This window comes from Oncorhynchus tshawytscha, linkage group LG04 (assembly GCF_018296145.1).
Source record: "Oncorhynchus tshawytscha isolate Ot180627B linkage group LG04, Otsh_v2.0, whole genome shotgun sequence".
NCBI classification, from domain to species: domain Eukaryota; kingdom Metazoa; phylum Chordata; class Actinopteri; order Salmoniformes; family Salmonidae; genus Oncorhynchus; species Oncorhynchus tshawytscha.
The window spans coordinates 55,918,890-56,063,068 of NC_056432.1; the positions used below are offsets into that span (position 1 = coordinate 55,918,890).

At 43.8% G+C, this 144,179-nt stretch overlaps 3 protein-coding genes across 5 annotated transcripts in view; 1 reads left to right on the forward strand and 2 right to left on the reverse strand.

Annotated features, from left to right (window-relative positions):
• Positions 1-2,295, forward strand: part of LOC112222721 (neural-cadherin-like) — a 174,399-nt gene extending 172,104 nt beyond the window's left edge. The window contains exon 29 of one of the 2 annotated variants that reach the window (XM_042320917.1): positions 2,075-2,295. The gene's annotated coding sequence lies outside the window, so the exon portion shown is untranslated. Of the gene's footprint in view, positions 1-1,363; positions 1,380-2,074 lie in introns of those variants that run through there. The other variant, XM_042320918.1, reaches the window with a different exon arrangement.
• A 17,191-nt stretch (positions 2,296-19,486) lies between these two features.
• Positions 19,487-56,760, reverse strand: LOC112214792 (probable C-mannosyltransferase DPY19L3). Of its 2 annotated transcripts, none has more exons than XM_024373814.2 (19): positions 56,641-56,760; positions 55,301-55,421; positions 50,702-50,829; positions 41,855-41,945; positions 39,578-39,699; positions 39,296-39,441; positions 38,859-38,982; positions 38,512-38,646; positions 37,046-37,177; positions 36,782-36,883; positions 33,423-33,496; positions 32,898-33,056; positions 31,880-32,008; positions 30,828-30,939; positions 30,483-30,539; positions 30,087-30,169; positions 24,529-24,661; positions 23,289-23,447; positions 19,487-22,428 (listed from the first exon to the last, which is right to left on the reverse strand). In XM_024373814.2, exons 2-19 carry the CDS (start codon positions 55,410-55,412, stop codon positions 22,216-22,218), a joined length of 2,211 nt encoding a protein of 736 aa, XP_024229582.1. In that variant the 5' UTR covers positions 55,413-55,421; positions 56,641-56,760; the 3' UTR covers positions 19,487-22,215. The 2 variants fall into 2 exon arrangements, with proteins under 2 accessions (XP_024229582.1, XP_024229591.1); XM_024373823.2 differs by having other exon boundaries at positions 56,628-56,755.
• Positions 56,761-65,720: 8,960 nt separating this feature from the next.
• Positions 65,721-76,979, reverse strand: LOC112214801 (zinc finger protein 507). Its single transcript, XM_024373835.2, has 7 exons — positions 76,855-76,979; positions 73,543-75,698; positions 72,934-73,051; positions 72,378-72,489; positions 70,653-70,757; positions 70,032-70,166; positions 65,721-69,870 (listed from the first exon to the last, which is right to left on the reverse strand). The coding sequence occupies exons 2-7, from the start codon at positions 75,694-75,696 to the stop codon at positions 69,456-69,458; spliced, it is 3,039 nt and encodes a 1,012-aa protein (XP_024229603.1). The 5' UTR covers positions 75,697-75,698; positions 76,855-76,979; the 3' UTR covers positions 65,721-69,455.
• Between the last annotated feature and the right edge of the window lie 67,200 nt (positions 76,980-144,179).

Consider the following 144,179-nt stretch of genomic DNA (forward strand, 5'->3'; position numbering starts at 1 on the left):
TGGGGGGGGAGTAAAGGTTGAGGTATACGTGAGAAACTCTGCCCCCATCTCCTCTCTTTCTGCTCGTCTCATACCTCTGTTTACGTCGACATCAGCGGTGGAGTAAAATGGAGTGTTTGCAAATTATGCCCGGTGGGAGCCTCGCAGGAAAAAATATTTTTTATTGAAATGAAGGCTGCTTCTCACCATATCAATGGCCCGTAGACTAACACTCACCTCGTTTTGGATTTGCGTGCCTGGCTGCAAATAAACCGTTTAAACTCACTGAAAGTCAAGTGATTAGCATTCGAGCTAGGCTGAAATGGAATCATTTTCTTTTCAAGATTTGAGGAAAGAGAGAAGCTTGTTGCATTAAAAAAAATCTGTTTCATTTCATTGGTATGTCCTGCTTTCTAATGAAAACTGTCAGGCTCCGTGGATCCTGGGTAATAAAGGTGAGCCTCAACAGAAGACAAGATAAAGTTGGTCTCGTCATGTTCTTTTGTTGAGCTAGGATTTACCAGTGAGATTGGGACTGAGATCAATGGAGCTTGTTGTTGTTGTGAAACAGAGTTGAGAGAGTGAGAGGAAGAGAACGAGGGAGATAAGAACAAAGATAGGAATAGGCCAAAGGACTGAGAGAGAGGTTGGTAGAGATATGGAGAGAGAGAGAGACGCACAGAGTTAGATGTAAATGCTAGAGAAAGGAAGTTCTTTGAAAATGTGAGCAGCCCAGAAAGTGATTGTATGTCATAGAGCCCAGATGACCCACCCTCTAGAGGAAAAGTTAAAGAGAGTTGCTGAATTAATGGAGGCGTATTGAATTCCCCAGGCCCTGATGTTTCCAATTACGGGGGAGCTATGTTTAATTCAGTTAGTGTGTGGCAGGGTCTTATCAGAGCCAGCCCTCAGTGATTATACTGTTTCCTCATGGTCCCAGAGTCACAGAATCCTCATCCTCCTGCCATTTTTCTTCCCTCTATCTCCGTCTTTTGTCTGCCCTCACATTCATGTCCTCTGCCTGTGTATCAGAAGAGCTACGCTGGTTTATTGAGTGGATTGTCCAACTGCCATTGGCTTTGTTTACTGCATCTTAACTCTCTTGGTTGTTGTGTATAGGGGTATGTTGGGGTGGACTTAAGAGGGGTCTCTGGAATCTGACTCTCTTGTGATTCTATGCCAGCAGTAGTCTGAAGTCAATAACCCCTCTACCCTCTCCTCTCCCCTTCTCCTTCAGATCTACCAGGACCTACTGTCCTACTGCTATAACTCACTCTCCTCTCCTCCAGATCTACCAGGACCTACTGTCTGTCTTCTATAACTCTCTCCTCTCCTCCTGATCTACCAGGACCTACTGTCTGTTTTCTATAACTCTCTCCTCCAGATCTACCAGGGCCTACTGTCTGTCTTCTATAACTCTCTCCTCTCCTCCTGATCTACCAGGACCTACTGTCCTACTGCTATAACTCACTCTCCTCTCCTCCAGATCTACCAGGACCTACTGTCTGTCTTCTATAACTCTCTCCTCTCCTCCTGATCTACCAGGACCTACTGTCTGTTTTCTATAACTCTCTCCTCCAGATCTACCAGGGCCTACTGTCCTACTGCTATAACTACCTCCTCTCCTCCAGATCTACCAGGGCCTACTGTCCTACCAGGACCTACTGTCTGTTTTCTATAACTACCTCCTCTCCTCCAGATCTACCAGGGCCTACTGTCTGTCTTCTATAACTCTCTCCTCTCCTCCAGATCTACCAGGACCTACTGTCTGTCTTCTATAACTCTCTCCTCACCTCCAGATCTACCAGGACCTACTGCCTGTTTTCTATAACTCTCTCCTCTCCTCCAGATCTACCAGGACCTACTGTCCTACTGCTATAACTCTCTCCTCTCCTCCAGATCTACCAGGACCTACTGTCTGTCTTCTATAACTCCTCTCCTCTAGATCTACCAGGACCTACTGTCTGTCTTCTATAACTCTCTCCTCTCCTCCAGATCTACCAGGACCTACTGTCCTACTGCTATAACTCTCTCCTCTCCTCCAGATCTACCAGGACCTACTGTCTGTTTTCTATAACTCTCTCCTCTCCTCCAGATCTACCAGGGCCTACTGGCTGTCTTCTATAACCTGGGAGACGGAGACTACAACCTGACACTGCCCTCCTATCGCCTGGACAATGGTGAGTGGCACGAGGTCTACCTGGATCGACACGACAACGAGCTGACCCTGCGTCTGGATGGGGGCGGGGGCAGACGGGAGGCCAGCGCGGCTCCAGGCCGGAGCCGAGAGATCATCACCGACCCAACAGTGGTGATGCTGGGAAACGCCTTCCCCTCAGGCTCCAACAAGAGCTTCCAGGGTGAGAAGACTGCAGGGAATGGGGCATGATGGGAAAGGGCTAGGCTGGGCGTGCGAGGCAGACAGTTAGTGACAGATGGAGAACAGAGCATTCTAAAGTGCAGCCAGAATTAGGGGCTTTATCAATTCATAATCCGCTTTTTAGTGAGATTACAAAGTATTGTATTGCTGATTATAAATTATTCATATGACTGGTGAATAAATCATTCACACAAATGCATCTTTAGAGTTAGGGGATGATGGCTGCCCTAGGGGAGGTTAGTATGAGATGGATAAAGTGTGAGGCGGCTATGAGAGTGTGCAGTGCAGTGCTCTGCAGTGCTGTGGATATGGCATATGACATGCAGGGAGAGAGACAGTAGAATGTGCAAATACAAGGGTGGTCAGCCAACTTTGCCTCAGGCAGAAACAGACAGTGTGCGTGTTTATTAAATGGACTTTAAAAGCCTTTTCCCTGAAAGACTAGTGTGTAAGCGCGTCAGACCATGGCAAAGAAAGTAAGTGGTGTGTGTGTGTGTGCTTGATTATCATTCTGTCCTCTCCTCTCGCTTAAGGTTGCATGCGGGACCTGAGGCTGAACGGTCGATACGTACCTCTGGATGGCCAGTCCAGAGACGGGATCTCTGTGGTCAGCTCCCAGGGGCTCTCCGTGGGCTGCTCCTCCGACTCCTGCAAGAGGAACCAGTGTAGCCCCCCCTTCACCTGCGTTGACCTCTGGAGAGTCCATGAGTGCAGGTACGCACAATCGAACACAATTATCAAATCTCTCTCTCTATAGCTTATGCAAACACACCGAGGCCCTCTCGGTCTTCTTCAAGGACTACAGCCTCCGAAGCCAGTGGCTCATCCTCTCTTTAATCTTCGACAAACATCCCCTCATCCCCCATCAGTCAGAGGCACAGTGCAGGGGGCCTGGAAAAAAACTGTCCCTTTGATACACCTCAGTCCTGCGGGGCTGGCTGTAAACATGCCTGAGTCAAATGTTGACAGGCAGTGTGTGGGCAGCTATTTGACTCAGGACCGCTGTTCTAGCTCTTCTCTCTGATCCTGGTAATGGTGGTGGTTTTAAGAGGCTGTCGAAAAACACAGGGATGTGTTGTTTTTCAACAGCCTGCAGGCTGCTCATCGTCACTGCTGCTCGTCAGCCGGGTTTAATGCTCTGTGTGAGTTCTGCAGGAGTCAGCCTGGTTTAATGCTCTGTGTGAGTTCTGCAGGAGTCAGCCGGGTTTAATGCTCTGTGTGAGTTCTGCAGGAGTCAGCCTGGTTTAATGCGCTGTGTGAGTTCTGCAGGAGTCAGCCTGGTTTAATGCTCTGTGAGTTCTGCAAGAGTCAGCCTGGTTTAATGCTCTGAGTGAGTTCTGCAGGAGTCAGCCTGGTTTAATGCTCTGTGTGAGTTCTGCAGGAGTCAGCCTGGTTTAATGCTCTGTGTGAGTTCTGCAGGAGTCAGCCTGGTTTAATGCTCTGTGTGAGTTCTGCAGGAGTCCAACTGGTTTCACATCATACGTGTGTACGCCGATGTGTGTCTCTGTGTCTGGGCGTATCTGAATCACAGAGCAACCACACCGTAACATTTGTTTTCACAGACGGAGAAGCAAGATGCAGGTAACATGGAAAAGAGTCCAAATCATGAGTAACTATTTCATTGAGAAACATTTCTTTTTGACCAACGCACTGTGTTATCCTCAGAACACAGCAGCGGACCAAAATAGAAGCAGGAAATCAGAAAGGAGAGATCTAACCTCTGTTTTATCTCTCTCTTTGTCTCCTCTCGCACCTCCCTCCATCTTTTGTTTTTAGATGTCCCCCTGGCCACATGGTGAAGGTGAACGCTACTGGAAAGATCTGCGTCTACACCCTGTGTGCCAGTCGGCCGTGCCACCGGGGCACCTGCGTGGCACAGTCGCCCTCCAAGTTCACGTGCCACTGCCCCGAGGGCTACCGGGGGCGCCACTGCGAGGTGGCGCTGGCCATCTACCGAGACGACGTGGGCCTGAGCTTCAGCTCCCTGTTTGCCATTTGCATCTGCTTCATGGCTCTGCTAGGTAGCTATACCAACTACTGCCTGCTCTGGCTCTGGTGACTGACCGCCCCACCTGCCTGCCCGTCTGTCTGTCCGTCTCTCTGTCTCTCTGTCTGTCCGTCTGTCCGTCTGTCCGTCTGTCCGTCTGTCCGTCTGTCCGTCTGTCTGTCTGCCTGTCTGAGTCATCTCCATGGTAACACTGGACATCAAAGCCTTCCCTTTTTTGCTCTTCTCCCCATCCCGTTCAACCTCTTGTCGCGACCATCTCCCCTATCGTTCTATCAGCTGAAGTAGAGCACTGTGCTGTAAGTCCATTGACAGGTCTAGTAGAAATTGCCTGAGTCATACAGTGACAGTGTGTGGGCAGCGTAATGGACCGTGCTATGGTAGCAAGGTCCAGCTTATACTCTAGTTATAACAGGCAGTGCAAATGAGTCCCTTTTGACCTTTTGACCAGTACTCAGTAGTCCACCTTGATACGTACCTTTTGGTCAATCTAGTGTTAGCCAGTCGTAGTCAGTCACTAGATCAGTTGTTAATGTGCTGGCTGTCTCCCGCTGTCCTCCCCTCTACCCTCATTGGACATTCAGCATCAGCCGACGCTCCAAACAGACCTAAAAAACGATTGCTAAGCTCGAAATGATCATTTCCCCTCTCGTACCTTTGCTTAATTTTAAAGGCAACATGACCTTGATCATCCACAGCCACTGTTGCTTTTTAAGTGTTCATTACTTGATTTGTAGGTGCACAATGTGCTGTTTACCCGAAGCCCAAAGAAAGTGAGATCAATGCACTAGGGCTTTGGATAGAATTTCAATTGGCCAAGCATTCCACGCACAGAAACGTAAGTATCAAGAGAGAGGTTTTCTTCCCAGCTGCATTCAATCCAGTTTGTTTGGAGTCAATCCAAGCAGTTCAATAACTGGGAGTGTAAAGGGCTCTGGGTCTCTTGACATTAAGCCGAACAAAAAGCATCTCATTCTGAGGCTTCCTTTTCTTAGCGGCTAATAGGTTTATGGCATGACGCGAACGCTATACGCCTCCACCTCCTCACCCACTCCAATTCCTCCTCTCACCCACCTCTCTCCTCCGCTGGATGCTGAAGGAACCTCTCCCTTCTCTCACGCGTTCTCAGCTAGCTACTGTACAGCTGTGAGGAAATAGCAAGAGGCCTACTCCTCTTGTCCGAAAAGCAGGCCTCAGTAAAGATTGCCAGAACTATACTGGAGAGGGAAAAATTGAACCTGTGAAAATTCCCCAATGTTCAGTTTTGCTGTCATAGACTAAAAGCTCAACTATTTTTGTTGGGAATAAGCTGTGCCTTTTGACTACAGTGTGTGGGCGTTTGTAGGAGGGTGGTGTTAGGCTCAGTTAAAGGGTCCAGCTTTTAGGTCTTGCTTGTTAGATCAATGATCCGTGTGTAGCCCTAAAGGACCAATTTAGGCCCGTAGAGCCACTGAGAAAATAGCAGGTGTAGTGCGTCGGGTGTGTGCTGCCAAGGTGCCTTATATTGAGGGGCAGAGAGGACATCTCTCCAGATACTGTACCTCCTGATATTTGTGCCCCCCACAATTTGAATAGCCAATAATGCCTTGTTTTTTTGCGGAATTGCAGCCTCTCCTCTGGCTATGTTTGTTTGTATGTCTCAGTATGCCCCTTAACCTATGACTACAGGATGCTCTGGCTTTTACACCACTGTGCCAGAGGGCTCGTCATGGGCACGATCAATGATTACAGTATAATGACGTCATCTACTGTATGAGTAGGGTCGGTTTAGTCTGCAGATGTTTCAAGGTTGTCCAGTGACCTCAATGATAAGAGACAAATGCAAAAAGGCACAGGTGTCCACAGTGTACAGAAGTAGGAATTTACAGAACGAACCACCAACGTGGTGGAATGTACAGAATAAATCCCTGTTTGACTCCATAGTAGGGGTAGCTGATTGGGTAACATGCTGTGGTTGCCGGCCTAACCTCTCCATCCGTGAGAAGAGCCTAGCTACCCATGGAGCTGGACTGCTTGGGCCGCGTGGTGCCAGGCTCTGTTTTGGTGGTTGCGTATCCGTGGAAACACTCAGGGTTGCTGATGTGGAAGTGAATTGACGAGCAGTGTCTTACTGCTTCCTCTCCTCACGCCAGGCCTCCTTATAAAAACACAGTGAGTCAGAACTCTGAACTGAGAGGGAGAGATGGAGAGGCCTCACACACATCATGCTATTAATGGTGAATTTAACCAGATTGCACCTCGAATCACTATACTAGAAACACAATGTGCATGGCAATCCGCACAATACAATGCACACGGCGTCTTATCTGAAATAGAGAGATTGATGTACTTCCTTTATTCATTTTATTGAATGAAATGGTATAGCAAGACACATCACCAACTGCTACCTGAATCACTTAGTGAGACATTTCTAAACATTTTGTTTGTGAGAGTGTATTTTACTCAGCGGCATCCCCAAATGGTTAAGTCAGTGCGAGGATCTTTTTTTTTTTAGAGGACAGGGCTGAAATCAGTGAACCAACAAGTGGTCCTGTTTCTGCCATGGCCAAATAGCTCAAACGCTGTTGTGACGCATTTGAATCTGCTTGTCACGTGTGTGCTCTCTCACCAGCCTGCTCGTTATGGCGCACACCTGTCACCTTCGTTACCATCAGCGCATTATGACACTCACCTGGACTCCATCACCTCCTTGATTTACCTGGCCTATACATGTCACTCCCTTTGGTTCCTTCCCCAGGCGTTATTGTTTCTGTTCCAGTGTTAAGTCTGTGCGTTGTTTGTGTTTTTTGGTTTGATGTGGCATTTGTTTATTTGATTAAAACACTCACTCCCTGAACTTGCTTCCCGACTCTCAGCGCACATCGTTACACTGCTCTCCTCAAATGTCCCCATACTTGTCAAATTCCTTCCTGTGTATGGTGTATAGAATCACATTCTTTTAATGAATATATAAATATGTTGGACGAACGTTAGAGTAGTGCGATACTATTTCATGTACTTTTGAATTGACTGAGTTACAAGCATCCTTTTGTCACTATGTAAAGCTCTGTGCCTTAAGATATTTGAATCGCATTTATAATAAAACACTATTCTCAAAACCCGTTTTGTCTTCATAATTTGTTTTCCATACTCATATCCTCGTCTTTCTCTATCATTCCCATTGTTCTGGTTCAACCTTTGTTCTGAAGGTTTCTTTGTCTTTAATCAGTAATACTTATGTTGTCTTCTTCCTACTTTGCTACTGAAACTGCTTGTTGATTGATGTCTGCATAATCTATATTGTTTGTCCAATAATTCACAGTAAACCTGTTATTGACTAATTGTGAAAAGTATTGATCTCTAGCAAGATACAACATCAATTATCCATCATTTAGCTATAGGGATACAGAGAGAATGTTTCTAACTACACTGGTACAGAGTGTTGTCTACCAGCTGTGTGTGTGTAACAACAGGTTCTAAGAGACTGTAAATCTGGCAAGTGAGGCGACACACTGAAAACTCATGGTTGAAAGGAGTGGAACAGCTTGGTTCTCCACTATTTCAAGGTGTTGACTGATATTCTGGATAACTGACACACACACACACACACACACACACACACACACACACACACACACACACACACACACACACACACACACACACACACACACACACACACACACACACACACACACACACACACACACACACACACACACACACACACACATATACACACACACACACAGAGAGAGACACAGGGATGTCAGTCGGACTTCCCTGTGTGTGTGTATGTATTCGTGTGTGCAGTGTAGGCTCGGCCTAATCCCTTCAGTCCTGCACTCGGTTCCAGATTAGTTTAGCTTTTCATCCTAAAGTCTGAGTCTGTTGTGAGGTGGGATTGAAAAAGTAGTCTCAGTCAGAGAGAGAGGAATACAAATATACCTCTTTTATGTCTCCTCTTTATTGTCCTTCCTCTATCCGGATTAGTTTCCACGGTGACAGGCATAAATGCCACAGCTGTTATACGGTGATGTTGGCTGGAGCCTTTTAAATGTGTCTCTGGACTGTGTGTCTCTTAGAAAAAAGTGTATTTGGCTGTCCTCACAGGAAAACCCTTTGAAGAACCATTTTGGTTCAAGGTAGAACCCTCCTGGCTTCCATGTAGAACCGTTTCCACAGAGAGTTCTACATGGAGCCCAAAAGGGTTGTACTTGGAACCAAAAAGGGTTCTATCTGGAACCCAAAAGGGTTATCCTATGGAGTCTACACTGTGGGTTTGGAGCCTCAGCTGGCTCTTTGCTAGGGATGGAATGAGGGTTATATGACAAACCATTTAGCCAGTGAATGATAACCTGGAACCAATAGAGGTATGAGATGAGCAAAAAGTGGAGCAGAGAGAGAGAGAGTCAATGAGAGAGGACAGAAATACAGTGAGAGCGAATGACAGAGAATGGAGGGATGGCAGGGAGGGAGAGGTACACAGACACCGAAAGACAGCGAAAGGGATTAGAGGTACAAGGGATTGAACGAGAGAAAGGAAGAGAGAAATGGAAAGACACACACTGAGTAATAGATTGAGGAGTGGAGGGAGCGAGAGCAGGCTTTGCTAGGCTCGCTGCAGTAAACAGCATTATAGTTTGATGGCCTTGAGCCTGCTCATTATTGACTAGGATTGATTTATTTAGAGATTCTCATCTCGCCATGCTCTCACTACGGGGATGCTCTCACTATGGTGTAACGGGAGAGAGGGAAAGCAGGCTTTTCTTCCTCTATCCACGTTCATATGGGTCTGAGATGAGAAAAGTCTACACTATATACTGTTCTCATGCATAAAGAATCTAGCTATCATTACACAATATGGATTTGTGCTGAAATCAGAAATATAACTGTTTCAGTATTTTGCCATAGGGTATGCAAAACAGTATGCTTTGCTCTTGGTTGAATTATACACTTGTCTTATAATTAGGTATTTCATGACTAGTAAATTACAACCTTTTTCCACTCAAAAAGACCCCAAGTGGTGCAGAAAAACAAACAAACATTCTTCAGTGATATAACTTTTTCTTTTTTTTTTACTCCAAATGAATGCATCTCAGGACACAACATGATGCACATGCCAGTGTCTATATTACATTTTCATGAGTGTGGTAGACAGAATAAATCATTTTTTTTGTGATATTCCATAGCCTGGTATAGACTGTGGTGTGTGTTAGATGCATGTTGTCTATCTTAGGGGTTATGGACAAGCTTGTGTGAGGTCGCTAGTTGGGTGATGCAATCGATAGTACAGGCTTTGTTAGGGTTCTGATACGAGAGGAGAAGAGAGGAGAGGAGGAGAAGAGATGAGAGGAGAAAAAAATGGCTCGGAGGCAGACTGCAGCTAGCCCGCCACTCAGACCTCCTCTGCTTGGTAATCAGAGCAACAGTTCAGCTCCTGCAGAGAACAGGCACACATCTCTCAATCGGAGAGGGCCTTTGAAGACACACAACCCAATAGGGAAGTCTCTATGAGCTCTGACCTGAACCTAACTTCAGAGTAACCTTTTTTCTTAATCACACAACACTCTCAATCCAAGTGATGACAGAGAGTCATACACAAACACTGTGTTTTGGAGTTAGAGACAGCGGCCTTCAGAACACACAATTAGAACAGCATCGCGTGTCAATCTCGGAGACTTCCTTTAACACCTCACTCTCACCAAGATGAGCATTTCTCGTCTTAAGACAATTGCAACATTTCAGTAATGTTGCAATAGATAGAGAAACAGACAGACATGGGATTGCATATTCTCGTGCAATAGACCCAGCGCTACAAAGCCCTCTAAAAAGCGACTTGTTTTCTTGTGACACGTGTGCGAGGAGGGGGAACATTGTCTTCGTGAATTGATATATAAAAGAAATTGCCGGTGTTGCAGCTTGTTTCTGGTTGGGTACACCGGTACCTAACTTCTGACGAGTGAGAGTTCACTCAGAGATTGCCCTGATAATTGGGAGATTTAAATTCAATCAGTCTCAGCCTGTCACCCTGGTCCCCTTGCTAAGTGACACCTTATCAAACTACTGCTAGGTGAGCACGCAACAATCAACAGATAGAACCAAAAACAAATAAGGGCAATTGAGAGGGAGAGAGGGATATCAAAAAGGAATTTGAACAAACTGAAATGACAGACAGACAAACAGAGAGAGGGAGAGAGAGAGGGAGAGATGCAGGAGGGGAGGAAGAAATCTGAGGATTGATCAAAGCAGAGAAGTTGAGTCAGATAAGGTGTGATGGAAGGGGGAGGGAGGGGTACATGATAGAGAGATTTATGGAGAAGTACTGTATGGGTACATAATATACTCTAAAGGTCACAGCAGTCTATAGGGGAGGATTGATTTTGAGAGTACCACTTGCCACTCTGCAAAGAGAGCCCTTATTTGCTAGCCGTCATAGCAGTCCGTCAGCAGTCTGCCTGTCAGGCCTCTCAGCACCAGCCATCATGCTGATAATGCAATGTCAAATCAACGCAGTGGAAACGGTTCACGCAGTCACTTCTAATCAAACTGAACCAGGAACTTTCTCTCTCTCTCTCTGTGTGCGTCTGTCTCTTGCTCCTTCTGTGCTCTCCGGTGCCCCCTAGTGCTGCTGCTGGGCATCTTCCTGTACACCCGCTGGCGCAGTTACAAGGGCCTAAAGGAGGGCGTTTACCACGTGTCAGCTCACCATGACGGCTGGGAGGACATCAGAGAGAACGTGCTCAACTACGATGAGGAAGGAGGAGGAGAGGAGGACCAGGTAAGAGCTAACACATCTATGTCTCCTACACACAATGGGATAATGTGCCTTTTGGTCCCTTGTCACAAACAGTTTCAATGAAGACGGTCCCAGACTGAATCTGTGAAGTGAAATAATTCCGTTTGGATTACAGGCAAGGCATTATGGGTAGTACACTTGCTCAAGCACGCTCCTCTTCCCCACCATGCCATTGTAACACCTTCTCCTTCTGGTTCACCTCCTACTCCAACTAGAAAGCAACCAGTGGAGTGTTTGTATGTTCACAATCTCCTTACACACAATTAGACATAATGTGATTATCAGATGCTTGGTGATGCCGCAATACTTTAGGTCCTCTGGTGGATCTGTAGACGTGAACGCTGCAGCAGCACACAGGCTTTGCACACTTTTCTCATCAGGTAATCCATTACAGAGCACACCCACGCGTGTGTCATTTACTCCTCCACTTTCCTCCATCCTCCTTTTCTCCAGGACCCGGGCTTCCATCTCTCCAGAGTGGAGCACTGCCGTGGTAAAGAGGGTGAATCAGTCTCGCCGGAATCAAATGAGCGTTGAAGTGATTGTGTGTTATATAAAAAAAAAATGTTATGTTCTCCAGCCCTCGTCCAATATTTCCCTGTGCTCTGTTGAAGTGAAAACACTCCCCTCGCCCCCTTCTCGTTCTCTCAGATGACTTGGTGTATTCGGCTAATACGATCTGTCACCTCTCCACTAGCAGAGAATGAATCTGGATTGTGCTCTCTAAGGGAGGAAATGAAGACAGATTGTAAACGCAGACAGGTAGAGCATACGGGGAAAAAGGGATACCGCCGAGGAAGCTCTGCTATACTCTTTTTTTCCCTCCTCCTCACTCTCACCATCCTGCTCTATGATGTTTTACTTCTGTTTGAGTCCCAGGAAGAGTAGCTGCTGCCTTGGCAACAGCTAATGGGGATCCTAATAACATTCGGAAATACTCTCTATTGCTCCATCTGTCCATTTGTTCCTCCTTTCCATTCTATTTTGACATTCCATCCTCTCTCCCTCTGTGTGTGTGTGTGTGTGTCTGTGTGTGTGTGTGTCTGTGTGTGTGTGTGTGTAGAATGCCTATGATATGGCCGAGCTACAGAAGTCTCTCCAGCCCAGTCCGGCCCAGTCTGTCCAGTACAGCCGCTCCAGGGCCATCCACCAACATCACCACACCCAGCACCAACATCCCCAGCCCCAGGACACTCTTAGCAGGTTGGGCGCCAACACCGCCCTCTCCTCCTTTACCACCACCCTGCGGAGGGACGTGCCGCCCACCAGGACCCCCGCCCAGGGCCAGAGCAGGCCCCTCCTGCTGGCCAGAAAGAGCCTGTCCTTCTCCAGCCAGGACCTGGCCCGCTACCTCTGTGAGATCATCCGGGATGCTGACCAGGCTCCAGAGACGGCCCCCTTCGACTCCCTGCAGGTGTTCTCCACGGAGGGGGGAGGCTCGCTGGCCGGGTCCCTCAGCTCCTTCAGCTCAGCCGGGCTGGAGGAGGACACGGCTAGGGGCCAAGACTCCCTGAAGGATTGGGGCCCACGTTTTGAGAAACTCAAAGCCCTCTATGAGAAGACCGAGGCCAGTGACCTCTGAACGCTGAGGGAGACAGACCAAGCTACTGTATTGCAGAGACCACCAAACAGCAGGAAACTACAGAGCTACAGGAAACTAATTGGAAGCATAGGAGGAGAGAGAGAAATTCGGGAAGGAGAGAGAGACTGCTGGAGAGCTTGGCCTCTCTCCTCTCTGAGAGTGACTTATTCTCCACAGGGTTTTTCCCTCTAAACGGGCCTAGAGCGAGGCTGAGGCTGGGACTGACGTTAACCTAACCGGGCCTATAGCTGACACTCACGGTTCACTGGATAATGGGAGCTGCCAATCAATGACACGGACAGATTTAATTATGGCACTTACCGAGCATGGCACACACACCTATTGTAGTGACTTGCGGTTGACAATGATTTGGGTGAAAATGTTATTATATTTGTCAGTGAAATGAATTGCGAGGATTGCCTGGCACCTCTTGGACCTTGATATACCGTATTCCGTTCTCTATGTCTGTGATACATCAGTGTTTTAAAAACTGCTTAGACATTTGATACAGGAAGATTTTTTTCTGTGGCCTTCCAGTGGGCTCTTTCTAAAAAAAAATCACTTTGCTGGGTGTGCAGTCAACAGTTACAGTTGTGCTCGTGAGTCATATCCTAAACTTCTCCTTACTTGATTTGGTTTTCTATTCACTTCACTCTCCCCTCTATTCATTTATATTCACCGGAGGGAGAGAGCTCAGAAATCAAGCCGCAGAGAAGAAAAGGAAAGGACAGAGGAGCTGAGGAAAGGGCCTTTTCTGTTTCTCAGCTTTAACCTTCTTTCTCAGGAATACCAAACATTCTGAACACCACCATTGCAGCTGAAGACCATGATATGAATACAAAATGACTAATTCGTTGTGAATGGCGGTCCAAGGTGAAAGAAAGTGCAGAGAGGGTGGCACCCCGAAGCCTCCTATAGAATGGACAGTGGACACCCTCTGACCTTCGCTGTTGTTGCCATGGTGCTGTGGAGGCAGACAGAGCTCACTGTATTCACTGATATTTGTCTGAAAGGGAGTGTTTACCAGTTGTGTTTAAGAGGTGGCGGGAGCTTTCACTGTAAACAGTATGAGCCCAGCAGTTTGAGTTTTGGAAGGGAAATGATCCAGCTACATGGGTAGTCACACTAAGGATCTCACCAAGGGGGGTTCAGCTATTTATCTTCCCCAAAGCTGGAGGATGATGCACTTACCCCCACAAACCGTTCCCCCCTATCATATAAACCAGGACCAATCTGCCCACACTAAAAAACCCTTCGGAAGTCAGCGTTCACTGCATTTGTGTTGTTCACCTCTGCTTTGAGAGAGGAGTGCAGCGTGGAGGTGAAATTAGCCGTATAATGCAGAAGGGAGGAAGAGTGGAAAGGAGGGAGAGTTTGTGCTCGTTCAAAGCACCTCCGGGACTCGGAGTTAAATGTGCTTGTGTGAGGAGCTGTGAAGCTCCATGGGGAGTAGAGAAGGGGACGGGAAAGGGTTTTGGAAATGGTTTGTTGCACAGCAAATGGAATAAATAAAAGAGAAACGTAACCTCCCTCTGCGATAGACTAAACGCCAACGTTGTATTTCATGTATTTCGAGGTGGCGTCAGCACACCCTTCTCATTATTTTTGATTTAGTTTCCATTTTTCCACTGCAGAGATGCTGCATGTTGAGCGTGACGGCACAACAGTAAAGGGTAGGAGTGTGTTAAAACACATCAGAACACTAATCCTAATGGGAGTTGATGGCGGCGCTGTCATGCTGTAAACCAAAGGATCATGGGAGTTTTAAAAGTCGATTGAGAAGTCGACATTTCAGATTACGGATTTCAAACGTGCCAATTTTCTGAAGACAGCCACAACGTGAGTTTAAAACAGGATGGGGAGATGAGGGTATGGAACACTGCCGCAATGCAATGCTTTTTTATAGACAACAAAAGCTCCTCAAGGGATGGAGTGCTGATTCATCTTCCGAGCACGGTTGGCCAGGAACCTGGCTTATAGAGGAGCTAGTAAAAATAATAATGATTAAAATGTGAAGATTGTGTTTGGGATTCACAGGATTTCTCTCTGGGTTGGGGAGAGAGAGATTCTACTTTAATTTGTATCATAAATGGCTTCAACATTGTCTAATGGATATAGACATATTGTGGAATTTTATGTTTTTACCTCATTTGTATATAGAGAGATAAATTAAGTCATTGCTTTTTTAAATGTGTCAATGGAAGAACTATGGATCACGTACTGCTTCTTTAAGAAAAAAAATGAACTTATCTTTTTTATCATTATCATGACCAGCTTTGAATATAGATATCTTGGTGTTTTGTATTTGCATCAATCTGTTTTCTCAATAAAGATTCATTTATTTGAATCAGTGATTTTCCTGATTGTTTGCATACAGCATGATGTGAGTTTATGGCAGGGTTCCCCAACTGTCGGCCCGAATTTGGCCCGCGTGTGGTTTTATTTTTGCGGCCCAAGTTATCTGAGCAATTTTTTTTTAGATGTTGTTGAAATTTCATTGTTTGACATAAAAAAAAGTAAAAAAAACACCAGGAAATCGGCTCCAAATTATTTTAATGAACTATTCCCACACATGATATAGTCTGTGATCGTATACAAATGTAAGCAAGGTTTGAAATATATCCGTTTGGGCTTCTTGCGGTTAAATTTGTCATTATTTAATTAATTTGTCATACCCCCGACCATCCACTCAAGAAAATGATTGTTATTATTAATTTATTTTCATCGGCCCGCGGCAGAATCTAGTTGATGATCCCTGATTTATGGTACACAGGACAAGAAAAGAAAGTGAAAGCCTCAAGCAAGTTCTTGTTTTTGGACTTGGTATCTCCATCATTACATTTATTCTCTTGCAATTAATTTTTTGGTGTGAACATCAAAAGAATGGAAAAATGACAGCAGAATACCAAATGTGAAGAGAATTTTTTTTGTTTTATACAAAGCAACAGAAGAAACAAAGTCCCTTTCGATAAGAACATGGAACACTGATCAATGGTAAACTGCATTCACAAGGAAGATGAAACAACATAAAACATGATATGCCACACCAACTAGTGCAATTTCTCCACAGGCACGTCAAACAGGACCAACCCATTTACTGGGTGAACAGACAGACACAGAACAATAGGAGAGGAAATATCACAAGCACCAGAATAGCAGAGAGGCGTCTTCTAGATTAAACACAGTGTTAAGTAATGAAGAAGACTGGCCCATAGAAAATTGTCATCATGACTTGGAATGCTTTTCAGATGGTACAAAATCTGATGCGGTCGACAGAATATTGGAAACATTCATGTAAACAATCTGCATTCAATCCCCAAAATGATGCCTATTTGATATGTAAACCCCCCTGTAAGATTTTCCCTGTAAAGTTTCAAGTTTTGACAAAGCTTAAATCATGCAAAATACAACTATGAAAATGACATGTGTACAATTTAGAATTTCATTTTTCAGCACTGCAAGCAACTGTTAGGTTCAATAACACTAGACACATTTTACATCAACAGAGATTAAATAGACAATGAAGGCACTTTCATTCTCGAGTTGTTAAATCTTTAAACGACAACATGATGCAGTCTATATTGCCAATATGCAATAAAATAACACACATTAACCATTTACAGTATTGAATCATTTGACATTACCCTGTTAAGTCTGAATTGGTTTACATCAGGATTTAGACCACAGTGCCTATCATAAGTATTCACCCCCCTTGGATTTCTTCAAATGTTGTGTTACAAAGCGGGATTCAAATGGATGTAATTTTTGTCTACACAAAATACTGTAATGTCAAAGTGTAATAATATATATATCCTTTTAGATGAATGGAAAATAAAACATGAATTGATGTTGATTAGATAAGTATTCACCCCCCTGGGTCAATACATGTTTGAAACACCTTTGACAGCAATTAGTCTTCTTGGGGTAAGTCTCGAAGAGCATTGCACACCTGGATTGAGCACACCTCGATTTTTGTCCTCTATTCTTTTCTAAATTCATTAAGCTTTGTCAAGGTGTTGGGGATCACGGCTAGACAGCCATTTTCAAGTCTTGCCATAGCTTTTCAAGCAGATTTAAGCCAAAACTAACTTGGCCACTCAAGAACAGTTACTATCTTCTTGGTAAACAACTCCAGTGTAGATTTGGCCTTGCGTTGTACAGTCGTGGCCAAAAGTTTTGAGAATGAGACATTCATTTTCACAAAGTCTGCTGCCTCAGTTTGTATGATGGCAATTTGCATATACTCCAGAATGTTATGAAGAGTGATCAGATGAATTGCAATTAATTGCAAAGTCCCTCTTTGCCAAGCAAATGAACTGAATCCCCCCCGAAAAAACATTTCCACTGCATTTCAGCCCTGCCACAAAAGGACCAGCTGACATCATGTCAGTGATTCTCTCATTAACACAGGTGTGAGTGTTGATGAGGACAAGGCTGGAGATTACTCTGCCATGCTGATTGAGTTCAAATAACAGACTGGAAGCTTCAAAAGGAGGGTGGTGCTTGGAATCATTGCTCTTCCTCTGTCAACTGTGGTCACCTGCAAGGAAACATCATTGCCTTGCACAAAAAGGGCTTCACAGGCAAGGATATTGCTGCCAGTAAGATTGCACCTAAATCAACCATTTATCAGATCACCATCAAGAACTTCAAGGAGAGCGGTTCAATTGTTGTGAAGAAGGCTTCAGGGCACCCAAGAAAGTCCAGCAAGCGCCAGGACCGTCTCCTAAAGTTGATTCAGCTGCGGGATAGGGGCACCACCAGTACAGAGCTTGCTCAGGAATGGCAGCAGGCAGGTGTGAGTGCTTCTGCACGCACAATGAGGCGAAGACTTTTGGAAGATGGCCTGGTGTCAAGAAGGGCAGCGAAGAAGCCACTTCTCTCCAGGAACAACATCAGGGGCAGACTGATATTCTGCAAACGGTACAGGGATTGGACTGCTGAGGACTGGGGTAAAGTCATTTTCTCTGATGAATCCCCTTTCTGATTGTTTGGGGCATCTGGAAAAAAACTTGTCCGGAGAAGACAAGGTGAACGCTACCATCCGTCCTGTGTCATGCCAACAGTAAAGCATCCTGAGTGGGGTTGCTTCTCAGCCAAGGTAGTGGGCTCACTCACAATTTTGCCTCAGAACACAGCCATGAATAAAGAATGGTACCAACACATCCTCCGAGAGCAACTTCTCCCAACCATCCAGGAACAGTTTGGTGATGAACAATGCTTTTCCAGCATGATGGAGCCCCTTGCCATAAGGCAAAAGTGATAACTAAGTGGCTCGGGGAACAAAACATTGATATTTTGGGTCCATGGCCAGGAAACTCCCCAGACCTTAATTCCATTGAGAACTTGTGGTCAATCCTCAAGAGGCAGGTGGACAAATAAAACCCCACAAATTCCAAGCATTGATTATGCAAGAATGGGCTGCCATCAGTCAGGATGTGGCCCAGAAGTTAATTGATAGCATGCCAGGGCGGATTTCAGAGGTCTTGAAAAAGAAGGGTCAACACTGACTCTTAGCATCAACTTCATGGAATTGTCAATAAAAGCCTTTGAGACTTATGAAATGCTTGGAATCATACTTCAGTATTACATAATAAAAAAAATATAGCACAAAATATCACAAAAATATCTAAAGACACTGAGGCAGCAGACTTTGTGAAAATGTATATTAGTCATTCTCAAAACTTTTGTCCACAACTGTAGGTTATTGTCCTGCTGAAAGGTGAATTCCTCTCCCAGCATCTGGTGTAAAGCAGACTGAAGCATGTTGTCCTCTAGGGTTTTGCGTGTGCTTAGCTCCATCCTAATTATTTTTATCCTGAAAAACTCCCCAGTCTCTTCCGATGTCAAGCATACCCATAACATGATGCAAATAAGGATACTGTACAGTGACTCAGTGATGCGTTGTGTTGGATTTGCCTCAAACATAAGGCTTTGCATTTAGGCCATAAAGTGTATTCCTTTGACATGTTTTTTTTTGTTGCAGTATTACTATAGTTTTGGAATAAATGGTTTAAAAAAATTTGGTGGGGGGTATGTAGAGCAGCTGTAACATTTAAACTATCTACTAACCCTAGCCCTATCCCTTACCCTAAATATAACCCTAACCCTAACATAACCCTAACCATAGCATAAACCAAACCGTAACCACAGTCGCTTAACAACAGATAGTACGACCTTGACAGCATATTGACAGTATGACCATCTACAGATGGGACTATCTGGACTATCCAAATAAAGTGTGGCCATATTAAAATACCTATTACATTACAAATGTAGTAATGACAAATGCATTTGAAACTTCACGCACAGTAAAACATTTAAGACTTAATACAATTATTTTATCAATAGGAGTGGGGGAAAAAGGTATGTGTGTGTTAATAACCACACCCAAGTAATAAAATACAGACAGCACTTCTAAAAGTCTATTTCACACGAAAGCCTGCTGAATTTGCTGGATAACTTTTCTTTCAATTTGATTTCGGCAACAAATGAAAATGTGGCACTGATTTTCCCATGGATTGATGTTTTAGAATTGTCCCATTGAAAAGTCTGGTGTTTTGACTAGCCACGTGCCACATACAAACGCAGTCTCAATGAAAAGTCTGGTGTTTTGACTAGCCACGTGCGACATACAAACGCAGTCTCAATGAAAAGTCTGGTGTTTTGACTAGCCACGTGCGACATACAAACGCAGTCTCAATGAAAAGTCTGGTGTTTTGACTAGCCACGTGCGACATACAAACGTAGTCTCAATGAAAAGTCTGGTGTTTTGACTAGCCACGTGCGACATACAAACGCAGTCTCAATGAAAAGTCTGGTGTTTTGACTAGCCACGTGCGACATACAAACGCAGTCTCAATGAAAAGTCTGGTGTTTTGACTAGCCACGTGCGACATACAAACGCAGTCTCAATGAAAAGTCTGGTGTTTTGACTAGCCACGTGCGACATACAAACGCAGTCTCAATGAAAAGTCTGGTGTTTTGACTAGCCACGTGCGACATACAAACGCAGTCTCAATGAAAAGTCTGGTGTTTTGACTAGCCACGTGCGACATACAAACGCAGTCTCAATGAAAAGTCTGGTGTTTTGACTAGCCACGTGCGACATACAAACGCAGTCTCAATGAAAAGTCTGGTGTTTTGACTAGCCACGTGCGACATACAAACGCAGTCTCAATGAAAAGTCTGGTGTTTTGACTAGCCACGTGCGACATACAAACGCAGTCTCAATGAAAAGTCTGGTGTTTTGACTAGCCACGTGCGACATACAAACGCAGTCTCAATGAAAAGTCTGGTGTTTTGACTAGCCACGTGCGACATACAAACGCAGTCTCAATGAAAAGTCTGGTGTTTTGACTAGCCACGTGCCACATACAAACGCAGTCTCAATGAAAAGTCTGGTGTTTTGACTAGCCACGTGCGACATACAAACGCAGTCTCAATGAAAAGTCTGGTGTTTTGACTAGCCACGTGCGACATACAAACGCAGTCTCAATGAAAAGTCTGGTGTTTTGACTAGCCACGTGCGACATACAAACGCAGTCTCAATGAAAAGTCTGGTGTTTTGACTAGCCACGTGCCACATACAAACGCAGTTACAAGCCTGCTCGAGTTAGCGGCAGACGGACGAGCAATATCCTCCATCGTAGGTCGCATGGAAGCCTGAGCTGGAATGGGAAAGTAACTGAAGCTGGCTAGCTCTAGAAAACCCTATGTAGATCTACTGTAGCTTGCTTTGTAGTACACCCCTCTGGTCTTTGTAGTTGAATCGGTGCTTGAAATTCAATACTTGACTGAGGGACCTTACAGATGTTGTACGTAGGAGGAGGGGGGGGGACAAAGGAAGGGGTAGTCATTAAAAATCACATCAACTACTATTATTTCATACAGAGTGAGTCCATGTAACTTAAGTGATTTGTTAAGCCAAATGTTACTCCTGAACTCATTTAGGCTTGCCTAAACAAAGGGGGGTGAATACTTATGCAACAACTATATTTTAGTTATTTAATTTTTATTAAAATCAGTATAAAAAAAAGTAAATCAATGACAGAAAATGACAAATCTATTTCAATCCCATTTTGTAATGCACCAACATGTTGTAATGCACCAACATGTTGTAATGCACCAACATCTTGTAATGCACCAACATGTTGTAATGCACCAACATGTTGTAATGCACCAACATGTTGTAATGCACCAACATGTTGTAATGCACCAACATGTTGTAATGCACCAACATGTTGTAATGCACCAACATCTTGTAATGCACCAACATCTTGTAATGCACCAACATCTTGTAATGCACCAACATCTTGTAATGCACCAACATCTTGTAATGCACCAACATGTGAAAAAAAATCTAAATACTTGGATTTGTATGTTAGCCATAGACAAGTGACCATGAATAGGTTAACCATTCACCTAATTCAACATTGACCAGTGGTCATGGTTTACCCACAATGCAGTCCTTCTACAGAATACTGTATGATTCTGGGGTGTTGAGTTGAGGGAATACACACAGTTAATAAACATTTTCTCATTTAATTTCCATTAAAATACTGTTGCTTTAAATGACCAATGCATCTAAACTGAATTATTAATAAATATGAAAATGAACTATGTCAATGCTCAACATTACATTAGTATGCACTTATTAGGAAAACATAATGGAATGACTTCTCCCTTGTAACAAAAAATTATCAGCCAACTAAATTAAACATCCAATTTCAATGCAACGGAATGAACGAGCAAAATCCTCTTCACAGTGGTATGACTGTTATGCATTACAATGAGAATGCCACTTCCCCTTGATGCACCGCAACTGACAAAGTATGCAGAACCTTGTGTTTGAGTGAGAGAGTATCGAAAGAGGAGTCCTCATTAACAAGTGGAGACGAGACATGGCACGGTTTTTAAAATAAAAATGAAGGAAAATGGCACAGGGTGCAGCTGTGCAGTCAGGCTGCAGACCCGGCCACCAAAGAGACCAGACTGGCCTTCGCAATAATTACCCACACTGCTCTAGCTTTCAATCAGCCCCCTCTCAAAGGTCCCTCTCCTCTTTCTTCTCTGCTCTGCCTTTAGTCTGGGTGAAAGCGAGAGGGAGCCGTGAATGTTGTTGTGATGCGCCGTCATCTCTCCTCTCCTGTTTACACATGAGCTTCCTGACACAAAGCCCTGGTTTGATATGCATGTGCTCATCTGCTCGCCCGCCGCAATCAGACGCTGCTCAAATCAGCGCCGTGTCAGCCGGACGTGATTACCTGCCTCGGGCTGCCGTGGCGCACGGAGGGATGGAAGGAGGGAGGGCGGCGGGTGGGAGAGTGCAGCCATGGTTCCAGATGAAGTCGGGTAGACCAGAGAGCAGGGAGTGGAGAGCAGTCATCAGGTTATCGACTTGGCAGGGAGCAGGAGGCTGAGTCGGAGACTGGGCGGCGGGCTGGATATGGGTGGGTGGGGCGTTGTTTATGGGGTAACCCAGGGTCTTATTACTGGGTTTTATCCTCCATGGCCACCGGCTCTCTGTCTGCCTTGGCTCTCTTCTTGCCCTTCTTCAGCTTGTAGACGTGGAAGGTCTTGTTTTGGAACACACGGGAGAAGAGGGCTGTGTAGGCAGGGCCGCCTGTCTTGACGGACTCACAGAAGCGAGGATGGGAGGCGTGAACCAAGTCTGGGTCGTTGTCCCCGGGGCCATCCATGATCTGATCCAAAAAACACAGACGCATTCAACTGTTCAGACATAATGTATTGTCACAAGTAAATAGTACCCTTGAGTTAGATTTGTACTTGAAGGTAAGATGGGGATAACAAACCACAAGGATCCAGGGTATTCAATAATTGACAAAAAAAATACATTTGAAATCATTTTTTTGTTATTCTCTCAATAAAGATTTCTAAGAGTTGAGCCAATCTCTACGTGATGTTGATGTGGGGATCACATGCAGTGAAACATTACTAACCCCACATACACCACTCGGGAAGAATGAGACTATGCAAGGCAAGCATGCCTCCAGAAATCCAAACAACCAGTGACTCATTTATTCCTGGCATCAAAAGCGGGAGGAGAGAAAATACATCTTAAAACCAGCGGTGAGACGCAGATCAGAGGAGGATGAATCTCCAGACCCCAACGCTGCCTGTAATTGAGCCCTTTCAAAGCAATCATACTTTGAAGTGTCTATGAGTGACAGAGGCTGACAGACAACATGTGATTTATAGGGAGCACATGCAAAACACACACATGCAACGCACACACACGCACACACACACACACACATCCAAACAACCCTCCCCCTCCCCATCCCAATCTCACAAACACCCAAAGAATCTATCCGTCATTCCCTTTCTCTCATACTGAAGCAGTCCAATCAATATTCCTCCTATCGACTCTCTCCAAAAAAAAATATATTTTAACCAAATAATCTGCCTCCTGTTTAAACAAACATGTACACATCAAAACACTCACGTGTGTACATACAGCCGCGGGCAGTCATACATTTGTGAACGAGCGGGCATCGCAGAACCCCAACCCCTGCAGTTACAGAACAGAAACAACACCTACATGTCCGTTGGCCAGGTCCAGCAGGTCTCGGAGCCTGCAGCCCCGGCCATGCCTCCTCTCGTAGCAGACGCTGTCCTCCATCACCACGAAATCAGCCCCCGCCGCACGTAGGATCCTGTGGACCTCCTCCGGGGATTGCCGGGCGTAGATCTGATACACCTGAAACGACCAGGAGGAGAGAAAACACACCCAGGGGATAACACACACACACACACACACGTAAACATGGAGGACAACACAACACAGGGCTCAGACAGACACACACACACACACAAACAGGCATGACTTATTGATAGAGGGCTATGAGAGACTTTGCGATGAGTGTTAACAGCGGGCCGTGCTGGTGCTGGGGGCTGACGCCTCTGTGGCGCTGGCTGGCAGACAGACACGCAGCAGGGTGGTGTGGAGGGAACATTCTGCTCACGTCCCCCAGGCAGAGCCAGAGCCTCCAACCTGAGGAGCCCCCCTCCCTCTCCCTCCCACAGCTGCAGAGCTTCATTAGTCAGAACTCTGCCTGAAAGAGCTCCGTGAGCCCCACACCGCCGCACGGCACAGCACCACACGCTGTAGAGCGCCACCCGGAGAGTGGCAGAACGCTCTGTACCCAACCACCCAGCAGCCCTGCACCGTCTCCTCTCTGCCTGTCTGGCCGCCTCCCCCTCACCTAGCCCCACGTGCTGCGCTGTCTAACGAGCTTTAGAGACGGTTCACACCACCACGATTAATCTCTGCATCTGACAAACGCTACTTGCCATCCCTGGGTGAGATGAAAACACGGCGTCGTCTGGCTGATAAAGTCACGCGCTTCTGTAAAACTGAGGGGAAAGCCAGACAGGAAATATAAAAAGTGACTGACAGCACACTCTCATGTTGAGGCTTATGTGACTCCATTCCCCCGGCCGCAGTTGACGGTCCCCTCCATGCTAATATCACAGCACAGGTACACAGAAGTGGTGTCCTCTCCTTGATAGGATCACCACCCAGGTGAGGTCATGCCTTCTGAATTCCATTCCAATTCTGGAGATGACTGGAACACGGCCCTTTCTTTTCCAAGTGGACAGTTTAATTCCCTGGTTGGCCTGAATTTAAAATGGAATTGACCGCTAACCCCACAAAAACACATATTTACAGGTGTCCTCCATATTACTCTCCCTCTCAGGTCAGGCCTTGTATTAAAATAAAATTTAAAAAAAACTTAATTAAGTATAGAAGTAGGATAAGGATAAAGGATTGGTTTTACCTGTCTGGTCCTCTCTCTCAGGGCTCGGTCTTCATAGTGTGGGTGGTTAGTCAGGACTCTCCCGGTGCACAGTTTGATCCCAGCCAGCAGCTGCATGCTCCCAGCAAACACTGCCTTCTTGGGGGTCTTTGAGCTGGAAGACAAGGTAGAAGACGTGTTTTTCTTGTGAGACCAGCGTTGATACTGCTGTATGCCACACAGAGGTAGAAGACGTGTTTTTCTTGGGAGACCAGCGTTGATACTGCTGTATGCCACACAGAGGTAGAAGACGTGTTTTTCTTGGGAGACCAGCGTTGATACTGCTGTATGCCACACAGAGGTAGAAGACGTGAACACGCTGTAGTGCCCGGTGTATTTGTGTATTTAACAAGGCGGCGTTAATTTTTGTTGGCTTCCTCGTGACTCAGCAGCAGGCGAGTTACCACACAGACATCTGTACTTGCACACTGCAGGTGTCCTTTACTCGACACCAGCAAGTTCTTTTGACGATAACCTTCGCAGACATATTAAGACTTTCACTTTTCATTTTATTTTAAGAACAAATACTGGAACAACTTCAAGGAGAGATTGAACGGCTAGCGAAAGGGCAGCCTACTAAAGGCTGCTGGGAACATCAAATAGTTATCAGGAAAAAATAAACCATGTTTATCTTTCTTTCGCCAAGGAATCTTTCTCAAGGTGTTCTAGAGGAGGTGGTGGGTGAGGACTCACAGGAAGGACAAAGCCCGGTGTGGAATTTGTTATATGAGTACAGCCTAGAGAGGCTGACTCTTAAGTAGAGCCTTGTTACTGCCGCAGCCCAACCTTGGGCCTGCTCGGGTCTCATAACACTGATCTCCGCTCATCGACACAGTGACTCATCCTACACCGGTACATGCCTGAGACTCCCTCTGACCAGCTACACAACTCAGGGGGCGTTTAAAAAAAATAATAATCACGAGCCACAACACAGAAGATGGAACAATCATTATGTTTACAGTCTGGTCTGTATACACTCTCCCTCAACCGGGCAAATCTGATTGCACGGATACACTTGTGTGGGGAGAGAGTGCGTTTCCACTCATAGCAACCGTTTCCAGTAATAAATATGTTGGTGGTAATTGTTGGTAATAACTGAGATATCAGGTAATTTCAGGCAGAAATAAGCAGCACAGTGTGCGCATAGTTGGTTGAGAACCACCTGTGGAGCTGTTGTTCAGGTATTTCACAAATCAATTAGGCAGTCGAGAACAGCACAAAAGAGCATAAGAAAAGGGTAGTTTGCTCAAACACACACACACGTAGAATTAAATGATTTCAGTTTAATTTACTATTCCCTGGTGGAGGAGTCATTGTGTTATCTATATTAGAAAAGGAAATCAAATCGCTCACTAACTCTGTAAGAGATCACAGCAGAGCCTCTTTCACAGCAGCTATTAGCTCCTCCATTCCTCCCCCAAACCTCATGTTGATTTGCCATTAAAATCCACATCACAGAAAAGGGGGTATAGGTTGAGACCGCTGGCCCCCTCTGGGCTCTGGGGGGAGAGATAGGACGCCCCCACTAGGAACATTAGCAGCTTGTGGGGCTAATCGCCAACCACCCTGGGCTGTGTGTGATGGGGTGATGGGGCTGACCTCTGACCTGCTCTTCCGGGTCACTTCCTTCCTCTCTGTGGGAGTTTGTGTTTAATTACTGCATATTCAAGTGAGATTCCTCAGACCTCAGCTGATTTCTATTTCATTTCAGATTTATATTCTGCTATCTAAACGCCCGCCGCCCCGGTGACATTATAAAAATGTATTAATGCTGTTAATAGCTGGAGAAGACGGACACGGATGGTGATTAAGCGTGAAATTGGTATGCATCAATGTGCCTGTGTGTTAGTTATGCTACATGCAGAGGTGGGACTATGTCATGCAGTAAATTAACACCATTGTACACCTGTTGATGCAGACTTTAAAGTGGTAGCGCTGCCGGCAGAGAGAGAAAGAGAGCAGATGGGTGGAAAGTTTCAGTGCCTACGAATCAGAGAGTAAAGGAGGAGGACAGCCTACTAAAATGTCTACACAGCACGAGTCCAAGAGAGGCAGGTACGGGAGGGAGGGGGATGCTAACAGCTCTGAGATGCTAACGGCTGAGATTTGTAGGGAGCTCAGGTACGGCAGAGACGGAGATCGAAACAGAGATGGGCCTGTCACGTCCATCCTAAGATCCTACAGTTCTGCTCATCCTATCTGACTGGCCGATCTGCTCTGCTCCCAGCTAGAAGAGACGGGTCCGCCACAGATAATCGGCTGTTACACCAACAAGCCACTATAGTGGCCAATTCAACCGCCACAGAGTCCAGAGACGGAGCGGAGGGTGATGATGATTGAATGACTGACTGAACGGCTGAGAGAGGGAGGGTTGGCAAAAATGTTATTATAATGCAATTTCACAGTGGGCGAAGTCACCAGCTTTCCATTGATATTATCCTGAGGGGGGATAACTGTGGTTCATACGAGGACAGACAAGAGTTTTACTTACTGCTACTGAGATCCTCTGGAGACTATGTATAATAAGGGGAAAACTTCAAATTTCGACAAATTATAAGGAATAGAAAAAAAATCAAGTTGACAGAACGACAATTAGCAAGGAGTGAAAGTGGAGGATATGAGCGTATCAAAAACATGAAGAAATACACAGTTTCCAGCGTGAAAACGTCCTCATTGTTCCAGTCGTGAACAGCCGCTCTTACAGCGACAGAAGTTTCCCTGGGAAAACAAAAGCTTCACTTGTCTTCATTATTCAAAAACAAGGCAACATTCTGAAATAACTCAGCTTTCCAGAATCAAAGGGGATGGCGTGACAACATTAACCACCGAACAAAAGAGGGGAAATTAATTGCATAGCAGCCAACGCTTAAATGATAAGGGTGTCTGTGATGACGGTGCCTCACAATGCGGTCAAAAGACAGAAATGACAAGACACCAGCACAACTTAAAAAGGGCACCATCACGAGTGGAGCCGGCACAGTCAAGAGAGAAATTATCAAGCATTTTCGTACACAATGGCGAGCTACCACTGACTTTTGAATGTGCAGTTAGCAGGAGGAAGCTGGAGGGGACTCACAGACTCCGCTTTAACTGAAAAAGAAACAGTCAGCAAACAAGTCTTCTTCTTCTCTCCTTAACATCTCTGGTTGCACTGTTTAAATCTCCCGAATTCTTCAGATTTATTACAATGTAACTATTTTAAAAAGTGCCCATGGATAGAAGGTATGTTCGAGTACGTTCCCCGGCAAGATTACCGTAACAAATCAATGAGTACTTCATGTAAACACTGTGAATGAGACAGAAATATATGTTCCTATGTTTTTTTTGTTCACATTCGCTCTGAATTTGTGATAATGTACAAACAAGAGCAGCTTTGCTCTGCCCGAGTGTCATGAAACATGATCCCCGCTTAACTCTTTCATCTTAAATGTAATTAGCGCATGGCAAGAGGCTTAATGCGCCAGCACCAGCGAAGGTAACGCTACACGCTAATCCGCCGAGCAAATTGGATTTTCTCTGGAGGAAGAGAACCTGTGTCATTTCACAGAGTGAGTCTTTTTAAGTTCGGTCCTCCCCAGTCAGTGTCTCTCAGAGCCAAGGAGCCACGCCAAATTCAACATCCATCTCCGATCACATCAGGACTGATTGGCTTGATAAAACCCTTTCCACAGGGGCCTGGGCCACGGGCTGAACCACTGCCAACAGCTGGGTCCTCGCCAGACCTCCATGTCTTATTCATGCGCCACAAGCTCACCAAATCTACATTTCACATAAACACATGCAGTCAAAGGCAACGACGGTGGAATTTGATCTGTGCAACAAAGCTAACCTGATTTGCGTTTGTTTGACATCCATGCGCGTGTGCATCTCCAGTCAAAGTCGAAAGTTTACATACACCTCAGCCAAATACATTTAAACTCAGTTTTTCACAATTCCTGACATTTAATCCTCGTAACAATTCCCTGTCTTAGGTCAGTTAGGATAATCTATTTATTTTAAGAATGTGAAATGTCATAATAATAGTAGAGAGAATGATTTATTTCAGCTTTTATTTCTTTCATCACATTCCCAGTGGGTCAGAAGTTTACATACACTCAATTAGTATTTGGTAGCATTGCCTTTAAATTGTTTAACTTCGTTCAAACGTTTCGGGTAGCCTTCCATAAGCTTCACACAATAAATTGGGTGAATTGTGGCCCATTCCTCCTGACAGAGCTGGTGTAAGTGAGGTTTGTAGGCTTTCTTGCTTGCACACACTTTTTCAGTTCTGTCAAATTGTTTATAGGATTGAGGTCAGGGCTTTGTGATGGCCTCTCTAATACCTGGACTTTGTTGTCCTTAAGCCATTTTGCTACAACTTTGGAAGTATGCTTGGGGTCAATGTCCATTTGGAAGACCCATTTGCAACCAAGCTTTAACTTCCTGACTGATGTCTTGAGATGTTGCTTCAATATATCCACATAGTTTCCTCCCTCATGATGCCATCTATTTTGTGAAGTGCACCAGTCCCTCCTGCAGCAAAGTACCACCACAACATGATGCTGCCACCCCCGTGCTTTATGGTTGGTATGGTCTTCTTCGGCTTGCAAGGATCCCACCTTTTCCTCCCAACATAACGATGGTCATTATGGCCAAAAAGTTATATTTTTGTTTCATCAGACCAGAGGACATTTCTCCAAAAAGTACAATCTTTGTCCCCATGTGCAGTTGCAAACCGTAATCTGGCTTTTATGGTGGTTTTGGAGCAGTGGCTTCTTCCTTGCTGAGAGGCCTTTCAGGTTATGTTGATATGAGACTCGTTTTACTGTGGATATAGATACTTTTGTACCTGTTTCCTCCAGCATCTTCACAAGGTCCTTTGCTGTTGTTCTGGGATTGATTTACACTTTTCGCACCAGTACGTTCATCTCTAGGAGACAGAACACGTCTCCATACTGAGCGGCTGCATGGTCCAATGGTGTTTATACTTCCGTACTAATGTTTGTACAGATGAGCGTGGTACCTTCAGGCGTTTGGAAATTGCTCCCAAGGATGAAACAGACTTGTGGAGGTCAACAATTTTTTTCTGAGGTCTTCCCTGATTTCTTTTGATTTTCCCATGATGTCAAGCAAAGAGGCACTGAGTTTGAAGGTAAGCCTAGAAATACATCCACAGGTAAACCTCCAACTGACTCAAATGATGTCAATTAGCCTATCAGAAGCCTCTAAAGCCATGACATAATTTTCTGGAATTTTCCAAGCTGTTTAAAGGCACAGTCAACTTAGTGCATGTAAACTTCTGACCCACTGGAATTGTGATACAGTGAATTATAAGTGAAATAATCTGTCTGTAAACAATTGTTGGAAAAATGACTTGTGTCATGCACAAAGTAGATGTCTTAACCGACTTGCCAAAACTATGGTTTGTTAAAAAGAAATTTGTGGAGTGGTTGAAAAACGAGTTTTAATGACTCCAAACCTAAGTGTATGTAAACTTCCGACTTCAACTGCATGTGTCCGTATGTGAGCAGATTAAAGCAGAAATACATCGGATTTTTTACCTAATCCAGGTCATCAGCTCAACAGTGTCAGGGTCGTAGAATTCTCTCAGTTCTGATACTTCCGTCATCAGTTTGGGCCAGAACTACAGAGAAACAGCACGAAGGAAATAGACCTTTAAATAACCAAACTCCACAGAAACACATCAGCGCACAATAATCACTTTCATATAACTCACACATCCCATTCACACATCCCAAATGACTGCCAATTCATCTGTACTGTTGATAGAGTGAGGAGAGGAGGAGAGGAGAGAGACAAAGTTCTTAACACACTAGTCACCAGCCGGTAGCCACTTCCATTTTCAACTCCATATCAGTTCACATTTACTGCAATCTCTGTGGGTGAGAAAATATTGTACTGCAAATTGTGATGAAATATCAAGGCAAATGTCTCACCTTGCAACATAGAAATCCCAGAATGGCAAGTGGAACCGTGTACCTGATCAGCCTCAGCTGCAAAATGAGAGAAAAAAAAATTACCAGGGTGAACATTACAATCTGTTGTGACATTTTGTTTCTCTATACAGACATCTTGGTGTAAATCGGTTGTTACCATATTGCCACCTACTGGATAAGGTTGTAACTGTTCAGCACTGTACAAGCAAGCTACCATTTCAATGTGTTCCTATTGCCTCAGTGTAGGGCTGGGCCATCTCATGGTGGAATGCAGAACCTGCTAACAGGTACTGTGCTCACTCTTCTGTTAAAAGAAACCTTAGGGATCTGAGCTGTTGCCTTTACCTTTGTTTTAGTGTTACAGTGGATCGTGTTTAGGCAGAGGGACCACAGCTCCTTGCCACACACGCCATAGGCAGCAAAGGCACACATATGGCCAGTCCACAGATATTTCATTCTGGAGAGAGGAGAACAACAGTGTCTTTAAAAGATCAGAACAACCTTATTTCAACTTTTTTTTTTCTTACCTTTGCAAAACGTACTTGGCGCTATGAGGAAAATTATCAGCAGCGTTCTCCTTATATTATGAGGCAGAAAAATAAACATCACAAATTGGAAATGGTGTGATGATCAAAATGTTTGCCAAGATAAGGAGAGAGAGGGTTTGGCAAGAGAGGGTTTGGAGAGAGGGGGTTTGGAGAGAGAGAGGGGGTTTGGAGAGAGCGAGAGAGAGAGAGAGGGTTTGGAGAGAGCGAGAGAGAGCGTTTGAGAGAGAGGGGGTTTGGAGAGAGCGAGAGAGAGGGTTTGGAGAGAGAGGGTTTGGAGAGAGAGGGTTTGGAGAGAGGGTTTGGAGAGGGTTTGGAGAGAGGGTTTGGAGAGAGCGAGAGAGGGTTTGGAGAGAGCGAGAGAGAGAGAGAGAGAGAGGGTTTGGAGAGAGCGAGAGAGAGGGCTTGGAGAGAGAGGGTTTGGAGAGAGCGAGAGAGAGGGGGGTTGGAGAGAGCGAGGGAGGGGGGTTGGAGAGAGCGAGAGAGAGGGGGGGTTGGAGAGCGAGAGAGAGGGGGTTTGGAGAGAGAGGGTTTGGAGAGAGCGAGAGAAAAGGGGGAATCAAATGAACAGGGGCAGGACCACGCAGACGAAGGACAGATGGGTAGATTAAACAGAAAGAATAAGAAGGAGAGAGAGAGAGAAATGGAGGGGGAATCAAATGAACAGGGGCAGGCCCACTCAGACGAAGGACAGATGGGTAGATTAAACAGAAAGAATAAGAAGGAGAGAGAGAGAGAGAGAGAGAGAGAGAGAGAGAGAGAGAGAGATAGATAGAAAGTAGATGTTGGTTATTCAGCAAAATTCCAGACATGTCCGGAGAGATATCCTCTTGAACAAGCAGCGGAGCTCACCTCATGGTGCTGAGCGCCAGGAGGCCGAAGAAGACGGTGTGTAACAGATTGTAGGCGACATCTGCCCGCATACAGATCGGCCGCTCCTCGAACCGGCCTTTTGGCGGCCGCCCGACCGCTGAAGAATCACTGAGAATAGGTAAAACATAGATGCATAATACATAAAAAAGGCGAGAGAGACATTAAGCAGATTATTCCGTTTGTCTTTCGCTCTCCTCCGAAAGGTTAACTGGTGTATCTGAAATGAGCCTGTAATGATTAGCTTGTGGGAGGGTTGAGTGCCTGGGTGTCCAGACTGGGTTCTGATAACTGGAATGACAACAGGACAACAACAAAAAAGGATAGGAGCAGGATTCTCTCGCTCACATCAAACAGGGAAGGAACAACACAGTGAGACGTGACATGCACAGATATTTACAGGGACTTAGGGAGAGGACTCAAGAGGATTGTTGTGATGCTGCCTGCCAACCACTACTATCAATATGTTGTAGTAGGTCTCCACACAGCTAGAGGATAACGAAACTGACAGCAGCGGCATTCGAGCGGCTAAATCAAAGTTATATGTGCAAAGACTCCTAGGGTGACTCCTCCTCATCTACCTCCCCGTCAGTTGCGAAACTGTCCAAATAAAGCATATACAAATACAAAAAGGAGAGCCTCTTTACTAATTATTAAGAAGAAGAAATAATGAATGTCTAATTAAAAATTATTTATGTGATAGATGTGTGGGGTTACCAACAAGCAACCTCTTGAACTCTACTCTATCTCAGTTTTTTTGTTTGCCAGATAAGACAGGCCTCAGCATGACAGATGGTGAAGGAATTTAAGGAAACAGAATGAAGAAAATGAACGACAACACAACAACATGTGGATAAGTATTGCAATAGCCACATGGGATTAAGGCTGAGAGCGCTTGGAAGCCAGGGACCCGTTCTGTCCGGGTCATGACTCAACCCATTTGTGGGCTGTGTCCGAACGTCATTCTCAGTCCACAGCTACAGAAGGAAATCCACCTTACCAGAGGTTGGCCAGTGTTAACAGCGCCAGCATCACCAGGAGCACAATCAGGGTGACGAGGTAAGGGTATGCCAGCAGAGTGCCAGCCAAGCGGTCAAACGTGTCCAAGGGAAGCAGCCCAAAGGCTTCCTCACACAGGTAAAGACTGGCATCGAAATCTCTGAGAGAGACAGAAAGACACACACAGAGAGAGAGACACACAGAGAGAGAGACAGGGAAAGAGAGAGAGACAGAAAGGGAGAGAGAGACAGACAGAAAGAGACACAGAAAGAGAGAGACACAGAAAGAGAAAGAGATATGTTGGCAAGCTCTTATTACACTGTGCCTTTGAGAATTGACATAGCAGTTGTTTCCCTCAGTTTGCTGGATTCTTCATCTGAAATACCACAGCACATTTCCTCCGCGTGTATAAATAATATTTAATATGCGATCATTGAAAGGGGTTTTATCATCTCAGGATTCTACACTAGGTAAGTGTCAATTAGTGAATCACTTAAACCTGATGAAAGAAGTCAGTGCATTCTACCTGGTAGGCCCCAAGCCAAATTTGGACTTGATGAATTTAAAGATGTGTTCGTCAGATCGGAGCTGCAACGCTTGCTGTACATACATGAAGACACACAAGGAAAATAGATAAAAGGTCAGGTTATGCATGTCTGAGTCAACATGAAACAGCCAGACATTTAAAAAAAAAAAAAAAAAAACATTCCTTAAGATGCAAGTTAACGTAATGTACATGACAGACACATAGTTATTCCCATGTAGGTTCAGTTACATGCTGCATTTTGAAGCAGCTGGAAATACAGTACCCGTCAAAAGGTTGAACACACCTTCTCATTCAAGGGTTTTTCTTTGTTTTTACTATTTTCTACATTGTAGAATAACAGTGACGACATCAAATCGACGGAAAAGAAACACCAGGGATGCACGATATACCAGTGGAGATATATCGGAATCGGACGATATTAACTAAAAATGCCAACGTCGGCCCAATGTCTATTCCAACGCCGATGTCAAAGCTGACGTGCATACCTATATAACGTAATGACGCCACGTAAAATTTTGCGCTACACTTGCAACACCTAGCCCACAATGTCTGCCTTGTGGATCGAGCAGTCAACAAGTCGAGCAGTCATTTGAAAGAGTAAGAACATTTCAGAGAGACAACTCAAAGGCGAAATCCATTAACGCCAAGATAACGGAATTCATTGCCCTTGACAATCAACCGTTCTCTGTCGTGGGTGATGTTGGCTTTCACACTAACGTTAACAAAGTGCGCTATGTTTTAGATGTTGCCCTACCGAAGTTACACAGTAATAGCGTTACTGCTATTAGCTTCACGACTGACATTTGGACCAGCGATATCAGCCAAATGAGCATGCGGAGTCTGACATCACAGTGGGTTGTCGAGGATTTCGTACTGAGGAAAGTCGTATTGCATGCTCATGAATGTGCTGGTTGTCATACCGCTGCTGCCATTTCAATGGCATTTGAGAACATGTGTGAAACATGAACACACCAGCTAGGTCCATCAGAACAACTGACTCGAGAAATAAGCTCATCAACTGTGCCTGCAGCAGACGTGATGCCCTCTGTCATGGCATTGAAACACCTGCTCAACAAAACTGCTGACACAGGCTGTGAGTAAGCGATTTGGTGGTATTCTCTCTTTACTGTGTCACCACCCTGCTTTATGCTATGTTACTTCGATGCAGACAAGAAACATGGTTTACGTGAAATGTTACATACACAGTTGAACAAGATGGAAACAGACACAGTGACAGTGCGCACCGAGGAAGAGAGGACACGGACAGACAGAGCTGAAACTTTACTGTTTGACATGTATGATGAAATCCTGGTTGAGAATGAAACGACTGAACAAATGAACAACAAAAAAGCACAAAAAGTAAGTGAAAGAAATACTGTAGTTTTAAAAAAAAATTGTTTTACCCCTTTTCTCCCCAATTTCGTGGTATCCAATTGGTAGTAGTTACAGTCTTGTCTCATCGCTGCAACTCCCATTTGGACTCGGAAGAGTACGAAGGTCGAGGGCCATGCGTCCTTCGAAAAACAACCCAACCAAGCCGCACTGCTTCTTGAGACAATGCCCATCCAACCCGGAAGCCAGCCGCACCAATGTGTCGAAGGAAACACCGTACACTTGGCGACCTGGTCAGCGTGCACTGCGCCTGGCCCGCCACAGGAGTCGCTAGGGCGCGATGAGACAAGGATATCCCTGGGCCTCCCGGTCGCAGCCAAATACTGTAGGTTTTGATTATGTTTTACTGGTAATGGGGACATACGTAAATGCCAACAAAAAAAACTTTTTGGTCAGTGTGGTGTGTGTGTAACCTTTATTTAACTAGGCAAGTCAGTTAAGAACAATGATGGTCTACCCCGGCCAAACCCGGACGACGCTGGGCCAATTGTGCACCGCCCTATGGGACTCCCAATCACGGCCGGATGTGATACAGCCTGGATTCGGACCAGGGACTGTAGTGATGCCTATTGCAATGAGATGCAGTGCCTTAGACCACTGTGTCCATGTGCGTGTTAACTATTTAACTGTCCTAGAATGCTTAAAAGGCTGCGATTATTTTAACTATTGGGGTTTTTTTTGGCAAGGAAAATATTGGACATCGGTATTGGCCAAAAATGTCATAGCGGTGCATCACTAAATAACACATATGGAATCATGTAGTAACCAAAAAAGTGTTAAAACAAATCAAAATATATTTGAGATTCCTCAAAGTAGCCACCCTTTGCACTGACGACAGCTTTGCACACTCTTGGAATTCTCTCAACCAGCTTCATGAGATGCATTCCAGGTGCATTTAAATTAACAGATGTGCCTTGTTAATTTGGGGAATTTCTTTCCTTCTTAATGCGTTTGAGACAATCATTTGTGTTGTGACAAGGTAGGGGTGGTATACAGAACATAGCCCTATTTGGTAAAAGACCAAGTCCATAATATGGCAAGAACATCTCAAAAAAGCAAAGAGAAACAACAATCCATCATTACTTGAAGACATGAAGGTCAGTCAATATGGAACATTTCAAGAACTTTGAAAGTTTCTCCAAGTGCGGTTGCAAACACCATCAAGCAATATGACGGAACTGGCTCTCATGAGGACCACCACAGGAAAGGAAGACAGAGTTACCTCTGCTGCAGAAGGTAAGTTCATTAGAGTTACCAGAAATTGCAGCCCAAATAAGTAACAGACACATCTCAATATCAACTGTTCAGAGGAGACTGTGTGAATCAGGCCTTCATGGTCAAATTGCTGCAAAGAAACCTAGTGACTGCACGGTGTTTCCTCCGACACATTGGTGCGGCAGGCTTCCGGGTTGGATGCGCGCTGTGTTAAGAAGCAGTGCGGCTTGGTTTGGTTGTGTATCAGAGGACGCATGACTTTCAACCTTCGTCTCTCCCGAGCCCGTACAGGAGTTGTAGCGATGAGACAAGATAGTAGCTACTAAAAAAAACAATTGGATACCATGAAATTGGGGAGAAAAAGGGGTAAAAAAAAAAAAAAGTGTCATCATTGCAAGCTGTCATCATTTTGAAGAATCTGAAATACATTTTGATTTGTTTAACACTTTTTTGGTTACTACATGAGTCCAAATGTGTTAGTTTTGTTTCATAGTTTTGATGACTTCATTATTATTCTACAATGTAAAAAATAGTAAAAAATAAAGAACCCTTTGAATGAGTAGGCGTGTCCAAACTTTTGACTGGTACTGTAAATGTTTTCACAATGTCCTCCCGATTCCTGTGTGCCTTTCTCCTGGCTTCTCCACAGCCCATAACACACATAGATGACTTGTTATTAATTCCTGGTGACAAGAGGAGGAGGAGGATGTAGTACAAGTCTCATGGCTCACCTTGGCTAAATAATTAATAGTGAATGTTAGTGCAAGGACGAGGACGGTGTGAAGGAGCAGCTTTCCCAGCCGCGCTGTGAGACCACCTGTCTTCAGCCCTCTCTCCATGGAACACAAGGCAAAAAGACAAAGAGCTTTCAAAAACACAAACAGCATATCAGTGTATCATGACCACAGATGTTGCACTTACTGTAAAGACTGTAAAAGAAACCAGTCAAATCCCTGGGGTTTTAAGAGGAACATACAGTATGTGCTTGGGCTCACCTGGAAGTGCTTGACAAAGAGAGCAGCCACAATGAAGCTGAGAGCCAGAGAGCCTAGGATCATGGAGTTACAGAACTGCAGCAGCCACACAGAGAGCAGGCTGCTTACCTGGACTAGGTACAGGCAGGTCACCTGGAGAGAGGTACCGGTAATGTCATTTAGCAGGCTCTTTTATCCAAAGCGACTTACATATATGAGCATACATTTTACATATGGGTGGTCATGGGAATAGAACCCACTACCCCGGGCGTTACGAGCACCCTGGTTTACCCACTGAGCTACAAAGTCCACATCCTGGCTCGACCCTAACTAAAACACTAACCTTAGCTTCATGTCCACATCTTGGCTCAACCCTAACTAAAACGCTAACCTTAGCTTCATGTCCACATCCTGGCTCAACCCTAACTAAAACGCTAACCTTAGCTTCATGTCCACATCCTGGCTCAACCCTAACTAAAACACTAACCTTAGCTTCATGTCCACATCCTGGCTCAACTGTAAACCTCAACCCTCAACCCTCAACCCAAACTACAAACACTAACCTCAACTGTAACCCTAGCCTCAAAGATTTGGCATAGGCCCTCAGATCCTCAAAAAGTTCTACAGCTGCACCACGACAGCATCTTGACTGGCTGCATCACCGCCTGGTATGGCAACTGCTTGGCATCCGCGCTACAGAGGGTAGTGTGTCAGGCCCAGTACATCACTAGGGCTGAGCTGTGTGCCATCCAGGACCTCTGTACCAGGCGGTGAAACGCCCCAAAAATTGTCAAAGACTCCAGCCACCCAAGACATAGACTGTTTTCTCTGCTACCGCATGGCAAGCGGTACCGGAGCGCAAAGTCTAGGACCAAAAGGCTCCTGAACAGCTTCTATCCGCAAATCACTGAATCGCTTGCACACTGGACTCTACCCACACAGTACACTGACAGTCCAACACACACACACTACATACGCTCACACATAATGATGACACACTCACAGACAGACACACTTTCACATACCCTGCTGCTACTATGGTTTTTGATCTACCCTGATAACCTAGTCCCTTTGACCGCTATCTACATGTACATATTACCTCAATTACCTCGTACCCCTGCACATTGACTTGGTACCAGTACCCCTTGAATATGCTATTACTCTGCACTGTAGGGAAAGGCCTCACAATTAAGCATTTCACAGAAAAGTCTACGCCTGTGGTATTTGGCGCATGTGACAAATAAAATTGTATTTGAACCAAAACCCTGAACCTAGCTTCATGTGCAGATCCCGGCTCAACTCTTAACCCTCAAGCCTTGATTGCTTGAGCTGCCATCCACAGCGAACGTGATCTCTCTAATATCATGCACAGGTCCTTAAATCTGTGACGGATTGAATCTCGGCCTAGGAACAAAATAATGCAACATATGTTTGGCTGAATGCTGTGATAGTAATGTGCATGATGAGAGAGGAATGATGTCACAGACCTGTTCTGTGGAGATGAGGTCCAGACAGTCCAGGGTGAAGATGATGAGAGCCTGAACCAGCAGGATGAACTGATTAAACTGCCAGGTGAGGCAGAAACACAACGTGGCCAGGAACATCAGCCACAACACCACCTTCTGCTCACAGGAAAGGAGTGGACAGAAGAACACAGATCCCATTAGAAATCAGCCACTTGACCTCAAAACAACTTCTTAGATTAGACACTTCATTCGATAGTGATTCATTGTCTATTTCCACAGATGTTCTCTTCATTCTCCTATTCTGGTCTAATTGTATGCGTGTAGAGAACAGAGGAGATGATGGTGTCCTCTGCTAGGCGAGTGTCTACCTGCTGGATGGGTTTGAGGTGAGGCCTCAGGTAGCAAGTGATGGCAGCTATCTGGAGGGCGAAGAAGGGCAGGGACCAGTTCTCCCTGAGCGAGATGGTGAACTCCACCCGCGTTGTGTCCACTCTGGAACACAATCACACACATGGAACACTCAAGACCACCACTATTTAAAATGTCCATTCAGATCTTAAGTCGAAGGGGGAATTTTAGGATTGGACTTGTGACAGCTTGCAGTAGGTCATCAAGTTTGTCCAGTAGCTACAATTGTATAAACTGTATGCCAGTCTGTTTCTGCTCCCTTGCCAAGTCCTTATGGACTTGTGTCATGTTTAGCTTGACAATGAAGTAGGCAAAAGCACCAACAGATCTGGGACCAGACCCATACGTTTAGCCTTACAATGAATCATTAGTTGGGTGTGCATGGTGAGATGTATACCTGTTGAGGATGTACCAGACTCCAGTGAGAGCCCCTGCTAGCCAGGAACCACTGAGCAGCCAGCTGGTGATGAACAGAGCTATGACATACACCGCTTGGAGAGAAAACACTGTGTAGATATAGAAATACACTGGCTCCAGGTAGGCCTGAAACAAAACAACACACACACACACACACACACACACACACACACACACACACACACACACCATGAAATAATGACCAATCATCTCCATTATTATTTGAAATGCCTTGTTAGTAGATGTGGGCTCTCTGTATTACCTGTATGGGTAGAATCCTATAGAGAACACCTAGGAACACCTCCTGATAGATGTTCATGCGTCGCAGGAGGTTGATGGTTCTCTTGGATTCAGTGGCATTATCATTGATGAGCTCTGAAAGACCTGATCACATACAGACAGAAATAAGGTTCTTTCTTAAGGTAACTGTCCCATGTTTCCAGATTTCTATGAATTATGACCAATAATGGATTACAATATAAGTGAAATAGTTCTCCTTCCAAATACTGGTAATCATGTATGTTAAAAGGCAGTTTTTTTTCTGTGTTGGAATGGTTTAGGTGAACAATAACAACAGAACAGAGCCGTGAGGAGGAGGAGCCTAAACGTGTCCGGAATCGACTTCACCATTCATTTTCTAGATTCAGGTTCAATCAAACGTCATTTTAAGCCTTGTTTTACTATTGGCAGCGACAGCTGATTTCGGGATTGGGTATCGACTCACTCCAGTTAAATATTTGTCATCTGATGTATTCGTTTCAGTCTCTGAATTGTTCAAACTTTTTTCCTGATATAATGGCATAAAAACTACAATCTGTGCCCTGAATTAGCCTAGTGCACACCGGCGCCCAGCTACAGTATATCCTGCCCCGAGCTCGTTTGCCCCGGTTTTCCCTGGCTAAACTACGCTACTAGTTTTCATCCTTATTGCCAAACTTCATAAATACTGCACCCACAACTTTAAAACTTCTTTGTTAGTTAGACGTACAATCATGTAACTAAGAAATTCGCTGGAAAGAAACTAGATTTAAAAAAAAAAAAATGGTTTTGTTGACTGGTTCGAGCGATCTGTCGTGTTGTAAGACAATGGTAGCGAAGGATATCATTGCTACTTAACACGGATCCAAGTTCAGTTTTGAGATCCACTGGCATCATTGGCATAGGGTAAGCTGGATGTTTCTGACTGGTCGTGGAACTGTGACAATGGGCAGCCTCTCCCTGCTTGGCTCGCTGGGATATGTAGTGATTTTGCCAACGCAGCCAACACAGTCTTTACACCCTTAACCTTTTTTAAACTGACTATCGTATTTGTTGATTAAATCTGACTTTATTGGTATAATGAGTAATCCAGGAATGTAAAAAGTTAATTGACACGAGAAAACTGCAACTACAGAGTGCCAATGGCTACAATGAATGGCTAAATTCATTCCAGACATGAATGGCCAGCGGAGCTCCTCCTCTTCCTCACTACTTTATTGTGTAGGCGAGTAACCGGTCATTAAAAATATTAACGCGAATAGACAACTGATTGGCCAGCTCATCCTCCTCATCATCCTTTATGAGGAAATAGCAAGATTTTTAAAAAATAAAAAAATGTAACAGTCTTTAACTTTTAAAAAGTGAGATTTTCACTGGACACTTACTTTAAACTTTCTGTGACTGGTCCACTTTCAGTATATAGAGTAATACAGCCACTCATTCAACCTAAACAGACTAACTTCTCCAGAGTTATAGGGTGTGAGATACTAATTCCACATTTGCATGAGAATTTTTTTTTTTTAAACGGTGACACATCACTCTGATCTCATATTAACTCTGCTGAGTTGTGATGCCGGGATAAGATCACGCTAACTTGGGCAGATGGAATCATGTAAACAAAGTGTGATCATGTTTCCAGTCTGCTGGGCTAGAACGTTATTGTATCACGTTTTTTATGGGCAAACAGTACCTCGAAAATAGCAACAAAAGATCTGAGGGTTCGCTCCAGGCCTTTGATTAGAGCCAGGCAAAATGACTGCGCTATATCCATGCATAAATACAACAGCACCCCATCCCGAAAGGTGCTGTTAAAAAATAAAGTATGACAGGTCACTTACAATGCCATAGTTTTTTTATTTTCTTCATTGTCTCCCTTTTAACTAGCTTTGTTACCGTGGTTACATAACAAGCCATTGGTCATAATGATGAAGGGACACAACCAGACAGACAAGTGGACCGAGGGGTATGTCAATGCCCTCTGTCTCACTATTTTAAGGACCTCTCTTTTGGCAAATGCTTGCATAATTCAACTACATTTATTTAATGAGGGCGAAAAGATGACTGTCCAAAGTTTACAAGAGAAGGAAATGTTTTAAAAGTGAATGGGCTCATTTCCAGAGCATTGAGTTCTGAAAGAGCACTTGTGGCCATAAAAGGTTATGATTCTCAGTAGCCTCTGTGCTCTTTCCCCTGAGATGACTAGTAGAATAACCTGAGGGGATTGTGGGAGTAGGGGGGGCTAGCCTATATCTACTGTGAGTAGATTGTCATTGTACCATACCTTGCTGTATGGAGGGAGCTCTCAACATCTGTTTATAGTACGAGTAGTACAGGCCACATTCTGTCCGAAAGGAGATTTCACGCTCAACTTCCTGAAATATAAGTAGAGATGAAAATACATTTACAAAACATAAAAACCAGACAAAAAACAAAGATGAGTTCTCCATATGAACAACAGGTACAGTGCATTGAAAGTACTCAGACCCATTGAATTTTTCCACATTTTGTTACGTTACAGCCTTATTCTAAAATGGATTAAATATTTTTTCCCCCCTCAACAATCTACACCCCATAATGACAAAGCAAAAACTTGTTTGTGTGTGCAAATGTATACATTTTCTAAACTGAAATATCACATTTACATAAGTATTCAGACCCTTTACTCCGTACTTTGTTGAAGCACCTTTGGCAGCGATTACAGTCTTGAGTCTTCTTGGGTATGACGCTACTTTTTTGCCCCACTATATATTCAATCTCTCCCTATCCCAGTCTGTTGTCCCCACATGCTTCAAGATGGCCAACATTGTCCCCGTACTTAAGAAAGCAAAGGTAATTTAACTAAATTACTATCGGCCCAAAGCACTCACCTATGTCATCATGAAGTGCTTTGAGAGACTAGTCAAGGATCATATCACCTCCATCTTACCTGCCACCCTAAACCCACTTCAATTTGCTTACCGCCCCAATAGGTCCACAGACGATGCAATCACCACCACACTGCCCTGTCCCATCTGGACAAGAGGCATACCTATGTAAGAATGCTGATCATTGACAATAGCTTTTAATTTAACACCATAGTACCCTCCAAGCTCATCATCAAGCTAGAGGCCCTGGGCCTGAACCCCGACCTGTGCAACTGGGTCCTGGACTTCCTGACGGATCGCCCCTAGCTGTTGAAGGTAGGAAACAACACCATCTCTTCACTGGTCCTCAACACTCGTGCTCCCTCCTGTACTCCCTGTTCACCCATGACTGTGTGGCCAAGCACGCCTCCAACTCAATCATCAAGTTTGCAGATGACACAACAGTAGTAGGCTTAATTACCAACAATGATGAGACAGCCTACAGGGAGGAGGTGAGGGCTCTGGGAGTCTGGTGCCAGGAAAATAACTACTCACTCAACGTCAACAAAATAAGGAGATGATCGTGGACTTCAGGAAACAGCAGAGGGAGCACCCCCCTATCCACATCGATGGGACCACAGTGGAGAAGGTGGAAAGCTTCAAGTTCCTCAGCGTACACAACACTGACAAACTGAAATGGTCCACCCACACAGACAGTGTGGTGAAGAAGGAGCAACAGCGCCTTTTCAACCTCAGGAGGCTGAAGAAATTTGTCTTAACACCTAAAACCCCCAAAATATTTACAGATGCACAATTGAGAGCATCCTGTCGGGCTGTATCACCGCCTGGTACGGCAACTGCACCGCCCACAACCGCAAAGCTCTCCAGAGGATGGTGTGGTCTGCCCAACGCATTACCGGGGGCAAACCTCCCGCCCTCCAGGACACCTACAGCACCCGATGCCATAGGAAGGCCAAAAAGATCATCAAGGACATCAACCACCCGAGCGAGCCACTGCCTGTTCACCCCGCTATCATCCAGAAGGCGAGGTCAGTACAGGTGCATCAAAGCTGGGACTGAGAGACTGAGAAACAGCTTCCATCTCAAGGCCATCAGACTGCTAAACAGCCATCACTAGCACATCAGAGGCGGCTGCCTATAGACATAGACACTGGCCATTTTTAGAAATGGATCACTAGCCACTTTAATAATGTTTCTGTATCTAGCATTACTCATTTCATATGTGTAAACTGCACTCCACACTAGTGATGCACTAGTGATATTACATTTTTGTCCGATACAGATATCCAATAGTTTCCTTGACAAAACACGATACGATAACCAATATTTTTAATTTTAGCGGCCTTTTAAGCATTCTAGTACAGTTAAATAGTTAAAACACACACATGGACACTGCATCGCAGTGCAAGAGGCGTCAATACAGTCCCTGGATCGAATCCAGGTTATATCACACCAGGCCGTGATTGGAAGACCCATAGGCCGGTGCACAATTGGCCCAGTGTCGTCTGGGTTTGGCTGGGGTAGGCCGTCATTGTAAATAAGAATTTGTTCTTAACTGACTTGCCATGTTAAATAAACAGTTACACAGACACCAAAAAGTGATTTTGTTGGCATTTACATATGTCCCCATTACCAGTAAAACATAATCAAAACCTACTTTCACTTACTTGCTGTGCTGTTTCATTGTTCATTAGTTCAGTCGTTTCATTCTCAACCAGGATTTCATCATACATGTCAAACAGTAAAGTTTCAGCTCTGTCTGTCCGTGTCCTCTCTTCCTCGGTGCGCACTGTCACTGTGTCTGTTTCCATCTCGTTCAACTGTGTATGTAACATTTTACGTAAACCATGTTTCTTGTCTGCATCGAAGTAACATAGCATAAAGCAGGGTGGTGACACAGTAAAGAGAGAATACCACCAAATCGCTTACTCACAGCCTGTGTCAGCAGTTTTGTTGCGCAGGCATTTCAATGCCATGACAGAGGGCATCACGTCTGCTGCAGGCACAGTTGAGGAGCTTATTTCTCGAGTCAGTTGTTCGAATGGACCTAGCTGGTGTGTTCATGTTTCACACATGTTCTCAAATGCCATTGAAATGGCAGCAGCGGTATGACAACCAGCACATTCATGAGCATGCAATACGACTTTCCTCAGTACGAAATCCTCGACGATCCATTGTGCTGTCAGACTCAGCATGCTCATGGGGTTGATATCGCTGGTCCAAATGTCAGTCGTGAAGCTAATAGCAGTGACACTATTACTGTGCAACTCCTGTAGGGCAACATCTGAAAAATAGCACACTTGGTAGTGTGTACCGGTGCGAAACCACCATCGCCCACGACAGAGAACGGTTGATTGTCAAGGGCAATGAATTCCATTATCTTGGCGTTAATGGATTTCGCCTTTGAGTTACTCTTTCAAATGACTGCTCAACTTGTTGACTGCTCGAGCCACAAGGCAGACATTGTGGGCTAGGTCAGGAATGCTGAGTTGAACGTGTACCGCAAAAATAAACTAGACATCGTTAAACTAGACATCGGGCCAATGCCGATGTTGGCATTTTTAGCTAATATCGGACGATTCTGATATGTTCACCGATATATCGTGCATCCCTGCTCCAAACTATTCTATGGTATCTTATTCACTTTTAAACTGTGTTTACATACTGCATCACCCATCTCATATGTACAGTTGATGTCGGAAGTTTATATACACTTAGGTTATTAAAACTTGTTTTTCAACAATTCCACAAATTTCTTATTAACAAACTATAGTTTTGGCAAGTAGGTTAGGACATCTACTTTGCGCATGAGACAAGTAATTTTTCCAACAATTGTTTTCAGACATATTATTTCACTTATAATTCACTGTATCACAATTCCAGTGGGACAGACGTTTACATACAGTAAGTTGACTGTGCCTTAACCTCTTGAGCTTATGGCTCAATACTGCCCCCGTTGGAGGAAGTGCGTGCCCATAGTAAACTGAAAATATTTTTTTCCAAAATTGCTAATATATGCATATAATAATAATTATTGAATAGAAAACACTCTAAAGTTTCTAAAACCGTTTAAATTATGTCTGTATGTAAAGCAGAACTCTCAGGGCAGCCTTTCTCCCAAACACTCTCTTGTCAAGAGAAAAGTTGGGTCAACTTTGACGTCATCGCCCCCACCCTTCCCAGGCAGCTACCGATCTGGGAACAGTATGTATTTGTTCAGCGCGATGTCTGCTTTCAATTGGCACGTTCATTGTTTGAATTTCGCGCTCCCTCATCCTTTAGCGGGCGAAAATGCCCGGTTCACTCTCACATACATGCACTCTATTCGATTTGGGGAACGTTCTTTTCCAATAGACACCAGTTGAAGCCGGTTCGTTTGTTCGCGTTGATCATTGTTTTACATGATAAAAACATAATTTTGCTCGATTCTGCACTTAGTTTGACCAGTTTAGTCAACATATAATATGTAATTTTGAAGTTTGATTGCGCAAGAGTGCGGGACCAGAAGGAGCAGAAGTTATTTTGGGTGCATTTCAGCTGAAGCTGTTAGCATATGCTAATACAAAGACGCACAACTTGAAACCAAACGATGTATTGGGTAAGTATGACTCCTTCTACGTCTTCTGATCGAAGAACATCAAAGGTAAGGGAATATTTATGTGGTTATTTTGGGTTTCTGTGGACTCCAAACGTAGAGGAGACACTGCTAATATCTGAGCGCCGACTCATAGCATAGACTAGTGAACGAATTCTGTAACGTTAAAAATAAATGTAACACAGCGGTTGTATTAAGAAGAAGTGTATCTTTGTAACTATATGTAGAACATGTATATTTAGTCATGTTTATTGCTTGTTATCTGACGTTATCTGTCCGAGCTATCATAATTTCTCCGGACATTTTGAGTAGCATTTTTGAAATGTCGTCATTGTAAACAGAGATTTATGGATATTAATGGCATATTATTGAAAAAAAAAAATGTACTGTGTAACATGTAATATTACTGTCATCTGATGAAGATTTTCAAAAGGTTAGTGAATTATTTATTTTTTAATCCTACTTTTAAATTTTATATTTTCTGGGACAAAATGGCCGCCGCTTGCATTTTGTTTCGGTGGTGGTCTAATATAAATGTGTGCTATGTTTTCGCCGTAAAACATTTTAGAAATCTGACTTGCTGGGTAGATGAACAAGGTGTTTATCTTTCATTTGAGCTATTGGACTTGTGTAGGTGTGGAGGTTAAATATGTCTAAGAATATTTTTTCACATTTTGCGTTATGCTAATGAGCTTGAGCCGTAGTCACGATCCCGGATCCGGGATGGGTAGCATCAAGAGGTTAAGAAGCTTCTGATTGACTCAAGTGATGTCAATTAGCCTATTGGAGGTGTACCTGTGGATATATTTCAAGGCCTACCTTCAAACTCAGTGCCTCTTTGCTTGACATCATGGGGAAAATCAAAGGAAATCAGCCCCCAAAAATTGTAGACCTCCACAAGTCTGGTTCACCCTTGGGAGCAATTTCCAAACACCTGAAGATACCACATTCATCTGTACAAACAATAGTACGCAAGTATAAACACCATGTGACCACGCAGCCGTCATACCGCTCAGGAAGGAGATGCATTCTGTCTCCTAGAGATTAACGTACTTTGGTACGAAAAGTGCAAATCAATCCCAGAACAACAGCAAAGGACCTTGTGAAGATGCTGGAGGAAACGGGTACACAAGTATCTATATCCACAGTAAAATGAGTCCTATATCAACATAACCTGAAAGGCCACTCAGCAAGGAAGAAGCCACTGCTCCAAAACCGCCAGAAAAAAAACAGACTACGGTTTGCAACTGCACATGGGGTCAAAGATCGCACTTTTTGGAGAAATGTCCTCTGGTCTGATGAAACAAAAATAGAACTGTTTGGCCATAATGACCATCGTTATGGGGGTGCGCTCTGCTGCAGGAGGGACTGGTGCACTTCACAAAATAGATGGCTTCATGAGGGAGGAAAATTGTGTGGATATATTGAAGCAACATCTCAAGACATCAGTTAAAGCTTGGTTGCAAATGGGTCTTCCAAATGGACAATGACCCCAAGCATACTTCCAAAGTTGTGGCAAAATGGCTTAAGGACAACAAAGTCAGGGTATTGGAGTGGCCATCACAAAGCCCTGACCTCAATCCCATAGAAAAAGTGTGGGCAAAACTGAAAAAGCATGTGTGAGCAAGGAGGCCTACAAACCTGACTCAGTTCCACCAGCTCTGTCAGGAGCAATCAGCCAAAATTCACCCAACTTATTGTGGGAAGCTTGTGGAAGGCTACCCGAAACCTCACCCCCGACTTCAACTGTTTATACTGTATTGTATACTACACCACTGACTGTTAAACAGCCATCTCCAGCACATCAGAGGCTGCTGCCTATAGACATAGATTAGGAATCACTGGCCACTTTAAGGAAATTAAATACTAGCCATTTTAATAATGTTTCCGTATCTTGCATTCTACAGTATCTTAGTCACTTTAATTGTGTTTAAATATTGCATCACCCATCTCATATGTATATACTGTATTCTATACTATGCCACTGTATCTTAGTCCAGTGCTGCTCTGACATATATATACACATTCTTAATCCATTCCTTACTTAGATGTGCGTGTTTTTTGGAATATGTTGTGAAACTATTATATATTACTTGTTAGATATTACTTGGACTGTCGGAGCTAGAAGCACAAGCATTTTGCTACACCAGCCATAACATCTGCTAGACATGTATATGTGACCAAAACATTTGATTCTTGACATTAGGAGATAACAGCTTACCTTGAGGTGAGAGAACCACAGAAGGTTCTCATGTATGGAGTAAACACACCAGGCATGAGCCAGCCCAGTTAGCACAGCCAATACCAACCCTGCCGCCATGACAACAGTCTGCCAAGGCCACAGAGGTGGAATGCTCAGACGGTACCAATTCTGGGAATCTCTCCCAGAGTCTTCCCTTTCACTGACCCTTAAACCCCCTCGTGCTTCAACACAACTTTCAGCAGACATATCATATTGAGAGATGTCCCAGGAACGCTCCAGCTTGCTCAGTCCTCTCTTGCGTATTTCCATGTCTGGATGCAGGGTTGCTCATGCAGGTCTTGCCTCTAACATCCAGCAGTCACTCACTGATGAGAAAGTACCCAGGCGGAGTCATGATTAGAACCTCTCCATGTGACCAAGGCTTACTTCCAAGCTCACTCCTCTCATGGTCCAGCAAACAGTCTGAAAAAAAAACTGGCCCCTCACTCCGTTTCTGTTTTCTCAGTCGCTCTTTTTTAACTGCCCAATCTCAGTCTAATAACCAGTTGATGGAAAAAAAGAAAAGAAAGCAATCACATTGGTTTTACAAGGCCATTAAAAAAGGCTTTAAAAGCAAAACAATCTGAAGCAAACGGGGACCAGCTCGGTCTGTGTTCTGGAAGACAACTGAAATCGCCGGATAGGGAAGACGAATCAACTCACAACCACAACTGGTGACCTCTCGGCACATCTATTAAAAATAGAGAGAGAGAGGAAAAAGCCATAGACAAAAAGCCTGGAACATCGTTTGGAAAACCATTTGTCAGACCGCTTAAGTATTTCTAAAAGTGGAGTGAGCGAGAGAAGTGGTCAGAAATAAGCGTCGGTAGGTGCTATAACTGTCATGGACATGACTTAACACGTGGTGAATTTAGTAGGCCCGGACGCAGCTGCTTCTCTGTGAACAGCGATGTCCCATAGGAAATAACTAAGAGACATGTCTGCCTTTCAGACACGCTACTGTAACATTCAGTCAACGCTGAGCCAAAACTGACCCAACATGCGGACGGTGCTTGAAAACAATATGGAATCATTCAATTCGGTCTCTTTCAAAACAAGCAGACTCCCAAAACAGAGTAGACATGACCGGCATTCTCCCATGCAGCCCTCACGTCCCAATAGATTAACTGCAACAAACAATCACCACTGACTCCAAGACAAGGAAATTCATATTCAGCATGTTTTGCTGCACTCAGTCCCCACTTGATTCAGTCAAGAGACATTGTTCCTGAGGATAGCTGATGAAACATAAGGAGAGCATTGCTTATTCCAGTCATGGTCATCTCTACCCGAAGTCAGAACTAAAGCATGAATCATACAAGGTAGTACCGGTAGTCATAGGATACCACTGTTCAGTGTTGTTGCTTTTTCCACAGTGGGGATTTAAAATCTCTTAGAAAGCCACGACTAGAATTGCATTAACAGGCATCACACACACACACACACACACACACACACACACACACACACACACACACACACACACACACACACACACACTTTTCTGGGAAACTGCTAGGCTCACAATGTGCAGTGATGTCACCCTCTTGAACACTGTGTTAAATAAAAACACAGAGTTTGAATACAGGGGAGTCGCTACTGGCAGCTCTGTAAAGTTACCCGCATTTATTATAAATGAGAACATCTGTCTACCTTCTCTACGTTCACAGAGAGACAGAGGCAGAGAAGGGGAAAAAAAACACAACACAAAGACAAAGAAACAGAATAGAATCAAATATGTGCATCCACGCAGGTTAGCTCAATTAGGTGTGAGCTTTGATATCCATGACACACTCGCAAATTATTCACGACCTGGATGAGTGGGCCGAGTTGTGCTGTGCATTTGTGTGGGAGGTATACACCTGGACTCTCAAAGAGAAAACACAGCACCGTGAGGGGAAAAAAAATGTTGACTACCACTGCTCCTGACAAAATCAACACCCGGGAATTATTGAGGAGGGAGGCCTGACAAGAAGCTCAAAATGTGGTCCATTTAATGACGTCCCAGACTACAGGAAAGGCACTTCACGTCAGACTGAACATAATATCTTTGGGCAGAATCACATGTTCTTTTTTAGTGTTCTGGAAGGCTCAGGGTGGATTTGGTAACAACCGCTGGCTTGAATTTCAGGACTTTGGTTATAAAAGGGCTGAAAAACAATCTGTTTAGAAAGACGTGGAGAACCCATCCGTCTGTTTCACCTTGAGGTGTTTATGACTTCAGGAAATCCAACAAAGGAAATAGATCATAACTCACGATATGTCATATAAGTTACACGTAATCAAGATCTCTTCCTTTCTATACCCTATTCATTATTGCCAACAACTTGACGATATGATTCCAACATGTGAACTTGACGAGGGGTGGGGTGCAGGACAGTCAAGTAACAATGGTGACACAGTGAGGTCATCTGTGGGGATTCTCACCTTAATGTTGGAAAACCACAGGTCATTTTCATGGAGCGTAGCCACATAGATGCAGGACAGCATGCCAAGACTAATTCCCACAGTCCAACCTATGGCAACCCACAGCACTGTCCTCCATGTCCATACGCCTGAAGAGAGAATAACATAACACAAAACAATATTCATGTCTCCATTGATAGCCTATGAATCTTTTGGCTGAACAAGGTTCTCGTATGTATGCGTTATGAGGCAACTATAAGCATCTTATGTTGACCAATGTGACTCCATGCCTAACAGGATGTTAGGGATGACCAATGAGGAAACAGGATATACTGAGATAGGGTGCAAAAAAAATGTAGGGGTTTTATTTATCAAATGTGCAAAATACAAATTATGACTAGAGAAAATAAACCAAAGTGCTTTAATAAAGACAAAATTGATTAATTAATTGAAATTTAAAAAAACAGACTGTCCTACTGTCTCAACTTTAAAAAATGTTTTAAAAAAAAAACTGATCTAAAGGTGCAGGAACAGAACGTACATACGTCACCTGAAAAGAAGCGGTTTGACAGAGAGAATATATGGGGAGTGGCCAGCGCCATTCACTTTCAATACACATCATCATGATATTAAGTGGGAATGTACTGATCAGATGTTAAATACATAGTTATTTTAGCGTTAGCTGTACGCTAACGCGTACAACAAAAAATCAATCAATGAAAAGGTACTTTGCTATTTTAACACATCAAGGAAAAAAAAAAAATTCCTCTGCGGTGAATAGAGGGGTGGCATTTCCCGACGGCCCTCCAGAAACATACTTCAGCATCGGAATTCCGCTCGGACCTCCTTTACCAGAACACAGCCGGCATCCATGCTGCGCAGACATGGTGCGGGTGACGAGAGACACGGCAGTAAACAAGACCTTATATAGAACTTTTACTGTTTGCTCATAAATGGTTCAATTAAAAGTTAGATGGAGTTAAATATACAAGTGACTGTTACCACGTAAAACTATGAAGCATGCATTCAACATAGAGAAACGATGATATCAAACGGCAAGATTGTATTTCCGCAATAAAGTTATGTACGGGATATAAGAAAACAAAAAGCAAAGGGTCACGTCCTCATTTCTATATTATGTGTATCGCTAGTGTGTATATGTGACTGGGGTCATTGTGCTGCTAACAGCGTAGCTTCCTCCGCTGTCTGACTGCCCCATACTGGGCTCGAACCAGTGATCCATGGCAACGCAACACGTGACCACCCTCCTTGACAACATTCAAATGGGTTACGCCCCCTAAAAAAGGTACCAATTGGATGGCTTCGTCCGCAACATTTCAAGCTAGCTGCAGAGTGAGTTTACGGTACACTCTTAAATCCATTACACTCACCGAGGGATGGGTATCGCTAAGATTTTAACGGTATTACTACTCTTACCGATACCGCTTATCGATCCGGTACTTTAACGGTATTCTTATTGGTTATTTTTGTTATTTCTTACGGGGGAAAAAACGAAACTAATTAAGAACAGAATTAACATTGCTTTGCTTTATTTTATGAAATGTAAAATGAATAAGAAAAAATCATTTACAGCAAAAGAAACCGCAATGTTTTGAACAAATCACTATTATAGACTAATGTTGCGATGATGGAAATGTAAAACAAATTAGATCAATATTTTCCTGCAAAAGAAAATACAGTGGTTTAGAGCAACACGGGTGGGGCATGCAGGTGGGCTGCAAAATGACTAACAGTTCTTAGCAGTTCTTCTGGAGAAAGATCAACATATTTGCCTTCTTTGGCAGAAGTCGGGACCTCTCCTGACTCATTGTGTTCCCTGCAGTCGAAAAGACCCTCTCGCTAGGGGCGGAGGAGGCTTGAGCACAGAGGTAGCTTGTTGCAATGTTTGTGAGGAGGGTCAGAGTAGCTCTCTTCTCCCACCCCCACATCACGGGATCTTCAGCCATGGGGATGGGAGGCAGGCCTTCGTAGAGCTCCACCTCTAGGTCAACACGCTGGCTGAGGTTGAGGGACGAGGTGTCCTGTTGGATCGTCAACCTCAACTCCCTGTCCTCCTGTGAGAACAGCTCCTCCAAGGCACTCCTTGTTTTGTACAATGGAGGGACTGGTCTCCTCCATTTCCTCTCCTTCACTCCTCCTCCTGTTGCAGGTGCTCTGTGTGTCTGCTCCGGCTCCTCTGACAGCCCTGGTGTTGCTCCTGTCACATTGGCCTCAACAGTTGCCTTCCTCAGCCTGTCCCAGGTGGCGTCACTCACCGGCCTCCCTTTAAATCTGGGGTCCATTGCTGTGGCCTCATGCAGGAAGGCTTGTCCTCATCCTGATAGCACTCGGAGAGGTTCTCCCACACCTTCTCTTTGATGGTTGCCACAAACGTTGTATCTTCACGCTTCACAGTGAATTGCTCTTCGAGTTTTTCGAGGATGGGTATGATCTGTCCACAGGTGGCATTCTTTTCACATGTCACACACACAGTGTGGATGTATTGAGGATTCTCATGAGCTGGACAAACTCCTCAGCCTTATGGAAGTCCTCGTCCTTCAGACGGTCCAGGTTGTCCTTGGTCATTGCCTTTTGCAGTCGTGGGTCCAAGGCTGCTGGTTGGATCGCTGGATACTGCTCCATGAATCTCTCTATCATTAGATAGAGTTCCATCTGGTCTTGACATCAAGGATGAGTGCGTGCTGCGGAAGGCCTGAAACAACAACAAAAAACAACATACATTTCATTACCGCACACTTGGATATTGAATTAAATTGTTAAATGTGGGAATTTCTAAATAATACTTTAATAGATTGAACTGGCTTCTTACCAAGGAGCTGCTGCTTTTCCTTCAAGACTGTTTTGGACATCAAGGATCTCTTGAACCACACGACCACTGCTCTGATTCGGGCTGCCCATTTATCGATGGAAGTCACTTTGTAGATTTTCTGCGCTGACAGATTCAATGTGTGTGCAAAGCATCCTATTGTTAGAAAGTATAGCCTCTTGATGGCAACATCCATATTGCCAGCATTATCAACAGGCAAAGCTACAATCTTGCTTGGCTCTACCACAAACTCTTCCAGAATGTCTGAGATCTCCTCTGTCACTACTTCACCAGTTTGCGATTTGTACACTGCCCTGGTGTGGAGGACCTTCTGTTTTACACTGCCCTGGCTTGTGTAGTGTACTGTAACAGTGAGAAAGTGGTCCTGACAGAGGCTGGTCTACCCTTCTGATGTGATGGCCAGCTTTGGCACATCCTTCAGCTCATACCAGGTAAGAATTAACGGGTCACTGAGGTAACTCCTGGAGGGAGGGGTATATTTGGGGTTGAGTGCCTTGCTCATCTCTACAGTAAAAGAAAAATATAGTTTTCATGTGTTGAATTATTGTGTTGTTGTTTATTGTATTGTTGAGTGATGGGACTAACATACAACCCTTTTACACTACTATATCCTAAAAAGAAATACAACTCAATATAAACCGACAGACTGTTCCCTAAAGCCCTTGGACTCCACTGTTGCAAAGGGGTGTAGGCCTTTCACTATGAACTTGATCATGGCTAGGTGGCACTCATTCACCCTCTCCTCAGTCATCCTCCCACTAGCTGCCAGCGTGAAGGGGCTTTGGGCTTGTCTTTGGCTTGGACCAGTGGTATTAGAGGGAGGAGTGGGTTTGTTCATTGTAGCTGCAACTTTAACGTTCATAAATTCAATCAGCTGTCTAATGGTTCCTTCTGATCATGAACCCATGTTCACATAATCTAGTTAACTCTGTGTGTGGGCTCTAGGCTGCTAGCATACATACCTAACGTATATCGGGCAACGAGAGATGAACTATGAGCTGGGCTGTGGAAAAGTGTGCATTTCTCTGCCTGTACACGATGCACTTTCGATAGATGTTTGGAAAGATGGCTTGTGTTTCCGCCCCTTACAAGCAAAAAAAGTCTTATTGCAGCGAGCATTGTCAGCATCGACTCTGGTGAAGAGTAACCACACTTTTGAACATCGTCACTAATTAAGAGCAGGGTCTTTCTGGTGTGTGTGTGCGCGTGCTGTAGTCTGTGAGAGAGAGATCTCTCTTCTGGATTGGGAATAGCGAAAATGCCTCATAAACAAATGTCTTAATCTTATTGCAAATTAGAAATGGTTGATGAGATAAAATGTGCAAGATAACGTTTACGTAGCAATAATAAACAGGAAATGTATTTTCTTAAATTTCTCCAGTACCGAAAGCAGAACCGATAATGTCAGAGCTTATCGATACTACAGTCTTTCATAAGGTACACGGTAAGGGGTCCCGTTTAATACCAGGTTTCAGTACCCATCCTTACACTCACCCCCACTCACCCCTTCTAAACTGTCCTTCTTGACAACGCTCCAATGGGTTGAGCCACCCAAATAGCAATTGGATGGCTCCATCCGCGAACATTTCAAGATAGATGTGGAGTGAGCTCATTGTACGTTCTTAACTCCATTACGTATTGTTTAAAGTGAGCGTTAAGGTGCATATGTGCCATCTGTAAAGCAGTTTTTTTTATACTGTGTAACACGCGGTGTGGCCGTCACACAGGGATTGGTCCAATATGTTGATGTGAATACTGAGCATGACACTAACCGTCTGAAGTCCTCTCTATGGGCTCTGCTGAAGGGTAGAACCTCTGGTTCAGGACCTCTGGACCAGGCTCCTTACTTCCTTTGCTGCCCTTCCTCTGCCTGAGGGCAGTCATGGTGGCTCACTGAAAAAGGAGGGGCAGCTATTAGTCTTCCACACAAGATAGGGACCTACACACACACACACACACACACACACACCCTGCCAAGGAACTCAACTCCTCCACGGAGTTGAGAGCAGACTAGATTTTTCTGACTCCGATTCTCTAATCGATATGCGCCGATTCATAAACATGTTTCATTGTTAAACCCTTACCGTGTACCTATGCATATCCTCTGCTGTTGAATGCCTTTCTTTGTTTGCTGAAATCCATACTTTTTAATAAACCGTTAATCAAATACAAATCACAGACTGTTTCCTCATTGCTGTTGCTCTAAGATGGCAACTCAGTGCGAATGCACATCTGCCAATTGAATCTCAACAAGGAAACAAGGCTGTAGTTGTATTTGATTAACATTTTACTCAAAAGTATGGATTTCAGCAAACAAAGAAAGGCACGCAACAGAGGACAAACATAGGTACACAGTAAGTGTTTAACAATTTACAGACACACACGAGAGAGAGTAGAAAGTACATTTAAATGCATAAGAAGTAACCATCCATTCACACACAATTAGAAAATGACCAGTTAAACACAACATCCAAGTGTGATGCTGCTTGACTGAGGCGGTATGTGCCTCCATCAGTAGGCTATTGTCCCATTGTATTACATCCTATATAGGTTATGGAATTGGAATCATAATGGACACGAACAGTATAATGCAAAGCATCTTTCGTATTTATCATGTGTCATTGTATAGGTGCCATTGACTTCATTTGAACAGCAAAGAGCAATGTTTTCACCGTTACCTCATGGGACAGACTGCACATCAACGTGTCCCCTGATGTCATCAAATAGTGACTGACTGACTGTCTATCGAAAGTGTGTCGCGTCTCCATCATCCTATGCTGCCATTACAGTTTTGCAAAAAGAAAAACAACTAAACACAAACACATTTTTTTTTGTGGTAACCCATGAAAAAAACCGCAAACAAACTACACAATTGTCTTGGTTTTCATTCATTCGCTGTTTTCATTCATCACACAGGCCTGGGTTGCAGCGGCATTTCCTACTCACGCCGCTGCTAGAATGTCATGAAATATCTGAACGCATCACTCGCTAATCTCGGTCTCTTCGAATGGACAGCCTCAGTATCGGTTTCATGCTCGGTCGATAGTGAATGTCGTTTTTGATAGCAACAAAAAATGATTTGATTACACTTGTTCATACATTTATGCCTCACCCTCGACAGCGCTTGCAATCCCTTATCGGATGTCCAAAGGTTTCTCCTCTCTCCCTCCCACCGACACTCGATACATGCGTAGAGTCACTAGTTCAGTCGTGTAAAGGCTTGAAACAATGTAGCACATTTTCAGACCCGGCGCTTTCCATGCCACCCACCACGAGAAAAAATAATATTTGGTTAATATGCAGAGATGAAAAACTGATACTTTTTTATGTATAAATGAATAAATAAATGAATATGAATAATTCTGGTCCTACAAAAATCGACACATAGAACACACAATAGCACAGCGCCACACGTCGAATTGCTTATTATTATCCTGAATGTCATCATCAATTATAGAAAGACAGCAAGTCACACAATTGTAAACACTTAGGCTACATTCTGGATGTATAAAATGTACCACCACCACTATCAGCTTCCGGGGAAGTTTGGTGACACCTATTCATTCAAGGGGTTTTCTTTATTTGTACTATTTTCTACATTGTAGAATAATAGTGAAGACATCAAAAATATTATATAACACATATGGAATCATGTAGTAACCAAAAAAGTGTTAAGCAAATCTGAATATATTTTATATTTGTAATTCTTCAAAGTATCCACCCTTTGCTTTGATTACTGCTTTGCACACTCTTGGCATACCCTCAACCAGCTTCACCTGGAATGTTTTTCCAACTGTCTTGAAGGAGTTCCCACATATGCTGAGCACTTGTTGACTGCTTTTCCTTCACTATGTGGTCCGACTCATCCCAAACTACTCCATTTGGTTGAGGTCGTGTGAGGCTATATGACTGCGCCATCGACTTGATTATTTAGTAGAGATCACTTGCTTATATTCAGTCAACAGATATATCTTAAGAATATCATGGAATATAATTGAACATTTTTGTTTCTCTTAAGAATAAAAACCTTAGTGTAACAACAGTTTTAGTAAATAATACTGATGAGTAGAAACAACAAAACAAGTGTCTTTTTCAGGGTGTGCGCGTGCAGGACAGAGGAATAGCAATTTTTACACTATTGTTCTAAATTCAATCACCTTCTTCATCCTCATCATTCAGTTAAATGAAATTCAATTTTGAAGTTGTGCACAATTATCAGTTTCTATTTGGTTTACGTTGTCCCTTCATTATGAGTTAGAGACACATTAGCGCCTTGGGACCCAAAAGCATAATCAGTGCTCTAACTCTCCCTTGTGCTGGTCTGGAGCAATGAAGCAGTGACGCAGGGTACTGTACTAAACCACAAATTACCTCTAAATTCTACAGCATAATCTCAAAACGTGTAGTTTAGCAACCACTGTAGACCTTACACAGCCTGGATGTGTGTTGGGTCATTGTCCTGTTGCTGTGGAAGACCTGCTGGTTAAGCGTGCCTTGAATTCTAAATAAATCACAGACAGTGTCACCAGCGAAGCACCCCCACACCATCACACCTCCTCCTCGTGCTTCAAGGTGGAAACCACACATACGGAGATCATCCGTTCACCTACTCTTCATCTCACAAAGACATGGCGGTTGGAACCAAAAATCTCACATTTGCACTCATCAGACCAAAGGACAGATTTCCAACAGTCTAATGTCCATACAGTAGGTTGTGTTTCTTGGTCCAAGCAACTCTCTTCTTATTATTGGTGTCCTTTAGTTGTGGTTTCTTTGCAGCAATTTGACCATGAAGGCCTGATTCACTCAGTCTCTAAACAGTTGACATTGAGATGTGCCTGTTACTTGAACTCTGTGAAGCATTTATTTGGGCTGCGATTTCTGAGGCTGGTAACTCTAATGAACTTGTCCTCTGCAGCAGAGGTAACTCTGGGTCTTCCTTTCCTATGGCGGTCCTCGTGAGAGCTAGTTTCATCATAGCGCTTGATGGTTTTTGAGGCTGCACTTGAAGAAACTTTATAAGTTCTTGAAATTTTCCAGATTGAATGACTTTCATGTCTTAAAGTAATGATGGGCTGTCGTTTCTCTTTGCTTATTTGAGCTGTTCTTGCCATAATATAGACTTGACTGATTAACTCAAACGCATTAAAAAAATTAATTCCACAAATTAACTTTTAACAATGTACACCTGTTAATTGAAATGCATTCCAGGTGACTACCTCATGAAGCTGGTTGAAAGAATGCAAAGATTGTGCAAAGCTGTCATCAGGGCAAAGGGTGGCTACTTTGAAAAATCTCAAATCTCAAATATATTTTGATTTGTAAACCACTTTTTGGTTACTACATGATTCCACATGTGTTATTTCATATTTGTGATGTCTTCAATATTATTCTACAATGTAGAAAATAGTTTTAAAAAATAAAGAAAAACTCTGGAATGAGTAGGTATGTCCAAACCTTTGACTGGTACTATACGTGTTAATATTGTACATGTGACAATAATAGTGACAAATACTTGTATGTTTATGGTTGTGATGCATATGCTGATAGTAATTATTTATGAATAACGCAATAAATCCATACTATTATATATATATATATATTTGAAATGTACAGGGCGAGCATGTTTTTTGAATTTTAGGTGCTTTAACAATGTCAGAATTATGTAGAGAACGCGCGCACGCGCACACGCACAAACTATAATTTTTTAAACATTGATTTGTGGGTTTTCGGTTTGATATTTGTACATTTTTGTTGGATAGTTATTATTAAATACTGTACCAGTTTCCTAATGAAAATAGTTAATTCAATTGCATGTCATCTTTATCATACTCAAAATGAATACATCACCGCAGGTGGAAATGAATTCCCCATAAACACCAGGACAGTGCATAGACTATTCTTTGACCTGGTTGTTATTAGAATCTGAAAGTCTCCATTAGAACACATCTCGTACTTTTATTACCCAATGATTACTGCATCGATCGGAAATAATGACCACTCCATAATTTATTGTGTCATCTACATTTTTAAAGATCAAGTTCTGTCACTCCAAGATGGGGAGTAAACAAGTCCAAATTGAATCATTACATTGTGTGGAGACCCCATTGAATTTATATGAGATATCAGACATTGTAGAGGACAAGAGAGAAATCTCTGGGCATCCAGATGGAAAAAATAGAAAGTGCAGCTGCTGACATGAAAGGGCTGAAGATTATCAAAGAGATTTAAGAAAATAAATTGGCAGGCCGTTTGTAGGAGCATAGGATTATGGGGCAAGAAAAGCGTAAATGTTTAATGGCTATCCTTTTTTTTCATGGAAGGTGCTTGTTTGTCTTGGTTTATTTCTTGATAAGCACAAAGGAAAACTAGGTTGCACACTCTCTCCCCCGCTCCCTCTCCTCTCAATTCCCCAACCCACTCATGCCATCTCTGCGAAGTTCAAGAAGCAAGACTGAAAGTGAGAGGCCTTGGCCTATTAAAGTTAAGCCTCCATCTTTCCCAGAAGACCCTATTGGAATTCTTAAGCCATGGGATAGAAAATTCTCCGTGATTTCTTCTTTTTACTTACTTGAACAGAAAACAGGGTTTTTAGAGCTTGGCAACTTGGGATCTAAATGTTACACAACTGTAAAGGCCTAAGAGTCACTTGAATTGAGTGTGAGTCCAGAGTCCTTCTTTCTTTCTTTTTTTTTCAATTGTGTCTTGATCTCCACTTTCACGGGGCACATTAAAGCTTTAGGTAAAAGCTTGATCTTGTAAACGAGTGAGTTGGTGAAATTATTTTTCTTAGCTGTTCTGAGAGGCGGTCGGGGTTTCATGTAAAAATGAAGGGATTATAGAAGCAGACATTCTGATTCCCAATGAGGAGAATCCGTCCTCTGCTTATCACGACGCTAGCAGCTCGGGGTTACAGCACTTTCGAGGGGAGAAGTACAACCATATGAAAAAAAGAGCTTTCCTTACCTTATTGATTCCAATTCCAGATCAATTTGCTCTGCTCATCTGCATTTTAATATTGTCTGGATACCCCACACTGTCTGTGAGCCCAGGATTGAATTCGCCTATATGTGAACCTGAAAATAACACTGCTTGCAATACAGTCAGCTTGCTTCTTCCCTCAGTACTGCAAAACTGTTGTTACCACTATGAGATGGGGACCACCCTTGTTGATGGATTTCCTTATCTAACATGTAGCTTCTGTGGTAGAATTTAAAAAGACAATCTGCAGTAGAAACTTTTTGGTGAAAAGCTGAGGGATGGGGCTGGAGAAATGTAACCACTATCAAATTCATAGACAGAGCTATAGAGGAAAAGACTGACAATCCATTGTATCAAAAGCATAGTTTCAACCATGTTTTGAGGTAATGCAGTGTTTGTTTACAAGTACATTGTTTAAAAAACAATGGAGTAAAGCAAACTTATATTTTGTGTTCTGATGGGGTGAACTAAGCTCATGATGCATTTACAAGTTACACTACATGACCAAATGTATGTGGACACGGAATCGTCAAAAATCTCATTGCAAAATCATGGTCATTAATATGGAGTTGGTCTGCCCTTTGCTTATATAACAGCCTCCACTCTTCTGGGAAGGCTTTCTACTAGATGTTGGAATATCGCTGCGGGGACTTACTTCCATTCAGTCATAAAAGCATTAGTGAGGTCGAGCACTGACTTTGGGCGATTAGGCCTGGCTCGCAGTCGGCATTCCAATTCATCCCAAAGGTGTTCAATGGGGGTTGAGGTCAGGACTCTGCGCAGGCCAGTCAAGTTATTCCACACCGATCTCGACAAACCATTTCTGTACGGGGGCATTGTCATTGCTGAAACAGGAAAGGGTTGGAAGCACAGAATCATCTAGAATGTCATTGTTAGCTGTAGAGTTAAGATTTCCGTTCACTGGAACTAAGGGGCCATCCCGAAACATGAAAAACAGCCCCAGACCATTATTCTTCCTCCACCAAACTGTATAGTTGGCGCTATGCATTGGGGCGGGTAGCACTCTCCTGGCATACACCAAACCCAGATTCGTCTGTCGGACTACCAGATAGTGAAACGTGATTCCTCACTCCAGAGAACGCGTTTCCACTGCTCCAGAGTCCAATGGTGGTGAGCATTACACTCGGTAGTGAGTGTTGCAACCGAGGACAGACGATTTTTACACGCTACTCGCTTCAGCACTCGGAGGTCTCGTTCTGTGTGGCCTACCACTTTGCGGCTGAGCCGTTGTTGCTCCTAGACACTTCTACTTCACAATAACAGCACTTACAGTTGACCGGGGAAGCTGTAGCAGGACAGAAATTTGACTAACTGACTTGTGGGAAAGGTAGCATCCTATGACGGTGCCACGTTGAAAGTCACTGAGCTCCTCAGTGAGGCTATTCTACTGCCAATGTTTGTCTATGGAGATTGCATGGTGGGGTGCTCAATTTTATACACCTGTCAGCAACAGCTGTAGATGAAATATCAAAATCCACTAATTTGAAGGGGTGTCCACATACTTTTGTATATATAGTGCACATTATTTAAGAATCGATGGGTACATGTCATTCATTTAAAAGTTCAAAAATGGATGTAGCAATTGCAGATTGCCACTTTAAGGCAGGAGGTCCAGTGATCAATGAAATCTTCCATTCATGTGTGCCCATGGTAGAAGTGGTCAGAAAGTGACATTGTGGATATCAAAACAGTCAGGAGATAGAGTGGCTCAGAATTGACCCATTTTGCATACCCCACCCTACCATGAGACATCCATGTCTTCATCACTGGAAAATATAAACAGTTGAGTATGATATCATTTGAAAACTTACAAATAGGGTTGTCACACTATTTAATAATTTCTTTCAAAAATATTTTTTATAAAGGCCCAGTGCAGTCAAAAACGTGATTTTCTGTTTATAAAAAGATATTTCCACACTATAAGGTTGGAATAATACTGTGGAATTGTGAAAATGTGGATTATGCCATTTTAATGTAAGAGTTGTTTGAAAAGACTGCTTGAAATTTCAGCCTGTTTTGGGGGGATTGAGCTTTGACATCACCAGGCAGTAAAAATGGGTTAATAGACCAATAAGAGAGTTACACATCTCTCTGACTTTAACAGCTAGTTTTCAGTTTTCCCCTCCCCACTCAGACCACTCCCAGATAGTCATAGCAAAATTATTGCTTGGGAAATTGTTCTTTGCTAAGAAGCTATTATTTTATTTTTTGGACCATTTGAATTGAAAACAATTACAGTAAGGTAGTTAATTGTTACTCAGAAATGATTAGATATTGAGATAAAAACGGCTGCATCATTGGACCTTAAGTAATATATATATATATACTGTATATAAACTCTACAAAAAAAGAAACGTCCTCTCACTGTCAACTGCGTTTATTTTCAGCAAACTTAACATGTGGAACTATTTGTAAGAACATAACAAGATTCAACAACTGAGACATAAACTGAACAAGTTCCACAGACATGTGACTAACAGAAATGGGATAATGTGTCCCTGAACAAAGGGGGGGGTCAAAATCAAATGTAACAGTCAGTATTTGGTGTGGCCACCTGCAAAATTAAGCACTGCAGTGCATCTCCTCCTCATGGACTGCACCAGATTTGCCAGTTCTTGCTGTGAGATGTTACCCCGCTCTTCCACCACGGCACCTGCAAGTTCCCGGACATTTCTGGGTGGAATGGCCTTAGCCCTCACCCTCCGATCCAACAGGTCCCAGACGTGCTCAATGGGATTGAGATCCGGACTCTTCGTTGGCCATGGCAGAACACTGGCATTCCTGTCTTGCAGGAAATCACGCACAGAACGAGCAGTATGGGTGGAGGCATTGTCATGCTGGAGGGTTATGTCAGGAAGGGTACCACATGAGGGAGGAGGATGTCTACCCTGTAAAGCACAGCATTGAGATTGCCTGCAATGACAACAAGCTCAGTCTAATGATGCTGTGACACACCGCCCCAGACCATGACGGACCCTCCACCTCCAAATCGATCCCGCTTCAGAGTACAGGCCTCGGTATAATGCTCATTCCTTCGATGATGAACGCAAATCAGACCATCACCCCTGGTGAGACAAAACCCTGACTCGTCAGTGAAGAGCAATTTTTGCTAGTCCTGTCTGGTCCAACTGACAGTGGGTTTGTTCCCATAGGTGATGTTGTTGCTGGTGATGTCTGGTGAGGACCTGCCTTACAACAGGCCTACAAGCCCTCAGTCCAGCCTCTCAGCCTATTGCGGACAGTCTGAGCACTGATGGAGGAATTGTGCGTTCCTGGTGTAACTCGGACAGTTGTTGCCATCCTGTACCTGTCCCGCAGGTGTGATGTTTGGATGTACCGATCCTGTACAGGTGTTGTTACAGGTGGTCTGCCACTGCGAGGACGATCAGCTATCCATCCTGTCTCCCTGTAGTGCTGTCTTAGGCCTCTCACAGTACAGACATTGCAATTTATTGCCCTGGTCACATCTGCAGTCCTCATGCCTCCTTGCAGCATGTCTAAGGCACGTTCACGCAGATGAGCAGCAACCTTGGGCATCTTTCTTTTGGTGTTTTTCAGAGTCAGTAGAAATACCTCTTTAGTGTCCTAAGTTTTCAAAACTGTGACCTTAATTACCTACCATCTGTAAGCTGTTAGTGTCTTAACGATCGTTCCACAGGTGCATGTTCATTAATTGTTTATGGTTCATTGAACAAGCATGGGAAACTGAGTTTAAACCCTTTACAATGAAGATCTGTGAAGTTATTTGGATTTTTACAAATTATCTTTGAAAGAAAGGGTCCTGAAAAAGGGACGTTTCTTTTTTGAAGAGTTTATATAGTGCCAGTCAAAAGTTTGTACGCCTACTCATTCAAGGGTTTTTCTTTATTTTTTGTATTTTCTACATTGTAGAATAATAAGACATCAACACTATGAAATATCACATATGGAATCATGTAGTCACCACAAAAGTGTCAAACAAATTATTCCTCAAAGTAGCCACCCTTTGCAACATTGATGACAGCTTTGCACACTCTTGGCATTCTCTCAACCATCTTCACCTGGAATGCCTTTCCAACAGTCTTGAAGGAGTTTTTGGCTGCTTTTTCTTCACTCTGCGGTCCAACTCATCCCAAACCATGTCAATTGGGTTGAGGTCGGGTGATTATGGAGGCCAGGTAATCTGATGCAGTACTCCATCAATCTCCTTCTTTGTCAAATAGGTCTTACACAGCCTGGAGGTATGTTGGTTCATTGTCCTGTTGAAAAACAAATGGTAGTCCCACTAAGAGCAAACCAGATGGGATGGCATATCGCTGCAGAATGCTGTGGTAGCCACGCTGGTTAAGTGTGCCTTGAATTCCAAATAAATCCCTGACAGTGTCACCAGGAAAGCACCCCAACACATCACACCTCCTCCTACATGAGTATTCAGCCCCTTTGCTATGAGACTCAAAATTGAGCTCAGGTGCATCCTGTTTCCATTGAACATCCTTGAGATCTTTCTACAACTTGATTGGAGTCCATCTGTGGTAACTTCAATTGGTTGGACATATTCCTTCAGACCACTCCAATTTAGCAGGTAGTGTTGAAATTTTAACTGAAATATAAACGTCCAATTATTACCAGAAAGATAGCTGCTGGTCCACCCACCGTCAAATGTCAACTTGAAAGGAAATGTGTATTCTATTATTATCTATATTTCTATTATGTCAACAGGTCTCCAAGGAAGATTGACAGTTTAATTTAAACAATTGATATTCTCACTCGAGTCAACATTATCTGATGTGTGGACCTCCAACCAGCTTTGTGATATCATTTCGAAAGGTGACATTTTATTTAACATTTTTAGTATCCATCAGCCAAAGCATGACACCCACCCTGTATTCAAGAGTACGCTGTGTCTAAACCAATGGTGGGGACAAAACAAACACCTCTGATGAAGTAGAATACCTGCTGGGTTTTTCTACAAAACTGAAACACTGCTGGGTTTTTCAGTTTAGAAAGGACATCCAGTCAACTTGACAACTGTGGGAAGCATTGGAGTCAACATGGGCCAGCATCCCTGTGGAACCCACTTGAAATGTTGTAGAGTCCAATGCCCTGACGAATTGAGGGTGTTCTATGTATGGAAGGTTTTGTTCAAATCAAAAAGGGTTGCAGTCAAAAAGTGATTCAAATCATATGGAACGACCCATACCCTAGTTCAATAAAAACACAGTTTTATTCACAAAGTATTTATTACAAAAAAATACACTGGCTGAGTCATGACATAATATTGTCTATGATGACCAAAATAAATAGATAGCAAGCATCACTCTGTGTGGCCTAACGGAGTGAATCCTGTGTCCACACATCACACTGTACTTGAAACACGGTAAGCACTGAACAGTGTAAGTGAGATATCACATTTTCTCCTTTGGCATGAAATGCATGCAGCTCAGTGTAAAACAAACACTCACCTCAAATACATTACAGTCAATTAAAAAGCACAGCCATTTTCCAAATTGTTAGCAAATTTGTTTATTAAAACATTTTTTTTTTTAAATGGACTTAGTGTTGTTTCTTTACAATATATTTAAAAATAGATTATAAAAAAGTCAGTTTGCAATACTACAGTATTTCAACTATTTATGTACAGACCCATCCCACTGGGCACAGACATCAATTCAACATCTATTCCACGTTGGTTCAATGTCATTTTAAGAAATGATGTGGAAACAACATTGATCCAACCAGCGTGCACCCGAGTGGGAAATTACAGTACCAAGTGATTGGATACATCACAGAGAAAGGGGAGGTGTTACAGAGGCTATTCAGCTTTGACTGAATAACACCCACGACCTCCTGGGAACATCATTCTGAACAGATGGGCGCACAACAGCACCCACGGGCAGACATAGCCTATAACAAATAGCTATCGAATGACTACAAGAGACTCAAATCAAAAAAGGCACAAACGTTGACAGGATGATCATTAATATCACAGTAAAATGTCTTTGAAAATTCACAATCTATTGACAGTTACCCATCACATGGCACCCCTGCAGTTGAATGAGTAGGGACCTGGGGATTAGATTCGGTTAGTCAAACAAAGAACATGTCCAAATCATCCACATCAGATGTCACATACCCTATAAAGAACTTTCCTCTCCCATCCAGGTTCTCATGTCAGTTCATAGCCCAATTTCTAAAATGAAAGCCGGGTGGGAGACAGAGTGGTAGACTCACACGGATGCATCTCCATCTGAAATCTAACATTTCTGACTCAAATAGACAAATAACAAGGAGTATAGGAGATTAACAAGCATGGTAGTATACCTACTTGAGTATACAATCTTGCCAGCAGACCGGACATAAGCTACTGAACAAATGTATTAGAACAATTCAGTCATGGATTGTATGTGTGCCATTCAGAGGGTGAACGGGCAAGACAAACATATTTAAGTGCGTTTGGACGGGGTCTGGTAGTAGGTTCCAGGCTCTCTGGTTTGTTTTTCACACTCGACACATAAAACAAAGAGATTTCGTCCTGGATCTAAGGTTTCAATTTCCTACATGTGACAATGTAAATACTGAACCAACAAACAAAAGATAAGCCCTACAGAAATAACAAATTGGCTTCACAAATGACACATTTAGCCAACTCCGCATGGGCAAAAATGAACATTAAAATAACCTGAAGCTTTCCCACAAGAAATATGATGTCAGATCTATCCAAAACTATTTGCACATCTGACCCAAAACCACCAAATCAATTCATTTAGGCCCATAGTCAGTTCCCTTTCCCCCCACTGTATCCCCTCTGTCTCATGGTCTGCATAGGTGAGAAGATCATTAGGCCCTCAGAAAGACACAGCAAGAAGCTGCACTACAGTACGTCCACGAATAGAATCATACAAAAAGCGGCGGCCATAAACCTTGATAGATTATACGTGGCAGAATGTGGCCTATGATCAGCATGAGGTTCTCCCTGGTTGTCGCTTGCTTTAATTCACCCAACCACTCATTAAAATGCAAACTATGTAAATGGGGGGTGGGGGAATTAAGTGCGGTTTAAATGCAGACCGTCACGGTCTTCCTAACATTAGTACTTTGAATTGTAAATGAACGTGAGACAATAATAATCTGCCATTATAATGAGAATTTCAGCGTGCAGAAGATAATGATTACATTTATTTGATACATTGAGCTACACAAACGCAAATCCGGGAAATCCCATGAATAATGGATATTTAATTTGATCATAATTTCCTACACCCATCTGTCTACGTAAAAACAGTAAGGGCATGGATATTATTTCCATGTCACCACTCTGCATACCAAGCATGTTTAGTGTGAAACTAAATGGAAAGGTGAGTGAAGTTCGGAAACACTTTAGCAGAGGCAGTAAAATGGAAAACACCATATTCAATGTCAGTCTACAGTAGCCTATAGGCCTATCACTTGAAAAGCTGGTCATATATCAACCTCTGCTATTGGTCAATACAGCACAGATTAGAGACAGGCTACTAATGAACCTGCTATTCCTTTGTTCTCACAAAGGTTTAGTGTACTAGCACACCGCTCTGTGCTAGGATGTCAATCACTCCATCTATCCATTATCTACAAGTGCTAGGCCTATATGGAGAAACTTTGGAAATTGCTTAATTAACATATTCAAGTGATAAACTTGGCAATTATTTAACTAAAACATGAATCTAGAACAGATGATCGTAATCAGAACAGTAATACTTTCACTAAAGTAACTATAAGTAGCCCAAGCTAAACACAGTTGGGTGTTGGCTGCAATCAAAGTTCAATGGATATCCATTTACCATCTCGCCACCATTACACCTGGGTCTAGCGCGACCACTAATATGCACCATAATAGACTGATCGTAGCTTAAAGATTCCGCCCAAACATATTCCTGCCTCAAGAGCCCTTGATGCCGTGGTGAATATTGGTAAAACAACAACTTGTTACCAGCCTATCTATCCTACAGCTTTAGGAAACCACCCTCAAGTGGCCCATCATTACCATAACTTTCCAGAGGTCCAATAGGTCAAAATAGCATCAAACAGTGAATTGAACAAAACAAGGCATCTCCTTCGCTTCGACATAACGGAAACCAACACGCATAGGCCTACATTGATACATATTATTAACCAGCCTGGTCTCATAGGCTAGACGTAACATAGTAAAAGGTAAATCCAGGACACTCAAATTAGTATGATAGGTTACGTTTCACATGGTATGTATTAATTTGTGGAAGTCCACCATCCATTTCGTATGATATGTTACGAATTACAATTCATATTATATGTTACGAATTTGTAAAACATACAATATGTTATGACATTTGCTAAACATATGCTATGTTACGAATTCTCGCTAGGTGGCTAACAGCTGTTAAGAATTTGCAAAATGTACAATATCGATTGTCTCAGATTTACGTACAGAATAATACGAAATGCTCTGAGACCAGGTTGTATTAACCCATATTAAAATATAAATATAGCTATGATGAACACAACATGCAAGTAGATGGCATCTCTGTACAGCCTAGTGCAGGTGCCACAGATAAACTATAAATGTGAAGGATTAAATATATTAAATTATATTAAAATATTTGAATAGAAAAGCTGCCATGTGGTCAATATATGTTTGCTGAGTAAAATGGACTGAGCTCCATTTGTAAATACTGAAATGTCTGTTTGCTGAGGTATTAAACGTGTCTGAACTTGTTCAGGTATAACATTTTACTGCAAATCCTTGAAATTGGAATTTTCCAATTTTCTATGTCTGAGCTCCAACAGAGACACTTTTTGTAACCTTCTGTTAAGTACATGAAATTAAGAACCAGAAAACAAGATGCAAGGTTCCCTGTTAGGTCAGACTTAAGTCAGTCTGAGTGAGGGGGTAGGTTCCTGGCTCTCTGTTGGGGTACGGGGTTAAATGCTGTCTCACTGTGCTGTGCTGCCCTCTGCTGGTTGGGCTGCTCCCTGCTGCTGCTCCTTGTTCAGGATGATGCTGATGATGTCTCCCTCATGTTCCTTCATGTGCTCCATCAGTCTCTCCTTGCTGGTAGACTCAAAGCCACAGATACAGCAGCAGAACAGCAGCACACAATACTCCATGCCGGCCCGGGACTGGACCCCCTCCATCCCGAGGGGGCTGTGCTGGGGGGTTTCACTCTGGGGGGCAGGCTCTCTGGAGGACCACTGGATGAGCTCTGTTGATGCCCCTGAGCCAGCTCCCACACTGTCCACAGGGATTCCTGCTAGAGGGGCTGGGTCCTCCTTCCCACCCTGCACCACACCTGACTGCTCTGCCACTGCCTCCCCCACTGCTGGAACCTTCTGCGGGGCACTGGGGGAACTACAGCCAGGGAGAGAGAGCAGGTTCACCATCAAGACAAAGACATGACCCTACAGATCCCTGTTCACTAGGACCCAAACACAGGCTTCAGTCTGACCAGAAGCTTTTCAGATGGTAAAGGCAGACCGTTAAAACTCCAATCCCCATCACCCCCTACTCACCGGCCGCTCTGGGAGATGGCCTCGTTGATGGCCTTGTTCACCTGCTCGTAGTTGTAGTTCTGATCGCCAGCGTGCTTCCACATGTGAGACTTGAGGGACGGAGGGTGACTGCACACATAGCCACACAGTGAACACCTGAAAAACCAAAAGGAGTAAGTGAGAGTGGGGAAGACGAAGAGAGAAAAGAAAGGGCTCAAGTCTGCAGCAGAAGCGGCTGATTTAATATGCTACTCGGGGTTCACTTTAATCCCCTCAACTCCATTATATCAAAAGGGATCAGCTGCACTAAAGACTCCACAGGGAAAGACCTAGTGGCACACATGCTCTGATACTGCTTATCTATACTGCTCTACATTATGCTCCAGCCAACTCTACATACCCAGACATCCTCCATATCGACACTAAAAGGAGAGTTCAGTAGGAGTTCTTTCTGATGGTCGATGAGATGGGTTCTTCTTACACTTTAGCTTTTTCCTCCATCCCCACACTCTTTCGAAGCACATTGGCCTACTTTCTCTACCTCTCCCACTCCCACTCCCCTGCCCAGCTCTTCCCTCTATGACCCTGAGCCGGTCCTGTACCTGTACCTCTCCAGAAGCTGAACCCTGACCTGGTCCTCACCTGTACTGCTCCAGTAGCTGGACAGCTTGGTGCTCCTGGGGATGTCTCCTCATGTGGCTCTTCAGGCTGTTCATGTTGGTCGTGGCAAAGTCACAGCTGCAGCACCTATAGTACCAGAGAGTGGGCCAGAGTTGGAGGGAATATCTCTGTACAGGACTAGTTGTTTGACAGTTTGTGTTGTGCTCGGCTGTTTAAGCTCGGCTTACTATTCGGTTTCGGCTGGTACAGCAGGAAAAGCCTGGAGGGCCACATTGTTGCCTTGGCGGCTATTTTGTTGCGAAGCTCAAAGTGTAACTGGAAGCACAACGTTCAGAGATGCGATACACTGTGTGGCTCAAATGGATAAGATGGCCTTAGTTAAAAGGCGTGCGCTTCTCTGTGGAACGGTCTGAAGTGTGTCAAGGATACCAAAGCATAAGGGTAGAAAGACTCCACTCCCTTGTATGAAAGAGCTCTATTGAGGGTCTATAGTGGGAAAACATCAAAACAAACTAGATGTGTGTCTGTGTGTGGCGTTAGAGAATAAGACCCCCCTCCCCCCCCAGACATCTGACGGTGCCTCGAGAACAGGGCCGATCCGCTTACACGGGTGCTGCGGTGTGAGAAATACTCCAGCTGTAGACTGCAGCCAATGTTAATCTTTACCTAACACTCACTGCCCCCTGCTGGAGATCTGCATCATGACATTGACATTCTATTTTATTAATGGGTTTGAGTGAGCAATAGGATTATGTCATCGGAAACATGGAAAGCGGTGAATTTCTGGATGACTAAAATTAACCTAGCCTAGTTTGAGCGGCATCATCTGTCGGGCAGCAAGAGCACGCAGCTCTCAACTTGTTGTCGCTTGAAGCACCTCACAGAAGAACGACGCCGGTAGGTAAGACGTTTAGGTAAGACCTGTGAATGCTAACTAAAGCAACAATGGGTATGCAGACACGGTCCCAAGTCTCGGTTGAATCTTTGCGCTGCGCAATTCAGTCATCACAAAAAAATTACTTCCTGGTGACTGCAAAGTAGGCCTACCTGGCAGAATGATATCATGATGATTAGTATCAATCGGGAGGGCGTTGGTTTTTCAAACCCTATATTGTACAGTACAGAAATACCACTAGGCAAACAATGCCTAACACCCTTCCAAAAATATTTACCAGACCTAAAAAAAATTCTACTGATGTGATTTAAATCATTGTTGTGGAATTAGAACATTGAATTGTTTTTTGTTTTTTAAATAAAAAAAATAATAAGTGATTTTGAGAGTGAAAACTTGAACAAATTCAGAAACCTGGAAAAACAAAAACGGAATTAAGCAAAAATATTAAACAGATTTTATATGGCCCTACAACTGTAGCCTTCTTGAGCAAAGGTCTTATATTTTCCCTCAAAACAATCAATGTGAATATGATATTGTCAAGTTCAAATTGTATTATGTGTGTATGGAGGGTGGGTTATTATAGGCTAGCTTGCTCATCCCACAAATTAAAGATAGAAAAAAAATCACCTGATATTGTAATTATGCACGCATCATCAACTATCCTGTGAGATATTGGCCCGGGACAGTATTTTCCCCCCCAATTCGGGCCAGTAGATTTTAGTTGGCACTGGCCTAGTGTGCCACTGGCAAATTTACTTGAATGTCAAGTCCTAAGGAATCCAGACTGCAATCATGACGAATCCTATTGACCTTATTAAAAACACACAGACAGTAGAACACCCAGCACCAACCTGTAAGGCTTGTCAGAGTTATGGATCCTCCGGTGGTTCCGAACTCCAACGTAAGTGGAGCTGGTGTAATCACACACGTCACATTTGTACACCTTCTGCGAACTGATGGAGTCTGGAGAGTGGAACAAAAGTACACATTAAATACTGTGGACAAAGGATGCGATACCAATAAAATGAAACATCCAAAACGGGTAGTGGAGAGGATAGTTGGTGACAAATCTTTGATTAAAGGTAAAAAGACTGATCGTGTTTGGTCAAGTTGGAAAATGCACCTGGTGCAACGTTCACCATGAAAAACATTTTATTCAAGCTTTTTTTAAACCTTTTTTTAAATTAAAAGGCTTGATGGTTCACAAAAAGGCCATCGATGAAGGCCAAAATATCAAGATTTTAATAGTTGCCAAAATAAAACACATTTTTAATGGTGAGCGAGCATCGGCCCTTTCACTTTTACAATTAATAAAATGTTTTTTTTTGGGGTTGCATCTCGACTCGCGTTGGTCGAGCGCCCTCCACTTCTTTCCATTGGGAAAACACATTTGACACATTTCCTCACCATCGTCTGTCATCTTTACAGATCCCTCCGCGGTGGCCGTGGTTTCAGTGACAGGGGATAGTGTTGCGCCGGTGTCGCCCAAACCGTGCTGGTCTGTCTCGTGGTTCCTCAGCTGACTCTGTGGAAAGCGTCAGTGATAAAAGAACAAGTAAAAACTTAATGAGATCTTCTAGGGCTGAACATAAAGCACACAGGCTACCCTCACCTCTCCTAACAAAAATAAAAAAGATATCCGATATCTATGGAGTTCAAAACCCCACAGAATTCTATGATGGACTTAATGAGGTCTGCAGAAACGGGCGAGGCGTCTCATGAAAGTAATGAAATCAATAGGCTCGTTCTCTACTCCCTGAATCAAACTAAACTTCCCCTGCTGCACTGCACCAACCAGCACTATGCTGCAGAAAAAAACTTCCATCTCAACTCTCACTTCTACAATCAGTTCATCTCATCTTATCTTTATGACCGTAATTTGGGTCATCGAGAAACAAAAACTCAAGAGCAATATTCTCTCCTAGAGGAGGCGCCACTTCAATAATAAATCTCTTATCAGGGACATTGAGGCACACAGTCTGTCCTAATTTCTCTCTCTTCAGTCTTTCTACTCACTTTGTAATAAAAGGCCTCAGTACACTCCTTGCAGTGGTACATCCTGGTCTTGCAGTGGTTGATCATGTGGCTCTCTAGATCTTTGCTGTCCAGGGCGATGTGTTCACAGATGGGACACTGGTAGGGCTGTCTCTGGCGGTGTACTCGCAGGTGCTGCTTGATGTAGCCCTTGTTCCCACTACTGTAGCGACACAGGCGACAGTGGTAGGGCCTCTCGCTGCCAGGGATGTAGTCCACCAGACCCCCACCAGGGTTACCCGGGTCCCCCCCTCCACAGGCGCTGACCTCCCCAGCGTGCTGGCTCTGGGCGTTGTCCTGGAGCTCCTTCAGGATGTCCTCGTCCGTGGCATTCTGGTCCGAGCGCTCCTTTAGCCTCTCTATGACCGTCAGCAGGGACAGGCTGATGCCAACCTTGGCGGGGCCCTCGGCCAGCCCGTCCTCTCTGGACCCCTGCAACTCCAGGTCTACCAGCGCTGCCCCCACGTTGCCCATGCCGGTCAGCTCCTCTACTGCTGCAGGGGCTCTGTCGGCTGCTACTGCTGCAGCTGTGGCCATCTCCAGGAGCCACTGGCCCGTGTCAGGGCTCTGGGGGTCCTGACCCACGATGCTCCTGATGTGCTCCGCGGTCCTCATGGGCATGGTCACCAGGGCTTCAGCAGCCAGGGAGTGAAGCCTCAGAGACTCAGAGTGGGTCCTCCTGCGGGCTGGGGGAGCGTTCTCGTCACGTGGAGTGTCCGTGGTGGTCTGCTGCCTCTCACTGTTGCTCCAGCCAATCACCACCTCCTGCTGCCCGTCCTTGTCAACAAACATTGGCTGGTTCTCCACATGGCCCGCCTCCTCTGCAGCCAGCAGGCTCTTGTCTCTGCCCACCTCTGGGCTGGGGAGGATGGGGAGGGGCTGGGTGGCCACAGGTTCCTCTGCGCAGGGCAGTCGTTCCACTATGACATTGACATGGTCTGCACTGTTGGGGCTGCAGCTGATGATCTTCTGGGCTGACGACAGGAGGCTGTCTGTTGTACTGGTAATATGACAACAGTCCTGCATAGGTTCCACCTCAGTCTCTGTGGTCACCTGTACCTCCAATATTGGTTCCTCAGTGACAGGGTCTTTAGAGGGATATGGCCCCTCCACTGGGCTCTCCTCTGTGATCGGTTCTGTCACGGCGTCATTCCCACATTCCGCCACAGGGGCACAGAGGTTGATCTGGAATGTGGACATCTTGTTGAGGTTCTGAGATTTCTCTGGGACCGGTGCGAGGACTACTATGGCTTCTTCTGCAGGAGGAACTACAGGAGGTGCTGGTGCCACTGCCTCGTCCTCAAAGATAGGGTAAGAGCAGTCCACCAGACCTGCGTGCTTCCATGCATGGGTCTTTAACATTCGCTGCTGTCCACACACATAGCTGCAGATCAGGCAGCGGTACATCCCATACTCCTCATAGCTGTACCACTTCTTCTTAGCAGGGGTGTCCTCAGCACAGTCCATGGCAGTTTTGAACACAGCCTCCTCCACACTACCCCCCATCCCTAACCCCTCATTTCCCTCGCTGGCCTGCTGGCTGGATACAGGGTTCTTGTTAGAGTTGCTGCAGTCAAAGTGGAGCCTGACATGGGCCTCTAGCTCCTCTTGGTGGCTGGAGGTGAAGCGACACTCAGAACACATGAGGATGAGGTCACTGTGCTGCTCATCGTGCTGCCGCAGATGCTCCTTCAGCAGGCTCAAGGTCGGGGACAGGAACCGACACAGGCTGCACTGGTAACAGGTGATCGTCCTACTGCTGCCAGCGGGTGCACTGTTGTCTGGCTGGATTTTCTGATCTTTCACCTCTTCCTCCAACTCCCGGGCTCTCTTGCAGGGGGAGGACCCACCACTGCCCTCCCTGATCTCTGGGACTCTGACGGAGGCACAGGACATGAGGGCTCTCTTCTTCCCAGCCAGGGTGAATCGACGCGGGCGCTTCTCCACGATCTTGCTGAGCTTCTCGATCACCTCGATGAGAGAGTCTGCAGTCTGTTTCTGCTGCTGCCCCTGGTCATCATCCCTAGGCTCCATCAGGGTACCTGGGGGCGTTTCCACCCTTTCAGGGATGAAGACAGACTCCTGTTGGCCTCTAGAGTGGGGGACCAAGATGGCAACTCCACTGCTGTCCTCCATGCCTGTAGAAAGCAAAACAAGCCTGTTAAAACTACCACAATCAGCTTTGCATGCATAGCACAGAAATATGATCATGGCTCGTAAACTCTGTTAATGTGTCTCCTGCAGATATCGTATTGCTATCTTTGCAATACACAAACACATGTGTTTAGGCTTACACTGAAAAAGAAACCTGTTGTGGTACTGTTTTTGGCAGTGTGCAAAACACAGCAGGGGTCCCAGAGTACAGTACTGAACTTGGAAAGTCCCAATCAGAGTTATTTAGTTTTACCATCCAAGTATTCTAGTTGATAGAAAACGCTGTGGTAATTCAGTCAAGCGGATCAATGATAATTGAATAAGGATGCAGGGTTATTTTCCAGTGTCACAGAGGAAGACATTCCTGTGGTTAAGCACATAATGTCTGCAATTGGTACCACACTTTCCCCTTTGACCGCAATCCAGGTTCCCTTTTCTTTGGGTTCTGCTTTTAAGGAATAGCCTAGGCCTGAATATCTCTGAACCTTCTGCAGTACTGTAACGTTACTACCTAGTGCTCCTTCTGCAAAAGTGACAAAGACCTTGGGTAGGCAAATAGTTGCTCGTGCAATCCACAAACTGCAGTATATTAAGGGAATGTTCAAATCAAAGACATTCAAATAAGGTTTTTGCTCGGGTTTGGTAGCCAACTTGTTAGCAGACCACTTTGGCTTAGTAACTAGCTAACTAGTTGAACAGGGGCATCGATATGTGTGCATGACTAGGAGGACTGCCCTCTGACAGAACGGGCTAAAAATAACATTTCATTCGCGGAGGCGTGGTGGGTTGACTCTGCCTCTGGCTAGCTCACGAAAGCAAAATAATGATCTGTAAAAGATTATAGCTAGCTAACTTAGCTAGCAAAATGCAGGTTCCATAGCCACAACAATCGCCCAGCTGTGTCGAGAACATGGAGTCCAACGCTAGAGACATGCATTATTTATCTGGAAAAAGGGGCAGGACATGCACTGCACATGACAACAAGCCAACGGCTTGACTATAAGCTAAGCTAGCAGTAGCACACGAGTCTCTCACCCAACGCACTGTAAAAGATCTCTAGCTATTTAATGTGCTTCTTGTTTAATAAATACCAAAGCAAAGGTTCATGCGACTTTATGTGTCAGTTAGCTAAGTACTTACTGAACCGGCAAATCTGAAAGATCTTTGGCCTCAGAACAAAATACAAAAAAAATATGCTTTATCCTTTATCAATAAAGGTGGCCTCTGTCTCTCACACTGTAAAATGGCGAGGATGGAGCACTGATCACGTGACTCCAGCCTAACTGGTCAGGTGACCAAGATGGAATCTGTCGTAATTTGAGACGGAATCAGAGTCCCACAAAACATCCACTGAACAGTTACTGGACAGTATTGGTTCATGAGTATAATGCAATCAGGCCCAAAATGTAAACGCACATCAAACGGAGGTAAAATGCAGGTGCAGCTCTGTCACTGAGAAGCTAAAATTCAATGTGCTTTGTAGTGCATAATGACCTTAACTTATCTTCCAAATATATTTTAAATCTAAAACTTGCTCTTCTTCAATTTATATTCACCGCTCATCCCACCACTTTGTGTAAATCAAATACTGCCATCTAGTGCTTGTTAAATGACATTGAAAAGCTTGTTCAATTGCGTGCACCAGAAACCCTCCCTCAACCAATAGTAGTCCATTAAAATATATAAAATATCCTTCATTCATCTCTCTGTATAACTTGACCACCATGACATTGTTTGCACACCACCATGAAACACCAAACAAGAGGAAAGCGACTTTAAAATCCTAGGGACGAAATGCAAACAGTTTATGGAAAGCTGTTTTAACATAAATTAATATTTTTTTTATATCAAATTCAATTATCGATATCAACAACTAAAATGTTGTACAATAAATGTTTTCATATAAACAAATATACAATAATGACGTTCATGGTGGCGTGATTACATGTGCATGCTCCTGATAGCTTCTCTGCTCCCACTGACAGACAGACAGGAAGACACGGGTGAACAACATGGCTGGCCCGCACTTCCTGATAAATCATGCATTACTTCATTGAGATTCAAGGCTCTTGAAGCTGATTGGTTTTCAGTCTTAATAATGCCAAATATGCTAATATATACGGCATTCAACAATTATTCACATAAAAAAGTGTAATTATCATATATCAGTAATAGTTTTTTTTATATAAAAATTTGAATTATCGATATCAATAACTTGAAATATTAGATACAAAAAGTTAAGTATTGATAAATCTATTATTAATATAAAAAATTGAAATTCAATTATTGAAACAAAAAATACAATTATTAATATAACAATGATATTAATATAATGTTAAAACTGCTTTCCATACAAAGTTACCCTTACTCGTAACTCCAATTCCATTGCATTTCATGGAGCCATTATTGGATGTCCCCTACAGCCGACCCTGCCCAAATGCTCTGTCTGAACGCAAATAGCTCCACCTAGCATGCGATACAGTTTGTTTTTCATACCAAAAAATACATTACCTAGTTTAGGAATGTTGCACCCGAATGTATTTTGAGAAACACGTGATCCAGCCGAAAATGTGGAATGGAATGGTTCAATGGAAATGGAAGGAAAGGTGCGAGGTAGTCATTTTTTTATTTTTAAAATTTTTATTTCACCTTTATTTAACCAGGTAGGCAAGTTGAGAACAAGTTCTCATTTACAATTGCGACCTGGCCAAGATAAAGCAAAGCAGTTCGACACATACAACGACACAGAGTTACACATGGAGTAAAACAAACACACAGTCAATAATACAGTATAAACAAGTCTATATACGATGTGAGCAAATGAGGTGAGATAAGGGAGGTAAAGGCAAAAAAAAGGCCATGGTGGCAAAGTAAATTCAATATAGCAAGTAAAACACTGGAATGGTAGATTTGCAATGGAAGAATGTGCAAAGTAGAAATAAAAATAATGGGGTGCAAAGGAGCAAAATAAATAAATTAATTAAATACAGTAGGGAAAGAGGTAGTTGTTTGGGCTAAATTATAGGTGGGCTAAACGCTGTGATGCCTTCAATTTTGTTGGTAACGCCACATACATTTACAAAAAAACGAAACGTCCCTTGTCTGTCACAAATGTTGAGTACACTTATATTTGAACTTACTCTGCCGATTTTTCGTGGTCCTTCAGCTGGTTGCCATTTTTTGACAAAATATCCACAGGAAAGTATTATTTAAACGACTTCAAAATGCAGGTCTGTGTGTGGCAATCAAGATGTTTGCTCATGACCGAAGGCACATGCCTGCAATGCAGGCATACTAACAGGTTTTTACATGGTTTTGTGCATGTGATAGAAATGTCAACTTCAAGCAGCTAAAGAACCAACAGACCGGTAGAGTAAGTTCAAATATGTTTCTTAAACATTCTGGCTTGTAAGGAAAATGTCCACGATTTTGCAGTGCTTTGTTTCAGACTGTATACCAAGAATCGGTATCAAAGTCAGATTTATTGGGCAAGGTGAGAGGGTGTCATAGCCGAGGTGGTGTGTGAATGTAGCCAGGTGCAACTTTGGTAAACTGCGCTCAGTAAGTGTATATTCTGTATTTGAAAGGTTCTTTCTCGCTTATATGAAAGTTAAGTTCCAAATGTTTCCAAAACTGTATTGTAAGTGAGGATTAATAACGTTTCTAAATGTTAAAACAAGGCGTCGGGATTGCAGTTAATTGATCCAGCTGTGGTCCTCATGTGCAATTGAGAACTCAACGGTTGGGTTTGCCCCCTTGTGTTCTTGAGAGCTAGCTACAAATGTACACCAATGTCACACATATTTGCACATGAAAAATAGGTCTATCCCATATCAATGTGATACCAGAACATGTTATATGATAAACACTGTTATTCCATTTCAAACATCAGCTGGCCTGTCTCTTTGACAAACATCATCTTGGTTTTCAAATGAGGAAATAAGAGGGACACATTAAATGTATTTGTTATTAACCGCAATACTATCAATAAAAAAAGCTGTGTACTTCCTGATTTGACTGGAATTGAAATGGTTTTGACCCCGACCCTGGTAATAATGCGTGGCACTGCAGTCCAGGGATTGGAAAGCATGGTCACGTCAGGACTACTCGATGTGATATTCATTCAGTGTGTATCTATTTCCCTTGAGCTTCAGGTAAAATATGGATAAAATCATCTGAGAGTGTGTGTGGTTTTGCATGCTGCAGACAAAGGCCTAGTCTCAGGGTCCAGCCAATCCAGTGATGTAGTGTCTCTGTGTGTACTGGGCTGAACGTCGTGCCGGTGGTCACTAGAGAGAGACATTCATACAGGGCTGAGGAGAGAGGACGTGAGTTGGTCCAGTAATGCCTTGGCTGGATTTATTGTTTTAATTACATTTCCAGGCTTTTATCATACACTGTTTATGGTGGTGATTTGTCCACTGTATGACTTTGTTTGTAGAGCCAAAATTGTATTATTTGAGGGCTTCCTTGGTTTAGTGTGGCGGTGAGTTGCTACAGTATGTTTACTGTTGTCTAAACCTATGTCAAGATTTATCTACAGCAAGTCAGACCTAACCAATACCTGCCAAGATTTACTGTCCACGCATGATGTTTACCTACATTTAGCTGCTGGTTGTTTGTGCTTTGGTAGCCTACACACACAGCCATCTGTGCTCCACCACCATAACAACCCCCCTCCATCCACACAACAATTGTGTGTGAGTTCAGAGATACACAGTCCATCTGACCCCCTTTATATTAAACAAATAACGGTATGCCATGACCTGCTTATTATTCATATCAATCTGACAGTGTAGGGTGGTGCCATTAGAGGTCAGGTTCCCTCCCATGCTGCAGTGGAACATACTAATGTACGCCTCAGAGGAGGCTGGTGGGAGGAGCTATTGGAGTATGGGCTCACTGTAATGGAACGGATTCAAACATGCGGTTTCCCAATGCTTGATGCACCTGATACTGTTCCATTTATTCCATGCCAGTCCTCCCATAGCTTCTCCCACCAGCCTCCTCTGGTCCACATTTCCCCCCACCGCTGTACTTGGTCAAGTTGCATATACATCTTCTTCCACATGATTTTATTAACTCTCATATCTACACCTCCTATTACCACAGCTGCCTCTCATTCAAAGGCACACGGCCTGCTCTCTAATTTGAAGTGACAAGCCATATACTTTCGCTCACACATTACGCGCTAGCCTCGGGCAAGGGAGCCTGCTCCTTTGAAAATGTTGGAATCAGGTTATTTCTATGGAAGTATTAAAGTAATACCTCAGTTTAAGCTATTATTTCATAGTTTTTTTTTCTTCACCTGGAGGGCTCAGGGAGTGGTAGAAATGGGGAGAGGGAAACAGAGAAAGAGACGTACGGCATTGCGATACGTTTTGACAACACCTTTGATGAGTTGATGAGTCAATATGTGTGAAGCTTATTGAGTGCAGACAAAGACAAAAAGCTCATATCTGATGGTTATGTGTGTGTGTGGGTTTTCTATGTAAATGCTTGTTTGTGTGGGGTAGCTTGTCTATATTTTAACGTGTGTGTGTGTGTGTGTGTGTGCGCGTGCATGCGCACACCTGTGTGTTTGTGTGTGTCCGACTGTGTGTGTGATCGTTGTCAGTGTGTATTTTTGAGAGTGAAGAGGAGAAGCCCCAGAGGACTGTGTGATCCAAACCCTGTCTGATGATGCCACAATGTGCTAGAGCAGCTCTGTCACACCACCATCATATCACTCAAACCACATTCCACAGTTCTTCTGAAATTCCTATTCCTATTACCAAGACTCATGCATCATCACCATCATCATCACACCACACAAATCAATACTGACATCACTTTTTAACTGAGCTGTTGTTCCTCTCTCCCCATCTGTCAATCCTCCATCAGTCTGCATATGCATTCGTCTCTGATGTAGCCAAACTGCTGTTTCCACTCTAACCAGTGAGTGGTGCTAGAAGCCTTGCACCACTGGAACTCTGGCTAGCGTCAGGACGTTGTGACCTTTGACATGCATTCATTTATCACCTCTGTCTACGGAGCACCATTTGAGTGCACGGCCATGGGCGGCCGTACATTATTTGGCTGTGTTCTCACTTCCCACATATCATATATGTGAGGCACGGGAGGACAACAAGGGGGGGAGGAGAGGCTATATTGTTTTGTGGCAAATTGATGTGATCCATCTGACCATGTGACTCCTGCAACACACTCCCTAAGTGACCACCGAAGGGCTAGAATTGCATTGTGGGTCTTTAGGCAATAAGGGACGATCTATGTCCTCCATTTTGCTGGGGGGGAACAAACAAAACGTCAGCCCGTGTTCATATATTTCACACTCCTTTTCCCTAAAATATATCCTCTCCGTAGAAACATTTCTGTGGCTCGCACACGGCTGCTTTTGGAATCATTTTCTAGAGAGCCTTTGGCTCATTTGTGGTCTCTGATCCGATTTCCCACCTCTCCGCTGTGATTTCTCATTCCATGGTTGCCTTAACGAATCTCTCAGCACTGTTTTACTTGGAGAAAATACCACCGCAGAACACAAATGAGTACATACAGGAATATGAACAGAAACTTACAGCTTGCATCATTTGTAATTGCTACATTGCACCGCACCATGATTGTATGCAAAAAAATGCCATAAAAAACACATGTTCGATTTGGACATTATATTTGGACATTATACACATTTAGAATGAGAGAAGAGGAGTGCCTGGCCATGAAGGAGACAGGGACAATAATGACAATAGACACAATCTGGGTAAAATTCTTAGCTAAGTTGGGTTAAGAATTGTGGCGGCAAGTTGCCTGGTGGTTAGAGCGTCGGGCCAGTAATCAAAAGGTTGCTAGATTGAATCCCCGAGCTGACAAGGTAAAAATCTGTCGTTCTGCCCCTGAACAAGGCAGTTAACCCACTGTTCCTAGGCTGTCATTGTAAACAAGAATTTGTTCTTAACTGACTTGCCTAGTTAAATAAAGGTTAAAAAAATAAATAAAATTGCTGGCATATTGGTTACCATTTCACATTGGGAGCCATGGAGCCCCATGATTGCCAAAATAGCTGAAGCTCCACTTTTATTGTGTTATGCTAATGGTACATTACATTACAGAGGTTCTCATTGGAGATGGTTATAAGTGCTTTATCTCAGAGCGGTTAAAGGGTCCTCTTCATTCCCCAGTCTGCCACTATTTGTAATGGAGACACATTTAGAATGAGAGAAGAGAAGTGCCTGGCCATGAAGGAGACAGGGACAATAATGCTGGCATGAGGATCTGTGTGTGTGTGTCATTTGTTTGACTGAATAGGTATTATGATCTCATGTCTGTCCATGACTGGATATACACAGTGGTTTATCTCAAGATTAAAATGTTCGACCTTCCAAAGATACTAGGAATATTGAACTGCAGATATGCTCTCATGCTCACACATGCACACGCAGAACTAACCAAAAAATGTTTGTTATATTCTACTATTTTAAACTATTTAATGTTTTGTGCATGTTTAGTAATATGGCAATATTCACATACCATGCATTTATGTACCTCCTATCTACCTCCCCCTGATTCATATCTGAAGTTTTAAAACAAAAAGCCGCAAATTGCAGTAACATTACCTTTCGATTGCTCACCGTGGAACAATTTTCCTTTAGCCAGTGAAATTAATTACTTATTGATCTATGACTAGTTGAATAAAATGAAGTGAATGAATGAATAAGTGAATAAATGGCAGGATTTGTGCCTCAGGTAGTTATCCACTTTTGTGGACGCCCTGCTCTGCAGCTTCCATTTTTCATATGTCATTGATTACTATGGAAAGAGTGGCTATGGCTAATGGTTAACTTATCGGTTTAATAGGTTCGAATTAAACTGATTAGTAGCAAATTACAGACAGTTGCCAACAGGTGAGACATTTCCCTGTAATATGAGGGGAATTGTTCAGAAACACGGGTTGTTTTCATGTATAAAGCATTTTGCTTTCAGAACTCTTTTAGGAAATACCCATGCACTATGTCCAGGCCTGTGGACTCTCTACCTATCCCGCAAGCAAATACAGCACCTCTAAAGCAACACTAGGCTCTTCTCTCTCCCTGCTGCTTTCTAGCAGTGTTTTGGGATACTTACAGAAGAAACCTAACACCCTCAGCAAAAAGAGGAAAGAGAGGAAGCCAATGTAAAGATTATGGTGCAGCGAATAGATTAGTTTTGCTTGACCAACTAAGTGGTGTGTGGCTGTGGAAAGTTGTGTGCTAATTGAAATCTTCCTGAGGATCTTCATAAATAGATGTCATTAGCACTCGGGAAAGGATCGGCCAGCTAATAAACATTTATTTATAGCAAATTATTACCTAATGTATCAAATTAACAACATGTAGCAACCAAGATTTATACATGATGTTAGAAACCTGTATTACATTTACTTAAGGTATTCAGCCAAACACATGTTCATATAAAACACTTTTTTTTTTAAATAGATTGCGGTTTATGATAGAATATGTAAGATTAACCGCTCTCTGTGTGTTTTTGTTTGACTGATTTATGGTTGCTATAAAGTTTGTTTATTAGACTGCCGCAAATAATTAAATGGTGGAGTTTTAAGTGCCATATTCACCTAATGTAAGGAACTAACGTGTGTAAATACCAGCCTGTAAAACTGGAATTATCTCTGAAGTCAAGGAGTCAAAATATTTACCTCCATAAATCTGCCTTTAACATCTCACTGATTATGGTCAGCAGACACCCTGACGATGCGCCTTTTATTTTGTGCTCAACAGCAGGAGATAAATGTTCTTTTTCAAGGACTGTTTTTCATTGCTGCTAATTTCCTTTGCCCTTTAAAATGAAGGGATTGGGACACAGAGGAGAACTCTAGAGGTTAAACTGCATCACCCAGCACCATTATCACCCGTCTGAATGTACCGGGCCTAACACTCAACTCCCCAATTAGATCAGGAAAAGGGATTGAACATCAGATTGATTTCGAGAATATTAGGAATAATCTTACATTCATTTGTGTGAGATAATTGGACACTTTCACATCTGTTTTGCCCAGAAGGACATTTGTTTGACCTGCCTCCATGAAAACGATGTGCCAAAACTGCTGTGATCTCACGTAAGCACTGTTTCATTGATTATTAGTATAGAGTGTTTCCTGGTATGTATTACAACGATAAGAACATGGAACAGCAGAGGATGGTAAGTCCTCCCTATCTGGTAACATCCACACTATTTCAGTATGTCACTGTATTAGGAGAATGTACATTGTTTTGGTTGGTCATTTAAAATAAAACCGAACAATTCCTGAGGTGTGTGTGTGTGTGTGTGTGTACTGTACATTCAAACATCCACACGGTGCACCTCTTTCCCCACTCCTCACTACAGACAACAGCTCCAGAGGAAGATAAATGTCTTCCCTCTGAGAAATCCAATAGAAATTCAGATGCATTTAACAAGTAGAGAATCCAAACTTTCCCCTTGTAGTTTGTGTCTGAACAGGAGGACAGGCCTAGGGAGAGAGGGAGACAACGAGCTTTGTTCTGTGACAAACAGTCTGTTCCCTACACACAATCTGTGTTCTGGGAAGGTAGTGAACATACTGTATGAGAAACAATAATTGTGTTATTTCCTGGCTCATCCCAACATTGTGTTAATCTCATGTACTGAAATATGTAGTCTGTTGACTCCTGCACATGTGAGTAGAGGTTGAAACACACTATTTAGCCAGACAGTGATAACATAGTGCGGCAAGTAGCCTAATGGTTAGAGCGTTGGACTTGTAACCGGTTATAAGATCGAATCCCTGAGCCGACAAGGTAAAAATCAGTCGTTCTGCCCCTGAACAGGCAGTTAACCCACTGGTCCTAGGCCATCATTGTAAATAAGAACCTGTTCTTAACTGACTTGCCTGGTAAAATAAATAAATGTAGTGTGACACACAACCATAGAGCTGACAGATCTACGACAGATTCGCTTTTGGTGGTAATATCAAAAGCCATACGCAGTCATGTGTGTGTGTGTGTGTATATGTGCATTTAACATTTTGTGTGTGTGTGTGTATAAGCCCAGTCAAACAACAAAACACCTGAGCTATGGTATAATAGGATAATTAATTCAGTGCAGAGACTAGCCAACACATGGAGTGATGGGGGTTTTAGTGTGTATATGGGGGTGGGTGGGGGTTAATACAACATGATAAATATTTGATTTCTGTTGTGGCCTGTCCCATCATTTCAAATAGGAAATGGCTGTAATGCGATTGGGAACAGATTTTCCTCTGGTAGGCCTGGGCTGTATGCACTAGAGACGAGGCCCAGCGACCGACAAGTATGCGTGGCTTGGGGAAATGAGAGTCAAAAGACCCTTACAAATCACAGCAGGGCACCATGTTCCACCACTGGCTCCATCACAAATCTGAAAGGACCCAGAAAAGCCATGATAATGCCGATGGTAGTTTGTTGTTTTTAAACACTAAACACAATAGCCTACTGTCTACTTTTCTTTGTGTTTGTATGAGTACCAATATATACATTTTATTCTGTAATACTTTAAGACTCCGAGAAAGAAAACATTTTGAATCTTGCATTCACTATTTGAAACATTAGGTCTAATCTTTGCATATGATTTTGATTTTATAGATGGGGTCATCGAAACGGACACATTGTCACTGTTCACTAGTAGTTCAACATATGTCCCAGTCCAGTGGTGACACTTTGCTACAGGCACCACAGCTCTGCTCTCTTTTAACAGGCGTTGCTCTTTTCCGGTCAAGAGGCACAGCAGTTTGCCTGTCTCAGGGCTTGCAGAAACAGATGTTTACTCTGAAAAAAATTCTAACCTAATACTGCAGGGAGCTGCACTGAGATATATTTATAGACAAGTGTGCCACACAATCAAGAAGCATTTGTCCTCACGTGGGGGGGGATATGGTTTCAGCAGTGTTCGGTGGCACCGAGTGAAAGTAATGATTGATTATATCCAGAGAGAACACTTTGTACTAATTTCATCATTGCTGAAAAATGACAGGGGCACTTCTGTAACAAACACACATTCAGTGTTGTTGTCCCCCCCCCCACACACACACACACTTTGTCTTCACTTTTTTTTTTGTGAAATTGTCAGAGAAAATTAATGCAATTAACTTGGCCCAGGGCAAAAAGCAGAGTTTCAAGTTTGTCATGCTGCAATGCTGTTATCTGCTGATGAAGAAAAAACAATCCTGTTTCGACTATCATTTCTTTCTCTTCACACAACATATTTCTCTGCTGTGGATGTCTCGAGGAGGCAGTAATGTCATTGTATCCGTTCCCATTTGAGCTGGAAAGGAGATGGCCGCGTACGTCAGCCTCCTGGAATCACTGTTAATGTGTCCTAATGACTAAGGAAGACTGCCGCTCACGTTCCACATTAATATTGCCACACAGCGCGTAATTCGCTTTGCGTCTCCTCTTTGAAATATACAAACCAGAGTGCACGCACGCACCTCATCTAACGAGAGAGCCTCATCTGCAAACACACACTTCACACACAGCCCTTCTCATTCGCCGTGTAGCCTACACCCTGGTCTGCTCAATAACAGCCAGCTGTGTGTCAGTTTGCAGCCAGTGCCACGCTCCTCCAACAACACCTTGTGCAAAGAGTTAATGCACTTTCTATCTACAGCACTGTTTCTCTATTCGATGTCAGGTCAAATATTCAGAGACCGAACATCAACGATATGATATCAGGTTGTGCATAATGGTCTTGAGCCAGTGACGAAAGGTCATTTGGAATTGTATAGCATGTAAACCCTTTAGACGTTGGAGAGTCAACTTATTTACATTTTCTTTGCTATGTGTTCCTACTTAAACAACTGTATGTCTTGTAATTTATGTTGTTGTACTTCTAGTCTTTTATAAATGGGTGCTGTGGACAAGTGGACAGGGACAGATGTTAGTGTGGTTTTATGGGGACCTGAAAGAGTGATGTTGCTCTCAGTGTTCAGAATGCACTAAGACATGGCGGCGTGACCCCATTGCCTGTGTTTATGACTGGCAAACACAACCCTAAAGAGTCCATTAGTCTGGATAAAGTCCCCTCCAGCCGCTTCGCTTTTAACTCATAGAATTAGATAGAGGGACACAATGAAGGGGATCACAGCAGTGACCTGACCCTAATCTGACCACTATATGAACTTGTGACCTTGAGCTCTGGGAGTAAAGCCACTAGTACCTCTGATCGCTGCCTGGCCTGATGAAGGAATGAAGGAAGCCCCTCATGGGCTCTAAAGTAGCTGTATACCTGGATAAAGTTTCAATAAAACAATACAAAAAAATGTAATTACACTGTAAGACGTACATTATGTAGGCCACAGCCTAACCACGGGCCTTGATTTTGATTAGCATTTAATTCATGCCAAAAATATTTTCCTCATAAGTATTACTGCAGGACTAAAGGTCCTGGATAGATATAGGCTGATCTGAAGAAGAAGAAGTGAGTGGTGGGAATACTGAGGTTGGCTAGTGTGACGGTAAGGTGGGGGGATTGTGTGTTTCATCCAGACGTGGCTACTGATGTCAGTGATTTAAGGAATCCAATAATGGTGTGAGAGAGTTTAAAAAAAAAAAATTGTCCAGCGTTGGAGTGTAGAGAAATTAAATATATATTTCATATCTCATATCAACACGCAGCACACATATCAGAAACTATAGGTGGGGGTCAAGGTCACAGCTTTAACAAGTAACAAGTTTGAAAGAATGATACAATTCTATATCACAGCTGAATAGGATTGTGTGTCGCAGGTTCAGGACACAGGAAGCGTTGAGAGCGTATGGCGAGGAAGCTGTATGAAATATGTGTGTGGGCGTGAACAGAGAAAGAAAGAGAAAAGGGTGCAGCTCTGAATGTCATCCAGAAAATAATATCAATTAATTGGCTGGAGCAAATCAGTTTGGAAAATCTGCACTGTCTGTAATTAGGTTTGGGGTTCTTATTGTTGACTTGAACAACAACAACAAAAACGTATTTTGAACATTTGATTTCAATCTTTATCTTTTCCAGTCATGTTTCATTTGTCATGAGAAAGGTGGTCTTTCTAAAGGGCGACTAAAGCTCACGTTTAATTGGGGTGAACGGATAGGTGGCTGAGCATTATGGGGAACTTCAATGAGAATACATTTGCCGTCGTTCGTTTTTAGGTCTGTCATAAAATAGGACAACGTTCACCCACACCATTTTTTTTCTCTCTCTCACAGAACAGACTGGTCCATTTAGTATGTCAGAGGTGTGTGTGTGTGTCTGTGTGTGTGTTTTATTTTGTGCATAATAAACATTTTGTACATGTACATCTGAGTGTGTGCGTGGGTGATAGAAATAAGAGAGCGGGCCCTTACCTGCCTCGGGCTACAGATCTAAGGATGTGACACGAGGGTGTGCTCACCCCTAGCCGTGGAGCAGCAAAGTGGCGTGTGTGTCAGCTTTACTGACACATATGCTGATGTGACTGGCATGATCCTTGCAGTTAATGCCCCCCTAACCCCATCACTCTCCCTTATGGGCCGCTGGTGTATCAGGGCCAACAAGATAATTAAAGCACAGGTCCAGAGTCGGGGATTGGCGAGGTGATGAGATGGGATATGTGACGGACCTCAGTCAGGTGTCAGAGAACCGGGTGGCGTTATTATGCCACATAACTTCAGTATCTGCATCCTTTGCTCTCCTATGCTGAGAGGTGTCCGTTTCTGAGACACGTGTCACGTTTGACCATTCTGTAGCAAAACTTCAAAATAATTGACACCTATTTTGTATGGATAAGCGTAACTTCTTAATTTAATATGCAGTAGATTTGCACAATCCGTGACTTTGGGAACAGGCAGACCAGTGATTTGAGAGGGGGTTGAATTGCAGTTTTAGCTCGTAGTGGCACTGCCTCAATGTTCCCACGGATGGTGCTGTTAACCACAACTGAAGCAGCTCACCCTTGTCAGAACATGCTCCTCATACTTGATGGTTGAATCCATCCTCTAGTTAGATTCCTTCTTATAGAGAACCTAGTTTATGCCTGATACTGGCATAAAAATGGTCTCAAACCGATGTTTTCTTTACTCATTTAAAAAGCATACAAAACTGCCCCACAAAGCATGACAAATCTAATTCAGGAATCTCCTCAGGCATCGTTTGCTCGTCACCCTTTGAACTGAGAATCCGGATCGACATGTCCTCACTGTGCAAGTGGCATAAATAAAGCAGGCACAATGCATGTTTTTGTTTCTCATTCATCAAGCCCCGTGCTCGTCTGCCCGCCCGCACAAAAAGAAACAAAGCTACTATATTCTCCGCACCGCGGTTCCACTGATCAAACTAGAAGCGGAAAAAACATGTATTATTACTCTTCCTCAAATGGAAGCACAGTTAAACACTTTATTACATTTGTTACTCTATTTGACGTGATACCTGTTGACGTCCACAGCGTTTCCGCATGATAGATTTTCAGATTGGATTAAAAAAAATCACCCGGGAAGCTTCTACCCAAAAGGAGGAGAACTCTGTTCTTCACTTGCTGAGCCTTGTGTGTTTTTCTCTCTCTCTCCCTCTCGCTCTCTCTACCCTGTGAAACAGTGTTAGTTGAGCCTAATTTGGCTACCGTGCTCCAGTGTAAACAGTGGCGGAGTTGGCAGGCAGGTGACACTTAAGGGACTTTAATCAGTGATCACATGGTAAGAGAGGCCTTCAATGTGCAGTGCAGGGAACAAAAATTGTCTTCTGGGAGAGAAGAAAAGGGAATAAAAGAACCTTCAGATGTAGCACTTGAAAGCAATGGTAAACATTTGACATCCTGCATCTGGGCTGTCAATAATAAAAGGTTTCCCCTTGATGTTGAGGTGCGGATAATAAATGGTTAAAGTCGTGTCGCTTGCTCCATCCCAGTGCAGGCCGCTCCTTGTCAATCATCCGTTACCCTTACCCCTGTAGCTTCCCATCTAATGGCACTTTGTTGTGGCAGCTGCTCATAAACTGAGGAACTCCAACAAAAACAAGTCGGTGTCTCCATAATAGAGAAAAGCATTTGGATTTTTATAGAGCGAGAAACAGTGCCATGCTCTTTGCAACTCCTATTTCCCACGAAATGCATGGGTCCTTTAGTAAGGCTATATCATCAGGAATGATCAGTGATGGGTCCTTGTTTCTTTTCCTCGCCTGTTTTACCATGCTCTCAGTGATATAGACACATTGATTGCAACTCCTCTCAACAATCACAGACGGGACATGGGAATGACCATAATCACAGACAACAGGGAGTGAACAACCAGGACCAAATTCCATAACTACAAGGTCAGAAATAACCACAAAGGTTGATGGAACGTAAACAGTATTCATACACAGCATTCCTTTCTATCTCGTCTGTAACTTGCCACCAAACAAGAAGTGCATTTTAATGCACTGAGTTGAGCACTGTAACCATTACCTTAGGCTGGCGTGTGGATAAGAGGCGTTTGCATATTCATAAGAGCACAGAGAGGACAGATAAGCTGTGCCGATCCCCTCACATTAATTGAGAGTGATGGAGAGGGAGTGAGGGATGGAGGGAGGAAGAGAGGAAACGATAACCCGAGCTTGCCTTTATGCATTAATTGGGAGAATTAGAGAGAGGAATGGATAGAGGAAGGCCCTGAAGCAGCATGCCACAGAAATGTCACACATGCCAATAAATAATTTGGACTTTGATTGACTGAACGGCATCCTGGATAGCTCAAGAAGTTTGGAGAAGAACTCTGAACAACTTTGAACTTTTCTCCACCACTAACAATCAGCAGTGGTGTAAAGTACTTAAGTAAAAATACTTTAAAGTACTACTTTTATTTCACTACATACCCAAAGAAAATTCTGTACTTTTTACTCCATACCTTTCCCCTGACAGACAGAAGTTCTCGTTACATTTTGAATGCTTAGCCGGACAGGAAAATGGTCCCATTCACGCACTTATCAAGAGAACATCTCCTTGGTCATCCCTACTGCCTCTGGTCAGGCGTACTCACTAAACACACATGCTTTGTTTGTAAATGATGTCTGAGTGTTGAAGTGTGCTCCTGGCTATCTGTACATTTAAAAAACAAGAAGATGGTGCCGTCTGCCTTGCTTACCATAAGGAATTTGAAATTATTTATACTTTTGATACTTAAGTATATTTTAGCAATTACATTTACTTGTGATACGTAAGTATATTTAGAACCAAATACTTTTAGACTTTTACTGAGGTAGTATTTTACTGGATGAATTCCACTTTTACTTGAGTCATTTTCTATTAAAGTACCTTTACTTTTACTCAAGTATGACAATTAGGCACTTTTCCCAACACTGACAATCAGTTAGTTGTTATAGTAAATATTGTTAAGACACTGTAAGCTATTCCTGTGCAAGCAGCATCATAAAAAAGATCTGGTGTAAATTTTGATAGAATAAGAATGTTGACGGTCAGGATTTCAATCTTGACATATTGTGGGACTTATATTTTGTATTGATGGAGACTTGATGGATCAGTCCAACTCCGATTTTTCCAGGATAGTTAGCAATTGTTTTTTTTATCAGCAAACAAGAAAGAAATGTCTTCTCTCTTTTTAAGCGGGCAACTCGGAATGTGAAGTTATTTCTCCAAGTCATTCATCTCCTTCTATCCCCTATAGATACAAACTAACTAAAAGACTATCTCTCTACCACACACACACACACACACACACAAACACACACACACACACACACACACACACACACACACACACACACACACACACACACACACACACACACACACACACACACACACACACACACACACACACACACACACACACACACACACACACACACACACACAGGGGAGGGAGGGAGGGTGTTCAGTGTGTAACATGATGGTTGGTGGACATTGCCCAGCCAGGGCCCTGGTCCTAGGCCTCTGTATTGACATCCAATTTGTTTCTCCATTTTTGGTTTCTCTCTCTCTCTCTATCTGCTCCTGATCAGTGAAGATTGATGTTTCTGTTTGTGTCCCTGACTCCGGCTTTATCACGGCCTTATGAGCTAACTGCACAAGCGATAGTAGACGCCTTTTTGAAGTTATGTCCCCTGGCGCCTGACACGGGAGGAGGTGATGGGATTTCACAAGCCCTCAGATTATATACCATAATGTATGAAGGAATTAACATGGGAACATAATTCAATTGGTTATATTGTATGTTTGGAGTAGGTTTTAGGTGGTAATGACCTTATGGGTTTGCTAGGTTTGACCTGCTTTACTGTAGGTAGCTGTGGTCTCCATTGGAGTGCCAGTATTCCATGTCTGCCTGGCCAAGAATACTCTTTGTGGTTTTTCCTCTTTGAGAGAGAGAGAGAGAGAGATGTATGCACGAGAGTTTGTGGATGCGCAGAATATCCTTTTTCAAGTGTGTGTGTGTGTGTGTGCGCGCATGTGTGTGTGTGTGTGTGTGTGTCTGTATATCTGCGAGATGCCATTGTTTAGCCCCTGGAGGTTTCATTAAGGCCCTGTGTCCAGAGGTAAAAAGTCATTCATCTCTCCTGTTGTGATGTGGCAGCCTTGCCTTCGCTTTGTCCCTGCCCTCTCTTTCTCTTACTCCCCCCCCCCTCTCTCCATCTCTCTCGTCTTCTCTCTCCCTCTCCCGGCCGCCACTCTGAGGGGGAATAAAAGCAGGGATCAGACAGGCCATTCTGGCCCGTTTGATGTGCTCCAGACTGGCTTGTCTAATGAAGCCAACGTCTTCCGTGAGATCAGCTTCCATGTTCCGCACGCTCATTAATTAGAGCTGTCAAAAGTTTCTCTCTTTTTTTGTTCCTTCAAGCGCTTGAATGGGGTACCGTTAATTAAAAATATATCAGATCAGGACCCATGAGTGCTAATCGTGATACATTAACCCTTGGTTTCTGACAGCGGGGATGTTTCCCCCCGTCCACAGCAATACGAGCCCTTTTGTCCAAAAGTTAACATCGTCTTGAAGTTCTAAGGCTGCAAATAGCCTTTTGATTTAATTGCGTCTTAGTATTACACATTTTCTAAAAAGACTGTGGTTTTGACAAGAACTTCAAATATTTCAGTGTTTTAAGTGCTGGATTTCTAGTGACAGACCAAAAGCTTTGAATGAAAGCAGAGACAGCAACTAGAGAATTCAGTTAATAAACCTTTCCACTTGCATATCATGGAGTATGCCTGCACATTGTAGCAGTGGGAATGTCCTGCACTGCAGGTTACTGTAGATGCAACCAAATAATTCACTTCATGATAGAAGGAACAAGAGGGGAGAAGAGAAAATAAAGATGAGAATACGTTTTAGATGAATATCCCTGTCCATTGGATAGACTAAGTACAAACCGTGAAGCTGACAAGATGGATCGATAGTGTTGATGATATTGATGGTAAATGATTTACAGGAGAAGAGGTGAGGACGGAACTTTGTATTGTGGAGGAAATGTGGAGTAAAGAGAGAGAAGCCAATGGCCTCTTGTTTCTCTGTGTGTGTGTGTGTGTGTGTGTGTGTGTGTGTGTGTGCACGGCCCATCGACGCTCGTCACTGTTGATATTGATGAATGGTTCTAAATCTGCCCCTCCACCCCTCCCTCTGTCTCTCTCTCTTTCCCTCTCTCCTCCCGCTCCGCCGTGTGTCCTGTCGTGGCTGTTGTGAGATCATTTGAATAATTTGGAGTTAATCATTTGTGCGGCAGGGCCGTTGATGGCGGGGTGAGGGGCTGGCGGGGTGAGGGCAGGGCCGGCTTGTTCCACAGTCTTCTCTGGCGTATCGTAGGAGGCAGGAGACAAATGGGGCCAAGCGGCCAGGATCCTCACACAGGCCTCCGATGCAGAACTCTAATTAATTTTGTGCAGTGTTTCACAATTGATTGTGGTCATTTCTATTATAAATTTTTCATCCGTTTCAAGGGCTAACCCTTCATCCTCCTCCCTCCTTTCCCTCTAGTCTGCACTCCCTTTGGATGTGTGTGTGTGTGTGTGTGTCTGTGTGTGTGTGTGTGTGTTCGCGCGTGCTTGTGTTGTGTAACGCATCCCAGTGTGTTTTTGTCCATGTGTAATGCATGTTAGCAAACATGGTGTGATGTTGTGGAACAACAATGCAACAACAGAGATCCCCTCCATATATGATGTAACATATATGTGAAATGCAAACCACCAAGTACATTAGAACAAAAATAATAAAAAAGTAAAAACACAACCTGCTTTAGAGTACGCATGCTGAGCCCACTATGACTATGTGCCTTCTTAAGGCTTGTGTCACTTTAAGAAAACCTGTCACCCTCAGAATGAATAAAATTAATGAATTTGATTATGGCTTTGTCTAATAGCTTGTGTATCACAATTTCCTTCTTTTTTTATCATTACTGTAAAGCCCCACAGCCCAGGGGCAGTGTTTTAATTTTTTTGTGTTACTAACAAAAGAGAAAAAATAATTGTTTTGCCAAGATTTAATAACAAGCAATAAAAACCAGCCAACCAGATTTTACCTCCACATTCAATCTCATCTCTGTGCTATAATTAGACTTTTTTGTCTTTTCTTTTAGATTACCAGTGAAGATATTGACCATTTTACAGATAAATACTTCAGTTTGCTTATGAAAGGGGCTAATGCTGTCACATGAATATGAAAGGGTATTTCCTTCATGCTTCGTTATGGTTTCTCGCTTTTATATGACAGCCAGGCGATCTAATATTTACAGGCTTTTTTTCACAAGACATTTAGCGGCTACATCTTTTCTGAAGGGCACCTGCTTTTTAAAATGCATTGTCCCATTTTTAACTGGGATACCTGTCTCTGCTCCGCACAATCACAGCCCAGCCTTGTACCATGCTGCCCACGTTATAGGAAGTGACATCCGCACTGGAACACACTGCAAATGCACACACTCCAGTCCACTCTCCTCTCTCTCTCTCTCTCTCTCTCTCTGTCTGTCTGCTTTTTGTTGATATTGAAAGGTTTGCCATGGAGGTGAGTGCTGACAAAGAAGCTTTGCCAGGTGATTCTAAACCCATTGATTCACATCTGTGCTTGTGAACCAGACTGCAGGAATGGCATTGTTTGGCAGAGCCCGTACAATACAGTCCCTTGATGCCATAAGCAGATCATTACAGACAGAATGTTGAGACTTGGATGGGATTAAGGTTAAGGAGAAAAGGAGGGCAATTCTTCTGATTGTATGTACTGTACATTATGCTACTCTGTGCCAGAGTCTTGGTGCTGCCCTGTGGTTTATGGGCCAGTGTGAGATCAGTGTAGAGTAAACTACTGTAAGTGTGTTCTCTCTTTGGGATGCCATGCAGACTCGGAGCATCCTGGTGAAGGCAGGCCAGGCACAGATGAATTCACTTCTCCTTGGACATCTCTCTACTTCAGCCCAGCTTTACATGCTCAAATCATTTTTGTTTCACGGCTGTAGCACCTTCCCAAGTTACTTCACATTTTTTTTTCGTGGGCAGGCATACTTTGAAGCGTTGTAATTCTCACCAGCAGCATTTTTGAAACATCAGCATGCTTTATTTACTCTCTTTTCCTCCCACCTGGCTCTCTCTCTCCCTGGGATTTCTACGGGCCTCAAGATGGGACCTGGACGTGCCTCTGCCACCCCCATCAATATGTCAGGGTCAGTGTGTTCATGTGGTGTGTGTTCAGCTTCTGGCATTCTTTTTTTTGTTGGTAATCTTGGACATAAACACAACCTTTTCATAAGTGGGATACAGAATGTAGATTTGGAAAAGCAAAATGTTTAACAGCTAGAAATCTACTGCTTAGTTGCAGTAGCCTAGTCCTGTACCATGTTTGTAGGGAGGAGAGAGTTTGTTGTATTCCTGTCCTGATTATAAGAGTAAAATCTTACAATACCTACAGTTAATACCTACAGTCTATTTGTACCTACAGTTAATGGAAACCCCAACAAAATGTCCATTGGTGCATTACACTGGGACACTGGCCCATGCCCTGCACTTTACATTAGTTTGAAGGATTTGGGCGTGGAGAGTACGTATATGTGTGTGTCTGCTTCAATCTGCTCCACCTCCGTATATGTGTGTGTGACACACATCCACCCACACTACGCCATGTGACATCTCTCTGTCTGATTATGAAGGCACTTTACAGGCATAAATATTAATGGAACTCCATTTTATTCAGGATGTCTGCCTTTCAGGGTGATGAGACTGCACTTTACTGTTGAAGTGTGTGTGTTTGTGTGTGTGTGTGTGTGTGTGTTCTGTTTCTACCGTATTAGCACAAAGGGCACTCTGGTTACCAATTTTATTTTCTTATCAAATTGATACACCACATCGATTGCATTCGAATGAGGAAACTATCACAAGACAAAGAAATAGAGCTCCAGAGTCATCACTCTGAAGTGTAAATATTTTTGCACCATCCTTAACAGAAGCTTGGAGATTGTCTTTGGCACAAGCTCCCAGAGCCATTGACTTTGGATCTAGGAGCAGCCCTACGGACCAGTGGAGCACACACAGAGAGAGGAGGAGAAAGGGAGAGAGAGAGGGAGGAAGTGAGAGGGGTAGAGATCGCTTAGAGACAATTACAAACACAGGTGGGGATCATTGACAGCAGCCGACTCTGAGATGGGGAAGGCCTCTCAATATCTCTAGGCCTGTGTGATGAATGAACAGAGCAGAGCAACAGAACTCAACAGTGCTGAGAGAGCAAACCACTCCACAGCAGCAGCCCAGTCTGGTCTGCTCTGGGGGGATGAGGGTCTGGACTGTCTGTCTGACTGGGGGAGGTGTGCTGCCCTGTGGCTCTGTCTCTGAGAAAATGGGTGTGGATTAATAAAACTTAATAAAACGTAATAAAACTTCAAGCTGTGTTCTTCCATCACAACTAATCCAACTAAACAGTACAAGAATAGTGTGGTTTTAGTGTGTCTATTGAACATGTTAAATTGCACTATGTTCAACGCTCGTAGAAAAAAGGTGCTATCTAGAACCAAAAATGGTTATTCGGTTGTCCCCATAGGAGAACCCTTTGAAAAACCCTTTTTGGTTCCATGTAGAACCCTTTTCACATAGGGTTCTACATGGAACACAAAAGAGTTCTACCTGGAACCAAAAAAGGTTCTCCTATGGGGACAGCCGAAGAACCCCTTTGAAACCCTTTATATTTTCAAAGCCTGTGTCCGTCACTGCAGTGCAGTTTCACATTGACTTCACAAAGTCACAAAACCTTACCTACTTTCTGATCCAATTAGACAGATACAGAAATCTCTGGCCTCACAACCTTTGTTTCCTGGCTCTAGGAGAAGATGAGGTCAAACCGAGCCTCTCACCTGACCCCAGTGGACAACACAATAATGCTTACTCTCAGGCTTCAGCCCCAAAGTGCAGGACCGTGGTTTGGATTGGGCAGACAGACCATTGAAAGAGCGGGAAATGATGTAAATAGGTTGGCGGTGCCACAGAGGGGGGTGCCGATCACAGTGTCATTTTTATCCGCAGCTGTCAATACATGAGTCTGGCGGATCAAGACCCACGCCTTGACAGATGGAGGCACCTCATAGCTCTCTCTCTCTCATCACAGCTCCTTTCACACGAGGACAACATGGCTGGGTATGGACCTGACTCTGCAGAATTAATGTATCTAGCTACTGATGGACTATTTCACTCTTAATCTCCTTTAAATGGTCAATTTGCAGTTGAAACAATAACAACGCATTTTTCCCACCTCTGTTTGGGTAAAAAGATGAGGGATGGGGCTGGATAAATGTAACCCCTCTGAAATAAATGGACAGAGCTCTGGGTGCAAGGACTGACAATCCCTGACGTCAGCATGATAGTTTTAACCATGTTTTGAGGCTCACTCTTTCTACTCTTACAAACATTGGAGTCAAACAAGCTTATGTTTTTTGGTTCTGATGGGGCACAACCGTTGAACTAAGCTCATGGGGCATTTCTAAGTCACATTCTTCAAGAATCAATGGGTAGAAGTCCAAAAGTGGATGTGGAAATTGCAGATGGCCCCTTTAACGCTTGCACTTCTTTATCGTAGATTCCGTAACCACACCATGACCGAATCTGGTGGCAGTTGTCGTTGTTGTTGTTGGGATGAACCGTTGTTTTCTAACCGCCATGTTGTTGTTGTAACAGTGTACCTAGCTATTTGTGACCCCCAGTCACCCGCTATCCCCTGGATAGAAGAACATCTGCGAAACATCTCCGTTCAGTCATTATCACCATTCAGGGATAGGCTGATTTTACCCTCACTGCCCCCCTCCACACACACACACACACACACACCCACACACACACACACACACACACACACACACAGACAGACCAACAAGGTGTTTGTGAGAGAAGCCATTCGCAGAGCCGTAACGACCCTGACACCACCCTGCCGCTGATGACCGCTGCTAAAATCCAATCGATTTTGGTTTCTTTCTGTCGGCATACCAACGGGCTGTTTTTAGTGTGAGGTTGCAAGGAGCCGTTGGAGGGAGTGGCACAACAGAATGGGATCTAGTTATTTGGAAAGCCCTGGGTTATCAAACTCATTAATCTACATGTCACGGGCCCAGGATGAATAATTGTGTGTAGAATTTATCTGCCAATGTGATAGCTACTTCTCAGCTCCCTCTTGCTTTTGCATCCCCGCATTGTGCTCAAGACCTTTAATTACTACATGTTTTGTTTTTCCTTTTCCCGTTTTTTCCCCCCAGTGGAATGGAACCAATATATGCTCTTCCTCTCTCAAAAAGACGGTTGGGCCTTAAACGTGACAGTGTTGTTGCCAGTGAAGAAAAAGACTGTCATCCTACTAGCCCCATAACACATGTAAACTGACAATTAACACGAGACGGTATTAAGTATATTCTGTGTAACACTGAGTATTTGAATTATCATTCGCAGTGCATCGTGTACAGTGTCCATCTTGTGGACGGATTTCCTTTGTTGTGTTGCGTTTATTCATTTTTTTTTTTACTTCTACGAGGGCTTTGCAGATGAGATGGAGAGCATTTGCTGTAATGGCTGCCTTTCCAAGGCCAAGTGTGTCTGCCGTTCGAATGAATGACGATTGAGGTACGATTCTACATGATTACCATGGCGGAACGTGCAGCTGTCATCCACGCGCCCGACGTTCCCCAAACGATGCAACCCCGCGCTGCACTCGAAGACGTTTGCAAGCGCCCGCGTCTCTGTCTCTTTGATACCAGAGCATTGTTATCCGACGGCAGATTCGAGAAGATAAAAAGGGAACAGGGAACATGATAAAACAAATAACAAAGTTGTTGACAATGCAAGAGAAACAAGGTAAGCATAACAAACACCGTTCAGGAGGTCTTTAGTGTTCTGTACTCCCAACACACACCTCTTAAGCTCCCTCTCTGTGTCTCTCTCTTCAGATGTGAGGAGAACAAAGCTTGTCTTCTGTTAGATACTCCTCTGGCAATCACGTGGGGCAGTTGGGCATGCTAGTAAGTACTGATCCATCATTGCCAGTACAGTACCTGTAGCATAGTCCAGTGATGTGAGGTCGGTGGGCGGGTAAGCACCGGCTATTATCATAGCCAGATTTACTCAAATAAATCCAATAAACGTTAATGAAGCTCAAGTTCACCGTAGTCGGCTTCAACAACCAGAGTGACATAGGCTATGAACCCGAAATTGACAAACTATCTTCATCAAATGTAAATACCAATGTAGACACGATATTTTCTACAAAATGGCACACTGATCAAAGTCCGGCAATAGACCGATGTAGCATCCACAGTTACAACTGATACGTGACACTAAAATATCAATATATTTTACAAATTTCTTCAGAATAATTCGCAATGCAAACTTCATAGCCTTTCACAATGGATTGACAATTGTTCCAATGCGCAGTGCGCAAACACAAGCAACTGACACACATAATGGTACTATTATGTGAAATATTATTACACATACATATACAGTTGAAGTTGGAAGTTTACATACACCTTAGCCAAAAACATTTAAACTCAGTTTTTCAGAATTCCTGAAATGTAATCCTAGTAAATATTCCCTGTTTTAGGTCAGTTAGGATCACCACTTTATTTTAAGAATATAAAATGTCAGAATAATAGTAGAAAGAGTGATTTATTTCAGCATTTCTTTCTTTCATCACATTCCCAGTGGCTCAGATGTTTACATACACTCAATTAGTATCTGGTAGCATTGCCTTTAAATTGTTTAAACTTGGCTCAAATGTTTCGGGTAGCCTTCCACAAGCTTCCCACAATAAATTGGGTGAATTTTGGCTCATTCCTCCTGACAGAGCTGGTGTAACTGAGTCAGGTTTGTAGGCCTCCTTGCTCACACATGCTTTTTCAGTTCTGCCCAACAATGTTCTATAAGATTGAGGTCAGGGCTTTGTGATGGCCACTCTAATACCTTGACTTTGTTGTCTTTAAGCTATTTTGCCACAATTTTGGAAGTATGCTTGGAGTCATTGTCCATTTGGAAGACCCATTTGCGACCAAGCTTTCATTTCCTGACTGACGGCTTGAGATGTTGCTTCAATATATCCACATAATTTTGTTCCTCATGACGCCATCTATTTTGTGAAGTGCAACAGTCCCTCCTGCAGCAAAGCAACCCCACAACATGATGCTGCCACCCCCATGCTTCATGGTTGGGATGGTGTTCCACTTCTTGCAAGCACCCCCCCTTTTCCCTCCAAATATAAAATGGTCATCATGGCCAAACAGTTCTATTTTTGTTTCATCAGACCAGAGGACATTTCTCCAAAAAGTACGATCTTTGTCCCTATGTGCAGTTGTAAACCGTAGTCTGGCTTTTTTTATGGCAGATTTGGAGCAGTGGCTTCTTCCTGTCTGTCAACAATTGTTGGAAAAATGACTTGTGTCATGCACAAAGTAGATGCCCTAACCGACTTGCCAAAACTACCGACTGTTAACAAGAAATTTGTGGAGTGGTTGAAAAGCGAGTTTTAATGATTCCAACCTAAGTATATGTAAACTTCCGACTTCAACTGTATAAACTCAGCAAAAAAAGAAAAAAGTCCCTGTTTCAGGACCCTGTCTTTCAAAGATAATTGGTAAAAATCCAAATAACTTCACAGATCTTCATTGTAAAGGGTTTAAACTCGGTTTCCAAGGCTTGTTCAATGAACCATAAACAATTCATTAACATGCACCTGTGGAACAGTCGTGACACTAACAGCTTACAGACGGTAGGCAATTAAGGTCACAGTTATGAAAACTTAGCATAGTCTATTCGTCCTGGAACTCGGTCCGTACGGGTCAAGAACATTGTTTGAGACAGTGTCCCTGGACCAATCCCACAACTGACCGTGAATACGCTGTTTCAAATATAAGATGTGCCATTTATTTTATACTGACCAAGTTTTAGTACTACCATATGATTAAAAAGTTCCTCCTATTTTGCCCAATGTCACATTCATCATTTTTGAACACCTAATATTTCCAGAAAAAGAAAATAAACAAGAGCCAAAGGAATCCAGGTCAACCTTCAGATGCCTCCACACCCCTCTGTCCACCCTCGACACCTAGAGAGACAAAGAGAGAGAGAGAGAGAGAGAGAGCCAACGATGTATTTTAAAAAGCCCTCTCCCCTGACCTGCAGGTGCCCAGTCAAGTGTTTGCTTAAATGGACAAGCCATAGTTTTAGAATGTGCTTGGTGTAGCAGATTTTCAAACACACTATTACATTTTAAGGGACACACGCACAGTCCCGCACACACTTCCAGAGGCAGCATAGGGCATTCATGTCAGCCCAAGGTTTCTGGCAAGGTGCTCTGGGTAATTCTCATTCCCCTTGACTGGCCCCTGTGTGATCTGAGGAATTCATGAGACACAAGTACCGAAGTTTTGGAGGTCAAAAACCTAGTTGCGACTGCTCCCTCCCTGTTTGTGAGGATTCCAATATAGTGGCAAATTGAGAACAGCACGCTATTTTGACTAAAGGTATTTGTGGAGACTGTCTATATGCAAATGATAAGGGGATATGAAAATAATGACCCGGCAGGGGAAAACGCTGGTTGTTTTGCTGTTTTGCATGAGGTAAAGTAGTAAACTTTCCCCACGATATGATCGCCGCATTGTGGATTTTGTGTGTGTGTGTGTGTGTGTATGTAAAGCCTAAGGCTTTGGGAGGGTGCAGAAGAGACTCATCAGTGTGAGAGGGGCATCAACGCGTGGGGGTGTGGGGGTAGGCATGGGGAAACGGACGCTGTGTTAAGTGATACGGATGGAGCAGACAATGGGAACTGATGTGGGATTTAAATCAAGTCCTCTGGATTGCGAGTGGGTCTGTTGAGAGAAGAAATGGCTCCCCAGCACGGGCCCTGATACTCAGATCTCCTCTCTAACCCCCCTCCTTCTCCTGCCCGGTCTGCAGACGATGGACATTTTGTGAGATGGCCGCTGTGGTCAGCATGACTTTGTAATGACTACAGCGGGTTGAAAGTAATTTTCTGTCTGCGTGATCAAAGTCCGTTAGCCTCAGAATCCTTTTGTTGTCTTGATGGTTTTTTAAACAGAGTAGTAAACCTCCCTGGTTTAGAGATATAATTTGAGGCCTGAGTACATCTCTTCACGGTTCACATATCCACTTGGGCACATGCGTAAATTCAACGTCTATTCCACGTTGGTTCAACGTCATTTCATTGAAATGACGTGGGAACAAAGTTGATTCAACCAGTGGGTGCTCAGTGGGTAGCCACACATTGTGATTCATTTTCATGGCTTGTAATGAAAGACCACCAGTTCACGAGAAGCATGACAATCCATCTGAGACTTCTTTGTGCAAATCCCACTGTCTCTCTGAGAGAACACAGTGAGAACTGTCCTGTTCATTAATGTATGTTCCTGAGGAACCAGTCTTCCAGTCCTCCCCTGGTCTCGGTCTCCCATCTGCAGTAAAAGGGGCAGATTGATGTCTGGTTCGGCCGTCGAGCCACTCCGAGGCAGGGATAGTAGGGGCCTGTGGGGACCGTGGGAGCCAGTCCGACGAACAGGCCCCCCTGAGCTCCATGGTGTGTCAGTGCCGTTTATGATGTGTTCATAATGAAACGGGCAGCGCGGGTTGTGCTGGGCTGCCAGCGTGCTGACCACTATGGGACCCTGTGCAGGAAGATAAATGAGGTGGCCAGATGTAATATCTCTGGACCAGGGGGACTCGCCTGATGCGGGAAGATTGTCAGGAATGATTATTAATGTATGATATATGTGCTGCAGTAATATCCAGGAACATGCGTACTGTATCGCCTTAAAAAACACAAACACATATGGGTAGCACATGACACCCTCATATACAGAGATGCAAGCACTATTGTATTTATTCCTTTGTTTGCTCTGATCAGTAGTTAGGTTGTCTAAATATAGGCCCTGCATGGGTGTAGGCCTGTTACTGTAGCTCCTACTGAACTTGTGGTTAATGACACGCACGCACACACCCACACACTGGAGGTAGATGTGTTAGCTAGTGACTCGGTGGCTGTGTCAGCTCTGAGCTCTTTTTGGATAGTGACAGGGGGTCTCATGAGGGTTGGGTGGATCTAGGCTTGCTAGAATCCGCCTTGACTGTATTAAAGGGGAATTACATGACACTGACTCCACATGAGAGCTTTATCTACTGGCTGCTGCCTCTCAAGCAGGCAGCCTCTTTCCTGGATCCCTCGTCACCTCCGGGCACCCCAGGGGTCAGGCTCACTCTGCTGTCACTCTGAGAGGCCTGTCCAAGTCAGGCAGGGAGATAACACTGAGCCGATTACATGTGGTGGGGGACAGACAGGCAGACAGGCAGAAAGAGGAGAGGAGGCTGGCACAGGAGAGTAGCCTGGTAGAGCTATGAGCCTCATCCCACACGACACGCATGCATAGAACCGTTTTGTATAATTTACTCATAATCTCATACGTGTGCAAGCACACACACACACACACACACACACACACACACACACACACACACACACACACACACACACACACACACACACACACACACACACACACACACACACACACACACACACAGCACTCACTCAACTCACCAGAGTGTTTACTGTTTCACCTCCCAGTAGCTAGCAGATGGTGATGCTATGGGCAATCACACTGTTTTATGAGAGAAGAGAGACAAAATGCCTCTCTTTCATCACTAGCCTTCAGTTAGTGTGACAACTACCTCGGTCTTACGATCACCTCAACGCCAGGGGAAAATCCAGAGGGGGCTCACTGTCGCTGGGTGAGAGCAGTGTAGACAAGTGACCGTGGCATGAATCCTGGTTGACCACACTATAAAATACCACAGAAATTGCACTGTGAATGCCTGTCTAGCTAAAGTGTTTTGTGTTGTAGTGTCTCTATGGGACCTGTTTGCGAATGATTGTGAGACAGCAGAGTACAGACCTATTGTCCGCAGTGTGTGGATCCTGTTCTATCGAAAAGGCAGTGGAGGTCACAATGTAAATATGCATTGCCGTTATTGTATGTGGTTATCAGTGAGAGAAGAGAGAAGTGGAGGGAGAAAAGGAGCGACAGATGATGAACGAGGTCCTAAGGGCCTGGTTTAGCATCTGGCACAGGTTTAATGCGGCAGACAGACAATGAGCCACAGAAAAAGTAGTTACCTGCTTGAAGCCTGCCCGGAAACACAAAGCTGGAAAACATCCCAGATCTCAGAGACATCCAAATAGGATCAGATGGTGCAAAACTGTAATAGTGTTTCCACCATTACTTCTCCCATATTTGGATTACTGATGATTATAGTTGTTCATGTTTGTGTTGGTGAGTGTGGACGTGAATTGGACGGTCATCCTGGTCATTATTCTAACCAGTTTATACAGTATAAACTGGAATATCTAAAGCAGTGGTCACCTACCTTTTCTGAGTCGAGATCACGTTCTGAGGTCTACTGCGGCTTTTTTTGTTTACATGATTTAAAAGACTTAATCCAATGCAACATTAAGCTATTAAAACAATACTGTAGCAATGAGGTTTGTGCAGTTATAGCTATAGGACCAATACATTATCACCACATATTGGCTTTGCTTGGACCATTTAAAAAGATATATATTTAAACATTTGAGGTAGGCTCAATGATCACAACGGTAATAGGTAACTTATTGCTGCATTACTTGTGAGGCGCAGCTGAGTGAGCACACATTGAAATCATTTGCTTTTTATTTTGTTTTTTTTTACTGGGCTGATGGTGCCTGCATCTGATTGTCAGTCTCAGCGGAGGGGGAGAGCAGCAGACTGAGTGTCCGTCTCTCAACATCCCTCCCTTTCCTCCACTGACACTCACCAAAAAGGGACACCGTCTTCCAGCTGATGGCGAAACTTGAGTCGCACCGCATTATTTCTGCCTCATGCACAAATTCGTGTTGTTACTCCTATGAACAGAGAAAGTTAAATATTTCTTGATATTACAGTTTTTTTTTATCGCTTTGGTGCTATTTCACAAGTATGTGGTACAAAGTACAAAACTCAAAACAGATCATCAAAAATACTGTTTTTTTTCTCAACTTTAGGCACATTTTCTATTGACTAATACACAAAATCACACACTGACTTTTTCAGCAAACCTAATCAGTGTTTTATCTAGAAATACCATTCATATAAAGTTATTGCCTTTCACAATGCAATGCTCACAATACTTTTCATACGATTCATTTGTTTAAATACATTTGACCATCACTTAATCCAACTGCACTTAAAGGTTAATCACGTAACCGTATGGTAAACATATAGATTTTAAACTGGTTTGTTTACTATATATGGATTTTGAAAACTACAGAAATGTGTTTGTAAAGTATAAACATCTAAATTACATGTATGATACATGATGACCATACATAATGACTACTCGTTATTGCTAATTCATTTCACATAGTGGTCATAACAATTGGTCACCATATAAAAATGGGTCTGTGTGAACACTTCTTTCAACATGGAGCAGGATAGACAGCAAGGGAGAGGAAGAAATCAAAGAGCTTGTGGAAAAGAGGCCCGTCAGAGAGCTGGTTATGGGCCCCATCAAAGAGGTCAAAGAGGTGGGCATGGGCCCCATCAAAGAGGTCAGAGGTGGGCATGGGCCCCATCAAAGAGGTCAAAGAGGTGGGCATGGGCCCCATCAAAGAGGTCAAAGAGGTGGGCATGGGTCCAATAAAAGAGGTCAACGAGGTGGGCATGGGCCCCTTCAGCAATGTCAAAGAGGTGGGCATGGGCCCCATAAAAGAGGTCAACGAGGTGGGCATGGGCCCCTTCAACAAGGTCAAAGAGGTGGGCATATGGGCCCCTTCAACAAGGTCAAAGAGGTGGGCATGGGCCCCTTCAACAAGGTCAAAGAGGTGGGCATGGGCCCCATAAAGGAGGTGAAAGAGGTTGGCATGGGTCCAATGAAAGAGGTCAACGAGGTGGGCATGGGCCCCTTCAACAAGGTCAAAGAGGTGGGCATGGGCCCCTTCAACAAGGTCAAAGAGGTGGGCATTGGCCCCATAAAAGAGGTCAAAGAGGTGGGCATGGGTCCAATGAAAGAGGTCAAAGAGGTGGGCATGGGCCCCTTCAACGAGATCAAAGAGGTGGGCATGGGCCCCATAAAAGAGGTCAAAGAGGTGGGCATGGGTCCAATGAAAGAGGTCAAAGAGGTGGGCATGGGCCCCTTCAACGAGATCAAAGAGGTGGGCATGGGCCCCTTCAACGAGGTCAAAGAGGTGGGCATGGGTCCCATAAAAGAGGTCAAAGAGGTGGGCATGGGCCCCTTCAACGAGGTCAAAGAGGTGGGCATGGGCCCCATCAAAGAGGTGGACATCAAAGAGAGGGAGACAGACGGCAGAGAACTGTTGTGTCTAATGAAGACCGGGCCATCGTCTTTGACCATGTGGTAAACAGAGGTCTTACCATAGCAGAGGTTGCCAGTTTAGTTCACCCCACTCTAAAAATATCAACTGTTAACTCGATCACGAGAACATTTCGCCAAGAAAACCCACAGTCTGCAAGATATGCGCTATGCTTTACCATTACATTTCCAATAAATTACATATTGCAATGCGTGTAAATTCACAAAACACGTTACAGTATTCTTTCAGTATGATCTATTGACAGTATTATCTGTTCTACCCTCAGAAAGACCCCATGGTGGTGGCCGTGTCCTGACCGACCAGCAGGACTGGGCAGTGGTGGAAATGGTGAGGGCCAGGAATGACATATGGCTGTCCGAAATAAAGCAGGACATTGAGGAGAACGATGACACCTTGGCCAATATGGCATCCATCAGCCTGCCAACAATCGCCCGCCTTTTGAAGCACCAGGCACCAGGCACCAGGCACCAGGTATCTATGAAACACATTTACCTGGTGCCTTTTGAGAGAAACACCAACCTGGCGAAACAACTGTGGGCCGTGTATGTTCAGGTACAGCACAATATACTGTATTACTGTTACTATTTGATGCACATGCTACTTCACAATATCATATTGGAACTATACTGTAAAAAGAACTAACCAAAATATGTTTTTAGAGGGTGATGGTGCTTGATGCTGCAGTGAACCATCACAAGTATCTATTTGTTGATGAAGCGGGCTTTAACCTGGCCAAAGCTTGGTGCCATGGGCGGAACCTCATTGGCCAACGGGTGGCCTTACAAGTGCCTGGACAACGTGGGGGAAACATCTCTATGTGCGCAACTATCTCTGAAGATGGTTTGGTAGAACGTAGGCCATTACTTGGATCCTACAACGCTACAGATCTCATTGTGTTTCTCAATGAAATTGAGCAGGCCTGTCAAGGTGAAGGGGTCACCTATGTCATGGTTCCGGGCTCATCCCCAATTTGTGACCCTATACCTGCCCCCATACTATCCTTTCCTCAACCCTATATAGGATTTTTTTTCAGCATGGAAGTGGAAGGTGTACGATCGCCATCCCCATGAGTGTGCCACGACGTCAATGCAGACCAATGTCAAGCTTGGATTTCTGTCAATTCTGTTGGGTAATTTAAGTGTATTGCCTAATGTGAAAACTGTATAATATACTGCAATTTACAACACTCTAGCATATTACTTTCAGCACTTCTATGTGTGATTTTAAATGTGTATCCTGCATTGTTTGTTATTGAATTAACTGGTGGTTAAAATGACTCAATTGAAAAGATAACATTATGTTGTGTTTTGGTAATTAATTAAACCAATGTTTTCATTACATTTCACAATAAGCTTATATTTTAAATCCACTGTTGTGTGGTGAGAGATGTTTACAATCCAAATGAATGCGCAATGACTGGTTTTTGAATGAAAGACTGGCTGTGTTACAAATGTGACCAGTTTGGAGATTTGTACTAAGAGTTGTGAAAATGTACCGCATACTTGTGAAAATAGTACCAAAGCGTTTTTTTTTTAAAAAAGGTCAAAAACACCAAAGCCACTAATAATAACAACACAAGTCTATCAACACACTTTCCTACTCATTCATTACAGCTGCAGTGGTGGTTATAGCGCGAGTGGAAGTATGAAGAAAGTGCAATGTATGGCTTATAAAATGTTTGAATAAAAGTGTTGACATGGCTGAGAAAGAACTTAAACATGAACTCGCTCATAAAAACACTCTTTACTGTATTCGTTGAGTTTCTCTCTAGTCATGGTTTTGAAAGTTTCTAAATCTCACTACTTTGCTGTGGCTTTCATTTATGCCTACTAAATTACTGCAGACATGGTAATCTGAGCCATCCGATTGGCCGGCGGTAGGCCTATAGTTGTCTACTGTATCTGGCAAACACTATTTGCACATGGTGACGCTGCTCTTACTAAAGGGATAGTTGGTTTGATTCCCGGGACCAGCTGTCCATAAAATGTATGCACACATGGCTCTAGGTCTCTTTGGAAAGAAAGCGTCTGTTAAGTGACATATTGTCACGGATCCCTCTTGAACTTTCATCACACACACCTGTCCCCTATTCCCACTGATTAGTATTTGTATATATGTGCCCTTTGGTTTCAATGGTCTTATTGTTACAATGTCCATTGGTGCATGTGAGTACCTGTGCTGTGTGTTTTGGGCTTTTGTGCCCTTGTGGATTGCGCAGATGATCTACTGGTCTCGTCCCGTGTGTTAATCATCGTGCGCGTGTGTTATTTATTCAAGGTACTCCTCGCTCTTTTGTTTGGGTTTCAACCCAGTGTTTTTGTTACGTGTTTGTTTGGTCTTTGTCCCCGTGCCTTTACACACCACGCCGTAATTTGGGCTATATAAAAAAAACTATTACGCATTCCTGCATTTGTCTCCTGAATCTCTTCACACCAACGTGACAAATATATTATTTTATTATAGTCTGCTATAAAGTACACTAAATGACCAAAAGTATGTGGACACCTGCTCATTGAACATCTAATTCCAAAATTATGGGCATTAATATGGAGTTGGTCCCCAATTTGCTGCTATAACAGACTCCACTTTTCTGAAAAAGGCATTCCACTAGATGTTGGAACATTGCTGCGGGTACTTGCTTCCATTCAGCCACAAGAGCATTAATGAGGTCGGGCACTGATGCTGGGCGATTAGGCCTGGCTCGCAGTTGGCATTCCAATTCATCCCAAAGGTGTTCGATGGGGTTGAGGTCAGTGCTCTGTGCAGGACAGTCAAGTTCTTCCACATCGATCTTGCTAATCCATTTCTGTATGGATCTCCTTTGTGCACGAGGGCATTGTGATGCTGAAACAGGAAAGGGCCATACCCTAACTGTTTCCACAAAGTTGGAAGCACAGAATTGTTCAGAATGTCATTGTTTGCTGTACCGTTAATATTTCCCTTCACTGTAACTAAGGGGTCTAGCCCGAACCATGAACAACAGCCCCAGACCATTATTCCTCCTCCACCAAACCTTACACTTGGCACTGTGCATTGGGGCAGGTAACGTTCTCCTGGCATTCGCCAAAAGCGTAATTCATCACTCCAGAGAAAGTGTTTCCAATGGCGGTGAGCTTTACACCACTCTAGCCGACGCTTGGCATTGAGCATGGTGATATTAGGCTATTCGGCCATGGAAACTCATTTCATGATGCTCATGATGCTCCCGACAAACAGTTATTGTGCTGACCTTGCTTCCAGAGGCAGTTTGGAACTCAGTATTGAGTGTTGCAACCGAGGACAGACAATTTGTACACACTACACGCTTCAGCACTCGGTGGTCCTGTTCTGTGAGTTTGTGTGGGCTACCACTTTGCGGCTGAGCAGTTGTTGCTCCTAGAGGTTTCCACTTCGTCATAATAGCACTTACAGATCGGTAGAAATTTGAGGAACTGACTAGTTGGAAAGGTGGCATCATATGACGGTGCCACATTGAAAGTCACTGAGCTCTTCAGTGTTTGTCTATGGAGATTGGATGGCTGTATGCTCGATTTTATACACCTGTCAGCAACGGGTGTGGCTGAAATAGTCTAATCCACTAATTTGAAGGGATGTCCACATACTTTTGTCAGATAGTGTATGTCACATACAGCATTGCTATCAATGATTGAGGCTGATTTTTAGTGTCTGAGTCAGATATGAACAGTGGATGGATCTTTTTGTGTTTGTATTTATTATGGATCCCCATTAGCTGCTGCCAAAGCAACAGCTACTCTTCCTGGGGTCTAGCTAAATTAAATCAAGTGCAGCGTCTGGTTGCTCCTCATTACACACCACAGACCAGCAAATATTCTTTACATCATCAACATATGAATCACTACAAAACTTCTTGTATGACCTCTTATACACTATATTAGGCCCAGCCTTTGGAACTTTGATTTTCCTAGATATGGCTATTATATTGTGATCACTACATCCTCTGGATTTGGATACTGCTTTAAATCAAATATCTGCAGCATTAGTAAAGATGTGATCAATACATGTTGATGATTTAATTCCTGTGCTGTTTGTAACTACCCTGGTAGGTTGACTGACAACCTGATCCAGGTTGCAGGCACTGGTTTGAAGCTTTTTCCTGAGTGGGCAGCTTGATGATAGCCAGTCAATATTTAAATCACCCAGAAAATATACTTCTCTGTTGATATCACATACATTATCAAGGATTTCACACATGTTATCCAGATACTGACTGTTAGCACTTGGTGGTCTATAGCAGCTTCCCACAAGAATGGGCTTTAGGTGAGACAGATGAACCTGTAGCTATATTACTTCAACTGTATTTCACATTAGATCGTCTCTAAGATTTACAGGGATGTGGTTCTGAGTAATAGACCGCAACACCGCCTCCGTTGGCATTTCTGTCTTTTCGGTAGATGTTATAACCATGTATTGCTACCACTGTATCTTCAAAGGTATTATCTAAGTGAGTTTCAGAGATAGTCAGAATGTGAATGTCATCTGTTACAAGCAAGTTATTGACTTCATGGACCTTGTTTCTTAGGCTACGTATGTTAATATGGGCTATTTTGTAGCACTATTCTGGGTTGCTTGATTGTTTTTAATGCTTTACTGGGAAGCTTATCAGAGGTAGACTAACAGTGGTCGGAGATGAACAGTGGACGGAGATGAATAATGGACGGATATGAATAATGGACGGATATGAACAGTGGACGGATATAAACAATGGACGGAGATGAATAATGGACGGATATGAACAGTAAATATGAACAGTGGATGGAGATGAATAATGGACGGATATGAACAGTGGACGGATATGAATAATGGACGGATATGAACAGTGGACGGATATGAATAGTGGACGGATATGAATACTGGACGGAGATGAATAATGGACGGATATGAAGAGTGGACGGAGATGAACAGTGGATGGAGATGAACAGTGGACGGAGATGAACAATGGACGGAGATGAACAGTGGACGGAGATGAACAGTGGACGGAGATGAACAGTGGACGGAGATGAATAGTGGACGGAGATGAACAGTGGACGGAGATGAATAATGGACGGATATGAAAAATGGACGGAGATGAACAGTGGACGGAGATGAATAATGGAAGGATATGAATAATGGACGGAGATGAACAGTGGACGGAGATGAACAATGGACGGATATGAACAGTGGACGGATATGAATAGTGGACGGATATGAACAGTGGACGGAGATGAACAGTGGACGGAGATGAACAGTGGACGGAGATGAACAGTGGACGGATATGAACAGTGGACGGAGATGAACAGTGGACGGAGATGAACAGTGGACGGAGATGAACAGTGGACGGAGATGAACAGTGGACGGAGATGAACAGTGGACGGATATGAACAGTGGACGGAGATGAACAGTGGACGGAGATGAACAGTGGACGGAGATGAACAGTGGACGGAGATGAACAGTGGACGGATATGAACAGTGGACGGAGATGAACAGTGGACGGAGATGAACAGTGGACGGAGATGAACAGTGGACGGAGATGAACAGTGGACGGATATGAACAGTGGACGGAGATGAACAGTGGACGGAGATGAACAGTGGACGGAGATGAACAATGGACGGAGATGAACAGTGGACGGAGATGAATAATGGACGGAGATGAACAGTGGACGGATATGAACAGTGGACGGAGATGAACAGTGGACGGAGATGAACAATGGACGGAGATGAACAGTGGACGGAGATGAATAATGGACGGAGATGAACAGTGGACGGAGATGTGTTTTCTTTAGACCTTCCCAAAGTAAATATAATACGTTTTTCCTGCCGTCTCTAACTTTCTTCTCATTTTTTTCTTGTTTCCTCTTCCTTTTCTCTTCTCAGAAAGGCGTGACTCTGATTGCTATGCATTGTTTAGTTTCTTTCATTAATGCTGTGTGCCACTCCGGCTCCACGGATGAACAATAGCATGGCCCCTGCAGGGATCAATACCAGATTGCTGATAGCGCCCCGTCCATTCGCTCTCCAGATTACATGATAAATGGGCCGGTCCATACGTTGTGACACTCCTTGGGCTTGTAGGGCCCAGGCCCCAGGCAGTCTGCGGCAGGATCCTAAGCTCTGACAGTATCAGACACTGGGACCAAGAGCAAAACAATGACTCCTGCACCATTACAAAAAAACAACAACAAAATATAGAAAGCCCAAATTGGCAATTTACTGTAGCCACTGTACTCTGGAGGGCTTCAGTCTGATGGCTGGCCTCAATCTAATGGGTCTTAAACATGCTAAGTGTAGCTTTTACTGTGTTAAATGCCTTTGAGGCATGTGCACATCAGAGGAACAGCTAGAAAGCAACTTATTCATTCTATACTGTACATGCTTCATCAGCAAGTACTGTTAATGGGTGTCATTTCTTTGCTATGCAATACAAAAACTAAATACCCATTTTGCACTAGATTCATTTTTTATGGCATGGTAATTTATGATTTGTCTACGCTCCATACATATACACTGCTCAAAAAAATAAAGGGAACACTTAAACAACACAATGTAACTCCAAGTCAATCACACGTCTGTGAAATCAAACTGTCCACTTAGGAAGCAACACTGATTGACAATACATTTCACATGCTGTTGTGCAAATGGAATAGACAACAGGTGGAAATTATAGGCAATTAGCAAGACACCCCCAATAAAGGAGTGGTTCTGCAGGTTGTAACCACAGACCACTTCTCAGTTCCTATGCTTCCTGGCTGATGTTTTGGTCACTTTTGAATGCTGGCGGTGCTTTCTCTCTAGTGGTAGCATGAGACGGAGTCTACAACCCACACAAGTGGCTCAGTTAGTGCAGCTCATCCAGGATGGCACATCAATGCGAGCTGTGGCAAGAAGGTTTGCTGTGTCTGTCAGCGTAGTGTCCAGAGCATGGAGGCGCTACCAGGAGACAGGCCAGTACATCAGGAGACGTGGAGGAGACAGTAGGAGGGCAACAACCCAGCAGCAAAAAAAAAGACCTCCAGCAGGCCACAAATGTGCATGTGTCTGCTCAAACGGTTAGAAACAGACTCCATGAGGGTGGTATGAGGGCCCGACGTCCACAGGTGGGGGTTGTGCTTACAGCCCAACACAGTGCAGGACGTTTGGCATTTGCCAGAGAACACCAAGATTGGCAAATTCGCCACTGGTGCCCTGTGCTCTTCACAGACGAAAGCAGGTTCACACTGAGCACATGTGACAGTCTGGAGACGCCGTGGAGAACGTTCCACATCCTCCAGCATGACAGGTTTGGCGGTGGGTGAGTCATGGTGTGGGGTGGCATTTCTTTGGGGGGTCGCACAGCCCTCCATGTGCTCGCCAGAGGTAGCCTAACTGCCATTAGGTACCAAGATGAGATCCTCAGACCCCTTGTGAGACCATATGCTGGTGCAGTTGGCCCTGGGTTCCTCCTAATGCAAGACAATGCTAGACCTCATGTGGCTGGAGTGTGTCAGCAGTTCCTGCAAGAGGAAGGCATTGATGCTATGGACTGGCCCGCCCGTTCCCCAGACCTGAATCCAATTGAGCACATCTGGGACATCATGTCTCGCTCCATCCACCAACGCCACGTTGCCCCACAGACTGTCCAGGAGTTGGCGGATGCTTTAGTCCAGGTCTGGGAGGAGATCCCTCAGAAGACCATCCGCCACCTCATCAGGAGCATGCCCAGGCGTTGTAGGGAGGTCATACAGGCACGTGGAGGCCACACACACTACTGAGCCTAATTTTGACTTGTTTTAAGGACATTGCATCAAAGTTGGATCAGCGTGTAGTGTGGTTTTCCACTTTAGTTTTGAGTGTGACTCCAAATCCAGACCTCCATGGGTTGATACATTTGATTTCCATTGATCATTTTTATGTGATTTTGTTGTCAGATCATTCAACTATGTAAAGAAAAAAGTATTTAAAAAGAATATTTCATTCATTCAGATCTAGGATGTGTTATTTTAGTGTTCCCTTTATTTTTTTGAGCAGTGTATATCACAAACAAAGTAAAGACTTCCATAAAAGTCAAGGTCCTTTTACAAAGCAGGAAAAACACTAGTTAATCTGCTCATTGACACGTTGTCCTTTTATACGTGAAGGACAGTGGAGAGACTAATGACCTCACATATGGCATGTCGCCCATTTTAAAGAGAAACACACAGCTCCTGGCCATGGTGTGTGTAAGGCAAACTCTTTAACCCCCTCACTGCCACCTACCTACCCGACACACACTGTAGCCCACATAAAGCCAGTGCTATGCAACTGTGATGTTATTATTGATTCTACCATCAGGTCAACAGGTGTCATTCAGTGTGTCTCTCCTCTGATTTTGCCATCTGCTTTGGTCTGGACCAGACAGACCGAGACAGACAGACAGATGCAGTTGAAGTCGGAAGTAAACTATAGTTTTGGCAAGTCGGTTTGGACATCTATTTTGTGCATGACACAAGTCATTTTTCCAACAATTGTTTACAGACAAATTATTTCACTTATAATTCACTGTATCACAATTCCAGTGGGTCAGAAGTTTACATACACTAAGTTGACTGTGCCTTTAAACAGCTTGGAAATTTCCAGAAATGTATGTCATGGCTTTAGAAGCTTCTGATAGGCGAATTGACATCATTTGAGCCAATTGCAGGTGTACCTGTGGAGGCCTACCTTCAAACTCAGTGCCTCTATGGGAAGAATCTAAAGAAATCATCCAAGACCTCAGAAATAAATTGTAGACCTCCACAAGTCTGGTTCATCCTTGGGAGCAATTTCCAAATCAATCCCAGAACAACAGCAAAGGACCTTGTGAAGATGCTGGAGGAAACAGGTACAAAAGTATCTATATCCACAGTAAAACGAGTCCCATATCGACATAACCTGAAAGGCCGCTCAGCAAGGAAGAAGCTACTGCTCCAAAACCGGCATAAAAAAGCCAGACTACGGTATGCAACTGCACATGGGGACAAAGATCGTAATTTTTGGAGAAATGTCCTCTGGTCTCATGAAACAAAAATAGAACTGTTTGGCCATAATGACCATTGTTATGTTTGGAGGAAAAAAGGGGAGGCTTGCAAGCCGAAGAACACCATCACAACCGTGAAGCACGGGGGTGGCAGCATCATGTTGTGGGGGTGCTTTGCTGCAGGAGGGACTGGTGCACTTCACAAAATAGATGGCATCGTGAGGAAGCAAAATTATGTGAATATATTGAAGCAACATCTCAAGACATTAGTCAGGAAGTTAAAGCTTGGTCGCAAATGGGTCTTCCAAATGGACAATGGCCCCAAGCATACTTCCAAAGTTGTGGCAAAATGGCTTAAGGACAACAAAGTCAAGGTGTTGGAGTGGCCATCACAAAGCCCTGACCTCAATCCCATAGAACATTTGTGGGCAGAACTGAAAAAGCTTGTGCGAGTAAGGAGGCCTACAAACCTGACTCAGTTTCACCAGCTCTGTCAGGAGGAATGGGCCAAAATTCACCCAACTTATTGTGGGGTGGCTACCCAAAACGTTTGAGCCAAGTTAAACAATTTAAAGTCAATGCTACCAAAAACTAATTGAGTGTATGTAAACTTCTGAGCCACTCGGAATGTGATGAAAGAAATAAAAGCTGAAATAAATCATTCTCTCTACTATTATTCTGACATTTCACATTCTTAAAATAAAGTGGTGATCCTAACTGACCTAAGACAGGGAATTTTTACTAGGATTAAATGTCAGGAATTGTGAAAAACTCAGTTTAAATGCATTTGGCTAAGGTGTATGTAAACTTCCGACTTCAACTGTAGCTGATTCATAGAGAAGGAGACTGCGGTTCCATAACAATCAAAATAATTCCCTCATGTCATCTGCTCTGGAATGATCTGTCCTGCTGTAGCCCCACCTGCATGTCCTGTAGTGTGTTTGGCTGAACCAAACCAGGGCCTGCAGACCTTTGACTTATCTGATTCTCATCACATGAGAGGAAGTGTCACAGCCCTGACCTTAGAGGTCCTTTTTACGTCTCTATTTTGGTTTTGTCAGGGCGGGAGTTGGGGTGGGTATTCTATGTTGTATATTGTGTAGTTCTATGTTTTGGCCGGGTAGGGTTCTCAATCAGGGACAGCTGTGTATCGTTGTCTCTGATTGAGTACCATACTTAGGCTGCCCTTTTTCCCACCTGTGTTTGTGGGAAGTTGACTTTGTTTAGGGCCCATAGCATTTAGCTTCATGGTTTGTTTGTAGTGTTTATTGTTTTTGTTCGGTGTCTTTTCTAAATAAAATAATATGAATGCTCACAACGCTGAACCTTTGGTCCTCCTCCTTCAACAGCCGTGACAGGAAGGCCGTTATTGCTCGCGAATGATCCTGTCGACTTCAGTACAGTCCTCAAGTCTTCCACGGTGCAGCCTTCTCCACTTATTTCAATAACTCTCTCTTTCCATTCTGGTTACCCTGAAAGGGCCACAGTGTAATGTCTGTTCTGTAATGCACACTGTATATGCTTGCCAGTATTAGTTGGTGTTAGTTGAATCTCTCTGTCCCGGGTCAATAGAAGCACCCTTGACAGGCATGACTAGTATTTGTGGAGATGATTTTTAATTGTAAAGTGTTTCAAAGCATGTTTAAGGTATGTAGAGCACTTTCTCTCTGCTTTCATCCCTGTGACACAGATACAGGCAGTACAGTCACCCTACTCTGCAGGGAGTGGACTCGTAAGCAGACTAAATACTTGTAAACCTGTTTCCTCTGTGCAAATGTGCGATTTAAAAACACACTCATGCAGATACATACAACACGCACTCACGCTCATGCACACACACACACCACACACACACAAACAACTAATCCAATCACTCTCACAGCAAGCGCCTGCTCCGTCATCTGTTTCATAAATGTACATGGTTCCCATCCTGTCCAAACTTTTATCATACATTCCACAACATCCCCACTCCAGACGAGGCAGCAATAGGAACATCCAGAGGGTCCATCTGCCTAACTTCTGTTCAAACCGGGGATGTGGTGTTTTAAATGTCATGTTGTTTTTCCCTCTTTCCTATTCCTCCCGCCTCCCTCTCTACCGTGATGCTGGCTAGGAGACGGCGGAAGGGGAGAGAGGAGAGAGCCCAGGCCCTACCTGGCTGGTCCCTGGTGTGTCCTAGGTGCCTGTGCAAGCGGCTGAGAGCTCATGTCTCCTGTCAGGAGTGTCTGTGGAAAGACAGGAACGGCGTGACCGGAAGGGCTCCGGGACCATCCACGGAGGTCAGGACTTTGAGCAGAGAGACGGGCAGCTTGGCAGCAATGGGGCTGTGACAGCCCTGTCAGCCACGTCAAATGCTACCACACTGTCCTGTCAGACCCGCACTCCTGCTGCCTCCACACACAGACAGAGAGACAGCAGCACAGTTTCTCAATCGCCCCCCAAACTTCAATCTGGGTTTGCCTGTCTGCCTGCCACACCTTGTGATTCTATTGCACTCTTATTAGAAGCCTGCTTTTAGATGCTGGGACATAGCAGCAGGACAAGCTTTTAATGAAATGGAATTATAAGATCCCATCGGAGATGTACTCCGTCATGAGGCGCCAAGTGAAGTTTTTTTCCTGAATGTGAAAGGCATCTCTTTGGTGACCACCATGTGTAGAATAGTGGTTCCAGAGTAGGCAAGGGAGGTGATAGGTGGGAATGAGGAGGACCCATGGTTGTAGAAAAAAAAGTAATTCATTCATAGTAGATGCATGATTTCAGCAAACATGTCGTGGCTTTAAAAACAGTTGCTCACAGCAGCAAAATTCAGGGTACAAAAATGTACAGAAATGAAGCTCAGCCACTCAATAGGGTTCCTACTGCAGGTAAGACTAGGGCCTAAATGCTAAACAGCATAAGTAGAGATGACCCATTTTCCAGCTCTAAACAGAGCCCAACTCTCCCCTTTACTAGGATAAAGGATAGTCTACCAGGACAACTAACATCCACTGCCCTTTTGCAACAAACTGCTAATGATAATTCAATTTGACCCATCCGAACAAAAGATCACACTAGCGGGCCTCCTTTTCCCACCTGTAACCTGGCTGTACCCCAGGCTACACCAACATGACCTGGGAGCAGTGTTCATTTCGTCAACAATAACCATGTCAAAAAATACTCATCAACGACCTATTTTCTTTCTGACTAAAACTATGACATTAATGAGACGAGATGCCCTTGAAAAAAAAACTAACTGTTACAATTACTTTTCATTTTAGTCTATAAAAATGTGAGGATACCAGAATTCCACGTGAGACTAATGGACATTTAATTTGACATGAAGCTCCTTTAATCTGTTTTGTCCAATCATACAATAATGAATGCAATCCTCTCATTTTCAGAATTGACATCTTTCAGTTACCTGGTCTGATTGAGTTGGTCTGCGTGGCTCTCCTACACTGCTCCCAAACAGGTCTCTTTAGTCACTCATCTTTTGAACTGATGCGAAGCCAGGACTTTTCCCTTGTAACTAACCCAAACTAGAAACCAATAATGCTTACTTTCTCTCTTATTTTCATGTAGGCTATTTTTGCTTTGGTTTCATCAGAAGTTCGAGTTGCGGTTGCTTTTTCCCTATGGGGAAAACCTAATGCTATCTGTTGAATATTAGGAGGACAGTAATACTTGTGGCGTTTCTGGAAAACTCCAATTCTCCCGGTTTCAAGGAAACCATTGCGCTGCCCAGCACTACGCACTCCTGCCACCATCATTACGCACACCTGTTTCCCTCGTCACGCGCATCAGCGATTCATTGGACTCACCTGGACTCAATCATCTGCAATCATTACCTCCCCTATATCTGTCTGGTCCCGAAGGTTGTTCCCCCGCTTCTGCAATATTGCCGTCATGTCGTTTTGTTCCCCCTGTTCTGATGCTGTTCCTGCCATGTTCCATGTCCGTTGGTAATGAAATGTTCAATCCCTGTACCTACTTCTCATCTCCAGCGTTGGTTCTTCCATAAAATGTCTGTGACTAAAAGGCCGCGTGGTCAATCCGACATCTGCAGTGGCCATACAGCATTTTGCTGCAATGCGGGCCTCGACAGAATTCAGAGCATTCATACTTCTTGCGCTTCGGGGAGGTGTCATAAGCATCCAATAAGTTGGTGTGCGCTGCACCACTCGTAGTGGTTCATGGCTAATCTCGAAAAGGCAAGACCTTTCCTCTTCTGAGATGTTGGAGTCCATTTCCCAGGGCTTGACATAGGAGCTCAGGCCTGATAGCATTAAGTAAAAAGGCTACACTGTTTTCCCACCTTTGTCTCTATCCAGGAACTCCTCATTGCCCACCAGCAAAATGTGCCTACATTTAGGCTACTGTTTACATGTGTATTTCACACTATGTTGGGGTAACAATCTGAGTATAATAATGTATGGATGTCAACCCCAATACATATTCATGTCATTGTCATCAATCAACTGCATTACAGTTAACTACTTTGACTACCACCGCCGATGTCTGTATGCTAGCTAAGCTAACAGCTTATACGAATGGGGGTTAGCAGTCACTCTTTCGAAACCTGAAAAGGAACAACTTATAAATGTTATGCAGCAAAAACAGACAAATATATCCACACCGGATGTTAGTAACCACGTTATGGGCTTGTTACAATACATCAATCATGACGGATTTTTACAAATATCCACTTTGTTAGTTCAGATTTGTTGAACGTGCACCAATGCAGCATCCTTCTAAACCCCACAGTCTGCATTCCATTTACCTCTTTATCATCTTTCCCCATTATCTCCATTATCTCTTACCAGGAGTTCAAACTCTTTTGCGTGTATATCTAATCCCTATACGAGATACCATAAAGATGTTGTTTATTTGTGATCTTCTGATAGCCTTTCGTCAAAGTTCTTTATGTTTGTTTTCAAGCAAGTGACTTTGTGTTCGTACAGGATGTAGTGCCCCCACCTACCGTTAACCAGTCATGTCATTGCGAAGCTATACGGAGCGCTTCACAAAGTTAAGAGAATTTGAAGGCGCACGGTGATGCGGTAGAGAGTTCGATTTTGCCTGGCAAGCCTACGGAGGCTCCGTAATTGCCTCACACCCTCCGTATGGAGCCTCAGGACCATTTTCAATTCAAGCATAAAATGGAAGCGAGTGGAAGCGATGTGCATAATGGAAGTTAAGTTAGATGTTTGTATGAACTATTTAACAAAACAAAAGGAAACTACAATGACTAAAACAGGACTTAAACGACTGTGAATAAAACTAGACTAAAATTGTCCAGAGATCTAGTCGTCTGATAACTAAAACTAAGAAGGATGAAATGGGACTAAGACTAAAAGGTATTTTAGTTATAAGGACTAAAACTAAATCTTAAATACATGACAAAATCAACACTGCCTGGGAGTGATGGGTGTGAAGGGGTATGTGATCAGCGAGCCACTGGTCTTCTTCCCATGTGAGGGGCTGGTCCCTGGGGATGGGGAGAGGGAGCGTGCTTCTTTAGATCAGTGGCAACGTGGGTGTATGCCTTTGATCTCACTGCTCTTCAATAAAAGCTTTAATGTAGCACTCGGTGAGGAATCCTCACCTGAGTCACACACACACATACACACACATACACACACACACACACACACACACACACACACACACACACACACACACACACACACACACACACACACACACACACACACACACACACACACACACACACAGGAAACCATTCATATCCTCACCCCACTACTCTTTACACAACCTGTAGAGAGAGAGAGAGGAAGAGAGACTCCAGGCCACTAACTGAACTAATCCTGCAGCTTTAATTAAAACTCTCTAATGATCTGAGAGAGAGAGAGAGAGAGAGAGAGAGAGAGAGTCATTTTCCTTCTGCCCTTTCTTTTTACTCCATCTCGTTCCCCGCTCCCCCTCTCCTTCCCTCCTCCAGACACAGTTTTTCAAAGACATTTGCTGAACGATTTACATTGCTACGGAGGGCCCTGAATTTGCAATGCAACAACCAGAGCATATGAAAGAGCAGCATCTACAGCCACTTTTAAGATCCTTTTATAATCCTGATGAGAAGATGAAAAAGAAATGGAGGGGGAAGAGGAAGAAGAAAAAGCCCACATTCCCTGCTGCTGGTAAATTAAATACAGTATCTTGGGGGCGAGTGGGATGAGGTCGGGTGTTGAGGGTGGGGTTGTGGTGGAGGTGTAGTGGGGTGGGGGGGGGGCGGGTAGCAGCGGCAGTTTTCGGTTTCTCTGGTGTCAAGAACCGGGGCTAGGCAATCCAATCCCAGCAGCTATGTCTTATCTGTGGCTTTATGGGAGAGACAACAATCTGGCAGATTAGTCGGAGCACAAAGCCACATACCCCCCCGGAGGAGAAATCAGAGGACGCTGCCCGTCCAGGAGTCTCCCGACACATTCCCTCCCACTGTCTCCTAAATCCCTCAACACACCACGCAAATACCTCGGTGGGAATATTACGCCTACCCATCACCATACCCATACGTACAATACATATTAATGCCAACCCCACGACACCCGCAACTAAGACATTACACTCTGAATGTGAACTCTGCATTTGAATATGCTGTGGTCTTCGAGGAAGGGAATACATATGACCCACCACTATGGATACCAGAACCACTGAACAATGCAACTACAAAGTCACTTTGCAATTCATAAAATGCAGGTAAAATCAGGGAGGAGAGAACATCATGAGGATTCAGATTTGCCCAGGCTTATTTGAAGGGATGGGGCCTCTGGCTCATTTTGTGAGGGGCTTTAAGGTTGATCAGCACTGTCACCCAAAGAATAAGTATGGAGGAGCCTCTATGAACATTCTCAGTATTCTGCCCAGAAATGAGACCGATATGCTCCCAGATGAAAAAGATTGAGTTCCAGGACTGTTCTAGATTACACCTGCTCAGCTGTTGCTCACTGGGCCTCTTCCTCCTTCACACAGATTGGTTTGCTGCTCTGCATGGCGGTAGGGAAGTGGATATGCACAGAGTAATGTCTACTCACGGTGCCACTCTCCAACAAGTCAACATCCCCATCTCTCTGCAGCATACAACCCCATTATTTTCGATACTTATGACCATTTTAGAAGTAATCAAGATGGAGTGTCTCGAGTGACTTTTAGTGTGTGAATTTGAGTCAAAACTTCACCTTCAGTAAACTTGAGACCAGAAACTTCAGAGTGGCTGTTTGTTTAATGACCCGCTCAGTAATTTGATGTGCGTTTTCTCTTCTCCACTTCTCTCCTTGGTAATTACTTACAGTCTATGAAAGTTGACACGTTCTTCACTATTAAGCGTTAACATTTTTAGACTCTCGTTCCAAGGTGTTTTTTTTTATGTGCCTGGTTTTCCCTAATCTGTATTGTTCCACACTCCTGCGCTAATGATGTTTCTGCACCACATTTGTAATCAGATTCCTTTGTTTTTCTGGCTAACACACTCAGACCAATGAGAAGAGCTGAGTATCTCTCTCTCTCTCTCTCTCTCTCTCTCTCTCTCTCTCTCTCTGCACATACTCTCAACCAGTCAATTCTGTTCACATCACACACTGAAGGGGATAGTTGGCCAGCCACTTGATGTCCATAGTCAGTGTGTGTGTCCGTTAGAGAGTGTGCACGTGTGTGTGTGCGCACGCTTGTGCCTGTACGTGCACGAACACATGCTCCCTAAGCCCATAACAGCCTGTGGTCCAGACCTGGCTGACAGGTGACATTTTGTGCTGCAGTATTAGACAGATGTGGCCTTAGTGTGGCTAGCAGGGTTACCCAGAGTGCAGCGTGTGGCCTGGAGGAGGAACAGGGAGAATGAGGTAGTATTAGAGTAAGATACAGGTAGAGAAGAGAGCCTATATAATCCTGCTGGCTAATCGATAGTGGAGACAGACGCTGATGATGGCTGTCGATCAATCTTACTGGGCTGTGTGTGTGTGTGTGTGGCGGCGGGCCAAAACAGCCCTGCTCCAGCCCCAGCGCCTCTCTGTCTCTATAGCTGCCTTCTGCTCCCAGGAGGCGCCAGCCGTACTGATACTGACCCTGGGTCCTCACCACCATCTGAGACCCCCCCGTCCATCAGTCCCTCTCCCAGAGGGAAGGCCCTGTGGTGGGGTGGGCTGCTGGACCATGGAACAGAAGGGAGAGGCACTATAAGTCTAGGGCAGGGCTGTAAGAAAATCCCTCTTAGAGTGTACACACCGAAAACAACACAGAAAAATACATTTAGTATGCCACTTGTAACATTCGGGGTTAAGGGTGCGCTTTTATGGGGTAGGACACAACACAACTGCCAGTGTAATACAGGTGAAGATCACCATGAGTGCCCTCCACTAGTTTAATCCCTTATATTAGAGTCACACGGTATGGTTTAATAAGCAGGTATAGAATCATCCTAGAGAGAGGAAACATCGATTTCAGGAAGTAGAGAAAAACACAGTAAAGTTGTGCCTGTCGTCATCTCCAGAGAAGCAGGCCTTATCATCCAGGCACCATTTGCATGATGAGAAAACACAGCTCAAATTCATCTTAGTAAAGATGTAATAAATTATTTCAACAGCATTATCATCAATTGTACGCAGGTGGGCCGGGAATATCACTCACTTCAATCAAAAGAGCTGCAGGTCCCCGCGTAAAGAGCCTCATTTTTTACCATCATACAGTGTATTGCAGGAATTGAGCGAGAGAGAGAGAGTGCGAGAGAGAGAGAGAGAGCGCGAGAGAGAGAGCATATGAGAGAGAGACAGAAAGATATGGAGATGTTTGTTTAAGGGTTCTGCCTCTAGGAGGAGTTGCTGAGCAGCCATGTGAATGTTACAGTTTGAGCGGATGGAGGGATAGAGAAGGGATGGAGAGGGGGACGCACGTAGTGAGAGAGAGAGAGAGGGTGGGGGGTGGGGGTAGACTGAGTGAGCTGGTCCCTGAAGCGGAGGAGGGTGACGCTTCAGGGAAGGGGGGTCACACAGAGGCAAATTGACTGATCAATGCAGGAGGGCTGTCTGTCGTCCCCAGAGTCCCTGCTGCACCTCCAACTCTAATGAACACAGGACCTTTACTCAAGGAAACACAGGCCTCTCCAATAAGAGCTGGCCCAGTCTATCAGCCCAGGGTCCCAGCTCCTATACCCCACAAAACACTGGGCTATAGTGAATACAGCCTCTAAGAAGCTGGAAGTCACCCAGTGCAATGGCTCATGTATAGTGTAATGGGAAACCACTGGCTTAAGGGTAGTGTGAACTTGTGGTCAGTGTTTTATCAATCTAATGGTTAATAAACATTGGGCCGCCAGTGCCTTCATATTACGGCGGCTACAGTGTCAGCACCCAATGTGTTATACTTATGCTCTTCCGAACTCAGCGGCTAACGATGTAGGTCGTTATCAATGAAACATCACAATAAGGTGCAGAGCATTCGATTTGCCTGCTGGGAGGCAAGGGGACCCTCAGCTCCACCAAAAAACCATTGACACCGGCGTGCCATTTTCAAGGGATAGTTAAATAAATGTGAAAGATTTGGATGTAATATCATGACTTCTTGAAGAGCACATGTAATCAGAACTGCAAATGTCCAATTATTCCAAGCAAAACAATTGCGCAAATGTTGCTCTATCATCAGAGTTAAACAGCGTGCGTTTCATGATCAGTAAAACATCAATTGATCATGTCATTTCAGGTCTGTGAGGGTAGCCTCATGATATCTCTCAATAATGGCCGCCAGTAATTGGATATTTGAGTGATAGAAAATAAAAGTGAACTATACCTGACAAGAACGAGTGGTTTAAGTAAATCGCCCACTCTTTGTGGGCTTTGCCTGCCGAGCAGCTGAAAGCCGCATTTACCGATGTCCTGTTGACTGATAATGTTTACTTTGCAAGCTACCGGTAGAAACTTCGTAGAGTTGGCTGAACATAGTGGTAAGTAGACCTAATGTCGTTTTCTTCTCCAACCAGTGTTAGCCTATCTAGCGAAGTAAGCTAACATTATCCACCTTTCAACATTGTTTTGAAGTGTTTAATCACAGGCTACATTGACAGGCTACATTAAAAAGCGTTCTGACAGTACTGACAAACATGTTTTAAAATGAGACACCCGTCCAACGTGTTGATGGCATTTAAAACATATATAAGATCAGCTTTGTCATCTCATTGTGATGCGATATAATGAAAGGCATTTGAAAAGCGATATGATACAGTGCCTACGTTCATCCAACCCACATACCTGATGGCTAACCCCTCCTGCTAAAGTGTTTTAAAAGCCTAGATGAGTGGACTTTGGGTTAGCTTTGGTTTGTAAAGCAGATACTGTGAGAGGTTGGAGGAGTCCTTCATTGTCCTGTATATATAATCTGCTAATGGACTTTCCCTATCTTGCTCTCGTACCACTCACCGGGTACAGTGCATCTGCAGAACCCCACCATAGAGACAGGTCAGAGACTTCAGCTACACAGCCTCATGACACTACCTACCTACGTACAAATGCAAACACATGTACAGTATCTATTCCAAGATTACTCTTGTCCATTCTTTAGAGTGTGCGTGTGTGTGTGTGTGTGTGTGTGTGTGTGTGTGTGTGTGTGTGTGTGTGTGTGTGTGTGTGTGTGTGTGTGTGTGTGTGTGTGTGTGTGTGTGTGTGTGTGTGTGTGTGTGTGTGTGTGTGTGGTGTGTGTGTGCGGGAGGATTGGGCATGTCTTTTTTTATCACATATCTTCTGAAAAGTGTGGGAAACAGGGGTAGGCAGGGAGAAATCATCTTCATATCAGCTTTAGAAAAAGCCAAAGAATAAATCATTTCATAAATATTTATACCCTCTTTTATTTCATATTCATCTGTTGGAGGGGAGGCAGCAGCGTGCTTGCTCTCGATAGGGCCTCATCGTACAGCTTGTAAGTTCACAGCCTCAATATCTGCAGGACATTACATTTATATGGGGAGAACCACAGGCCAATACAGCCTCGCTATTCCTTTTGGACTAGAACTCAGCATACTGCTTGTAACATACTGCACTGTATCCAGTTTACAGAGGTTTTAGATGATGTTGTACATGCATTATACTCATCTTTTTGGGATGCATTGTTATTTCACAAATCTTTTAAGATATCGAATGTATTTACATAGCTACAAGGATGCTACTTTCGATTAAACTGTTTTGTCAAGACAACAGTACCAACATTGCCAAGTGAGATTTGAACCATGTAGGGACCCCGCGATCATACTCTGAGTTCCCCTCTGGTCTTAAAAAGAAAACAGACACAAAAGTTACACAGTGTAAGAAAACAGTGTAAGAAAACACCCAATTGTATTGTGTGCAATCAAACTGAGAAAGTGTAATTGCGTTTTAACACCAGAGAACAATAACGCTTCCCTCTCCATTTTTGACACGCCACCAAAAACACATTACGAGCGGAGGATACCTCCATATCATTTCTGTTTTTGCAATATAGCAGGAGAAGTGTTCTTTCTTTGGCGGAGAGGGGAGGCAAAAGGAAGTGGCTGCACGTAGCATGTCTTCATTAAAGTGTCATTCCCCATTATTTTGCTCCTATCTCAATTAGCACTAGCTTTAATAAAGGGCCTCTCTCGTCTCTCTCTCTCTCTCTCTCCTCTCTCGTCTCTTTCTCTCCTCTCTCGTCTCTCTCTCTCATCTCTTTCTCTCCTCTCTCTCTCTCCCTCTCTCTCTCTCCCTCTCTCTCTCCTTCCCTCCACTGATGTCTGGCTGGTGGTAGAGAGGGGAGAGAGAGGGAGACGGAGGAGGCACATCTGTGCAGTTTTTACAGGAGCGGCTGCTCCTCTCTCCCCCTCTGAGAGCAATTAGGAGGAGCCGGCGGTGGCTAGTCTCCAAAGAGAGCCGCTCTGCGTCGTATCTAAGGCTCCATATCCCCCTATTATCACCCGGGAATATGAGAGAGCGCTACGCCTAGCTCCGCGCTGCAACGCAACACCACCACAGGTCACAGAAGAGCCCTCTCCCCCAGTCCGCACACGGCACAAAACGGTTGTCCCTCTCACCGAGACAGATGGGGGGAGAGAGGGATGGCTTTATATGGTGCTGTAAACCTGAATAAATGTAATAGCAGGAGATCACAGAGTTATATTTCAACCCGGGGGTCTCTTGGTATTCCCATTCACCCATCCGCCTTTCCCTCGACTGCTTCCATGGGCTTCCATGGGCTTCCAGGGCCTCAGAGCTGCCATTTTATATTTAGACCCCATGGCGGGGCCTTTGCACAGTAATTGAGCGCATGCATTTGCACGATCAGTCTGTGACGCCCTGTGACAGGCCCTCTGTGGAGGTGGTGTGAGCCTGGCTAGTCATCGGCTGATCTCTCAAATCGTACTCTAATTGGGCGATATTAAACAAGCCATCCCACTTAGCCTTTGGGAGGGTGATCCATATTCACTGCTCCTCATATTCACAACGTCAAGGCTTACTCAACCTCACACACCAGACACACATAGCACACGCACACACTCCCCCACACCCGCTGACTCTGTGGACACACACATACACACACGCAAACACACACACACACACACACACACACACACACACACACACACACACACACACACACACACACACACACACACACACACACACACACGCACACGGACACGGACACGGACAAAAAGCACAGAATATATATATAATCAGTATATATGTATATTCTAAAACACCATAACAACATGTGCTATTTATGTTGGTTCAAGGCATCCACAAAAGAGGCAGAATGTCAAGTGTTTTGATTCATTCAACATTCCATTATTAATGCACAATCCTAAAGCAAATGTATGAGATGTTTGTTGTTTAGAGACAGTGTCACTGCATGGCTGGATATTCAGCATGTCAGTCTCATGGGAATCCTCTTTGAAGAAATATCAACAGTGGACATGTAAAGGCCTCTCCTCACGGACAGTATGTGCAGTAATGTACAGACATGGATTTTTTATTCATTTTTTTTACTCTAAACCTTTTTATAAAAAAATGAAATACTTTTCAGCTTCAGAAACAATTGATCAATCGGAAGATATGAGGTACTCTTATCAGCGTATTAACTTTAGAAATCAATATCTTTCCTGACATAAATATAGCTCATCGTAGGAGTCTTTAAAACAATGATTTCTAAGGGAGGGCAATTGTATCATACTCTATTCTATTGCTGTGTGTGAAACTATGTGAGCTTGTTAAGGACAATCTGTACAGTCAGTGTGTGTGGCTATCTCTCTCTCTCTTTCTCTCTCTCTCTCTCTCTCTCTCTCTCTCTCTCTCTCTCTCTCTCTCTCTTTTCTCTTTCTCTTTCTCTCTCTCTCTCTCTCTCTCTACACAGAGCCCTTGAGAGGTCGATTCAATTTTCCAGGGCAGCAGTACATTAGCATAGGCTAAAACCATGGCCGTAGGGTCCACATTTTAATGATGAAACTGTTGTTTCTCCAAATCAGGGGTATTAGTTATGATTTTTGACAAAAGACAGCTGTGATCAGTTGGCCTATTTTGAGTGCTGGGACAGTGTTTATAAAAAAAAAGGATGATTTACAGGCGAGACCGCTCGCGCAAATTCTCCCCCTCCTCACCTATATTAAAAACGTGCCAATATTTATTAATACATTATGCGCCAGGCATAGGAATGCATGTATTGAGGAGCATAATTGCTGCGAGGAAGCATTCCTCGGAGGAGCTTGGCACATATTAAAAGCTAAAACTTGAGACATGCTTGTGATAATATTCCCAGTAAATCCTGCGCAGGCCTCAGACTCCTGACGTTAAAAGCAACACAGCACTTCATCTTCGTCGGGCTCCACGATTTAAGATTGGTCACAAGCAATCTAAGCGGCGACGGATTGCTAAGGCAGACGCAGCGGCATGCACTGCTCCGCTCATAAATCTCCTCTTCCTCATATGCAAATGATGCTCCATTTTAATTGATAATTTCTCGAATAGCCCGGCTCTGTTGTGGACCCAAGTGTTCTAATGAGAGCGAGGGGGAGACCTATTGCATTCGGCTCCGAATGAAGGATCACGTTTGCAAGTGGGGTAATTATTTAAGAAAGGCAGGGGCTTGTCTGTGTGCTTCTGTACGTATCCACAGGAACATGCAGCTTTACTCAAGGTAAATGTGTGAATGTTTGTAACTGTTCATCTATATGTTTATATGTTAACGTGTGCAGCCAGCACAGTATCCATAAATGCACAAAATAGGAATGTGTGTGAGAGAGGGGAGAGAGAGAGAGCAAGTGCTGCTGATTGGCTTCGTAGCCTAGAAGGTTATATTGTGTGTGTGTGTGTGTCTGTGTGTCTGTGTGTGTCTGTGTGCTTGAACGTGCTTGCGTGCATGTGTATGTGTGTGTTTTCTGTGCGTGGGTGTGTATGTGGGTGTGTGTAATAGAGAGGAATAGAGAGTGTGTCTATTCCCTTGTCCTCCTCTCGCTATGTGGGTCACAGCTGAGGACCTCCAGGAGGACAATAGAACAGTGTCAGACACACACCGTGATGAATGGTGGAGGCCCGAGCCTATCCTCTACACCATTACACCACTCCAGCCCCAGCACCTGACGTCACCAAGGCATTATTTTGAATTTCATTTGATTTCTTGCAAATTATGGACTGGGATGGAGAGGATAAAAAATTAATGGAGAACTTTGGAAGCCCCGTACATTATTAAGACTGATTAATTCTTAATAACCGATGTCAAAAAATCACCATCTTGTGTACAGCTAATTCTCATCAAACCACTTTAGTGTACGCGTCTTCAGCCGTCACAGTGGCCCTTGCTTCACAGCGTGTTTGCTTGACTTCACCGACATTTGAAGAGAAGGGATCAAGCGTGTTCATTCTTGCTAAACATTTTGTCCATTTTCTTTTCTTGATCAAGGGGTGGGGGGAGGCTATCAGTACCTTTCTTTCAGACAAACTGACGTTAGCAGCGTTCAGTCAGTGTTATGAAGGATGTGGGGGTGTTTTTGCATCGTGTTTATGCCCGCCTGTGTGACTTGTGTGGAACACATCCCTGGTGTAGAACAGGGGATTTATGTTTATACTGTATCTGTTAAGATAAGATTAGGTCTGATTTATCGTGCACTTTTAGCCCTCTGAGAGACTCTACAATGATCAATATCTACGTGCTAGATATCTACATACATACAGTACCTCAATGGAAGGTGTGGCACAGCATTGGCTTGAGGTTAAATCTGATCCAAAAACAGTATTATTCCTGATTTGTTATACGGTGTTTCACAAAGAATCAAAGAAATTGATGGTTCCCGCGTCCTGTATGTGTAGCATGAGATATTAGGGAAACAGGAATATAGAAGCATTTCAAAAGTATATGTTGCATTTATGTTGTGTGCCTAATGCAATCTGGCCAGAGATACAGCCCCAGCAAAATATGTTGTACCTTGGTTAGAATATACATTTCAGCGCATGTTTACATGAGTTGGAGATTAACACCGTGGTTTATATGGTGATGAACATATAGAACGTCATGACGGTGTGATCATTATGGTTTCACACCAGTAGGGGGAAGAGTGTCCTAAGGAACAACCGTTTGCACAATAGCAAATCGAAAAGTGTTCGGCTTCTTCTCAAACAGCCCCAAAATGTACATTACAGACAAGCATGTGTCATTTTGATAAGCATGTCAACTTTTGGGGGGTCATTTGAAGTAAACTTTAAGCCCAGGAAATGAGGAAGAAAACATTGATCTCAGAACACCCCCCTGTTCACCACGTCCTTTGGTTATTGCAGCAGAGTATATAGCCAGACACTCTGTACTGTGTCCAACTGTGTCTGTGCGGTTGCAGCAGTATTGTAGTAATAATGTTCAGACAAGCAGTTCACATCGTCTAATCGCTACTTTGTGCAGTACCTGTGATCATCTCACACACCTGTATACTACACACCGTACAGAGACACGTACATATCCCAGAACATGTGCGTACACATGCTCATGCACACACAAACATAGACACAAACACACACATACACAGTACAATGCTACCATTTTAACGATGCTCTCATGAAATCAGACTGTTTTTATTTATCTTATTAAGGCCTCCTGTATGGAACTCTTTCCCACCCCCCCCATTTAACAATCTGTACATGGAGCAAGGCGGCATCGCAGCCCAAACTGACATGATTTTGTTTTAAGGGTTCAACAACTCGCTTGTTGTACAGCGCCGTAATTAGCACAGCACGCTCACATTAATTAGCACTAAGTGTTATCATTTTATTAATCGCTACTAGGGAGGGGCTTGAAGAGACGATACAGTTTCTATAGGATCATTTAGTGGTCTCCAGTCTCTGACCGTCAAACACAACGAACAACACACACCACGAGCATCATGGCAAATGGCTACACCATTCATTAAGACCTTTTATGCAAATTCTGTTTGTTTTATAAACAAATTAACAGCCCAGATTTCCCGAAAACAGGTGCTGTGGTGTGACTGCGCACTAAATGATGTGATACTGAAGGAATTAATTAGAGCCCAAGCAGTAATTAGATGCAATAATTTGTGTGATTAGCGGGCTGTTTAAGATGGAAGACACATACAGCCACACACACACTCACTCAGCATGCACGCAAGCCCTCGAACATACTCGCACGCACACACACACACACACACACACACACGCACACACACACACACACGCACGCACGCACGCACGCACGCACGCACGCACGCACGCACGCACGCACACACACACACACACACACACACACACACACACACACACACACACACACACACTAACGTATACACCGTGAATACAAGGCTGTGGTGTGCTTGTTGTCCCTCTTCACACACTGAAGAGATCTCCCATCAACGCGTTTAGAAAATGTTTCATTAAAAAACGCTGACATGGCTGAAGCTAATTACAAAAATAAGCGGTTGGGGGGCTTGTGCCTCTTTTTTGCTCTCTCTCCTTCTCTCTTCCCAAGTTAAAGAGCCTCCTAACCTCAAAGCAAAGGAGAGGTTTACACACACAGCACTTCTATATTTGGAAGAGGCTATGATAAAAGTTCGCCATTTTTACGCATGTTACATATTATCAAAATCATAAAGTGCATAATAAATTTCTGCAGATTCAGTATATTAGGTTCTCATTCTCATTCTGTTAATGGGGCTGCCCTGTTTTTCTGTAGTAACATAGTCAGGGGGAAAAGTTTTATGAAAGCCAGAAAGAGAAAAGAGAGGCAAATATGTTAAAGTTGTGGCTAAAACGAATATTACAGGAAGTAAAATTGCTATTCCTTGTGGTGACATAACATCATCAAACATTTGAACCCAGATCTATAGAAACACATACTGTACATCTACACCCACTCAGTTCTGTATTTGCATGTGTTGAATGTTGCCGTTGATAATTCTTGTACTGTAACCTGAGATCGTACCTTCTCTCATGTAGCCTAAAGGGCCTGTACAATCATGATTGGTAGTACAGCATACTAATCCTTCAAATCAGAAGAAACTTGTCCCTAATTCCAGTTTAATCAGGGCCTTTGCATGATACTTGAGTTTACAGGGGGCAACAGGGCAAATGTTTCCATACCTCAGCATACCTGCATTGCCCTGTGAGTAAAAGTCCAAAGTAGAGTTGGGCTTTTTATGGTCTGTCGATGGGATTTTCCCATCAGCACCCTCCTCCCTCTTCTTCTCTTTCTCCCTTCTTCCATATGTCTCCTGTGACAGAATGGATTCCTTGGAACAGGTTGCATATCGCTGCTTATTTGAGAGCTCTTGGAGTTTCACACAGCACTCAATAAGTTAACATCACCCCGAGCAGGCCCCTTCTCCCCCTCTGAGCCCTCGTCTCTTCTCCTCTCCGTTCCACCATATTGTTCATCACAGCTCTTCTATCTGAGAGGTTGAAATTCATCTCCGTCTCATACGCAAATACACAGGAACATCCATTGTCTAGGCCAGCGATCACAGAAACCGATTCCTCCATGCATAGCTTGTTTTTTTAATCAGAGTTATAGAGACATGAGAAGGAGTTTTGGTGTAGCATATTGCAGTGTGACGACAACTGAGGCTGGGGAGGGAGCAGGAGGCTTGGTGGTAGGCCTACATGAGCGAGTCTAAAGGTGACATCATTGGCCTTATCCATGTACAACCAAAGGCGATCTATTATATTGACAAGATAGCTGACCTACCGCTCTAACAATGGAAATACATGTCCTCAACGATTGAAAGCAGGCGAGATCAGGTGGAACCATTCTAGCCAATGAGAAGGGGAGATATGCGTGTGAACAACGGGCACAACTAAGTTCTTGCCGGAATGCCACGTGCATCCACTTATATCAGTACATTTGTAACAGCCTAAACATTACAAAAACTTCTATTTGATCAAATAAGCCTCTCATAATTCGACACTCTCTCATAGTCCTCCATACAAAAAAACGGAGGCGCTATCTCAAGCCCAAAAAATCCTCTCTTCCTCTCTGGTATAACAATAATAATTGCAGACTGCAGCTCTCCTCACTGTACAAAAACAATTGTTGCTCAAGGTATTTCTGAACAAAAGACATTTGAATAACTGACAACTCCAAGCAAGATGGAGACCGCCTCGAAGCACTCACGCCGGTAGCCATGAAGTGCTTTGATGGCTCACAGCATCCTCTCAGATACCCTAGACCCACTCAAATTCACATACCGCCCCAACAGATCCACAGATGACGCAATCTCAATCGCACCCCACACTCCCCTTTTCCACCTGGACAAGAATAACACCTATGTAAGAATGCTGTTCATCGACTACAGCTCAGCGTTCAACACCATAGTGCACACAAAGCTCATCACTAAGCTAAGGACCCTGGAACTAAACATCCCCCTCTGCAACTGGATCCTGGACTTCCTGACGGGCCGCCCTCAGGTGGTAAGGGTAGGCAACAACACATCTGCCACACTGATCCTCAACACTGGGGCCCCTCAAGGGTGTGTACTTAGTCCCCTCCTGTACTCCCTGTTCACAACAGTGGTAGGCCTGATCACCAACAACAATGAGACCACCTATAGGGAGGAGGTCAGAGACCTGGCAGTATGGTGCTAGGACAACAACCTCTCCCTCAATGTGAGCAAGACAAAGGAGCTGATCGTGGACTACAGGAAAAGGCGGACCGAACAGGCCTCATTAACATTGATAGGGCTGTAGTGGAGCGAGTTGAGAGTTTCAAGTTCCTTAGTGTCCACATCACCAACGAACTATCATGGTCAAAACACACCAAGACAGTCGTGAAGAGGACATGACAACACCTTTTCCCCCACAGGAGACTGAAAAGATTTAGCATGGGTCCCCAGATCCTCAAAAAGTTCTACAGCTGCACCGGTTGCAACTGCTCGGCATCTGACTGTAAGGCACTACAAAGGGTAGTGCGTACGGCCCAGTACATCACTGAGGCCAAGCTTCCTGCCATCCAGGACCTATATACTAGGCGGTGTCAGAGGAAAGCCCAAACAATTGTCAGAGACTCCAGTCACCCAAGGCACAGTTTTCTCTGCTACCGCACAGCAAGTGTTACCGGAGCACCAAGTCTAGGACCAAAAGACATAAGACTGCTGAACAATTCATCAAATGGCTACCGTACTATTTACATTGACACCCCCCCTTCATTTGTTTTGTACACTGCTGCTACTTGCTGTTAATTATCTATACATAGTCACTTCACCCCTACCTACATGCACAAATTACCGTGACCAACCTGTACCCCTGCACATTGACTCGATACCGGTACCCCCTGTTTATAGTCTTGTTATTGTTATTTTATAGTGTTACTTTTTATTATTTTTTACTTTAGTTTATTTGGTAGATATTTTCTTAATTCTTCTTGAACTGTACTGTTGGTCAAGGGCTTGTAAGTAAGCATTTCTCGGTAAGGTCTACACTTGTTGTATTCAGAGAATGTGACAAAAAAGTTTGATTTGATTGGAGATGTGGCAATTATGCTATTGTTGTTTAGGTGATATCTGGGCCCCAGACATCATTTCTAGGTCTCGGAGCCATAGGACCATAAGACCCATTGTACCGCGCTGTTAACCCTCATGTAAGAGAATGATAAGAGCCAACCACCATGTAGACACACACAATGAAGGACAGATTGTTCTGAACCCTCTCCTTCCTCACAAAAAGTCAAGCAGAAATACTGGGACCATAATTGTAGAATAACAAGAGAAACCTCAGGGATGTAATTTGTCATCCGGCACATTAAAAAGGAGAGCAGAGTGGGGAACAACATGTATTGCTCTTCTATTTAATGACCGCCCATCCTCCCCTCCCCTGATTACTAAAACTTTGATATCTACCTCCTTTAACAATGAGAGAAAATGGTCTAGGCTGAGAACGTATGGCGTTTAAAAAAGCATTAGCAAAGGGATAAATATTGTTGTTGGAAACAAGCTGCTTAGAAATAAACAAGCGCATGATGAATTGTGTGATTTGTGGACAGAAGCTCTGCACATCCCATTCAAACCCATTTGAGTGGGAACTTTGAAACTCCAGAGTTAGAATTTGGTTTTGGCTAAGGAAACGATGAATTTGAAAATGTTCCTTGCATAAAGGTTCAACAAGCAAGAAGCTGGTTTGAACATGAAGATGGTAGAATTATGATGGGATTCATCCAGATGAATTAGACCAAAGCCTCTCCAGAGAACTTAGAACGCCACACCACATAAATTATTACCAAACACAATTCCAGCTATTAGCTCTCATTCCTGAATACCTCAAATAAAAATTTGAAGTAGAAATGAATGCTGCTAAAAGAGAAATAATGGAGGGTAAAGACCAGGGAGCATTTTTTTCTGACTGATGGGGGGGGGTTCTGTGTCTGAGGAGTTTTGACACATTTCTGTGTGAAGTTGGAATGAAGCGAATCTATTACCATACAGCTTATCCATGGTGAGCATTACCGCACCGCAGAGAGAATTAGCATTCAATGAACAAAATAGAAAGGAAATGGAATAAAACAGGATTATGTGTATTATACTTCCCTCCTATTTTTTTTTACTAATCTTCACCGGGGTCAATGTTTTATCAAAATTGATTTCCTTTTTTTCGGGGATATCCTGTGGTATCATATCACGGTACAGTATTCATTGGTTTGTGGCTTTGTCTTCATGTAGTTACTGTGCTTGGATGGTAATCTCTGTGCTGGTGAAAGGTGTGGGGATTACAATGTGATTCATTCATATTTAGACCACAAAACACAACCAGGGTGAATAGGCATATGTAGTCATACACACTGGAATGGGCGGGTCACCCAGGATGGTTCTATCCACAGATGGACACCACAAATGATGGCTAGATCCACAGTGTGTAGACAGTAAGGGTTGCTCATCAGCTGTTGTATCTTGGCGTAGTTTCACTGCCAGTCAACGTCTCAGCACAACAGAGATAGAGATACCGCTGTCATATTGGCCATGTGTCTATGATTATTGAGTAAAGCATGTCATGACATTCTCCTCAGCGGCAGACAGAGAACTCCCCAATTAAAACCCCAGGGTAATCACACAGCGGTATGATATGTTGTATTTAAATAGCTGTTTGAATATATTATGTGAAATCTTAGCTTTTGTTTGCTGGTTATTCTTAACTCTAAGGACTTAGCGATAAAAGTAAAGTTCAAAGCACATGCTGGAGGGTTCATAGCCGCCACTCACTTGTTTGGAGGTTGGTTTGGATTTGTTTTCCATTATGCACAACGACCTCTCGCACAGAGCTGGCTTCTCCTCTGGTGAAGGGTTACTCTGCTGCCTTCATTTCCCCCTGATTATCTTGAGGCCTGTCATCTTTCTACAGCTAACACCCCCCCCACCATCCCAGTCCTCTTCCAAATAGATCTGAAACACTCCAGTCAATAATATTTTACGTGTCTTCCCTATACTCGTCTCTCTCTGTGTGATCGGCAAGACTTTAAAGGAGTCAGGAGGGAGGTTCACATCGGAAAGTTCAGCCAAATGTTATCAACCACGGGATATTTCCTCCTCCCCTCCTCCCCTCCTCCCCATCCCCCTCTCACCCCCTTCTAAAACCTGCAGCCAATAACAGCCAAGCGTCACTGATAACATCAACAGCTGTCAAAGGCCCAGGCAACTGTGGTTGTCTCATAAACCCAAACACCTGTATTCCCTCATTCCTTTGATTGTTATCCTTCACCCCCTCCACCACCCCTCCGAGCCTCCCTCTCCTCCCCATCACTCACTTCAGTTTGATTCACCTGTCAGATGGCCTCTGCCAAGATCTCTGCAAGGGGGGTTAGGGTTCGGGGGAACGGAGCAAGGAGGGAGGCAGGCGATTTATAAACTGAGAGAGTGCCTCTTCAAAAGTTTGGCATGCTTTGAAAGGGAGAGCTGAGGCCTGCAGAGAGCATGTCACCACGGCCTCTTCAGTGATTTCTTCTTCTTCTCCTTTCATTTTGTTTTACAGACCACTAGGGGACGAGGGAGGGCTTTTAATTATTATTATTTATGTTATTATTATTATTTATTTAAATTATCTCACCTTACTGCCCTTATCTGCAGTGCTTCACCACCACCGCCACTACCGCCACGGCCTGCCCAGGATGCTCTAGTGCCCCTGAGAGACAGTGGCACCCTGGGCATGAGGGCACCAGGATCCTGCCAGGGATAATACACTTCCTGGGGCTTTGAATCGCATCACAGGCAGCTGTCACGCTGCTGCTCCCCATCCATCATTTAGTCAATGAGAAATACGGATTAGAAAACACAAACAAAACTCTGCCCTTTGTTCTCCATTTGATGGGAAACATGACAGCGTTGCTGGGAGACACCAGCTCAGCAGTCCAGCGCAACACAACTCTTTAAGACAAATACTGTGGTGTGTTTAATCATATGCAATGTCGATATCTCTAGGTTTAAGATGGGAAGGAGGTGGTTCCAATGCTGTTCTCTTCTGATGAGTGTGGAATGGTTGTGACTGCCAATCATTTGAAACATAAAATTACTATTCATGATCTGTGTGTGTGCTGGAGAAACAGGAAACTCTTAATCATAGACAGGAAGGAACACAGAGAGAGTTACAATGTCTCTCTCGTCAGAACGGAGAGAGAGAGAGAGAGATACAGAGAGAGGGAGAGAGAAAGGGAGAAAGAGAGAGCTAGAGAGAGAGTTAGAGAGAGAAAAAGAGAGACAGAGAGAGAGAAAGCTAGAGAGAGAGCTAGAGAGAGAAAGAGAGAGGGAGAGAGAGAGAGAGAGCACAAACTGCATTTCCAGGGTTTGCAGATCGCCCCTTTCTCGTTATTTGGATTTATGTGTGAGACACATTAACAGTAGAATGGAATGCAGCACTCATACACTTCCCCAACATGTGGCTCTTTACCCTTCCCAGATAGCACAGAGACTGAGCCCAGGGGAGAGTAAGAGGTAAAGAGGACCCTGTGTGTGTGTGTGTCTGTGTGTGTGTCTGTGTCTGTGTGTGTGTGTGTGAGAGAGAGATACAACAGTTATAGGGGGCTGTCTTTGTCGATGGACAGGGATGGCACACTGGCCCACTCTCCTTGACTCCAATTCCTCCAATAATAGTGACAAAATAAAGGGAACATTTAATTTTCACTAAATCAGAAACATAAAATATTGAGGGATACAATTACAAGTTATTCTTGTATCAAAAATCAGTAAACTCCACATGGAAAGGAGTTTGGGTCTTTGCGTCTCAAAAAAGACACTTTATATAGCACTATAAGCTTTTAATTTGACACGTCAAATAACAAAGTCCTGTTATAGAATGTTGTGTGTGCTGGATTTGCATGCGCAAGCCAAGCGCCAACACTGTCAGTAGCATTGTCAAAGCTGTAAAACATCAAAAATAATAATAATCTCCAAACAAGCACACACACACCGGCCACAATGTGTTTACAATAATACCACGCTGACAATAAGCCATCATTTGTTTCGACCAAATAGGAAAACGTCTGTGTGAGCATTTGAAATAAGATCAGGATCAAATGAGCAGCATCAAAAATGTCCCAGAGGCAGGGGAGCAAGGATGATGTTCCTGCTGCTGCTACTGCTGCTGCTGCTGCCAGCCAGCCAGCCCCACACCAAGCAGTTACACCTGACTCCTCCTAGCTAGTCAAAATACAGATTAATAATCAAGGATTTTGTCAACATTGATGACAGTTTAGAAACTGAAGGTAGGCCTTCTCCCTACTACTTTGACTTCAGTTGCAGTATGACAAAGTCACTCACAAATATCTTTGATACAGATGGTATTAGCAACTTCTGGGGTAGCTGGCTAGCTAGCTAAACAATGACCAGAAACTGCAATCATTTTCTATTTTCTTAGCAATGATTTAAGAATCCATATGACTAAGTATTAAACTCAGAAAAAGAAGAAACGTCCTCACTGTCAACTGCATTTATTTTCATCAAACTTAACATGTGTAAATATTTGTATGACAAGATTCAACAACTGAGACAAACTGAACAAGTTCCACAGACATGTGATTAACAGAAATTGAATAATGTGTCCCTGAACAAAGGGGGGTCAACATCAAAGTAACAGTCAGTATCTGGTGTGGCCACCAGCTGCATTAAGTACTGCAGTGCATCACTTCCCGATGGACTGCACCAGATTTGCCAGTTCTTTCTGTGAGATGTTACCCCACTCATCCACCAAGGTACCTGCAAGTTCCCAGACATTTCTGGGGAGAATGGCCCTAGCCCTCATCTTCCGATCCAACAGGTCCCAGACGTGTTCAATGGGGTTAAGAGCCAGGCTCTTCGCAGGCCATGGCAGAACACTGACATTCCTGTCTTGCAGGGACGTTAGGCAGCCACTTATTGTTCTCCTATTGAAATTGAACTTCAGTTCATGAAAATAACTACCAGTAGCTAGCTAGCTAGATAACGAAGTAAAGAAGCTAGCCAGCTAATTAGCCCTGCTGCCCCAAGCTAACGTTATAAGTTGATAGCTAGCTTCATCTGGCTTGTGTGTGTCGCTTGACCGGACTGGGTCCGACCATCATCAACCAAATACAAAACATTTGTTATAAATTAGGGGGGATTCTAGATGATGACACCTATCTAGATACCTAGCTACCTGTCAATAGCTGAACGGATCTCGTTTTGCCTCTGTTTTTTGGGGTGAACATTGCATCCATCAGCTAGTTTTCTTTACATATCACCAGCACTGAGCATGTGTGTCTGCCTCGTGCATCATCATAGTAGTCATACCATCATCATAGCAGTCATATTCATATTCAGGTCCTGAATATGACTGCACGTCATATAATCATTTAACCTTCATCATTTTTTTTTGACATAGTTGTTACACAGTGATTACACTATCACTCGTATTTCATATGTCACAGCTATTCAGAGATAAGCTTATTTGATGCGCCAAATAGTGTTATTTGACGTGTGTCTTTTTTGACAAACAAATAAAACATTTATTTTGTTCCATCTGCACAGAAATCTGACATCGTAGCCACCTTTCCCTCATACCCAGAGTGTTTTATTACAATCAGTACCCATGTGCAAGACATAATTAAACAAAGCGGTTCGAGGGTCTGGATTGAAGGGTTCCTGTCAGAATTCCAGTGGTGTAAGCAATTTATTTCTTAACACATAGTTCATATTGTTTAAGGCACACTATATATCTGTCAGCGATTACAGGAAATATGGCTTTAATACAGCATCACACACAACGGGGACAGAAGATATATTTCTAGCGATCTTTTCCAAAAAAGAGAGTAGGCAATTTTATTATCTCTCAAAGAGGAAATGGCAAAGCTAACCGGTAACCACACCATAATGCAATGATTCACCCATTCAGTATTCACTTGTTTCCTTCTGATTATTCTGCTTGAAAAAAAGACATCTACTGAGTGGTTCATCATGCAGCTCAATGTGTAAAAACCATGCAACCATGCAACCATGCAACAAAACAACATATATTTGGCCAAGTCAAACTTGACAAGAGATTTAAATCCTCATGCATACTGCACATGTTCTACCTTTTTAATATGTCTACCAAATGTGATTCAACTCCCAGACTAGATAACAATCTATCACATCAGGGCAGAATTACTTAAAACAATACACACTGTCATTGTTATTTATTAAAGGATGACATTCAATGTATGCTGCCAAGGAAGGATGTGAATCAGGTATAACTGAAGACTAATTACAAAGCTAAATCCAGCCACATTTGCTACTCATGATAAAAAAAGTATACATATTTAGCCTTTCTGCATAGGATGAAGGATAAGATACACATGGGGTAGTCAAATACAAAATTCAATGCATAAGCCAATTTCAGCCAGAAGGAGCACTTATTACCAATACTAAAACCAACCAACAGTGTCATGCCCTGATCTGTTTCACCTGTCCTTGTGCTTGTCTCCACCCCTCTCCAGGTGTCACCCATCTTCCTCATTATCCCCTGTGTATTTATACCTGTGTTCTCTGTTTGTCTGTGGCCAGTTTGTCTTGTGTGTCAAGCTTACCAGTGTTTGTTCCTGTCAGAGCCTGTCTTTTCCCAGCCTCTCTTTTACTCTTCCTCCTGGTTTGTGACCCTTGCCTGTCCTGACCCTGTACCTGCCCACTTGACCACTCTGCCGGTCCATGACCCTGAGCTTGCCTGCCGTCCTGTACCTTTGCTCCTACTCCGGATTATCGACCCCTGCCTGCCTTGACCTGTCGTTGCCGACCTTGATGGTTACAATAAACATCGGTACTTCAATCAGTCTGCACTTGGGTCTTACCTTGATTCCTGATTCGACAGCACTGATTGGGAAAGGGCGATATGACAACAGACATTTAACCACTCTGGCCACATGCCAACCTGTGATTACAACCTAATCCTATTGTGAACACATCCTTAGAATGTTTTCTCAAAGTGTGATTAGCTACTGGCTAATGTTATGCTCATGCCATTTTGTATTTGGGTTAGACATGTTAGACATGTGGAGGCGTGTTCAAGTGGAGATGTGCAATGTAATGACAGGGCTAGCTACAATATAGGGAAGCACTCCCATTCAGATGGGAATCCCAGTAGGTGAACCTCTCTCTCTTTGCGACTACCAGCTAGGGTCAGTATTATCTCCATATTCACCTGATTTATGCTGGAGCTAGAGGGGAGCTAGAGCCTAAAGCATTGATCTCCTGTGCTGTCTGCTAGGGAGCTAGCCATCTACCTATTCAACCGAACCGGTTAAGTGAGGTTTAAGGCTAGTCAGCTGCCCTCAGGAGAGCAATGGTGCCTATACACCCAATTACAAATATAATCGTACAGTTTGGATGTTACAGGTAATCAAGAAGATAAAAACAAAGCACATTAACATTTGGTGGCAATGATGTAGCTTCTGTAAGTTTTCTCAGATCAGTATTTGAGCTAGCATGCTCAGAAATTATGCTAACCCATACTTTGTATTTGTCAGTTGGGTTTGTTTATTTGTTTTATTTTATATGCATGGCGAGGCAAGATCTCCCAAATGGCCAATGCTCACGTTAGCGGGCTACAAGTCAAAGTAAACTCAAATCGTGGTCTGCTGCCAATCCTCCAGACATTTTCCAGACACAAAAAAACAGTTAAGCAACACAGATGTAGATCTGACCTGTCCCTTTAAAGCATCAGAGAAAGAGACTAAACCACGTCTGCTATACTATTTGGTCCCTCTGTGTTTTTAAATAAAGT

Excerpts from the sequence above, each read along its gene's own strand:
- LOC112214801 (XM_024373835.2), bottom strand. The coding sequence starts at position 75,696 with ATGGAGGACAGCAGTGGAGTTGCCATCTTGGTCCCCCACTCTAGAGGC. Across the intron at positions 73,052-73,542 it reads CTGAGGCCTTTTATTACAAA|AGTCAGCTGAGGAACCACGA; the intron begins GTGAGTAGAAAG and ends CGCTTTCCACAG. Across the intron at positions 70,167-70,652 it reads CAGCTACTGGAGCAGTACAG|GTGTTCACTGTGTGGCTATG; the intron begins GTGAGGACCAGG and ends TTGGTTTTTCAG.
- LOC112214792 (XM_024373814.2), bottom strand. The coding sequence starts at position 55,412 with ATGACTGCCCTCAGGCAGAGGAAGGGCAGCAAAGGAAGTAAGGAGCCT. Across the intron at positions 39,442-39,577 it reads ATAGGATTCTACCCATACAG|GCCTACCTGGAGCCAGTGTA; the intron begins GTAATACAGAGA and ends GTTTTGTTTCAG. Across the intron at positions 33,497-36,781 it reads CTATTAATTATTTAGCCAAG|CAAGCGTTGCAGCTCCGATC; the intron begins GTGAGCCATGAG and ends ATGTATGTACAG.